Source organism: Salvelinus alpinus, chromosome 11 (genome assembly GCF_045679555.1).
Source record: "Salvelinus alpinus chromosome 11, SLU_Salpinus.1, whole genome shotgun sequence".
NCBI classification, from domain to species: domain Eukaryota; kingdom Metazoa; phylum Chordata; class Actinopteri; order Salmoniformes; family Salmonidae; genus Salvelinus; species Salvelinus alpinus.
The window spans coordinates 54022566-54163540 of record NC_092096.1 but is presented as its reverse complement, the minus strand read 5'-3'; the positions used below and the strand labels follow the sequence as shown (position 1 = coordinate 54163540).

The 140975-nt window shown below is 45.0% G+C and overlaps 9 protein-coding genes and 3 non-coding genes across 17 annotated transcripts in view; 3 read left to right on the top strand and 9 right to left on the bottom strand.

Moving 5' to 3' along the window:
- Positions 1–15324, bottom strand: part of LOC139534433 (low-density lipoprotein receptor-related protein 10-like) — a 16072-nt gene extending 748 nt beyond the window's left edge. Inside the window, exons 1-12 of one of the 2 annotated variants that reach the window (XM_071333579.1) lie at positions 15249–15324; positions 9964–10185; positions 9520–9552; positions 9019–9163; positions 8420–8610; positions 7594–8264; positions 6914–7353; positions 4162–4459; positions 3493–3932; positions 3213–3407; positions 2946–3075; positions 1–2210 (exon numbers count right to left, since the gene is read on the bottom strand). The exon at positions 1–2210 is cut by the window's left edge and continues 748 nt beyond it. In XM_071333579.1, the coding sequence (XP_071189680.1) occupies positions 1593–2210; positions 2946–3075; positions 3213–3407; positions 3493–3932; positions 4162–4459; positions 6914–7353; positions 7594–8264; positions 8420–8610; positions 9019–9163; positions 9520–9552; positions 9964–10012 (3210 nt within the window). In that variant the 5' untranslated portion in view covers positions 10013–10185; positions 15249–15324 and the 3' untranslated portion in view covers positions 1–1592. Of the gene's footprint in view, positions 2211–2945; positions 3076–3212; positions 3408–3492; positions 3933–4161; positions 4460–6913; positions 7354–7593; positions 8265–8419; positions 8611–9018; positions 9164–9519; positions 9553–9963; positions 10186–14791; positions 14938–15248 lie in introns of those variants that run through there. The other variant, XM_071333580.1, reaches the window with a different exon arrangement.
- Positions 15325–19778: 4454 nt separating this feature from the next.
- On the bottom strand, positions 19779–22284 carry LOC139534432 (general transcription factor II-I repeat domain-containing protein 2B-like). Its single transcript, XM_071333578.1, has 2 exons — positions 20396–22284; positions 19779–20269 (listed from the first exon to the last, which is right to left on the bottom strand). The coding sequence occupies exons 1-2, from the start codon at positions 21952–21954 to the stop codon at positions 20263–20265; spliced, it is 1566 nt and encodes a 521-aa protein (XP_071189679.1). The 5' UTR covers positions 21955–22284; the 3' UTR covers positions 19779–20262.
- A 320-nt stretch (positions 22285–22604) lies between these two features.
- Positions 22605–43007, top strand: mmp14a (matrix metallopeptidase 14a (membrane-inserted)). Its single transcript, XM_071333577.1, has 11 exons — positions 22605–22746; positions 22983–23082; positions 33884–34032; positions 34315–34437; positions 34740–35047; positions 35626–35787; positions 36285–36421; positions 39847–39985; positions 40157–40307; positions 40483–40598; positions 41090–43007. The coding sequence occupies exons 2-11, from the start codon at positions 22987–22989 to the stop codon at positions 41410–41412; spliced, it is 1704 nt and encodes a 567-aa protein (XP_071189678.1). The 5' UTR covers positions 22605–22746; positions 22983–22986; the 3' UTR covers positions 41413–43007.
- A 12200-nt stretch (positions 43008–55207) lies between these two features.
- On the bottom strand, positions 55208–58270 carry LOC139534430 (large ribosomal subunit protein mL52-like). Its single transcript, XM_071333576.1, has 5 exons — positions 58140–58270; positions 57577–57646; positions 57392–57459; positions 57156–57220; positions 55208–55500 (listed from the first exon to the last, which is right to left on the bottom strand). The coding sequence occupies exons 1-5, from the start codon at positions 58171–58173 to the stop codon at positions 55354–55356; spliced, it is 384 nt and encodes a 127-aa protein (XP_071189677.1). The 5' UTR covers positions 58174–58270; the 3' UTR covers positions 55208–55353.
- Positions 58271–59588: 1318 nt separating this feature from the next.
- Positions 59589–71484, top strand: LOC139534429 (LIM domain-containing protein ajuba-like). Its single transcript, XM_071333574.1, has 8 exons — positions 59589–62392; positions 64172–64273; positions 67078–67145; positions 67335–67397; positions 67695–67825; positions 68031–68082; positions 69157–69225; positions 69541–71484. The coding sequence occupies exons 1-8, from the start codon at positions 60826–60828 to the stop codon at positions 69643–69645; spliced, it is 2157 nt and encodes a 718-aa protein (XP_071189675.1). The 5' UTR covers positions 59589–60825; the 3' UTR covers positions 69646–71484.
- A 696-nt stretch (positions 71485–72180) lies between these two features.
- On the bottom strand, positions 72181–100903 carry LOC139534428 (apoptotic chromatin condensation inducer in the nucleus-like). 3 transcript variants are annotated; one of them, XM_071333571.1, is made up of 17 exons: positions 100735–100903; positions 99260–99325; positions 98867–98978; positions 97939–98012; positions 95101–97770; positions 94536–94612; positions 90048–90171; positions 85043–85088; positions 81010–81164; positions 80721–80852; positions 77656–77836; positions 77384–77529; positions 77052–77159; positions 76736–76843; positions 76055–76406; positions 73896–73984; positions 72181–73809 (listed from the first exon to the last, which is right to left on the bottom strand). In XM_071333571.1, exons 1-17 carry the CDS (start codon positions 100867–100869, stop codon positions 73474–73476), a joined length of 4911 nt encoding a protein of 1636 aa, XP_071189672.1. In that variant the 5' UTR covers positions 100870–100903; the 3' UTR covers positions 72181–73473. The 3 variants fall into 3 exon arrangements, with proteins under 3 accessions (XP_071189672.1, XP_071189674.1, XP_071189673.1); XM_071333573.1 differs by having other exon boundaries at positions 81010–81161; XM_071333572.1 differs by having other exon boundaries at positions 94536–94609.
- LOC139534977 (small nucleolar RNA U6-53/MBII-28) lies at positions 94870–94988 on the bottom strand. Its single transcript, XR_011667062.1, has one exon. It is a non-coding gene; the product is annotated as a small nucleolar RNA U6-53/MBII-28 (small nucleolar RNA).
- LOC139534978 (small nucleolar RNA U6-53/MBII-28) lies at positions 98325–98443 on the bottom strand. The gene has a single exon (XR_011667063.1). It is a non-coding gene; the product is annotated as a small nucleolar RNA U6-53/MBII-28 (small nucleolar RNA).
- On the bottom strand, positions 99417–99535 carry LOC139534979 (small nucleolar RNA U6-53/MBII-28). The gene has a single exon (XR_011667064.1). It is a non-coding gene; the product is annotated as a small nucleolar RNA U6-53/MBII-28 (small nucleolar RNA).
- Positions 100904–101172: 269 nt separating the features above from the next.
- Positions 101173–114427, bottom strand: LOC139534427 (breast cancer anti-estrogen resistance protein 1-like). 3 transcript variants are annotated; one of them, XM_071333568.1, is made up of 8 exons: positions 114283–114427; positions 113303–113679; positions 110686–112125; positions 109517–109636; positions 108000–108989; positions 107739–107813; positions 103659–103916; positions 101173–103319 (listed from the first exon to the last, which is right to left on the bottom strand). In XM_071333568.1, exons 2-8 carry the CDS (start codon positions 113312–113314, stop codon positions 103137–103139), a joined length of 3078 nt encoding a protein of 1025 aa, XP_071189669.1. In that variant the 5' UTR covers positions 113315–113679; positions 114283–114427; the 3' UTR covers positions 101173–103136. The 3 variants fall into 3 exon arrangements, with proteins under 3 accessions (XP_071189669.1, XP_071189671.1, XP_071189670.1); XM_071333570.1 differs by having other exon boundaries at positions 103659–103781; XM_071333569.1 differs by having other exon boundaries at positions 113303–113594; positions 114283–114396.
- Positions 114428–126354: 11927 nt separating this feature from the next.
- On the top strand, positions 126355–129731 carry LOC139534426 (dehydrogenase/reductase SDR family member 4-like). Its single transcript, XM_071333567.1, has 9 exons — positions 126355–126557; positions 127051–127193; positions 127488–127665; positions 127836–127937; positions 128312–128382; positions 128452–128503; positions 128608–128742; positions 128902–128957; positions 129252–129731. Exons 2-9 carry the CDS (start codon positions 127054–127056, stop codon positions 129364–129366), a joined length of 849 nt encoding a protein of 282 aa, XP_071189668.1. The 5' UTR covers positions 126355–126557; positions 127051–127053; the 3' UTR covers positions 129367–129731.
- A 162-nt stretch (positions 129732–129893) lies between these two features.
- Positions 129894–134457, bottom strand: tinf2 (TERF1 (TRF1)-interacting nuclear factor 2). The gene is made up of 9 exons (XM_071333565.1): positions 134104–134457; positions 133403–133605; positions 133050–133148; positions 132790–132885; positions 132353–132587; positions 131460–132234; positions 131085–131152; positions 130837–130922; positions 129894–130676 (listed from the first exon to the last, which is right to left on the bottom strand). The coding sequence occupies exons 1-9, from the start codon at positions 134129–134131 to the stop codon at positions 130491–130493; spliced, it is 1776 nt and encodes a 591-aa protein (XP_071189666.1). The 5' UTR covers positions 134132–134457; the 3' UTR covers positions 129894–130490.
- Between the last annotated feature and the right edge of the window lie 6518 nt (positions 134458–140975).

Here is a 140975-nt window from a genome sequence, read left to right as displayed (position 1 = left end):
CAGCCTCCACTCTTCTGGGACGGCTTTCCACTAGATGTTGGAACTTGCTTCCACTAGATGCGGGGACTCGCTTCCATTCAGCCACGAGAGCGTTAGTGAGGTCGGGCCCTGATGTTGGGCGATTAGGCCTGGCTCGCAGTCTGCGTTCCAATTCATCCCAAAGGTGTTCGATGGGGTTGAGGTCAGGACTGTGCAAGCCAGTCAAGTTCTTCCACACCGATCTCGACAAACAATTTCAGTACGGACCTCCCTTTGTGCACGGTGGCATTGTCATGCTGAAATTGGAAAGGGCCTTCCCCAAACTGTTGCCACAAAGTTGGGAGAACAGAATTGTCTACAATGTCATTGTATGCTGTATCATTAAGATTTCCCTTCACTGGAACTAAGGAGCCTAGCCCGAACCATGAAAAGCAACCCCAGACCATTATTCCTCCTCCACCAAACTTTACAGTTGACACTATGCATTGGGGCAGGTAGCGTTCTCCTGGCGTCTGCCATCGGACTGCCTGATGGTGAAGCGTGATTCATCACTCCAGAGAACGCGTTTCCACTGCTCCAGAGTCCAATGGTGGCGAGCTTTACACCAGTCCAGCCAACTCTTGGCTGCTCTGCCATGGAAACCCATTTCATGAAGCTCCCAAAGAATAGTTATTGTGCTGACTGGCATTGCTTCCAGAGGCAGTTTGGTACTCGGTAGTGAGTGTTGTAAACGATTATCACACGCTACAACACTCGGTATGGCCTACCACTTCGCTGCTGATGCTCCTAGACGTTTCCACTTCACAATAACAGCCCTTACAGCTGACCGGGGCAGCTCTAGCAGGGCAGAAATTTGACGCACTGACTTGTTGGAAAGGTGGCATCCTATGACAGTGCCACGTTGAAAGTCACTGAGCTCTTCAGTAAGGCCATTCTACTGGAGACTGCATGGCTGTGTGCCCGATTTTATACACCGGTAAACAACAGGTGTGGCTGAAATAGCAGAGTCCACTAATTTGAAGGGGTGTCCACATACTTTTGTATATATAGCGTATTTGTGACAGTATGCATGCAGTACGTGTGTGTAATCATTCAAATTCATCATATGCAGGAAGCTTCTAAACAAGGCACTTAAATGAGGGGGGGGTATAATTTATAATATTAGAACATCTTCCATACCCTTACACTGCCGCCCTATTACTCACCCTCATAAATACTAAAACACACATGACGTAGTCACACATACGAGTCACATGAAGACAAGCTCTTTCATGTGTTAGAAACAAAAAAAATCACTCATTTGACAGTAGCTGATATATTAGAGCATGAAGATTTGGGAGGAAGATTCTCTGTGCAAAGTTCACCACTTTCAGACTACACACATTCATGACTACACGCACGCGGAGGCAGGCACACGTACACACTTTCTCAAGGAGGTCCCACACTCAATAACATAAAAGCATTGAATACTAGATTTCTACAGTCAGTCAAAACCAACCCAATGTAATTCAAAAGGCACTACATCAGCACAGAGAGGGGGGAGAGCCTTGCGGTGCTCCTGTGCGCGAGCACTGTGCACATCATTTAGGGAGGGCGGTGGGGTTTGGATAAGGTCAGGGGTCAAGGGTTAGCAGGGGGACGTCATCCTCCGAAGTCATGTCCTCCGAGAGGGGGATAAGCAGCACCTCATCCTCCGAAGAGGAGAAAGAGGGGGATTCGGAGAGGGGCAGGTAGTTGGTGGGGGAGGAGGATAACGGGGAGGCGCGGAAGCGAGAGATACTGCGCCCCAGAGAGTGGAAGAGCGAGGCTAGGGAGGGGCTACTGGGGGTGGGAGGGGCAGCCACAGGGAAGCTCTGGGGGGTGGCTGGGATAGAGACAAGGGGTGGAGGAAGGGAGGTGGGAGGCGGCGGTGGTGGTGGTGGTGGGTGCTGCACTGTCTGAGGGAGCAAGCCTAGTTTCTGTGGCAACGGCAGATTGACGGCTTCCACAGCCAATGAGGAAGTTGCGGGAGTTGATTGACTGGGCTCTACACCAGTAGAGGTGGGATCTGTATGCTGGGGGGCGGAACTGGAAGGCTGAGAGGGCCTGGAGGCGGATCTAGGGATTAAGCCCCACCTCCGCATGCGACGGACAGCCCGGCGGACGAATCGGGGACGGCGACGGCGACGTGGAGAGTTGGCGGTGTCCTGTCTGAGGAGCTGGAGGATACCTCTCAGAGTAAGAGAGGAAGACTGATGGGGGGAGAGAGAAAGAGAAACACACAGAGACAGAGAGACAGACACAGAACAAGAAAAATATTAAAACCTTGAGATTTAATTTGTTGAATTTGAAAATGTGCTGTACAAATACGCTTATTTCTTAACATTATCATTTAAATTTATGATTTGCGTAAGATCACCATTAAACGAAGCTACAACACAGTGAAACACAGAGAGCACATTGTTTTAGTCCTCTTGATCTCCTTCAGCTGTCTGCAGCAGCTAATCAGACAGCTCTTGGATCAGGTCCGTATAATATTACTCATTATGATCTAAAAAGCTAAACCTATCCTAGATCAGCACTCCTACAGGCACTGGTGTAACTCAATCTATGAGACCATGCTCCTGCTGCTACTCTCATAATGCAGGCTGATGATAATGAGTCAAGCAGTGAAGCTGAACCCTCAGTGCCTCTGGTAGGTCAGATGTACAAGGCTAGTCATGAGGAGTCAGAGGACCGACGGTCCTACTGAGGAGATTTCAAATAAACTAAGTTAGTGAACGATTCCCCTTGTAAAGGAAGGAAACCAAAGAAAGGAAATCTCAAGTAATCTGTTATTTGAGGCCTTCAGTTAATTGTGCTCCAATCAGAGCACAGTGGGACAAAGTTGCCGTTAGTTCCTGATCTAAGGTCACCTGATCTAAGGTCACTTAGGGTTAGGATTGGGGGACTGTTAGCTGATCCTAGACCTGTTACTAGGCTCTCACCTCGTTGGGGTTCTCTGTGGGGAAGTCCTCCACTGGAGGGATGATGCCCTGGGCAATCAGCTGACCGTAGGAGGGAGGAGCCTGCTGCTGGATCAGCGCCGCCTCTTGGCGGCTGATTGGAGCAAACATACTGCAGGAGGAAGACAGACAGAAACATTTGGGGGTCTGGTCGAAGAAGACAATTTGGACACAGATCAAGGGAGGCGTTTGTGGGTGATGAAGCATCAACATGTAGTAAACCTGACGTGTGAGGTGCATGAGGGATACCTGTATTCTCGGGTGCGCAGTGAGTAAAGCTTGCAGGTGCAGCCCATTGCGATGACCAGCAACAGCCCACAGACCAGGCTGCCAACGGTTGCCGCGGTGATGACCTTCCGAGGCAGGGTCACGGAACAGTTCAGCTCGTCTGTCCCGTCCTTGCAGTCCACCTGGCCGTCACAGCGCCAGCTCTCAAACACACACCTGGGGAAGAGACAAACGGTCAAGATGGCGTATACACTTACACACATCAAAAACACACCACGCACCCTCACACACCCTCCTCTACCTGTCACTGTCGCAGTGGAAGGTCCCAGGTTGACATATAGAACAGTCTCTCTCATCGCTCCCATCAGAACAGTACAGCTGGTAGTTACACCTCTCCTTGGCAGGGAAACACACCGGACGCCCTAGGAAGCTATGCCCCGCCAGCAGCGCCCTCTGCCCAGCCGCTCCACAGGCAAACTGGTCCCGGGGACAACCCCTGCACCCTGCTTCGTCATGTCCCGTCTCGGGACAGTCCCAGTGCCCGTCACACTTCTGTTCCTGGGTGTAGCAGCCGCCCGCGGCACCCCCACATTTACCTTCCCAGGGGGGGCAGTAGCCCCCGACACGGTAGGTGGCGTTGAAGCCCAGCCCCTCAGAGCCGGGGAGCGTACGATAGGTCAGGGAAAGGAGGCCGGTCCGGGACTCGACCTGGATTGCCTTGTAATTGGACGCATTAGTGATCTGTCACAGAGGGAAAGAGAGGGAGAGGCTGAAGTGATAAGATTGAGTAAATTAACTTGGGTAAATTAACTTTCCCAGTGATTTCAGAGGTAGAAAAGTTGGCTTTAACCACAGATCTAGGATCAGACAACCCTACTCTCTGAAAAAAATTATAAATATCTGACTTCGTTTCAGTTTATTAGGGGCAACGTCAACCAAACTCCAGTACACCCCCCCCCCCCACACTCACAGTTTTGATAAGTTCCCCGGTGCCCTGCTGTCTGTCAGTGATGGTGACCGTGTCTCCAGGCCCCAGCTCCAGCAGCCGCAGGTCCAGCTTCAGAGGCCTAGAGTCCTGGGGGTCCAGGGTCCACACACAGAACAGAGCGGGGCCCCTGATGGAAGGAGGGGCGAACGTCCCATAGAAGGTCTGGAGGAGGCCACCGCAGGTGATGACCTTGGGAGGCAGGGTCACGGTGCAGTTCAGCTCGTCTGTCCCGTCCTTACAGTCCAGCTGGCCGTCACAGCGCCAGCTCTCAAAAACACACCTGGGGCAGAGACACAAACAGTTCAGGTGGCGTATACACACACATCGAAACACACCACACGCATGTCACATCGAAACTACACTAACACACATATCAAAGCTCACTAACAAACATTAAACGCACGCACACACTAAGTTTTTTTCTGGATCAAAAGGGGGCTTGGTAGGGGGTGTGACAACGGGCACAGTTGTCCCTGTGAATTTGAGATAGTTTTTTTGAGACCCCCCATCTTGACAATGTAGACCTTTTTAAGCCAACGTCCTGCAATTCTACACATTTATCCATGGAGTTCAGAGAAATTTGCCATGGCCAACGCGGTGTTATTTTGCTCAAACCAAATAAAATCAATACTTCTAAATTCTTGCTTTTAGAATTTTCAATTCTCTTTCACTATCTATATTTTATTTTGATGATTGTTAGTTCTCAAAGATAATGTATTTTGTGTGTGTGTGTGTGTATGTGTGTATATATATATACAGTGGGGAGAACAAGTATTTGATACACTGCCGATTTTGCAGGTTTTCCTACTTACAAAGCATGTAGAGGTCTGTAATTTTTATCATAGGTACACTTCAACTGTGAGAGACGGAATCTAAAACAAAAATCCAGAAAACCACATTGTATGATTTTTTAATAATTAATTTGCATTTTATTGCATGACATAAGTATTTGATCACCTACCAACCAGTAAGAATTCCGGCTCTCACAGACCTGTTAGTTTATCTTTAAGAAGCCCTCCTGTTCTCCACTCATTACCTGTATTAACTGCACCTGTTTGAACTCGTTACCTGTATAAAAGACACCTGTCCACACACAATCAAACAGATTCCAACCTCTCCACAATGGCCAAGACCAGAGAGCTGTGTAAGGACATCAGGGATAAAATTGTAGACCTGCACAAGGCTGGGATGGGCTACAGGACAATAGGCAAGCAGCTTGGTGAGAAGGAAACAACTGTTTGCGCAATTATTAGAAAATGGAAGAAGTTCAAGATGACGGTCAATCACCCTCGGTCTGGGGCTCCATGCAAGATTTCACCTCGTGGGGCATCAATGATCATGAGGAAGGTGAGGGTTCAGCCCAGAACTACACGGCAGGACCTGGTCAATGACCTGAAGAGAGCTGGGACCACAGTCTCAAAGAAAACCATTAGTAACACACTACGCCGTCATGGATTAAAATCCTGCAGCGCACGCAAGGTCCCCCTGCTTAAGCCAGTGCATGTCCAGGCCTGTCTGAAGTTTGCCAATGACCATCTGGATGATCCAGAGGAGGAATGGGAGAAGGTCATGTGGTCTGATGAGACAAAAATAGAGCTTTTTGGTCTAACTCCACTCGCCGTGTTTGGAGGAAGAAGAAGTATGAGTACAACCCCAAGAACACCATCCCAACCGTGAAGCATGGAGGTGGAAACATCATTCTTTGGGGATGCTTTTCTGCAAAGGGGACAGGACGACTGCACCGTATTGAGGGGAGGATGGATGGGGCCATGTATCGCGAGATCTTGGCCAACAACCTCCTTCCCTCAGTAAGAGCATTGAAGATGGGTCGTGGCTGGGTCTTCCAGCATGACAACGACACGAAGCACACAGCCATGGCAACTAAGGAGTGGCTCCGTAAGAAGCATCTCAAGGTCCTGGAGTGGCCTAGCCAGTCTCCAGACCTGAACCCAATAGAAAATCTTTGGATGGAGCTGAAAGTCCGTATTGCCCAGCGACAGCCCCGAAACCTGAAGGATCTGGAGAAGATCTGTAGGGAGGAGTGGGCCAAAATCCCTGCTGCAGTGTGTGCAAACCTAGTCAAGAACTACAGGAAACGTATGATCTCTGTAATTGCAAACAAAGGTTTCTGTACCAAATATTAAGTTCTGCTTTTCTGATGTATCAAATACTTATGTCATGCAATAAAATGCAAATTAATTACTTAAAAATCATACAATGTGATTTTCTGGATTTTTGTTTTAGATTCCGTCTCTCATAGTTGAAGTGTACCTATGATAAAAATTACAGACCTCTACATGCTTTGTAAGTAGGAAAACCTGCAAAATCGGCAGTGTATCAAATACTTGTTCTCCCCACTGTATATATATATATATATGTGTGTAGAATCATGTAGTAACCAAAAAAAGTGTTTAACAAATCAAAATCTATTTTATATTTGAGATTCTTCAAAGTAGCCACTCTTTGCCTTGATGACAGCTCTGCGGTCCAACTCATCCCAAACCATCTGAACTTGGGTGAGGTCGGGTGATTGTGGAGGCCATGTCATCTGATGCTTTGAAGAATCTCAAATATAAAGATTTCATTGGCAGAAAAATGACCCCCCCCCCCCCCAAAACACACACACACACACACACACACACACACACACACACACACACACACACACACACACACACACACACACACACACACACACACACACACACACACACACACACACACACACCTCTACCTGTCACTGTCGCAGTGGAAGGTCCCAGGTTGACATATAGAACAGTCTCTCTCATCGCTCCCATCAGAACAGTACAGCTGGTAGTTACACCTCTCCTTGGCAGGGAAACACACCGGACGCCCTAGGAAGCTATGCCCCGCCAGCAGCGCACTCTGCCCAGCCGCTCCACAGGCAAACTGGTCCCGGGGACACCCCCTGCACCCTGCTTCGTCATGTCCCGTCTCGGGACAGTCCCAGTGGCCGTCACACTTTTGTTCCTGGGTGTAACACCCCCCTGCGGCACCCCCACATTTACCTTCCCAGGGGGGGCAGTAGCCCCCGACACGGTAGGTGGCGTTGAAGCCCAGCCCCTCAGAGCCGGGGAGCGTACGATAGGTCAGGGAAAGGAGGCCGGTCCGGGACTCGACCTGGATGGCCTTGTAATTGGACGCGCTGGTGATCTGTCACAAAGGGAAAGGGAAGACGGTGAAATGATTAGAATTAGTAAAATAACTTGGGTAATTAAACTGAACGGTCTTGTAACAAACTCTAGAGGTAGAAGTTGGCTTTCACCACAGATTAACAATAAGACTAGCCTACTTCCAATCCGAGAGTAATTAAATAATATCTGACCCCGTATCAGTTTATAAGGGGCTACTTTAACTAACTCTAAGACACAAACACACCCCAGGCACACTCACAGTTTTGAGGAGTTCCCCGGTGCCATGTTGTCTGTCAGTGATGGTGATCGTGTCTCCAGGCCCCAGCTCCAGCAGCCGCAGGTCCAGCTTCAGAGGCCTAGAGTCCTGGGGGTCCAGGTTCCACACACAGAACAGAGAGGGGCCCCTGATGGAAGGAGGGGCGAACGTCCCATAGAAGGTCTGGAGGAGGCCCCCGCAGGGCCACTCAACGGGGGCCCGGGTCACACTGGGGTGGGCTCTGTGAGGCTGGTGGCTGGGGAGTCCACGAGGCTGGAAATGCCAGAAGTCATATATAGGATTGGCTGGCTCCTTTTCCTTGGTGTGGTCCCCATCCTCGTCTACTTGCTTCTCTGTCTCCTCCTCCTCTTTCTCCAGCTCGCCCGATGCCTTCCCTACTGTTTCCCAATCCCTCCCTCTGCTGTTACTCCCTCTGTTCTTCTCTCTTCCTGCCTCCCGCGCCCTGTAGGACTCTGGTGTGGCGGTGGCCACCACTGTTTTGCCATGTTCAGGATCCAGGTTCAGGATCTTCATCTCTCCATCACAGTCCTGCTCGTCTATGCCCAGGCCCACCCCTTCACCCAGGCACTCCACCCGGCCGTTACAACGCCACGACAGGGGCAGGCAGCGCCCGTCCAAACACTCAAAGTCCACCCCCGTACAGTCACCGGAGTCTAGAGAGAGAGGAGTGTCAGGGAAAGGGGGAGAGAGGGAGAAGAGCTGATATTTCTATTAGCTATATTGAATTTCCTGGTACTCAAAGAGAGTTATAACGAGTCTACTAGGTCATGATTAACAAGTGATATAGCCTAACATCACGGCACCATACCTCTGACATAGCCCAGGCGGAACGCAGACACAGGGAATAAGTGTGTCAGGAAGTGGTGCGTCACTGTAATGTTTCCCCCCACCAACTCCATGGGTTTTGGCAGGTCGGAACCACAGAGGGTAATGGGCTTGCCAGTCGATGACGTCACCGAGACCCATTCCTTCTTACACCGTGTGGAAAACTGGGAGAAACTGAAAGAGCGATGGGGAAAAAAATAGATAACAAGCAAACAATAAATAAGTAAGCAAATAATCAAAAACTACATTATTTGGCTATGAAGCCATTTTCCTTTACACGATGTGACATTTCTAAAGTCCAGTCCGGACACAACCCCTACACCGTACCCCCCTGGCACTTCATGTAGATCTGAAAGTATTGGATAAGATTATTTAAAGAACATGGAGGTATCTCCACCTTGTCCACTGACAGGCTGGACAGACTCTTCCTCCAATTGCTTACACCTACCTAAATCCTTCAGATGTGCACTAGTGCCAAGAGGGTTAAAGACTAGAAGTTGTTTGGGGACAAACGTTGACGCACCCTGACCCACCAAATAAGCCCCTAAGACAGCGGTAAGACAGCGAGTGGGGAGACATTACCTGAGAATAACAGGCTCTCCTACATGTGCCTTGATAATCCAACTACAGTAGAAGGGCCGAGGGCGGTAGGACGAGCTGTGGTGCACAAAGCTTCTGATCTCTCCTCTCGCAGCCTCCAGGACTTGGGGAGATCGTCCACAATGAGCTGGGAGAAAGAAGAACCCTACAGTATATTAGACTGGGAGCGGCGGCCTAAGAACACATATATTTGTTTTCCTGTTGCAAAACATTTTGCTACGGTATTCCTGGTCTGATTCAAATCAGGCTGTAATACACTATTAATTGATATATACAGCCGGAAACATTGGAGTGCAAAATCATGTAAAAGAACCGGAGGTGCCACCGCTGATTGTCAATTACAGTTGAGACTCCCACGCCTACCCATGTTGATCACATAACTATGAGTATTGTGTAAAACTGGTGAGAGGCAGATGGGTCCCTTTGATAACATGAATAGAGACAATAGCAAGAGAGAGGGAGGGGGAGGGGTAGCGCTCTTACCAGTACTGGAGACCAGCTCCAGGCTGCTGTAGGCTGTGAATCAACAGGCAAAACAGAGTTACAGAGGTCTGAATCGGGCATTACTAAAGATCTGACTAGTATTTGCACACGGTACATTTGACACGAAATACTGCTTACAAAATACAATGGTTACAATACTTGTTGGCCTAAAGCAGGGCTCGCCACCCCTGTTCCTGGAGAGCTACCCCCCTGTAGGTTTTTGTCTCAACCCAGTTGTAACTAACCTGATTCAGCTTATCAACCAGCTAATTATTAGAATCAGGGGTGCTAGATCAGGGTTGGAGCGAACACTTACAGGACGGTAGCTCTCCAGGAACAGGGTTGGGGAGCCCTGGCCTTAACTATTGTTCTTTACCACCTGACATATCGACCGACCGACAAACAGGCAGGTAGATAATAGGTCACATTCAAAGTAAAACCCACCAGTTACAAACAAAATGTTGATGACACAAAGGTTGAAAGAGACAGTCATTCTGATGATGGTGCTCCTCTGAAATGATGGTGCTCCTCTGAAATGCGGGTGCTCTTGAAAGAGCAAAAATTATGAAAAGAAACTAGAATGGAAAAACATCTAGGCAGATCCCCCTCAGTCCGCCTTGCTGAGTGGCCCCATCATCGCTAATGTCTCGTTGAGGAAGACTTCACCTGAGAAAATACAAAGACCAAACCTAGTCAGCAAAAATTGCTATTTTGACTAGCCTGGTCCCAGATCTGTTTGTGCTGTCTTGCCAAGTCCTATGGCCATTGACACGCCAAAAAAATGGCAAGACAGAACTAAAATATCTGGGACCAGGGTATATTTTTAGAGGAACAGGAGGGAATGACAGAAACATAGCTACAGAACTCGCTTAAGCCTTTACTTATGACGACCAGACATCTGAAGTTGTTCGCTTAAAGTATGTGTTGTGTTCAATGTCATGGTTATCTATTTTTATCAAGAACCCAATGTTTACATCAGCGGAGGCTCCTCAGAGGAGCAAGGGCAGGACCGTCCTCAAAGAATTTCAGAAAAATAAAAACGTTAAACTTTTTAGATAAAACTATACTAAATATATTCATATGTCACCAAATAATTGATTAAAACATCCTGTTTTGCAATGAAGGTCTACAGTAGACTCAGCAGCACTCTGTAGGGTAGCGCCATGGTATTGCTGGAGGACAGCTAGTGTCTGTACAAAACCTAGTTGGCTCAAGGTTCGTACCCCTTCCATAGACTTACACAGTAATTATGACCAACTTATGGAGGACATCCTCCAACCTATCAGAGCTCTTGCAGCAAGAACTAACAGGTTGTCCACCCAAACAAAGGATCAGAGAATGACTAGTACTGAAAGCATTAGCTACAACTAGCTAGCGCTGCAGTGCATAAAATGTGGTAAGTAGTTAACTCAAAGAGAGAAGACAATACTTGAACTAATCATTTTTTTCCAAAATGAAGGAGAAGCAAGAGAGAGGGAGCTAGCTGGAAGTCGGAAGTTAACATACACTTAGGTTGGAGTCATTAAAACTCATTTTTCAACCACTCCGCAAAATTTCATGTTAACAAACTATAGTTTTGGCAAGTTGGCAAGACATCTACTTTGTGCATGACACAAGTAATTTTTCCAACAATTGTTTACAGACAGATTATTTAACTTATAATTCACTGTATCACAATTCCAGTGAGTCAGAAGTTAACATACACTAAGTTGACTGTCATTAAACAGCTTGGAAAATTCCAGAAAATTATGTATGAAGCTTCTGATTGATTCAAATTATGTCAATTAGCCTATTGGAGGTGTACCTGTATTTCAAGGCCTACCTTCAAACTCAGTGCCTCTTTGATTGACATCATGAAAAAATCTAAAGAAATCAGCCAAGACCTCAGAAAAACAATTGTAGAGCTCCACAAGTCTGGTTCATCCTTGGGAGCAATTTCCAAACGCCTGAAGGTACCATGTTCATCTGTACAAACAATAGTACGCAAGTATAAACACCATGTGTTTATATGGTGCCACGCAGCCGTCATACCGCTCAGGAAGGAGATGCGTTCTGTCTCCTAGAGATGAACCTACTTTGGTGTGAAAAGTGCAAATCAATCCCAGAACAACAGCAAAGGACCGTGTGAAGATGCTGGAGGAAACAGATACAAAAGTATCCATATCCACAGTAAAACGAGTCCTATATCGACATAACCTGAAAGGCCGCTCAGCAAGGAAGAAGCCACTGCTCCAAAACCTCCATAAAAAGCCAGACTATGGTTTATGGGGACAAAGAAAGTACTATTTGGAGAATTAGCCTCTGGTCTGATGAAACTAAAATAGAACTGCTTGGCCATAATGACCATTGTTATGTTTGGAGGAAAAAGGGGGATGCTTGCAAGCCGAAGAACACCATCCCAACCGTGAAGCATGGGGGTGGCAGCAACATGTTGTGGGGGTGCTTTGCTGCAGGAGGGACTGGTGCACTTCACAAAATAGATAGCATCATGAGGTAGGAAAATTATGTGGATATATTGAAGCAACATCTCAAGACATCAGTAAGGAAGTTAAAGTTTGGTCGCAAATGGGTCTTCCAAATGGACAATGACCCCAAGCATACTTCCAAAGTTGTGGCAAAATGGCTTAAGGACAACAAAGTCAAGGTATTGGAGTGGTCATCACAAAGCTCTGACCTAAATCCTATAGAAAATGTGTGGGCACAACTGAAAAAGCGTGTGTGAGCAAGGAGGCCTATAAACCTGACTCAGTTACACCAGCTCTGTCAGGAGGAATGGGCCAAAATTTACCCAACTTGTTGTGGGAAGCTTGTGGAAGGCTACCCAAAACGTTTGACCCAAGTTAAACAATTTAAAGGCAATGCTACCAAATACTAATTGAGTGTATGTAAACTTCTGACCCACTGGGAATTTGATGAAAGAAATAAAAGCTGAAATAAATCATTCTCTCTACTATTATTCTGACATTTCACATTCTTAAAATAAAGTGGTGATCTAACTGACCTAAGAGTGGGAATTTTTACTAGGATTTAATGTCAGGAATTGTGAAAAACTGAGTGTAAATGTACTTGGCTAAGGTGTGTGTTAACTTCCGACTTCAACTGTATATTTCGAAGTACACATTTTTTCACTTTCACTTTGTTAGCGTTGAATGCAGCTAGCTAGTTTAGCCTACTCAAACACCCGGCTTAAACAGAGGGGAATGCTATGTTAGCTAGCTGGCTATCTAACACTGGAACTCTTCCAAGGCAAGGTAAGCTTTTATTTGTATACATTGTTTGCCCCTGGGGCCCACCGGTGTAACTGCTAAACTGCTTGCTGCTCACTGTACTGCATGATTGTAACGGGTTTACTAACGCATTAGTTCTAGTAGCTATGTTGACTATGACGTGACAATGATGTAGGCTTTGTGTAGCGGTCATAATATAGCTTGGATAGTTTCTTTGCATTGTCACAGACAGCTGATGTGTTGTGCACTGAAGTCCACAAGCGAAGTGAAACGGTGAGAGGAGAGCGCATAGATAGATGCGAGAAGGAATTATATATACACAACGAGCTGTTTGTAAGTGCCTGCTATGAAAGTGAACTGTGTTTGCATGTGATCAGGGGTGTATTCATTGCGCCGATTCTGTTAAAATATTTCTTAAAATGGAACGGTGATAAACATACCTGAATTTGTCCAATAAAGAAACTCTCATTTCCAACTGTTGGACTAATGATTACACCCTAGATCAGTGGTACACAAACTTTTTATAGTCCCGTACCCCTTCAAACATTCAACCTCCAGCTGCATACCCCGTCTAGCACCAGGGTCAGGTCACTTAAATGTTGTATTTTTGCCACACACACACACTATACGATATGTTAAATGTTGACTCATCCAGCTTTAACGCATAGAATCCACTGGCATGTATGCGAAGCAGTAACTGTTTCATAACATCTCCTGCCATGTCACTAATGCGTCATGAAACAGTGTTGTTTCATGGAGAAATTGTCTGTATAGTTTTTGGGCCTTTTCCCCCAGCATTGTCCCAGCCATATCTGCGGTAGCAGGAAGAATTAAGTCCTCCACAATAGGATGGGGCTTACCTGTCCTAGCCACTCGGTAGCTCAACATATAAGACGCTTCTAGCCCCTTCTTATAAATGGTATCTGTTGCTTTAATACCTGTCTTACTACTCGAAAGTCGTCTTTATTCTCGCTCAAAAAACTCCTGTGGCTTATTTTTCAAATTGGCATGTTTCATTTCTAAATGTCTGTGCAAGAGTGACGGTTTCATCGAGTTGTGAGATAGTACTTTTGCACATTTAACACACTGTGGCTGAGGAAAGGCACTACTCCCAATACAGGTGAGCCCCAAATCAATGTAGTTCTTATCATATTTGTGCCTCTTACTTTACATTTCTTTAACCATTTATCAATTTTCGCGCTACCAGAATGAGCAGCAGCTACATACGGACCATTAGTGGAATTCCCGCGAGAGTGTAACGGTTAATGTGATTGGATGTTAATTATTTGACTCGGGCTACCTGTATTAGGGCTCCCGAGTGGCGCAGCAGTCTAAGGCACTGCATCTGAGTTCAAGAGTCAGTCGACTATTTCGAAATCAGGCTGAAGAACATCCGGCCGTGATTGGGAGGCCCATAGGGCGGCGCACAATTGGCCCAGCGTCGTACGGGTTTGGCCGTCATTGTAAATAAGAAATTGTTCCTAACTGACTTGCCTAGTTAAAAAAAATCTTAATGGACTGTTTGAAAATGTGAATCACAATTCTATTTGGCGTACCCCTGTTTGGGTATAGCCGCCCTAGACCATCTAGATACAGTCAAGATTGTGTAAATCGTTTAATGTGTCACCTTGATTACTCAATTCTCTCGACCTGTAAACTTTCATTCATAGGCTAGGTTGTAGCAACCTCATGACGGGTAACAGTACGGGGACATTTTGAGTATCATGTGACTTAGTAGCTTTAACCTATCGATGTTACATTGAGCTGGGTGAATGGAATATGAATGACAGTCACCCAATATTCTGTATTATAAATAAATAACGTCATGTTCATCTTAAACGACACCGATCGTGACTCTTAAGTATTATACACAGCCATGTCCTGCCTTGCCAGTAACGTTGGCTAACTAAATGACGCAGCTAGCTAACCTTATGCTGTATGAGTTACCAGCAAGCTAATCCTAAAGACAAAAATGCTTGCGATTTTCAATATCACGTTTTTTCTGTGTCATTTTAATTCTAGATTATGTGAAATTATGTACATACCTTCTAGGCCTTCTGAATGCCTGCCCCCGCAAACTTCCTTGAAGAGGAAGGGATTCATCACGCCAATTATGTTGCAAAACCTTTCGTCTGTTTTAAAACGTTTTGTACAGAAACAGTTTACTCTAAAAGGAAACCGTTTTCCAACGAGAGATTCTATTGGACAAATTCAGCTAGGTCCCTCCCCGTTTCGTTCGCGCAGTTTGGTTCTTAAACCGTAAACGGCTTACATTATAGAACGTAATGAATACACCCCTGCTTCGCTCGCTCGCCTTGTTGTGGCTAATGCTAATGATAGCTCTGACTAACTTCCCTCTTCCTTTCGTTATGTTTTCCTGAACGTGCCACGCGATAAAAAAGCATTTTTATATACATACAAACACTCTGATGTACATATTAATAAAAAACGGCGAGAAATTGTGTATATAAATGCCTGTAACAACGAAGTTAGCAACCTTACCCTTTCTGTCGCCTTTCTTTTTGATAGGCAGAGTTCTGGGTAACTTCCGTATTGTTTACTTGGAACAGGAGAGGGGGTGGTGCTAGAAGCTCAGACTAAGGCTTCCGCTGTCACAACGCCCCAAAAAACTCCAATGTTAAAGAGCCAAACCAGTGTACGAATAATTTTATCAGATTTATCATCAAATGTAACTTGTTCCACGATTCACGAATTCGTTTCAATTGTGTTTATATCGGCAGTTTTGGATGAATTTTTGTTATCATGTTTCACCACCAGGTGTCAGAATTGATTAGGCTAGTGAGACGATCCCTCAGATGGGGTATACCACAGTGGAATTGTATTATAGCAGACGGTCTTGCATCCGAGAATACAATGTAACATTATTTGCATTAGCACGTTTTGTAATCAGCAAGGTAACACGCATTTTATGTATTTCGTCAATGGACTGAGACAACGTGGATTGAAATCAAATGACTACTGAATTGTCTGCCTAACTTGTTCTTGTAGTTCTTTTTGATAATTTACACTATCCTGGGGTGTTGTTTTTGATTTATTATGATAAATGAATGTTCATATTTATACGGACACAGCTTCTACCGCTGTTTCTTCACCTCTCTGAGAGGTAAGATGGAAATGAAGTGGGCGGAGAACAAACCCCTCTTCCCATTATTTAAGAGATAATTGAAATAATATTTTGAAATTATCAGTAAATGTAAAAACAAAAAAGCAATACACACCATAAAACTTTTTGACAAATTGAACATGTATCTCGATATGTAATACCTCTGTCTGTTAGGTTTATGTACTCTTGTTTGTATATTTTTATTTTTGTATTTTTTTCGTTCATATTAAAAAATACAAATAAATAAACATCTGTAAGATATTTAAAAAAAATGTATTTCACCTTTATTTAACCAGATAGGCCAAGTTCTCATTTACAACTGCGACCTGGCCAAGATAAAGCAAAGCAGTGCGACACAAACAACAACACAGTTACACATGGAATAAACAAACCTACAGTCAATAACACAATATTTAAAAAATCTATATACAGTGGGTGCAAATTAGGTAAGATTAGGGAGGTAAGGCAATAAATAGGCCGTAGTGGCAATGTAATTACAATTTAGCATTTAAACACTGGAGTGATAGATGTGCAGAAGATGAATGTGCAAGTAGAGATACTGGGGTGCAAAGGAGCAAAAAAATAAATAGCAATGTGGGGATGAGGTAGTTGGATGGGCAATGTACAGGTGCAATGATCTGTGAGCTGCTCTGACAGCTGATGCTTAAAGTTAGTGAGGGAGATATAAGTCTCCAGCTTCAGTGATTTTTGCAATTCGTTTCAGTCATTGGCAGCAGAGTACTAACTGAAAGGAAAGGTGGCCAAAGGAGGAATTGGCTTTGGGGGTGACCAGTGAAATATACCTGCTGGAGCGCGTGCTACCGGTGGGTGCTGCTATGGTGATCAGTAAGCTGAGATAAGGCGGGGCTTTACCTAGCAAAGACTTATAGATGACCTGGAGCCAGTGGGTTTGGCGACGAATATGAAGTTATAATCTCTGTTATAATCTCCACCCGGCACAGCCAGAAGAGGACTGGCCACCCCTCATAGCCTGGTTCCTCTCTAGGTTTCTTCCTAGGTTTTGGCCTTTCTAGGGAGTTTTTCCTAGCCACCGTGCTTCTACACCTGCATTGCTTGCTGTTTGGGGTTTTAGGCTGGGTTTCTGTACAGCACTTTGAGATATCAGCTGATGTAAGAAGGACTATATAAATACATTTGATTTGATTTGAAGTGAGGGCCAGCCAACGAGAACACACATGTCGCAGTGGTGGGTAGTATATGGGGCTTTGGTGACAAAACGGATGGCACTGGGATAGACTGCATCCAATTTGCTGAGTAGAGTGTTGGAGGCTATTTTGTAAATGACATCGCCGAAGTCAAGGATCGGTAGGATAGTCAGTTTTACAAGGGTATGTTTGGCAACATGAGTGAAGGATGCTTTGTTGCGAAATAGGAAGCCGATTCTAGATTTAATTTTGGATTGGAGATGCTTAATGTGAGTCTGGAAGGAGTTTACAGTCTAACCAGACACCTAGGTATTTGTAATTGTCCACATATTCTAAGTCAGAACCGTCCAGAGTAGTGATGATGGACAGGCGGGCAAGTGCGGGCAGCAATCGGTTGAAGAGCATGCATTTAGTTTTACTTGCATTTAAGAGCAGTTGGAGGCCACGGAAGGAGTGTTGTATGGCATTGAAGCTCGTCTGGAGGTTAGTTAACACAGTGTCCAAAGAAGGGCCAGAAATATAAACAATGGTGTCGTCTGCGTAGAGGTGAATCAGAGACTCACCAGCAGCAAGAGCGACATCATTGATGTATACAGAGAAAAGAGTCGGCCCGAGAATTGAACCCTGTGGCACCCCCATAGAGAATGCCAGAGGTCCGGACAACAGGCCCTCCGATTTGACACACTGAACTCTGTCTGAGAAGTAGTTAGTGAACCAGGCGAGGCAGTCATTTGAGAAACCAAGGCTGTTGAGTCTGCCCGATAAGAATGTGGTGATTGACAGAGTCGAAAGCTTTGGCCAGGTCGATGAATACGGCTGCACAGTATTGTCTTTTATCGATGGCGGTTATGATATCGTTTAGGACCTTGAGCGTGGCTGAGGTGCACCCATGACCAGCTCGGAAACCAGACTGCATAGCGGAGAAGGTACGGTGGGATTCGAAATGGTCGGTGATCTGTTTGTTAACTTGGCTTTCAAAGACCTTAGAAAGGCAGGGTAGGATAGATATAGGTCTGTAACAGTTTGGGTCTAGAGTGTCTCCCCCTTTGAAGAGGGGGATGACCATGGCAGCTTTCCAATCTTTGGGGATCTCAAACGATACGAAAGAGAGGTTGAACAGACTAGTAATAGGGGTTGCAACAATTGCAGCGGATAATTTTAGAAAGAGAGGGTCCAGATTGTCTAGCCCAGCTGATTTGTAGGGGTCCAGATTTTGCAACTCTTTCAGAACATCAGCTATCTGGATTTGGGTGAAGGAGAAATGGGGGAGGCTTGGGCAAGTTGCTGTGGGGGGTGCAGGGCTGTTGACCGGGGTAGGGGTAGCCAGGTGGAAAGCATGGCCAGCCATAGAAAAATGCTTTATTGAAATGTTCAATTATCGTGGATTTATCGGTGGTGACAGTGTTTCCTAGCCTCACTGCAGTGGGCAGCTGGGAGGAGGTGCTCTTATTCTCCATGGACTTCACAGTGTCCCAGAACTTTTTGGAGTTTGTGCTACAGGATGCAAATTTCTGTTTGAAAAAGATAGCCTTTGCTTTCCTAACTGCCTGTGTATATTGGTTTCTAACTTCCCTGAAAAGTTGCTATTCGATGCTAATGCAGTACGTCACAGGATGTTTTTGTGCTGGTCAAGGGCAGTCAGGTCTGGAGTGAACCAAGGGCTATATCTGTTCTTGGTTCTAGATTTTTTGAATGGGGCATGCTTATTTAAGATGGTGAGGAAAGCACTTTTAAAGAATAACCAAGCATCCTCTACTGACGGAATGAGGTCAATATCCTTCCAGGATACCCGGGCCAGGTTGATTAGAAAGGCCTGCTCGCTGAAGTGTGTTAGGGAGCGTTTGACAGTGATGAGGGGTGGTCATTTGACCGCAGACCCATTATGGACGCAGGCAATGAGGCAGCGGTCGCTGAGATCCTGGTTGAAGACAGCAGAGGTGTATTTAGAGGGCAGGTTGGTCAGGATGATATCTATGAGGGTGCCTGTGTTTACGGATTTGGGGTTGTACATGGTAGGTTCATTGATAATTTGTGTGAGATTGATGGCATCTAGCTTAGATTGTAGGACGGCCGGGGTGTTAAGCATGTCCCAGTTTAGGTCACCTAACAGTACGAGCTCTGAAGATAGATGGGGGGCAATCAATTCACATATGGTATCCAGGGCACAGCTGGGGGCAGAAGGTGGTCTATAACAAGTGGCAACAGTGAGAGACTTGTTTCTGGAAAGGTGGATTGGATGGATTGGATGGAGATGGAGGAACTCTCTCTCTCTCTCAATTCAATTCAATGGCCTTTATTGGCATGGGAAACATATGTTTACATTGCCATAGCAAGTATCACAACCCTAGAATGAATCACAATCCAGGCTGTATCACAACCTGGGCGGTGCACAATTGGCCCAGCGTGTAGGCCGTCAATGTAAATAAAAATTTGTTCTTAACTGACTTGCCTAGTTAAATAAAGGTTAAACTTTTTTATTTTTATAAAACTTAAATAAACAATCAAATATGTATAGTAAAAATTACAAAAAGGAATAGAGACATTTCAAATGTCATGTTATGGCTATATGCAGTGGTGCAAATAGCTAAAGTCTCTCTCTCTATCTATCATTCTATCTATCTATATCAGGGGTGTCAAACTCATTTTCACCGAGGGCCACATCAGCATAATGGCTGTCCTCAAAGGGCCAGATGTAACTTATAAATGTAATCGAATGTAATGTAAAATAAATGTAACTCCTCCTTAATGTTAAATAACTCATTATTTATTATAACTTATTCAAGTGACAATTACAGTTGCATAGAAAATATATGTTTGCTTGTAGCTCTAACATAAATCCTTTTAAATTTTGTCAGCTTATGAAAACCCACATAACTCCATTAATGAAGGATCAAACTGTCCAAGTGAATAAAGAAAAATAACAAAACTTAGCTGCAAAGAACATGTATGACACATGTAGCATTTTACAAAAAAAGGCTGCACACAGCCGTGCACCCAACTGATGGTTTGATGACAACAATTTGTCTGCATACACACATAAACCTGCAAACATTAAATAATTACTACAGCAGCTACACATAAATAATATGTAATCAACTAAAAATACCAAAATAAAGGTTGACTCAGTTCACAACTATATTGGTCAAGTTTTTCGGTTAGTCTTTGATGAGGAGATGCTGCCTGTCCTTGAACACACCAAGTGGATTCTCTCTCTACTATCGATTGATCATGTTCTGAAAATGATAAACACAAAACAAAATGCAAGCACAATCATTAAATTGCACACAGTTTAACTGTTCTTCTTCTTGGTTGAATTACATTTTATTATATTTTAATTAAGTTTAAAAAAAAATGCTTGCCTGTGTGTTTTCTGACCAGATGTCTGACACCGTTTTCCCGTTACCAGTGTGTCAATGTCTGGTTTTAGGTCCTGTGCTGAGGCAATGCGTAGAACAGCATGGAGGTTGTCATCCGTGAGGCGTGATCTGTGCTTGTTTTTGTTCAGATTCATTATGGAAAAAAACTGTTCGCACAGATAGGTGCTCCCAAACATGGACAGAACACGGGCAGCATGAAGTCGAAGCTGTGGCATCAAACCAGGAGGCAGCAGACGGTAAAAGTCCTGGATTGTAGCATCCTGAAACTTTGCTCTCAGGCCACTGTCGCTTTGAAGCTCAATTAGCTCCATCTGAAGGTGTTGGGGTGCAGTGCAGACATCGGTGGTGAAAGGATTGGCAAAGATGTCAAAGCCAGACTGTTGTGCTCTGAAGTCAGAGAAGCGCCGATCAAACTCAGTCTTTAACCAGCTCAGTTTGGTAGCCAACTGAGCACATGAAAAAGTCTCGGGAAATGAGGCTGACATGCTCTGACAAACAGGAAAGTGAACAAGATTGTCCTGTTTCACTTGCCACATCCATAAGTCCAATTTACGCTGGAAAGCCGTGATCGTGTCGGACATCTGCGTGATGACTTGTTTGCGTCCCTGCAGCTTCTGATTCAGCTGGGCGAGATGGTCGGTTATGTCACACAACACAGCAAAGTCACACATCCACTTTGGATCTGATAGTTCAGACATGAGTTTTCCTTTACTCTGCATAAAAAGAGCAATGTCTTTCCTGAGCTCGAAAAATCGCTTGAGGACTTTGCTCCTACTCAGCCACCGCACTTGTGTATGGTACAGCACATCCCCGTGTTCCGAGCCCATCTCCAGCAAAAACTGCTGGAACTGACGGTGATTCAGGCCACGCGCCCGAATGAAGTTCACTGTTTTCATGACTGTGGTCACAATGTCCTCCATCCCCAGCACCTTCCCACACAAAGCTCCTTGATGGATAATGCAATGGTACGTTATCAAAGGCGTGTGACAGTTCATTTTTTGCATTTTCCCCTTCATTAGTCCAACCAAGCCCACTTTTCCTCCACACATTGCCGGTGCACCGTCTGTAGTTAATCCTACCAAGTTTTCCCACTGCAATGCATTTTTACTTACGGACTTCTCTACCGCATCAAAAATGTTCTGTCCCGTCGTGGTCCCATGCATTGCAGCCACATCCAACAGCTCCTCAGTGATAGAGAGGTCCGACTTTACGCCTCTAATAAAAATTGATAACTGCGCTGTGTCCGTGTTATCTGTGCTTTCATCAACAGCTAATGAAAAAGCTGTGTAGCTGCGTGTCTCCTCGGCCAGCTGTGTTGTAAGATTTTCTGCTAGTTCCTTCACTCGGTCGACGATGGTGTTTCTTGATAAACTGACATTTTTAAAAGTCTGTAACTGGTCGGGACACACCTGCTCACAGACATTCAGCATGCACTGCTTCAAAAACGCTCCCTCTGAAAAAGACTTGGAAGCGTGGGCGATTTCTTCAGCCACAATGAAGCTAGCTTTCACCGCGGCCTCGTTTTTGGCTGTGGATTTCATGAACAAACTCTGCTGCGACCGAAGTTTGCCTTTTAATTCTTGGGCAATTTGTTGCTTTTCTTGAAGGCTAGCTTTAGCGTACTTAGCTCCGTGTTTGGTGTCAAAATGTCGACGCAGATTGTACTATTTGACAACCGACACCGCCTCGTAACACAAAAGACATACCGGTCTTTCTCCTTGAAGCGCAAACAAGTATTCGCCTTCCCATCTTTCTTGAAACAGTCTTCCGTCTGCATCAACTTTTCTCTTTCTGGACATTTTGGGATCATTATTTATATCTCAATTCCACTCGTTGGCATGGACACTGCCGTGGCTAGCGTAGTCGAAAGGCATTGTGGGAATGTAGTTTTTGGTCAAAGCACGCTCTTAATTTATTTTTTGGTATTTATTTTTAGACACTCAAAACTTTTAAGCTCTCGCGGGCCACATAAAATGACCTGGCGGGCCACATCTGGCCCGCGGGCCTTGAGTTTGACACATGTGATATTGTCTGTTGAAGGACTCTTGTCGCGTTCTACTACTAGTTGGAACTAGGAAACTCGGAAATGTCAGATTTGCTAACTGGTTGTATTTATTCACGTGCCGCGTTCAACGAATCAGCAAGTCGGACATTTCCGAGTTTCCTAGTTCCGACTAGCTAGCACAACCACGTCCACACGTCAGAGAGCGATGTCAAAATAGAGGGAAATAAAGAAAATCATTTGGGGGGACAAAAGAGAGAGGAACTATGAAGCGCTGAGATTGCAGCGATTTTTTCCACCAACTTCTGGATTTGAGTTTTTGAACAGATTTGTAAGATTATATATATATATTTTTACATGTATTTATGATTTTTGCTACCACAAAGGATTTGTTGTGTAGAGTTTGAAGTGTGGCAAGAAAGTATCCATGAGGGCAGATTAGTGGCATATTATTTTGGTTTTTAAAGATCATCACGACGGATTATAATTAATAACGTGGAAAACCAATAGAAGCAATCCCATTGTTAGGTTGTCTATCCTCTTTTTTTTGGTAACTCGCACATATAGAGGAATGTTACCCCGGCTTGAGAAGGTGATCCAGCTCCTGACGCTGACGTGCGGACTGTTCTTTGGAGTTGTTTCAACGGAAAACGAAGTAAAGGCAGAGGTAAATCATTATGACAACATGCATAAACTCAGAAACTATTTAAAAACTAATTTAAAGTATAATAAGGCAGACATTGCTTAAGGTTTATACGAGAAGGGTGGGAGTATATATCAACTACTATGTGTTTTTGCCAATAGTGTCTACACTTTCTGTACCAGTCTTCATAATTGGCACTATTTTCTTTCTCTTGGTCTTTCATGATGGGGTGGCATGAGCTTTAAATTGAGGGCAATTGAAAGGCAAGGTTAAAACCAGTGAACATTTCAGTAGAATCTGAAAAAGAGATGAAAATACTAATAATAGTCAGAAAAATTACATGACTCTGATTTTGTGGTTAAAAGAGAAAGAAGTGAGGAGGGTTAAAAGCGTTGGGGGAGTACAGAGTTGTGAAAATTCAAGTCAGCTGCTTTGTTCTCAGAAACTGGGGGCTGTGGTGTGTGTGTGTGTGTGTGTGGGGGGGGGGCGGGCGGGCGGGGGGGTAATGGTTTTCATCTGTACTGAGTTATGGTAGAGAGAGACTGGAGACTGGAGAGGAAGCTGTTCTCTCTTTTAGCAAACTGGACATGAAGACTGTCTGGAGCAACAGAGGCATCATACCCATTGTAACTGGTGGGACTACTAAAGTATAGCCTACACAAACACTATATTTTGTCACACTATATTGTGTCATGGTGTCATTTCAAAATGATTAGGTGACATGATGCCTCTGGCCTGGGGTAATTCTAGATCTGTTCTTCAGGAATTCCAGAACTCTCTATCTACCCATCCCAGTGCGCTTTTAGATACATCCCAAACCATCAAGAATAACCAACATTAGCCATGACTGCAATAGCCAATCGCCAAGTCAAAGGTATCCAATGGTGCTCATGCATTTCTCCTAGTCTTTTCAGTGCTGGCCCTCCCTGGCCTACACATAGAGGTTGTTCTTATTAAGAAAGACAGGATGCTTGGAGAAACTCAGGTCCTGACTCAGTGACCACAAACAGCTGGTGTCTGAGTCAGCCAGACATGATGGACGTCCGAAATGGCACCCTATTCTTTATGCGAGACATGGTCAACCACTGGTTGCACTGTCAGTTAGAAATGCCTGGGAGACTGTCCATTTACGAGGCCACTGTTTAGTGGACCAATCAATACAACATCTATAACCCTGTGATAATAGTGTAATAACTGCACACACAACACTGAGACGGTAATAAAGCATGCACAGTGTCACAATAAGACTGCAGATGTTGATGCTGGGTCCATGACAGATCTAGGCTCAGTTTACCCATTCCAAATCCTACCCATAATGCCACCCGAAGGCCCATCAAATTTTCCCATATTCCTACAGGAGTAGGCAGATTACCCAACCTCAAATCCCAAGGAATGCCATAAGCAAGATGGAATTATCTGACCCTGGAACAGCAGTTGAGGGAAACTTCGACCTTCTCTGCCCATAGCAGCCATGATGGAAGATGGGATTATCACTAATTAACGGTTTCTGGTTTAAATCACCTGTGTGTAGTACACTGTATGTAACGGTAACCTATGATGAATACGATGTCTGTTGTGTGGGAGGGATAAAAGAACAGAGCACGAGAGTGACGAATAGGCTAAATAATGGATAGGGTTGAGATGAGAGGATGGGATGTTGATTTTATGCTGACAAATTCCGATTTACGGTATGAAAGCACAGAACTAAGTAGGAGTAGAATTTTCGGACATTCCTTTTTAGTGATTTAGTATTAAGTCACTGCCCGCGGAGTCCAACTTGATAGGCCAGGGAGGCTAAGCCTACAATTTAACTTAAAGCTGTGATGAGTGAGGAGAATGTCTTAGCAAATATTCACAGTCATAGGCTTCTCTTAAGATCGAGCGGCGCTTTTTGAAATGGGAGAGTAACAAAAAGAGCTATACATCACAAAATATCCCTTTACTCTATATATGTACATTACTTTGTGCACATACTATAAATCCAAGAAAAAACCCTCCTTTTATTTAATTTTATTAACTTTTATTTACAAAAACACCTTGTCTCACTTTTATAAAATTGCTGGTTGGACTTTATCTTAGCCAATGGAAGTGGAAAGATCCATTTCACAGATTTCCGCAACGTATGTCTGAATCTGAAAGTCCTTGAAGTTTTTTTCAAACACGATAACAGCAGACATCTGGAGGCAAGGTGACTAGCGTGTCTCGGGATCACAGGGAAGAGATCATGCCAGGGGTCCATTCCCAAATGGGTTGGGCCCATAGAAATAGAAATACTAGAACGGGATACATTCTCAGACCACAGTAATTTGGGGCGGAAGGTAGCCTAGTGGTTAGAGTGTTGAGCCAGTAACCGAAAGTTTGCTAGATTGAATCCCCGAGCTGACAAGGTAAAAATTCTGCCCCTGAACAAGGCAGTTAACCCACTGTTCCTAGACAGTCATTGTAAAAAAGAATTTGTTCTTAACTGACTTGCCTAGTTAAATACATTTTTTTAAATGGACAGTGTGGGTACCATAGAAATAGAATGAATAGTTCTATTTCTATGATCGGTATATTCAATATTGTTGCCGATCCACCCATCACAGAGCATTCACTTGAATGGGAATGTCTGCTCTATTGATTATATTTCTATGGTTTGTCTGGGTTGTTTTTGTATGGTTGAAGCACCCTGTTGGAAAAGTGCTGGCGCATGCTGTTCTACAAGTGCTCACTGTCACTTAAACATTTTCGGGCAGGAAAATATTCAGTTAATCTATCTGCCACAGGGAAAACAAACCAACCGATGGATGTCTATGGAGAGATGGTGTGTTTATCCATTCCCCTCAAGTGCTATCCCGGCAGTTTTCATCCTAGAACCCATTATTTGTATAACAGTAGACATAGAATTTAGCCTTCGTGGCCCAGATGATTAAGGGATGTGCAACTTTTCCTTTCAAGACGATTCGATATGTATCTATATACATGGGCTCCAATATGATACAGGAACAATATGTTTTAGTTTGAAGCGATTCGGTATGAATCGATGCGATGCGATTCGATGCATAAACACAGCAATTTTCCATTATAAATTATAATCTGTTGCTGATGGAGCTCATGAGCAGGGCCTCTGAGCTGGATCTGTCTGAGCTGACTTTTGTGTGTGTGTGTGTGTGTAAATTATGTCTATGTGGTGTATAGGCACCTGAGCTGAGCCATAACGGAAACTGGGAATCTACCACCCCCCCATCACCCAATAATTCATTTGTGCAGATTAAAAGTGTTAGAGCTGGTAATGTATCAATATTTATCTTTAAAAAATAGCTATGACATAGCCAATGAATATATAGCACAACTTTGTGTAACCCCCGTCTCATAATCAAATGGTTTAGTCCAGGTACTCCCAAACTGGGGTACGCGTACCCCCAGCGGTACCTGGTACGCCAAATAATTTATTTTTATGTTAAAAAATTATTTAAATTATTATTTTAAAAAAATCTTCACATTTTCAAACAGTCCATTTATATTTTCCAACGGGGCTATACATTTGGGTGATGTTTTTTTCTCGCCTGGGTAGCCTCGTTTCACTGCCAAAAATAAAATGAAACCGTCTAGTGTTCAACGAAATAACAACACAATGTCAAATACAGGCATCCTAGTCAAATAATTAACATCCAATCACATTAATCGTTACTCTCTCGCAGGAATTCCACTAACGGTCCGTTTGTAGCCAAACGTAGCTGCTGCTCACTCTGTTTGCTCAAAAATGGATAAATGGTTAAAAAAGTAAGGCCCGCGTCCATAGAGACACATACCAGCTCTACTGCTACTACCAGCAGTACTACACCTGCACCTGCATACAAGCCAGAGAATTCTATGCGTTACAGCTGGATGAGTCAACAGACGTGGCGGTCCTGGCACAGCTGATATATGTCTGTTACATTTATGGGGGGTCAATTAAGGAAGACATCCTCTTCTGCAAACCACTGAAAACCAGGACAACAGGAGAGGATATTTCTAAAGTACTGGGCAGCTTTGTGACATCAAATGGACTTTGGTGGTCAAGATGTGTTGGTATCTGTACTGATGGCGCAAAAGCCGTGACAGGGAGACAACGCGCGTGCAAGCAGTTGCTCCCGACGCCACTTGGGTACACTGCAGCATCCACCGAGGGCTCTTGCTGCCAAGGGAATGCCTGACTGCTTGAAAGACGTTTTGGACACTACAGTGAAAATGGTTAACTTTGTTAAAGCAAGGCCCCTGAACTCTCGTGTATTTTCTGCATTATGCAATGATATGGGCAGTGACCATGTAACGCTTTTACAACATACAGAAGTGCGCTGGTTATCAAGGGGCAAAGTATTGACACGTTTTTTTTTTTTTATTGAGAGACGAGCTTAAAGTTTTCTTCACTGACCATCATTTTCACTTGTCTGACAGCTTGCATGATGACGAGTTTCTCACACGACTGGCCTATCTGGGTGAATCATCCTAATCTAGGATTACAGGGACTCTTCGCAACTATATTCAATGTGCGGGACAAAATTGATTAAGAAGTTGGAGATCTTCTCTTTCTGCATTAACAAGGACAACACACAGGTCTTTCCATTATTGTATTGTTTTTTGTGTGCAAATGAACTCAAGTTTTGAGTTCGTCCACTTATTGATATCTGAACAAGAGAGCCTCATCGAAATTACAACAAGCGGTTCTGTGAAAATGTAATTTAATCAGAAGCCACTGCCAGATTTCTGGATTGGGCTGTGCTCAGAGTATCCTGCCTTGGCAAATCGCGCTGTTAAGACACTGATGCCCTTTGCAACCACGTACCTATGTGAGAGTGGATTCTCGGCCCTCACTAGCATGAAAACTAAATACAGGCACAGACTGTGTGTGGAAAAAGACTGAGACTCTCCAATACAACCCAACATTGCAGAGTTATGTGCATCCTTTCAAGCACACCCTTCTCATTAACATGTGGTGAGTTATTCACAGTTTGTGATGAACAGATAAGGTTTTATATGTAAGATGGCTAAATAAAGAGCAAAATTATTGATTATTATTATTATTTGTGCCCTGGTCCTATAAGAGCTCTTTGTCACTTCCCAAGAGCCGAGTTGTGACAAAAACTCACACTCATTCTTATGTTTAATAAATGCATCGTATAGTGTGTGTGTGGCAGGCTTACAATGATGGCAAAAAACAACATTTGAGAGTCCACTGACCATGGTGCTAGAGGGGGTACGCAGCTGGAAGTTGAATGTTTGAAGGGGTACGGGACAATAAAACGTTTGGGAACCACAGGTTTAGACTGTTTGGATGTTGATGAACTCAGAGTGAGTTTCTCATCTTATCCTGCTTCGACCATGCAGTGCAGGTAGCAAAAGTTTGACCGTGCAGTGCAGGTAGAAGATTTTCGACTATGCAGTGCAGGTAGCAAAAGTTTGACCGTGCAGTGCAGGTAGACTATGCAGTGCAGGTAGAAAACGTTTGACCGTGCAGTGCAGGTAGAGGATGTTTGACCGTGCAGTGCAGGTAGAAGATGTTTGGCAGTGCAGGTGTAACGGATGTGAAATGGCTAGCTAGTTAGCGGGTACGCGCTACTAGCATTTCAATCAGTTACGTCACTTGCTCTGAGACTTAAGTAGGGTTTCCCCTTGCTCTGCAAGGGCCGCGGCTTTTGTGGAGCGATGGGTAACGACCGTGCTTCGTGGGCAACCGTTGTTGATGTGTGCAGAGGGTCCCTGGTTCGCGCCCGTGTCGGGGCGAGGGGACGGTTTAAAGTTATACTGTTACATTGATGCTGTTGACCCGGATCACTGGTTGCTGCGGAAAAGGAGGAGGTTGAAAGGGGGGTGAGTGTAACGGATGTGAAATGGCTAGCTAGTTAGCGGGTACGCGCTAGTAGCATTTCAATCAGTTACGTCACTTGCTCTGAAACCAATATGTAGTGTTGCCCCTTGCTCTGCAAGGGCCGCGGCTTTTGTGGAGCGATGGATAACGATGCTTCGTGGGTGTCAGTTGTTGATGTGTGCAGAGGGTCCCTGGTTCGCGCCCGTGTCGGGGCGAGGGGACGGTTTAAAGTTATACTGTTACACAGGTAGAAGATGTTCGACCGTGCAGTGCAGGTAGAAGATGTTCGACTGTGCAGTGCAGGTAGAAGATGTTCGACCGTGCAGTGCAGGTAGAAGATGTTTGACCGTGCAGTGCAGGTGGAAGATGTTTGACCGTGCAGTGCAGGTAGAAGATGTTTGACCGTGCAGTGCAGGTAGAAGATGTTCGACCATGCAGTGCAGGTAGCAAAAGTGATTTGCTGTCCTCGTAATGAAATTATCAACTTTATCCTGTATGTCTAAAAATGACCACATATACTGATTGTTTCAAGCAAAACGACCAAAACTTTTGCCGATGGTGAACCTGAACAATCAAAATCAAATCCAATGTAAGCCCCGATCAGCATGTAGCAAACTGCGCACATCAAGCAGTTTGACTAGAATACTGATATTGCCTGGGGTTGTTTGGTATGCAAAGTGACTTGTAGATCAATGACTGTCAACATAATTACATGCTTAGTTCAACCCTGAAGGGGAGGACGCAGTTGTCACAAAAGATGAGAGGTATTTTCGGGAAGGTAGAAAGAATTGTAAACCGCCGATTCGTAATGTTTGAATGGATTTTCTTACCGATGTATGATCGGTTTTGGGCCCCCCCGGACCTATGCACTCATATCTTAAACGATTTAATCAGGGACCGATGTGTATCAGTGAATCGTTACATCCCCTATATGAACCCAGGTTAGGAAATTGAGGCTCATAAACTGATATTCTTTGAAACAATATGCATAGGACACCTACGGTTTGGTTGGGTGTAATTGTGTAGATTGGAGCCATGTGCAAGCCAGCGTGTGTTGACTCGGCCATACTTGGCCACTTGAGGGGTAGGCCTAAGACTAGCCAAGTGTATTATTATGTTATAAATGTACGCTCCTTTAGCCTGGAACTCAGCTATTTTACATTGTATTAAGCGTGTATATACAGTAAAAGTACTTTAGTTAGCATTAGTTAGTTAGCATTAGCGTGTAGCGCTGGTTCAGGTTGAAATGGGTCAGAGATGTGGGACGCCACACTAGGAGGCCAGGGAGGCTAATGTGTCTCTCAGACTGAGCCGCTTACGACCAAACTCTGGTGTCTGTTTTTTCCGTTGGCACCGCCTGAAGGGGAACAACTGACTCAGTCTACTCCGTCTCCCTCAATATAAAATTAAACTTTAATACTCCTGTCCCCTATTTTCTGACCCTTTTCTTATTTTAATTTATTTTTTTACATCTTTATCCCCCATTTCTTTCTCACTTTCCTTCATTGTCGTTCCATACGTCAATCCCAATTAACGTTTTATTTTCCTTTTCTCCGTTTTTTTTTCTTCTCTCCCGCCTTCTCTCTCTCAGCATCAGTGAACTATTAAAAAAGAGAGTCGGGAAAAGATACCACTAATTCCTCTGCTTAAAGAAAACCAGATCCACTATAAAAGACATGTGGACTGAGAGGGCTGAAAGACAGCTCTTTTCAGTTTGCTTGAAACGCAAATACCTGCAGTATCTTCACGCTTGGCAGAATTGCTTCTTGCTAAATACCTTATGGTATATATTGGTAAGTTAGTCTAGCGGCCAGCTATTTAAACTTGCAGTAAGCATGGTCGAATTACCAACTGGGCTTGGGCCCATTGATCATCAGTTATCATATTAAACACGGCAAACATTTGCCTCCACCCTATGGAACGTTTTGTAGAATTGCAGGAAATTAGCAGAAAAACTGCAACATAGGTACGTGGTTGCAAAGGGCATAGGGGGGGGCACCCGCATCAAAGTTTCACATCCCTGGTAGTATACAGTAGGTACTATACAGTAGGTAGTATACAGTAGGTACTAGTATATTATCAGGCTACTTTATCCTCAGGGTGTCTAATACTTTCATGAGTGTTTGACCAATAGTGGCACCTGATCTGACTGTCATATCATATGATGTGATGACATTATTAGTCACATCTGCATCACTATCTGCTGGTTGAAATGAATGACAGATGTTACTAATGTTGGACCGGATCTATATTTGTCATCAATCTACTCACTATTTTATTTTGCAGGTTACACAGCCCGTCTTTGTTGAAATGCATTTCCTTAGAATATATGAATCGCTGCAAATTGCGTAACTCATAGGGACTTGCGTCTGTTTACTAAAATCGCAGTCACATGACCCGAGGCTATGACCACACACACATGGGTTTGTAGTTACCCCGAAACTGGCAATAAGCGACGTAGAAGTCCTACTAAATAGAACCTTAGACTGGAACTGCTGCTGGGAGTTCCAGAGGAGAGTTGCATGATGGGATAGCTGGCGTTGTCAAAGGGGATGTGAGGCTTTGGGAGATAGAAAGAGAGAGGGGGTAGAGCAGAGGGTGGGGGACACGTGGGGGAGAGAGGAGACCAAGATAGAGAGCGAGAGAAGGAGAGAAGGAGAGCGAGAGGAGAGAGAGTCTTCTCGGTGTGGGGGGGGAACTTTTCATCCTGACTGAGCTGAGAGTGTTTTCACAGAGCCAGACGCGTCACCACAGTGGAGCCACAGCACACACTAGGAGCAGTCAGATAGAGAGATGGAGAGAGGGGGGGGGGTGAAGATGGAGAGAGAGAGGGCGCTTGGAGGGAGTTAGATATACAGACATGGAGAGAGGTTGTTGGAGGTGGGGACCAGATGGATTGATACAGTGTGTAGGTCTTGCTGAAAGAGGGGGCTGGCTGCAGTGCTGACATGAGCAAAGGGAGAGTTTACCTCACTCTGCAGCCTATAATTGAACCTTGTTTTTCACCCTGTCTGCTGTGGCTGTGTGTGGTAATATCTCTGCCCAGGTACAAGCCAGCCATTTCCTCACTCTTACTCTCTTACACTCCTCTCTTTTTCCTCCCTCATTTAAATTCAACTCTTCTCTATATTAAAAAAAAGACCTCTCATCTAAAACGACGTGAGAGAGAGACATTCTAGGAAAGAGGAAGGCTGACTATATTCACCCAAACTAACTGTAAAATGTATACTATTACATAGACACACATGGGTGGGGGGTTTGAAGAGAAAAGGAGTTAGAGAGAGATGGAGTAAGTTAGAGAGAGATGGAATAAGTTAGAGAGAGGGTTGAGGTTTTTCTGGGATTACAGAAGAATTCTCTGTAATTCCACTGACTGAATTTGTGGAAAAGATTGAGACACTCACTGACTGCCTGTCTGTGCAGCACACACACACACACACACTCATCTTGTCTCTCACCCACACACATGAACAAACTTGTCCATGATGTTTGATAACATTACATCTCCATTAGGTTGATGTTTCTCTGAGTCTCTCTCTCTCTCTCTCTCTCTCTCACTCTCTCACTCTCTCACTCACTCACTCACTCACTCACTCACTCACTCACTCACTCACTTTAGACTAAGGCCAGAGGCTTAAGCAGCTCCGCATGACTGCTCTTGTATTTGAGAGCGAGACAGGTGAAAGTTTAGCACTTCTTGGTCAGACATTTGACGGAAACGCCGTACCCAGCTAGCGCATAACGTTCTGAGAACCATATGTTTCTTACATCTTGGTGAGAGCGTGGTCGTCCTATGGTTACTTTGCATACAACCTTCTTTCAACTTTCTGGGAGTGGCGCAGGATAGTCGCTAAGCTATATTTCATCTAGTTAAGTATGATCTCACCTGGTTAAAAGCCTCACTACCACTACTCAGATGCGGTCCCGTGTGGCTCAGTTAGTAGAGCACGGTTGTGGATTCGATGCCCACTGGGGGAAAAGATAAGAGCCTCTGCTGAATCACTAAATTGTCAAATGAATCATAGATGTTGTTAGTATAGATGTCACTCCTCTCTCCCTCTACATAGGCATGTAGGGTCTAGAAAGCACACGTCTATTTTCTATGAGCCCCCAGTGGTTCTGACTGAGAGAATAGACGAAGTTCTGGGGATGAGATGACATCAGTGTTATGGTTCTACTGTGATTTATTCGGCTTGATTCTCTTCCCTCATTTCTCCTTACAATCCCACAACAGTCACAGTTTCCTTTCAAAATGCCCTGCATAAGCCTAAGGAGCAAGTTTTTAATGTGTATAAATGGAATTACATTGCAGTAACTCTTGCAATAAGAATAGTTTTTTGTATAATTCAGTGTGTGTGTGTGTGTGTGTGTGTGTGTGTGTGTGTGTGTGTGTGTGTGTGTGTGTGTGTGTGTGTGTGTGTGTGTGTGTGTGTGTGTGTGTGTGTGTGTGTGTGTGTGTGTGTGTGTGTGTGTGTGTGTGTGTGTGTGTGTGTTCAGTCTGACCAATCTCTGTCTGTTTGCTGTTGTAAGGAAGGGAGTGTGTGTTCCTGGCTACAACACGGTTTTGGTTCAATGTCAGCTTTGCATCGGTTTATTCAAACACTGGAGACTAAACTCCCATCCACCCACCCAGATCGCTCTCCCTCTCTCGTTCTTTCTTTTTCAATCTCTCTCTGTCACCCTCACACACATACACACACGCACGTTCAGACAAGCACTGTAAGTAGGCAAACAGGCACACCCACAGATATTGACACACATGTACACACAAAACATTCTTTACAATGACATCCTGGGTCGGTTTCTGTGTTGTTTCTGGCTGATGGAAATGGTGGGAAAATCCAGAGAGAACGAGAGAGAGAGGAATGAGGGGAGAGAGAGAGATGTGTGTGTATCTGTGTGTGTGTGTGTGTCCTTTTCTACCATTATCTTCAAAGACATTGAATTGTCCAGGGTCTAACTGTCTCTACCCTCCCCTCTCTCCTCTTTCTATCCCAGGTATGGCTTCAGCAGTATGGCTACCTGCCTCCAGGGGACGTCCGAGCCCAGGCTATCCGCTCCCCCAAGTCCATCAATACGGCCATCACAGCCATGCAGAAGTTCTACGGCCTCACCGTCACCGGATCTATGGACACCAACACCCTACAGTGAGTCCTGAGTGACCGAGACAAAGTCAAAGAATGCAAATATTGAAGCGTTATGCGCATAACTTATTGCTAAAGATTCATGCTGTTGGCTGTTTTTAAAGTACCCGTGAGAATTGTAGTCTCAGAATTTAATATAGAACAGCTAACCCACTTTAAGCGATGTCATTACCCCAGATGTGGTACTAAACCCATTCATAAGCTCTAATGATTTACTCAGATATAGACATTGTACAGTTTGTAACATGGTAAAGGTAACAAACAGGTGTGTCTTGCTGTTGCCAGGGCGATGAAGCGGCCGCGTTGTGGCGTACCAGACAAGTTTGGATCTGAGCTGAAGAGCAACCTGAGGAGGAAGAGATACGCCGTACAGGGGCTGAAGTGGGACAAACAAGAAGTCACTTTCAGGTAAGACTACACGGCTTTACTACTACGACACAGCTAATATGTACGCAGTGAGTCTAATGTCCTCTTAAGTCTTTAAAGTTCACTTTTCACATATAAGAATTACACATACAGTATAAATAAAATATTTACCTCAAGTAACTTGTTAGATCTCCTAGAGTTCTTAAGGAATATTAATCAATCAAAACGGAATCATATTGAGATTGTATCGAACAAACACAACCAATACACATTTCAGAAGATATTATTATATATTTATTCTTTAAAACGTAAAATCTGCTATTTCCTTCCTTTCCCTCACCTAGCATACAGAACTACACCCCTAAGATTGGGGAACACGCCACATACGAGGCTATCCGCCGGGCGTTTAAGGTGTGGGAGGCAGCCATCCCTCTCCGCTTCCGAGAGATCCCTTACAGCCACATCAGGGACAAGGTCGACAAGTACGCTGACATCATGCTCTCGTTCTCCGAGGGTTTCCACGGCGACAGCACGCCGTTCGATGGCGAGGGCGGCTTCCTGGCCCACGCGTACTTCCCCGGGAACGGGATAGGGGGCGACACGCACTTTGACAATGCCGAGCCCTGGACTACCGGCTACGTCGACCAAGGGGGTAAGAGACAAGGGAAATGGGGCGGAGGGGGGAAGAGGAAAGTGAGGGAGAGGGGGAGGAAGAGGGAGCAGGTGAGCAGGGAAGGCTGGTGGGAGGAGCTATAGGAGGATGGGCTCATTGTAATGGCTGGAACAGAACAGATGGAACGTGTCAAACACATGAAAACCACGTTCGTCTCCGTTCCATTTATCCTATTCCAGCCAGTACCATGAGCCCGTCCTCCTATGGCTCCTCCCACCAACCTCCACTGAAGGTGAGAGATTATCAGAAAGAGGAGTGAGAGCTGGAATAGGGTCGAGACCAGGGGAGAGAGGAGATGAGAAGCGAAAGGGGGGGAAGAGAATAAGCGTAGAGACTTGTACAGGGAGTAGGAGCGAGTGAAAATAGACACCTGAGTGTTTTTCACTGGGTTGTCTGTAAGTCGGAATTCAGTCAGTCTGAATTACACAGTACTGTTAGGGCGCGTCTGTACTTTGTTTGGTGAACGTGCTACTTTTACTCTCTTTTCAAACGGTCTTTCCCCACTTCCCACCTGCTTCTTCCTCCTCTCTCTCTACTCTCTCTCTCTACCTCTGTAGGTAATGATGTGTTCCTGGTTGCGGTCCATGAGTTGGGTCATGCCCTGGGTCTAGAACACGCCAACGACCCGTCTGCCATCATGGCTCCATTCTACCAGTGGATGGACACAGAGAACTTCCAGCTGCCTGATGACGATCGCCGAGGCATCCAGGCAATCTATGGTAAACTCCTACACTCTTAGAAAAAGGGTTCCGAAAGGGTTCTTCAGCTGTCCCCATAGGAGAACCCTTTTTTATTCCAGGTAGAATACTTTTTGGTTCCAAGTATAACTATTTTGGGTTCCATGTAGAACCCTCTGTGGAAAGGGTTCTACATGGAACTCAAAAGGGTTCTACCTGGAACCAAAAAGGGTTTTTCAAAGGGTTCACCCAGGGGAACAGCCGAAGAACCCTTTTAGGTTCTAGATAGCACCTTTATTTCTAAGAGTGTAGTTTCATGGAATGTGGTAGCAATGTTCCTGGAATGTTACAGCAATATTTAATACGAACTGTCTCTTTATAATTATTCAGGAATCCTAAAAGGGAAGGAAGTTCTTATCTAGTTCACAGAAAGAAGGACTTCACATTCATTTTGTCAACTCAGTTCTCACTCGTTCTCTCTCAAGTCCACCTCTGGTTATCGTCTTTCCTCATGTTGTCTTGAACGTGTCCGACCACAGGGTCGTCCGGAGCTCCCCCCCCTCCCCCCCGCCCCACCAGACCCTCCACACCAGACCACCCCGGACACGGACCAGATGTCTGCGAGGGACACTTCGACACCATCGCCATCCTCAGGGGGGAGATGTTTGTCTTTAAGGTAAATATGGAACACATAAACTACTACATAGACGAACACATAACCACACTGAAACACATGGCACAGAAATACACACATATTGGCATATAGTGCATTCGGAAAATATTCAGACCTCTTGACTTTTTCCACATTTTGTTACGTTACAGCATTATTCTAAAATTGATTCAAATGTGTTTTTTTCCCTCATCAATCAAACACAATAGCCGATAACGACAAAGCGAAAACTGAAATATCACATTGACATAAGTATTCAGACCTTTTACTTTGTTGAACCACTTTTGGCAGCGATTACAGCCTCAAGTCTTCTTGGGTATGACGCTACAAGCTTGGCACACCTGTATTTGGGAAGTTTATCCCATTCTTCTCTGCAGATTCTCTCTGTCAGGTTGGATGGGGAGCGTTGCTGCACAGTTATTTTCAGGTCACTCCAGAGATCTGAAGTCTGGGCTCTGGCTGGGCCACTCACGGACATTCAGAGACTTGTCCCGAAGCCACTCCTGCGTTGTCTTGGCTGTGTGCTAGGGTCGTTGTCCTGTTGGAAGGTGAACCTTTGCCCCAGGCTGAGGTCCTGAGCGCTCTGAAGCAGATTTTAATTAACAATCTCTCTGTACTTTGCGCCGTTCATCTTTCCCTGGATCCTGACTAGTCTCCCAGTCCCTGCCGCTGAAAAACATCCCACAGCATGATGCTGCCACCACCATGCTTCACCGTAGGAATGGTGCCAGGTTTCCTCCAGACGTGACGCTTGGCATTCAGGCCAAAGAGTTCAATCTTGGTTTCATGAGACCAGAGAATCTTGTTTCTCATGGTCTGAGAGTCTTTAGGTGCCTTCTGGCAAACTCCAAGGGGGCTGTTATGTGCCTTTTACTGAGGAGTTGCTTCTGTCTGGCCACTCTACCATAAAGGCCTGATTGGTGGAGTGCTGCAGAGATGTTTGTCCTTCTGGAAGGTTCTCCCATTGCCACAGAGGAACTCTGGAGCTCTGTCAGAGTGACCATCGGGTTCTTGGTCATCTCCCTGACTCAGTTTGGCTGGGCGGCCAGCTCTAGGAAGTGTCTTGGTGGTTCCAAACTTCTTCCATTTAAGAATGATGGAGTCCACTGTGTTCTTAGGGACCTTCAATACTGCAGAAATTATTTGGTACAATTCCCCATTTCTGTGTCTCGACACAATCCTGTCTTGGAGCTCTACGGACAATTCCTTCGACCTCATGGCTTGGTTTTTGCTCTGACATGCACTGTCAACTGTGGGACCTTATATAGACAGGTGTGTGCCTTTCCAAATCATGTCCAATCAATTTAATTTACCACAGGTGGACTCCAATCAAGTTGTAGATGGAAATAGGATGAACCTGAGCTCAATTTCGAGTCTCATAGCAAAGGGTCTGAATACTTATGTAAATAAGGTATTTCTGTTTTTATACTAACATTTCGAATAATCTTTTTTCACTTTGTCATTATGGGGTATTGTGTGTAGATTGATGGGGGGAAAAAATATTTGAGACACTTTAGAATAAGGCTGTAACGTAACAAAATGTGGGAAAAGTCAAGGGGTTGGAATACTTTCCAAATGCACTGTAAATGCACTTACACAAATCAAATCAAATGTATTTATATAGCCCTTCTTACATCAACTGATATCTCAAAGTGCTGTACAGAAACCCAGCCTAAAACCCCAAACAGCAAGCAATGCAGGTATAGAAGCACGGTGGCTAGGAAAAACTCCCTAGAAAGGCCAAAACCTAGGAAGAAACCTAGAGAGGAACCAGGCTATGAGGGGTGGCCAGTCCTCTTCTGCCTGTGCCGGGTGGAGATTATAACAGAACATGGCCAAGATGTTCAAATGTTCATAAATGACCAGCATGGTCAAATAATAATAATCACAGTAGTTGTCGAGGGTGCAGCAAGTCAGCACCTCAGGAGTAAATGTCAGTTGGCTTTTCATAGCCGATCATTAAGAGTATCTCTACCGCTCCTGCTGTCTCTAGAGAGTTGAAAACAGCAGGTCGGGCCTCCCGGGTGGCGCAGTGGTCTAGAGCACTGCATCGCAGTGCTATGCTGCGCCACCAGAGTCTGGGTTCGCGCCCAGGCTCTGTCGCAGCCGGCCGCGACCGGGAGGTCCGTGGGGCGACGCACAATTGGCTTAGCGTCGTCCGGGTTAGGGAGGGTTTGGCCGGTAGGGATATCCTTGTCTCATCGCGCTCCAGCGACTCCTGTGGCGGGCCGGGCGCAGTGCGCGCTAACCGAGGGGGCGGGTGCACGGTGTTTCCTCCGACACATTGGTGCGGCTGGCTTCCGGGTTGGAGGCGCGCTGTGTTAAGAAGCAGTGCGGCTAGGTTGGGTTGTGCTTCGGAGGACGCATGACTTTCGACCTTCGTCTCTCCCGAGCCCGTACGGGAGTTGTAGCGATGAGACAAGATAGTAATTACTAGCGATTGGATACCACGAAAAATTGGGGAGAAAAGGGGAAAAAAATAAAAAAATAAAAAAATAAAAATAAAAAAAAGAAAACAGCAGGTCTGGGACAGGTAGCACGTCCGGTGAACAGGTCAGGGTTCCATAGCCGCAAGCAGAACAGTTGAAACTGGAGCAGCAGCACGGCCAGGTGGACTGGGGACAGCAAGGAGTCATCATGCCAGGTAGTCCTGAGGCATGGTCCTAGGGCTCGGGTCCTCCGAGAGAGAGAAAGAAAGAAAGAGAGAAAGAGAGAATTAGAGAGAGCATACTTAAATTCACACAGGACACCAGATAAGACAGGAGAAGTACTCCAGATATAACAAACTGACCCTAGCCTCCCGACACATAAACTACTGCAGCATAAATACTGGAGGCTGAGACAGGAGGGGTCAGGAGACACTGTGGCCCCATCCGATGATACCCACGGACAGGGCCAAACAGGAAGGATATAACCCCACCCACTTTGCCAAAGCACAGCCCCCACACCACTAGAGGGATATCTTCAACCACCAACTTACCATCCTGAGACAAGGCCGAGTATAGCCCACAAAGATCTCCGCCACGGCACAACCCAGGGGGGCGCCAACCCAGACAGGAAGATCACGTCAGTGACTCTACCCACTCAAGTGACGCACCCCTCCTAGGGACGGCATGAAAGAGCACCAGTAAGCCAGTGACTCAGCCCCTGTAATAGGGTTAGAGGCAGAGAATCGCAGTGGAGAGAGTGGAACCGGCCAGGCAGAGACAGCAAGGGCGGTTCGTTGCTCCAGAGCCTTTCCGTTCACCTTCACAATCCTGGGCCAGACTACACTCAATCATATGACCCAATGAAGAGATGAGTCTTCAGTAAAGACTTAAAGGTTGAGACCCACTGAGAAGGACTGAATGGCACATCAAGTCACTCAACTACCGAACCTATGTGTGTGTGTATGTACTGTACTATGTAAACACTCTGTCTTTCTGGTGAAGGATAAGTGGTTGTGGCGTGTTCGGAACAACAAGGTGCTCCAGGGTTACCCCATGCCCATCGGTCACTTCTGGAAGGGACTGCCACCAAACATCAACGCTGCCTACGAGAGGAACGATGGCAAATTTGTATTTTTCAAGGGTAGGTTCACTTCAATTGGCAATGTCTTTTTCAGTTTTTCGCATGATGGTTTTGCATTGTCATTGATAAGCCCATTCTAGTTACTGGTAGTCGTTCATTGTTTTGTTTGTATATCCTTTTCAGATCTGTGTGCTTATAGATTTTCTCTCCCCTCCCTCTTCCTCCCTCCAGGTGACAAGTACTGGGTGTTCACAGAGTCCAGTATGGAGCAGGGTTACCCAAAGACTCTGAAGGAGCTGGGCACAGGGCTGCCCAAAGACAAGCTGGACGCTGCCCTCTTCTACACCCCCACCGGACAGACATACTACTTCAGAGGGACCAAGTGAGTCTCGTCTTTCATCCTTCATTCCTTTCTTTCTTTTTCTTCCTGTGTACCTTTCTATCTGAAAGAGCAGATTCGTCCACTATCCGTCCCTCTCGTCTTCTTTCTTCCTCTCTTTTGGTTGTTTTTTCCCTCTCCCTTCCCTCTCCGTAACCTGCCTCTCTCTGTCTGTCAGGTATTACCGTTTCAATGAAGAGTCCCAGACTGTGGACAGAGACTACCCCAAACCCATCAGCACATGGCAGGGTGTCCCCGACAACATTAAGGCTGCCATCATGAGCGAAGAAGGATGTAAGTGTGTCAAGGCGTGCATGTTAAAGGGGATGTTCTTTAGGAGTGCCATTGAGCATTATATAAATCGAAAAGGATAGAAATGACAGTTCTATTGTGATAATAGAGGAGGCTATCATAGACCACAGCAACACACTGCAATTTCTGAAGGTAATCATAATTAAGCAATAACGGCCTTGGGGGGGGTATATGGCCAATATACCACGGCTAAGGCTTATCGTATGCACAACGCAACGCGGAGTGTCTGGGCACAGCCGTGGTATATTGCCGTGGTATATTGGCCAATAATCACAAGCCCCTGAGGTGCCTTATTGCTATTATAAACTGTTTACCAATGTAGTTACAGGAGGTTTATTTCGTACCCGTGGTATACAGTTTGATATGCCACGGCTGTCAGCCAATCAGCATTCAGGGCTCGAACCACCCAGTTTCTAATTAGATTTATATCGGACCTTTCATCCTCCCTCTCTCTTTTCTAACATTCTCTCCAGCCTACACCTACTTCTACAAAGCCAACAAGTACTGGAAGTTCAACAACCAGCACATGAGGGTGGAGTCGGGCTACCCCAAATCGGTGCTCAGCGAATGGATGGGCTGCGCGGGGGAGGAGCCTAAGAAGCGGGACGGCGAGGAGGAAGTGATCATCATCGAGGTGGAGGAGGGAGAAGGCGGGGCCACGGCGGCGGCCGTGGTGATCCCTCTCCTCCTATTGGTCTGCGTGGTCCTCACTCTGGGAGCCCTGCTGTTCTTCAGGAAGTACGGGACGCCACGACGTCTCCTCTACTGCCAGAGATCTCTACTGGACAAGGTCTAGAGACGAACTGAACCGAATGAAGAAGGCAGAGGGACAGAAAGAGAGAGAGCGACTGAATGAATTGAAAGATTGGAAGAAAAAGGGGTTTGGGAGGGTGAGGGTGAGTAAAGTAGGCTGAAAGGAGTTGGGGTTTTAAAAGAGAAGGGGTAATGGAAGGGCTGTTGGACATGGGGTTTGGTTGGTTGGTTGGTTGGTTGGTTGGTTGGTTGGTTGGTTGGTTTGTATACGGCCCAGAAGTCGAGAAAGAGGGAGAGGGACAGGGAGGAGGGAGGAAAGAGAGTCAATCAGGAAAGACAAATATATGTTATCTATTTACATGTACAGCTCTGCGAGTTTGAAATTAGAAACAGGCCCCTGCACAAAACACAGAGGAAGGGAATTATTAGATGATGATCGTGATCAACGTTCCGTGTGGTCGACACCCCATCTGCAATAAATCTACTATCACGTCTCCATGTGTCCCTCCCTCCATTCTATCCGTTCTCCTTCTTCCTCTCCTAAAATCTCCATCCCACCTAGTTGACGACTCCAGCTGAACTGCTGCCTGAATTACATTTTAAACCTTTTATACAGCTACTTTGCGTATTTCATTTTTTGGTTTCGCTCTAATGATGAAATCCAGGGCCGAACACAAACGAACAGCTCTCTCTTCCTTTTCTCCTACCACTGAGAGAAGATACTAACCCCAGTCTCTCATTGTGCTCAAGCTAGCAGCATGGTCTTATAGTTGTGGTCGTATTGCGAGGAGCATGCTATGGGCACTACCCTCGCCGCTAATGAGATGATAAAGGGGTAGATGTGAAGGTGTTGTATATTGTACACCCCTCATAGTGAGAAAGGCTAAGGTCTTGTCATAGAGGGTCAAAGACTGTTTGTATCCTAAAAAAAAGGAGCTTCCCCGCCCAGTTTACAAATGTATCTGAAATCACACAGGCCCTTGGTACAGAGCCTGGTCTCAGTAAGCAGTCAAAGTTGGATGGAATTAAAGTAGCCATTTTGGCTCAACAATAAAGTCAGTTTCAATATTACTCCATGGAAAGGCAGTGAAGTTTCAGTACGTCACCCATTCCAAATACTAATGTATTATCGTGTTTGTTATGTTTTTGTTACTATCATTGTTATAAATGTTGTTGTTATTATTATGACTATGGTTATTATTATTGTTGTTCTCCAGGTGTAGTCGTACAGTAAATGGTGTTTGTTGTTTTTGTACATTGTCATTTCGAGTCCTGCTGGACAGAGACAATAACGTGACAAAGATCAATCAAAATGGCTCCCAAATTTCACATTTGAGTGGTGGACTTGGGCGACTTTGAAAGCGTTTCCTTTTTTGAAACACTACTTTTCCCATTGCTTGGTTGGCATATAAGAACAATCACACAAAACTATTTATAAGCAATTCTGATGATGCTTAATGTTTTTAAGTATTACACAAATTGAAAAAGGAGGTAGAATTGTTTTAGTAATAACAATGATAACGGTAATGATATTTATAATGATAATGATATCAATAAAAAAAGGGAATTAGATTGTTTTTCCTGTTTCACCTTTTTGCATTTCATGAGTTAAAATTAAAGAAAAAATATTTTCTAAAATGAGTCATGCCTTACTTTTTGGTAGTCATTTTATGTTATCGTAACACACACAAACACTGGGGAAGAGAATGGCCTTCGGACTGACTAACAAATAGCCGCTGGCCTCACCACTACTCAAATAGGACTAGGAATGCTGAGCAAACAACAGAATGAAGAGCTGCTTCTCTGGTTCTGTGCATTCCAACTTGTTGTTAACCAGCTATTGTTTACAGCTCACCAGGGGTCATGGGTGGAGTGGAGGAGAGGAGAGCCTAGTTGAAGCTGGGAGGTTGTTTTGGACTTGGCCAGAGAGCCACGAGCCCAGGGAAATGAGAAATGGAAAAAGTGATGGAATGATCACGTTTTTCTGAGTGCAGTGTTCCAACTGAGATCTGTTAACACATCTGGAATTCTTAAAACATCGGAGCCTCCAGCCCCAAACAAGCAAAAGAGAGAGAGAGAGAGAGAGAGAGAGAGAGAGAGAGAGAAAGAAAGAAAGAAAGAAAGAAAGAAAGAGTGTGCTAAATTAAGAGTGAGGTGTCCAGTAAAGCTGAAATTATTTTATAGGTTTCAGAAAAAAAATCCTAAGAAACTGCCTTAACTTACTGCCACTCCTCCCTCCCCCTCTATCTCACCCCGATTTCTAACCCACTCCCTCCCTCTCTCTCTCTCACCCGCTGATCTATTTATGAGGTTTAACAGAAACCACTGCCCCACTCACCACAAGAATCTAGGCTCTGTTTTCCTTTTCCCTCTCGTCACATCTCCTCTCATCACATCCCTACTCCTCACATCTCCTCTCATCACATCCCCTCTCCTTACATCCCTACTCCTCACATCCCTACTCACATCCCCTCTCATCTCCTCTCCTCAAATCCCTACTCCTCACATCCCCTCTCCTCACATCCCCTCTCCTCACATCTCCTCAAATCCCTACTCCTCACATCACCTCTCCTCACATCCCTACTCCTCACATCCCCTCTCCTCACATCGCTTCTCCTCACATCCTTACCCCTCACATCCCATCTCTCGTCACATCCCCTCCTCACATCCCCTCTCCTCCTCTCACATCCCTACTCCTCACATCCCCTCTCATCTCCTCAAATCCCTACTCCTCACATCACCTCTCCTCACATCCCTACTCCTCACATCCCCTCTCCTCACATCCTTACCCCTCACATCCCATCTCTCGTCACATCCCCTCCTCTCACATCCCTACTCCTCACATCCCCTCTCCTCACATCTCCTCTCCTCACATCCCTATTACTCACATCCCCTCTACTCACATCCCCTCTCCTCACATCCCTACTCCTCACATCCCCTCTCATCTACCCTCATTACCTCTTATCACATCCCCTCTCCTCACAACTCCTCTCCTCACATCCCCTCTCCTCACATCCCCTCTCCTCACATCTCCTCTCCTCACATCCATACTCCTCACATCTCGACTCCTCACATTCCCTCTCCTCACATCTCCTCACATCCATACTCCTCACATCCCTACTCCTCACATTCCCTCTCCTCACATATCCTCCATCCTACTCCTCACATCCCCTCTACTCACATCTCCTCTCCTCACATCCCTACTCCTCACATCCCCTCTACTCAAATCTCCTCTCATTATCTCTCCTCACATCCCCTCTCATCTCCTCTCATCTCATCTCTTCTTCTCTCCTCTCCTTTCCTCACATCCCCTCTCCTCTCATCTCCTCACATCACTACTCCTCACATCTCCTCTCCTCACATCCCGACTCCTCACATTCCCTCTCCTCACATCTCATTTCCTTACATCCCTACTCCTCACATCCCTTCTCCTCACATCTCCTCTTCTCACATCCCCTCTCCTCACATATCCTCTCCTCACATCCCCTCTACTCACATCTCCCCTCATTACCTCTCCACACATCCCTACTCCTCACATCTCCTCTCATCTCTTCTTCTCTCCTCTCCTTTCCTCACATCCCCTCTCCTCTCATCTCCTCACATCACTACTCCTCACGTCCACTCTCCTCACATCTCGTTTCATCTCCTCTCCTCACATCCCCACTCCTCACATCCCCTCTCCACACATCTCCTCACCTCTCATCTCCTCTCCTCACATTCCCTCTCCTCACATCTCCTCTCCTTACATATCCTCTCCTCACATCCCTACTCCTCACACCCCCTCTACTTACATCTCCTCTCCCACATCCCTACTCCTCTCCCCTCATTACCTCTCCTCACATCCCTACTCCTCACATCCCTTCTCCTCACATCTCCTCTCCTCACATTCCCTCTTCTCACATCCCCTCTCCTCACATCTCCTCACATCCCTACTCCTCACGTCCCCTCTCCTCCCATCTCCTTTCATCTCCTACTCCTCACATCTCCTCACATCCCCACTCCTCACATCCCCTCTCCACACATCTCCTCACCTCTCATCTCCTCTCCTTACATATCCTCTCCTCACATCCCTACTCCTCACACCCCCTCTACTTACATCTCCTCTCCTCACATCCCTACTCCTCTCCCCTCATTACCTCTCCTCACATCCCTACTCCTCACATCCCTTCTCCTCACATCTCCTCTCCTCACATTCCCTCTTCTCACATCCCCTCTCCTCACATCTCCTCACATCCCTACTCCTCACGTCCCCTCTCCTCCCATCTCCTTTCATCTCCTACTCCTCACATCTCCTCACATCCCATGTCCACACATCCGCTCTCATCACATTTCTTCTCCTCTCCACACATCCTTACTCCTCACATCCCCTCTCATCACATCTCCTCACATCCCTACTCCTCACATCTCTTCTCTCCGCACATCCTCTCTTCTCACATATCCTTTCCTCACATCTCCCATCATCTCCTCACATCTCCTCACCTCTCCTCTCTTCTCCTTCCTACTCCTCACATCCCCTCTCCTCACATCTCTCATCTCCTCTCCTCACATTCCTACTCCTCAAATCCCCTCTCCTCACATCTCCACTCATCCCCTCTACTCACATCCCCTCTCATCTCCTCACATCCCCTCTCCTCACATCTCCACTCATCCCCTCTACTCACATCCCCTCTCCTCACATCCCCTCTCATCTCCTCACATTCCTACTCCTCAAATCCACTCTCCTCACATCTCTCATCTCCTTTCCTCACATCCCTACTCCTCACATCCCCTCTCCTCACATTCATGCTCCTCACATCCTCTCATCTCCTCACATCCCTACTCCTCACACCCCCTCTCATCTCTTCTCCTCTTGTCACATCCCCTCTCCTCTCCTTTCCTCTCCTCACATCCCCTCTCACATCCCTACGCCTCACATCCCCTCTCTACACATCTCTTCTCCTCACATCTCCTCTCATCAGTGAACGGTTGTGCCTTGAAGATGAGGGAGAGTTGTTTTGTTTTTTATGAGCATTGCCTAATTTGTATTACAGCATATTGGATGACTGTCATTCATATTCTATTCACCCAGCTCAATGTAACATCGATAGGTTTAGGCTACTACATTACACTCAAATTTTCCCTGTACCCATCATGAGGTTGCTACAACCTAGCCTATGAATGCAAGTTTACAACGTAAGTGCACAGATCAAGAGAATTTTGAGTAATCAAGGTGACAGACAGTGACACATTCAATACCGCCTTGCACACTTTTGCCTGTATCTAGCTGATCTAGGGTGTAAGCATTAGTCCAAAAGTTGCAAATGAGAGTTTATGCAGGTATGTTAACCCCCATTTCATTCCGTTTGAGAAATGTTTTTCAACAGAATCGGTGAAATCAATACACCCCTGATCACAGGAAAACAGTTCACTTTTATAGCAGCCACATAAAGACAGCATGATCACTTTGCTCGTTGTATATACAATTCCTTCTCGCAACTATCTACACACTCTTCTCCTCTCACCTTTTCCCTTCGCTTGTGGACTTCAGTGCACAACACATCAGCTGTCTGTGACCAGGCAAAAAAAACTTTCCAAGCCAAACCTTCATATCATGACTGCTAACCACTACACACAGCCTACATCGTTGTCACCTCATAGTTAACTAGAACTACTATAACAAACATGTTAGTAAACCCGCTACAATCATGCAGTACAGTGTAGTCAGAAAGCAGTTTAGCAGTTACACCGGCAGCCCCGGTGGCAAAAAAATCATAAAACCAAAAGCTTACCTTGACTTGGAAGAGTTCCAGTGTTGGATAGCCATAGAGACCCACAGTGGGGGTGTCATAATACCCATAAAATCTAGAGGTCAATTGGTTCCAATTGTTTTTTTTGCACCATACATTTTCCCATAGGGGATTTTATAAACACTTCAAATAAGGGCGGTGTTTCGTGTAGGCTTACCCTGGCATGAAGTTTTATCAATATATTCAGCTCTATTTAAAATGATAATTAGCATCACAGTAGACATCATGCAAGACTACAAATCCCTGCAAGCTCCTGCACGTCATCTCTAGCCGAAACCTTTGCTAAACAGGTATTGTGTCAATTTAAAACTTGCACAAGACAGTTCACAGAAGTGTCAATTTAAAGAAATGTAGCCAATTTATTAATTACTACATTTAGCTAACATTAGATAGTTAATCCAAAGATTCTTACTTTTGCCTCAATTTGACAGTGTTGTCCAGATCAACATGGTATTTGTAGTTATTTATGATAGCCACATTAGCAGCTAAAAATGTGGCCACCCCTCATAGCCTGGTTCCTCTCTAGGTTTCTTCCTAGGTTTTGGCCTTTCTAGGGAGTTTTTCCTAGCCACCGTGCTTCTACACCTGCATTGCTTGCTGTTTGGGGTTTTAGGCTGGGTTTCTGTACAGCACATTGAGATATCAGCTGATGTACGAAGGGCTATATAAATACATTTGGTTCTATTTAAAAAAGCATTTAATTTTTGTGGGTAAATACAGGCTAATATATTGATAATAGTCACCTTGTCCTAGAGAGATTTAGACGATTATGAAAACGTCACGCTAGGGTAAGCCTACACGAAACACTATTTGAAGTGTTTCCATTATTTGAAGTGTTTCTAAAATCCCCTATTGAAAAAATGAATGGCGGAAAAATGCTTGGAAACATTTCCCTGTTTGACTGCTAGGTTTTAAGTTACTCTTATAGCCAGCTAGCATCCCTCTCTGTTTGACTGCTAGGTTTTAAGGTACTCTTATAGCCAGCTAGCATCCCTCTCTGTTTGACTGCTAGGTTTTAAGGTACTCTTATAGCCAGCTAGCATCCCTCTCTGTTTGAGTAGGCTGAACTAGCTAGCTGCTTAAGCAGTTTAGCAGTTTCACCGGCGGGACAAGCGGCAATAAATTACTAAAACCAAAAACGTACCTTGACTTAGAAGAGTCCCGGTGTTGGATTGCCATAGCCAGCTAGCTAACATAGCATCCCTCTCTGTTTGAGCTGGGTGTTTGAGTAGGCTAAACTAGCTAGCTACATTCGCTAGCTAAGTGAAAGTTAAAAAACACAACCAAACATAGCTCTCTCTCTCTCTTGCTTCTCCTTAATTTTGGAGGAAGTTAATTTGTTCAAAACTGTTCAACTATTGTCTTTCTCTCTCTTTGAGTCAACTTGTGCTGAAAATGTTTAATGTTTGTGCTTTTCTAATAACCGTTTTCTATGTTCATGGAAGTGACTTACTGAACGAATCCTCACTATCAGTAGCTGCAATTTGGCAGTATGCCCAGACCTTTGTTTTGAGAACGAAAGATATGTCAGTTTCAAGGTCTCAGCTAAGAGAGAAGAGGTCTCGTGAGGTATTGGCCGGTCACATGAATGAAACAAAACAGTAATGATGAATTAATTATGCTAAATCATGCAAATATAACTTGTCTGTGTATACCCGTATATAAGACAACTGCTGGGACTGCCCCAGCAGAGCTCCTGATTGACATGTGTACTATGGTGCATTGAGTTTGTTGGAACCTCTCCAGCACGCTGATAATAAAGGATGATTCATTTAAGATTTAATTTGAGTGTCCCTGGTGGGAATTTCCATGACAAACTACTCACCACATTTTACACACTGCATTGCTTGCTAGCTGTAGCTTATGCTTTCAGTACTAGATTCATTATCTGATCCTTTGATAGGGTGGACAACATGTCAGTTCATGCTGCAAGAGCTCTGATAGGTTGGAAGACGTTCTCCAGAAGTTGTCGTAATTACTCTGTAAGTCTATGGAAGGGGGTGAGAACCATGAGCCTCCTAGGTTTTGTATTGAAGTCAATGTAGCCAAAGGAGGACAGAAGCTAGCTGTCCTCCACCTACACCATGGTGCTACCCTACAGAGTGCTGCTGAGGCTACTGTAGACCTATTTGGTATAGTTTTATCTAAAAAGGATAACTTTTTTGATGTTTCACTATTTTTATTTTTATGACATTTCACTGAGGATGGTCCTCCTCTAAGGAGCCTCCACTTCCTCACATCCCATCTCCTCTCACCTCCTCTCCTCACATCCCCTCTCCTCTCTACTCCCATTCCCCATCTCCTCTCCTCCCATTCCCCCATCCCACTCCTCTCCTTCCATTCCCCATCCCGCTCCTCTCCTCTCCTCCCATTCCCACATTCCCTCTTCTCTCAATCCCCCATCCCCTCTCCTCCCATTTCCCCATCCACTCACCTCTCCTCTCATTCCCCATCCCCTCTCCTCTCCTCCCATTCACCCATCCCTCTCCTCCTATTCCCCTCCATCCCCTTTCCTCCCATTCCCCCCATCCCATCTCCTCCCATTCCCCACATCCCCTCTCCTCCCATTCCCCCATCCCCTCTCCTCTCATTCCCCCATCCCCTCTCCTCCCATTCCCCCATCCCCTTTTCTCCCATTCACCCATCCCCTCCTCCCATTCCACCATCCCCTCTTCTCTCATTCCCCCCATCCTCTCTTCTCTCATTTCCCCCATCTCCACTCCTCTCCCCCATCCCCTCTCCTCACATCCTTCAACTGTTTATGTTCCATCTGTGTGGATTGGAAGCCATCTTGTGGATTGGAGTCTCCATTAAACACTTGTTCATAACTTTCTCAAGCTTTAATTTGTGGATCTTCTTTCAGTCTTTCCATTCTGTCTCTCCATCTTCCTCTGTCTCTCTCTCTCTCTCTCTCTCCCTCTTTTGTGCCACATCTGTTCCTTTCCTCGCCCACGTTCTCTGTCCCCTCTCCACGTCGCCTGGTATTTCCATTTGTCTCATGCTCCAAATAATATTTCCCAGCATGCAGTATTACAACCATTTATCTTCTCAGACTCATTTCCATTCCGACACTCCATCTACATCCTTAACATTCACAGAGGATGGATGGATGGGAGAAGGGGGAGAATGTGTGATAAACAGATGGACCGTAAACAGATAGAAATAGGTCTAAGAAAGGTGGGAGAACAAATTAGGAATATCTAGAGATGGGAGATCACACACACACACACACACACACACACACACACACACACACACACACACACACACACACACACACACACACACACACACACACACACACACACACACACACACACACACACACACACACACACACACACACACACACACACACACACACACACACACACACGCATGCGTACACACATACCTGCAGGCACGAAAGCATGCACACATGGTCACATAAACTTGTGTTACAGAGAAATAGAGCGGCCAGCCATGTTAGTGAGTGTGTTTGTGCGCAGTCAGTCTCGATGACCATCCAGGCTCACAATGTTCAAGGCTCAGCCTCAGCTCTCCTAAACTAGCCAGCCAGCCAGGTAGTGGGCTGGCCAGCAGCTTGAAATTTAACCTGAGTGTGTTTGGGTAACCTACGTTGAGGCGCACTCTAAACTATCTGTCTCACTCACCAACTCACACACATTCAGACACAAGTATGGACGCGCATTCACACAGACACAAGTTTGGACGAACACAAGCATACACGTACACACACACACACACACACACACACACACACACACACACACACACACACACACACACACACACACACACACACACACACACACACACACACACACACACACACACACACACACACACACACACACACACACACACACACACACACACACACACACACACACACACACACACCAACACACACACACACACAAACACTGCCATAGAAGTTTGTGTTACAGAAAGAAAGAGCGACAATAAAATTCCTTTGCAATCTGAGTCACGTACCAGAGTGTATGTTTATTCAATAGAAACCCCAACCATTCCAATCTAACAAACAGCACTATCAAGTTGGCCTACAAGTACAACACTGAAAGACTGAGATTGCTTGAGGTTTGAACTTATGTTGAGTTACATGAAATCAGACCTAACACAGCAGTTAGACACTGGTTAGGATGTGACACCCTAAGCAGGACTTGCTGAATCAGTTCCTCCACAAAACCCCAACACCCTCCCAAAACTCTGCCCAGGCCCAGTCATATCTGCCAGGAAATCTCCCTGCTTTGTCTCAGGCCTGTGGGCCTAGGGCTGCAAGTAACCTTTTGGCTGAATCTAAAACACTACCCCGCCACATCAGAGGGATGAGAACCCTTCTGACCTTCTTATCCTTCTTGCTTCTTTCGCTTTATCCATTGTTGCATCTCTACCTCTGTGTGTGCTGCTGTTTGCTACAGCAGACTGACCTCACCCACTGTCCCCCCCCTCCTCTTCCCCCTCACTGACTTCTGCACAATAAGCAACATCTGGTTCTCATTTCTAAAAACCAAAACAACACGAGGGGGCGGAGGAAGAGGAGAGGGAGCAAGAGAGAGGAGAGAGATGAGTGGAGAGGAGAGGAGAGGAGAGAGAGAGAGATCCTGGCTGTTTCACACATAATTCTCAGTTTTTCCAAAGGAGACGTTAAATTGGGTGAAATGTGTGGAACACTGTGAAATTGGGTGTGAGAAGTAAAGAGGTTCATTCCAAGCCATTGGTCAAATGCTTTACAATTCTCACTTGGGCGAGAAAAGTGAGAGAATCAGTCGGAGAGACTTTGTATTCAGCTTCAAAATACTTGGTTCTTCTTACACGTTAGATGTCCTCCGTTAAGAATGCTCATTGTTCATTGCATAGAATTAGAATTGCTTGATTGTAATTCTATGGTTCGCCCAGTGACACAACAAATAGCCACACCTAACAGTCGACACTCAAGTGGAGCTGAGCAGTCCTTGGTCCAGCACCATGAAAAAGAAAGGAGGGGAAAATAAAGCTTAATCTCCATAGAAAAGAATCTGCAACTCAGCGGCTAGCATGCCTTAATTACAGTGGTACTTTGCTGAGATCGGCAAGAAGACCTGAGAGAGAGCGAGAGAGAGAGAGAGAGACAGAGACAGAGAGATAGGGCAAGAGAGAGCGCGCCTGAGAGAGAGAGCCTGAGAGAGAGAGAGAGAGAAAGAGAGGGAAAGAGCGCCTGAGAGAGAGAAAGAGCGGGCAAGAGAGGGAGAGCAAGAGAGGGCAAAAGAGGGAGAGCCTGAGCAAGAGAGAAGGCAGAAGAGAGGGAGAGAATGGGAGAGAGGAAAGAATGAGAGAGGAGAGGTAGAAAGGTTGAGAGACACTGAACATTTGGTAACCTTAACTCACTTTCTAAACACAGACTGTTGGTTAGTCAAGGTCGCTCTAAAATTACAGCCGATGTTACAAATACAAAGTATGCTTAAATATAACGTGTGCAGTCTAATACTTTATCCCTTTAGAACACACACACACCCACACCCACATGCCCATAAGCTTCTGTGACAAAAAGAGCAAGAAAACATTTGACCGCACGTCACTTAGCCTAGTTTCTAGTCTCTTGTATAAGAGGGGCATTGGTCGGACATTAAATGGGAAACTTTTGCAACAGAGTGGCTGACACACACACACAGCAGAGTAGCTGACACAGTGAGATGCCTGTGGGATCACTTCGGAGGTGGTCAATCTGCCGCTCCTATAGGAACAGTCTCTTAGTTAATCATCTTTCCAGACAACAGGCAGTCAGCAGCGTGGGACACACACTCTGTCCCATAACACACTTTCCCCTGTGTCTACGTGTGTGTGTGTGTGTGTGTCTGGGAAACACAGGAATGCAAAGTTCTTTAATTGCAGCCTTACACAGCACTTCAATAGGAGACTGATTCACACCCACATACACAATGGAACGTTTACATAACACAGTGAAGTCACAAGGGGGCAGTGTAAAGTTACCAGCAGCAGTAATACCACATATACATATAGCTTAAGCACATTGTAACAGATTTGCTTATAACACAAAGGTGTCACTAAAAAATTGCATCTAGTTAAGCAGAGCTTCTGCTCATAGCCTATATGTGTGCAGATAACACACACACACACAGCTACACAATTTAACTTTTCTGTTTGACAAACCCTCCCACTCTTCACCAGACCACACAGCACTCCTTCTAGAGCAGTACTGGAGACAAAATGGCGGCGAAGCCTGGCTATTGACCTAAACTGGTGAAATACTGCATTCTAGTGGGGGAAGGATGACATTGAGGGAGTGAAATACAGTTGAAGTCGGAAGTTTACATACACTAAGGTTGGATTCATTAAAACTCGTTTTTCAACCACTCCACAAATTTCTTGTTAACAAACTATAGTTTTGGCAAGTCGGTTAGGACATCTACTTTGTGCATGACACAAGTAATTTTTCCAATAATTGTTTACAGACAGATTATTTCACTTATAATTCACTGTATCACATTTCCAGTGGGCCAGAAGTTTACATACACTAAGTTGACTGCGCCTTTAAACAGCTTGGAAAATTCCTGAAAATGATGTCATGGCTTTAGAAGCTTCTGATAGGCTAATTGACATCATTTGAGTCAATTGGAGGTGTACGTGTGGATGTATTTCAAGGTCTACCTTCAAACTCAGTGCCTCTTTGCTTGACATCACGGGGAAATCAAAAAGAAATCAGCCAAGACCTCCGAAAATAAAATTGTAGACCTCCACAAGTCTGGTTCATCCTTGGGAGCAATTTCCAAATGCCTGAAGGTACCACGTTCATCTGTACAAACAATAGTACGCAAGTGTAAACACCATGGGACCACGCTGCCATCATACCACTCAGGAAGGAGATGCGTCCTGTTTCCTAGAGATGACCGTACTTTGGTGCGAAAAGTGCAAATCAATCCCAGAATAACGGACCTTGTGAAGATGCTGGAGGAAAACGGTACAAAAGTATCTAGATCCACAGTAAAACGAGTCCTATATCGACATAACCTGAAAGGCCGCTCAGCAAGGAAGAAGCCACTGCTCCAAAACCGCCATAAAAAAGCCAGACTATGGTTTGCAACTGCACATGGGGACAAAAATCATACGTTTTGGAGAAATGTCCTCTGGTCTGATGAAACTAAAATAGAACTGTTTGGCCATAATGACCATTGTTATGTTTGGAGGAAAAAGGGGGAGGCTTGTAAGCCGAAGAACATCATCCCAACCGTGACCCAACCGTGAAGCACGGGGGTGGCAGCAACATGTTGTGGGGGTGCTTTGCTGCAGGAGGGACTGGTGCACTTCACAAAATAGATGGCATCATGAGGCAGGAAAATTACGTGGATACATTGAAGCAACATCTCAAGACATCAGTCAGGAAGTTAAAGCTTGGTCGCAAATGGGTCTTCCAAATGGACAATGACCCCAAGCACACTTCCAAAGTTGTGGCAAAATGGCTTAAGGACAACAAAGTCAAGGTATTGGAGTGGCCATCACAAAGCCCTGACCTCAATCCTATAGAACATTTGTGGGCAGAACTGAAAAAGCATGTGAGCGCAAGGAGGCCTACAGACCTGACTCAGTTAAACCAGCTCTGTCAGGAGGAATGGGCCAAAATTCACCCAACTTATTCTGGGAAGCTTGTGGAAGGCTACCCAAAATGTTTGACCCAAGTTAAACAATTTAAAGGCAATGCTACCAAATACTAATTGAGTGTATGTAAACTTCTGACCCACTGGGTATGTGATGAAAGAAATAAAAGCTGAAATAAATCACTCTCTACTATTATTCTGATATTTCACATTCTTAAAATAAAGTGGTGATCCTAACTGACCTAAGACAGGGAATTTGTACTAGGATTAAATGTCAGGAATTGTGAAAAACTGAGTTAAAATGTGTTTGGCTAAGGTGTATGTAAACTTTCAACTTCAACTGTATATTACTCCACTGTAAAAACCTTTACCAACCATGTTCCTAATATTTGTTCATACATATGTTCAAGAACAAATAAGAAAGTAGATTAACAGTAAGTTGTGGATATACATTAAAGTTTATTTTTGAAAAACATTGAAAAGGGCAAAATAAGTACTACAAACAATAACAGCAAGACAAAGCCATACACCAACTCCACCATTTTGTTAATAAGTAATGTAAGCTAGAACGGAAAATATGATTTCTTATTTACTTTTCTTCAATAAAAGGTTCCCTTTGGGTTTTAGCAGAAGAGATTTATTGCGTTCCTCCATCCTTTTAGCTTCTTCCCGTTTCTCCCTCCACACTTCCATCCCTTTATCCACCTCAGAGCTTAGATTCACTACACGTCTCTGGAGCGAGAAAAGAAAATGAAGGGAAAGGATAAATAGAAGAAACAGATGGAGGAGTAGAGTTGCATCAAAAGGAGAGAATGTTCAAGAGCATACAATATATTGCTGACACAACTAAACTCTGCAAAAAATGAAACGCCGCTTTTTCAGGACCCTGTCTTTGAAAGATATTTCGTAAATACCCAAATAACTTCACAGGTCTTCATTGTAAAGGGTTTAAATACTGTTTCCCATTTTTGTTCAATGAACCATAAACAATTAATGAACCTGTGGAACGGTCGTTAAGACACTAACAGCTTACAGATGGTAGGCAAATAAGGTCACAGTTATGAAAACATAGGACACAAAAGAGGAATTCTACTGACTCTGAAAAACACCAAAAGAAAGATGCCTAGGGTCCCTGCTCATTTGCATGAATGTGCCTTAGGCGTGCTGCAAGGAGGCATGAGGACTGCAGATGTGGCCAGGGCAATAAATTGCAATATCCGTACTGTGAGACGCCTAAGACAGCGCTACAGGGAGACAGGATGGACAGCTGATCGTCTTTGCAGTGGCAGACTACGTGTAACAACACCTGCACAGGATCGGTACATCCGAACATCACACCTGCGGGACAGGTACAGGATTGCAACAACAACTGCCCGAGTTACACCAGGAACGCACAATCCCTCCATCAGTGCTCAGACTGTCCGCAATAGGCTGAGAGAGGCTGGACTGAGGGCTTGTAGGCCTGTTGTAAGGCAGGTCCTCACCAGACATCACCGGCAACAACGTCACCTATGGGCACAAACCCACCGTCGCTGGACCAGACAGGACTGGCAAAAAGTGCTCTTCACTGACGAGTCGCTGTTTTGTCTCACCAGGGGTGATGGTCGGATTCACGTTTATCGTCGAAGGAATGAGCGTTACACCGAGGCCTGTACTCTGGAGCGGGATCGGTTTGGAGGTGGAGGGTCCGTCATGGTCTGGGGCGGTGTATCACAGCATCATCTGACTGAGATTGTTGTCATTGCAGGCAATCTCAACGCTGTGCGTTACAGGGAAGACATCCTCCTCCCTTATGTAGGCTCATCCTGACATGACCCTCCAGCATGACAATGCCACCAGCCATACTGCTCGTTCTGTGCGTGATTTCTTGCAAGACAGGAATGTTCTGCCATGGCCAGCGAAGAGCCCGGATCTCAATCCCATTGAGCACGTCTAGGACCTGTTGGATCGGAGGGTGAGGGCTAGGGCCATTCCCCCCAGAAATGTCTGGAAACTTGCAGGTGCCCTGGTGGAAGAGTGGGGTAACATCTCACAGCAAGAACTGGAAAATCTGGTGCAGTCCATGAGGAGGAGATGCACTGCAGTACTTAATGCAGCTGGTGGCCACACCAGATACTGACTGCTACTTTGGATTCTGACCCCCCCTTTGTTCAGGGACACATTATTAAATTTCTGTTAGTCACATGTCTGTGGAACTTGTTCAGTTTATGTCTCAGTTATTGAATCTTATGTTCATACAAATATTTACACATGTTAAGTTTGCTGAAAATAAACGCAGTTGACAGTGAGAGGACGTTTCTTTTTTTGCTGAGTTTACATAGAAACTTTTTGGGAGGTAATATGAAGAAAAAAAGGGGGGGGAGGATAACATAGGAGAAGGTACTGACTGCTAACGTCTCTCTCTCCTGCTTTCTCCTCAGCTGTCCTTTCAGTGGGGATGCCGACCGGCCATCTGTGTATAAAACACACACACACACACAAATCATGACACCAAAAACCACATGAACATAACGTGTTCAAACGAAACACAGAACGACACACACAGCATCTACCAGCTCCATTGACCAATCATACACTATGTTCCTGCAATACATTCAAATTAATGCTCCAATCGTGAACTTGCCTGCAAAGGACCAGTCAGGGAAATCTGTCAGGGGGCCATACTCTGTTCCACTGCGGGCAAGACCATTTCTGTGGACAAAGCCAAGTGGAATTGTAAAAAAGTATATCAACAGTCAACACAGCCGTAATATCTACAATTGTGGGTGTTTCATTTTGTCTTAACAGTTTCTGTCTTTTAGAGCTTACTCTGTTCTCCACTTGATTCCAGCCTGTGCCCCACAAGTCGTAGTAAAACAACGACTGGAATGCCTCAAAGCTGAAAACAGACCAGGAATTCAGTTCATTTAGCTAGGCTGTCATTTAGCTAGGCTGTCTACCTTGTGTTTCTGAATCTGACGTTGATTGAGCAGCTCACGTACAACAACAAAAAACGTAATTTAAGAGAACAATGCATTCGTTAGAAATATCTGATGACAGGGCTATCAAAGACTAACATATGTTACACAATAGAATTTGACTGACACGTGTAGTTCATTCTGAATCAGTCAGGACCACTGACCAATAAAGTTGTCTAGCTAGCTAGCCATTTTTTTTAAATCTAGGGTAACCATCCATCTATCTATCTATCTATCTATCTATCTATCTATCTATCTATCTATCTATCTATCTATCTATTTATCTATCTATCTATCTATCTATCTAAAGATCAAACGCAGTCTTGTAAACTGGAAGCCGGATACTATTTACATTTCAGAAGGAAATTACCATTAGGTTGAATGAAAATGACAAGTAATTGTAAATAACCTCACCTGTACTACACAATGTCCCAAGGGGCGCCGCCATGTTGGATTTTCATGTGAGGATTATTTTGACCACTAGCAGTGCTCAAGATACGGCAAACAGGTGGTGGATTTGAAAAGAAAGTAGTAATAGGCAGCAACGTGCGATGTTACATTATAATAACGTTGATCACGCTATATTAGACAATGATGATGTGGACTTCAGGTGGTGGTGATGATGATCATACACTTACAAAATCAAATGTGAGGTCTGAATTGGTTGAGGTGAAGTCGTATTTTATTTTCATAGAATTACACACTTGTATTAGATTTTACTATAATGCCAAAATACCAAATTATAATATTGTATTTACACTTGAAATATACGTCAATATTTAAAAAGTATAATTACACGCACTATTTGTCATCATATAAAATGTTTTGTCCCCCAAAGTTGATGTCAAAATTTGGAATCATATTTTCCCGTGCTCCAGCTGCTCTTTATACTGAGTAAGCCATGAAGTATTTTTCTGTTAACTTTACAGACAAGTCCCCACTCGCCGACAATGAATGCTCTCGTCAATTTAAGGGAGCGGGAACCAGGCACACACCGAAGCCAGTGCGTTTCAGTTTAAACTACTGCAAGGCCAATGAAAGGGTCTAGGGAGAAAAGACGGGGCTTCGGGGTAGGCAAAATCAGCCTGCCCAAAGTAGGCCCTATATATGCACAAAATTGTTTCACAAAGATGCGATTCATGTTATGGGTTAATGTCACCAAAACGACTCAGATCGCGTTGAAATGTATGACACTTGTTTACTTTGTATCGTCCTTGGAGAACACTTACATGCCGAAAAAAAATCATAGCGCCGTGTCTCTAGCGAAAGTCCTTCCGCACATTCCACAGAATGGGAGCACAATAAAGTAGTACCCAAATAGGTTTGGACCATTATGGCCGATTACACATATTCTAGTCACGTAGGCCTATACCAAAGTCATATTTCAACTGTGTCAGGTCTTGACAACAAGCAATATATTGCTTTCTGCCTCAGGGACGACATATTGGTGTGTGGTTGATAAGGCCTGGGGCAAATAACATACCTGAGACAGGTATTTGAGAGGTCATAATTGTGTAATAAGTCATTAACCCACCCATGTGAAAAATCTGAATGCAATGATTTATGATTGTAATTGAGTATAAATTATGCTATTGAAAGGTTTTATCCACAATTCCACATGGATTCCTATTTAAGCCCGCACTGAAAATAAGGCATACCCTCTTATTTGGTTTATACCGAATAATTAGGAAAAACACGATTATGTATTTTGAATAATTAGGAAAAACAAGATTATGTCTTTTGATGTGTCTGTCACCCAAACTAGTGGACTCTGCAATGGCATTGTTCACCCACTGGGAAGTTTGCGTATGAACGACGAAATATTTTAGGACGTTATCCATTCGCGATTGCTGGCAGAAAGGTGTTCCGGCCTGAAGGAAAAAACAAGCCAGTGGCTGATAAAGGAAAAAGAGGGGGAGGTAAATTATTTGAGGGAAAGAAAGAAACGAAGTTGTTGTAGGCTGTGACACATTCGCGGAATGGATTAATGCTTGCCTACTTTTACGGTACAATTGGTTTGGCAACGGTCAGTAGAGTTTAAGGCAGCATGAGTTCCGTTCTCAAACTTATCCGCATATTTTTGTAGTAAAATGATTTGAAAGCGGAATGTGAGCAATAATACATTCTCGAAACATCGAATGCGTTATGTTTTCGTTTGATCCGTTTTTTTTTCTCGCGTTTGTATATACATTTTCAATATCATGTTTCTGTTAAAGTGAATAGAAGAGTTTGGACACGCAACATTTTATACAGAAACTGACTTATTTTCCTCCTTCCACTGGTCCCCACTAGCCCGACGAGTTATCCTGCCAAAAAGCTTTGCCGTGGAAAATCGTGCGGAAAGGAACTTCACTGGACTACATTTGACTTTAAAACAAGTTCAAAGGGGAATGCTTCTTCATTAAAAGGACCCAAAATAAGAGCATTTAAGTTTATACTGGTGCCAGTTGCGTGGGAAACAACAAATAGCAGAAACAACTCATCTTTACGTGACCAAGTCTAACCTAATATAATGGACCGTTTCGTCACACCGAAGACATGCAGGTGTGGGGCTACCTAGTCTCAAACGAGACCGACAACAACAACTTCAGCTTCATGAAAGTGACCTAAAAAGCCATTTTTATCAGTCTTTATCTCCAACATTGCCAGAACAATAGAAGTAGTCACTACTAACTCGATGGATTCACATGCGTTACCTTCTACCTGTCTGCCTGTAGTCTCCACAGCCAAGACACGATGACTCTCAACACTGTTGTCCAAACATGATTATATCGTCATGTGATCCTCCAAAAATGTCTTAATCGTCTTATTTAACGTCTGTTTTTTTTAATTTATTGTATATGTACATATAGCCTACATAGGTCTGTCCGTTGGTTGTTCTAATTTGGGGGGTATTTGTTTAGCATATAGATTGCAAGGGTCTCTGTCATTTCAACTACTGTAGTTCAACTGTACTGTAGACATGCTTGAGTATTAATGTATTTCCAACTCACACACTGTATTTATTGAGTACATTAACTTATATAACATAGTGGTTTGTTAACAGCATTTAATTTAATTTGATTATTCAGAGTTTTAGACGACCAGGTTAGACATTACAATGGACCGACTTGGAAGTAAGTTATTGGAGAAGTTAAAACTGACTGACTCAGGGAGTGTGAAATTCGCCAGTTCTAAAAAGAAAAACGAGTTGGTCAACAACACCAACAATAACAGCAATGGGAACACCGGTGGGAACACCAGTAGTGGACTACCACCAACCCTGAGCACTGCAACCTCCTCACCATCAACACCTGGCCAGTTCTCTCTCACCTCTCCAACCTCAACGGAGGCATGCAGACCGGCCAGTGGCAGAGGTGGGAATGGGCCGGCAGAGAGAGTCTCCGCTACCCAGCACCTCTCCCCCTCTACAACCTCCATCTCCCCCCAAACTGCTGACTGCGAACATCAACCCTTCTCCCTCTCGACTCTCGCCCCCCTCCGGCGGCGGTCGCCCCAGCAGCGTGCCTCCTGCTACCTGGGGGAGGGCGTTGACATCCAGATGAGGCGTGAGTCAGGCCTGGGGGACTGTGACCCAGCTGGGTCCAAGGCCTCTATGAACCAGCGCCGCTACTCTCTGGAGCTCCAGCAGCTGGTCCGACGCCAGCAGCTCCTCTCCCAGCCTCCTCTGTCCCACTCCTCTGGCCCCCCTCCGGCATACCCCACCTCCTCCACCTCCTCGGGTTACGGCTCCGCTCCCCGTGGTGGCGCAATGGCCGAGCTGCACTACCTCCCCGAGCCGGAGCGCCACAAACGCCTCTCCCTCCAGGAGGCGCTGTTCTACAAGCGGCTGAGCACCGGAGGGGAACTCTGGGAGAGCACCAGGCCGGCCTCGCTCTCTCACCCCCCACACAGGCCCTCTGAGATGGGTGGAGGAGGAGGGGTGGGTGGAGGTTTCTTCTTCCCCCCAGGCCCGGCACTGAGCCCCTGCTCGTCCTTCAGTCTCCAAGAGTCGGTGCTGATCAGTCCCAGGTCCAGCTTTGCCTCCAGTACTGCCAGCGGTGGAAGCCCCATGGGCAGCCGCTGTAGCAGCAACCGCACCAGCGGAATCAGCCTGGGCTATGACACCCGGTACACCGCCTCCGCCGCCATGGCACCGCAGCTGCAGTTTTCCTCCCTGCACTCAGGGGGCTCCACCAGTGGACAGGGATACATAGTCTCAGGCAGGGCCGGGGCACACTCTGGGTCAGGAGGCTGGCAGGACTACCTGGACGGGGTCTCCACACCTGGAGGAACAGGGGTTCAGGACAGCCGGCATTCGTACCCGCCTGCGGTGGGTAGCCCGGCAGCGGCCTGTTACCGGGCTGGTCCCGAGTGGTGGGATGAGAGGGGAGCAGGAGCAGCCCGAGGGGAGGAGACTGGCGTGGGCGCTGGCGGGGAACGGGCGCGCTACTCGGACCTCCCGGGGACCCGCTACCAAGAGGAACTGACGCGCCTGTTGCTAAGAGACGCAGCACTGGAGGGGGAGGGACTACACCTGGGTGGGCTGATGCTCAAAGAACATGCCAAGGCCCTCAGCAAGCCGGTGACGCTCGTCAACACAGCTACGGCTGCCGGACCAATCAAAGCCCAGGAGGAGCCAGGAACGGGGAGGGAGGCGTTGTCTGAGAATCGCCAGGAGTTCTTTGGTGAGATCATCAACCACTTCATCATTTATTTATTTTTCAATGAAAGGATTGGATAGATGAATGGATGGATAGACAGATTGGATAGATGAATGGATGGATAGACAGATTGGATAGATGAAAGAGAGAAGGATGGATGGATGGATGGTGCCTCGATACCTGCAGGGACTTGCATGTCCTACCTACCTACATACCTCCCACACAAGCAAAGGGAAAGAAACACATTTGGCCATCAGTGGGCTAGCTAAGGCCTATCCAGACAAGTAGAGCTGCTAGGCTATCCACATCAGACAGAAAGGAGAAGAGAGGGACGCAGAGATCAATTGATGAGGAGTAATTATCATAGTTGACATGCAAAAATACACACATCAAAGACTGTCTGTGCAACAGTCACTCAGCCATAATGTAAAGCAGTAAATCACATTGGGAGGCTAGGTATACAACGGTTTTTAGGTAGAGTTAAGCACAGACATTGTACCATATGGCAGGGGTTCTCAAAGTGGGGTCCGCGGTACTGCAGGGGGTCCGAGGCCAGATAAAACAATATATACATTTATTATTTTTATGAATGTTACTAACAACAACAGATTAAACTACATTTGGTCAAGGATCCGTGGAATAAGTTTAGTGTAATACAATAATACAATGTAAAAGTATTAACCCTGGGCAACATGAGCCTGGGAGGCTCACAGGGATATTGGTATCCACAGTACTCTACAAATTATCCATACTTCCAATGCACTGTAATTTAAGCTTTTAAACGGCAAAGTTTTCTCCCTGCCCATTACAAAAATGTGTAAAATTGCAGGAAATTAGCTTTAAAACTGCAAAATTCTCTTAGATCCCAAGAGGCAGGCCTTTAAAATGCTCCTTCCCAGGCCTGAGACTTGGTACTTCCAGCCATCCACTGCCAAAGTCATAGTAAAACTCCTTGTGTGCTATTTTAATCTCACCCTAAGTTGTTCTGATTATGAGGGTTTCCCTGATGAATTGGCTATCACAAAAGGGGCCCCTCAAAACGTTTGAGAACCCCTCCCATAGAGGGCAGAGGAAGCGTAGCTATACATACACACTGAACTCCAATGCTTAGTTCTGCTCCAATGTTCAGACAAATGACACGGTAGCGATAAACACAGCACTGACCATTAGTATGAGTCATAGAGAAGATTACAGCTTTGGCCTGGCAGTGTGTGTGTCGTGTGGCAGGGTGTGTGTGTTCGGGAGTGACTCCGGGCCATTATAATATGCAGTGTGTGGGACGCGAGTCATGCGTGTGCTGCTGTGTTACCCTGGCATGGCGTGCGCAGCGGAGGTGTGCTATAGCCTGTTTTTCTGCTCCCGTATGTGAGCCCTCGGGGGATGTGAACTGTACTGCCACTTCCTCTCACTGTGGCAGCTAAGCTAGGCTCAGAGCTGTTAACACTACAGAGGCCCTAACTGGAGCTGAGAACAAGAGGGTGTTTTAAGAAGGGCCAGGAGTTGTTCCCTAGGCAGGTGACCAGAAAAAAAACGATTACTAATTTTTGAGCGTTGACTTGTGTGTCTGGCTTGAAGTCTCTTGTTGGTTTCAAGTTGTATTAGTCCTATGTACGGGATACAGTAATGTTTACTGAGTGTGTGTGTGTAACGAGGGATGTTTGACGAAGGCCAAGACGTTTTCTTGACGAGGTGACTTCACCAGGAAAGTATGTGGGCCCATGTCTTGATAAGTAATGGTTGTTCATTGTATTGTGTTGCAGGTACAAGTGTGACGTATAGTAAAGGTTATTTATTGTGTTGCAGGTACATGTGTGAAGTGTGGGAAAGGTGTGTATGGAGCGGATAATGCTTGCCAGGCTCTGGACAGCCTCTATCACACACGCTGCTTTACCTGTGTGTCCTGTGGTGAGTTGAACACACACACACCTCTCGTTGACTGGCTGGTTGAACAACACCTGAATGGTTAAACTGATATTTCACGCAAATTACACATTGGTTCCTTGTCCTGTAAGCAGTCTATGGACAAGGCATGACAGCAATTCGTGCTTTGGTTTAGTTTCCCAGGCACTGTTTCCACATGCTTACGTTTTAGCTTTTGTGGCACAAATCCCATCCCAAATCCCAAATAGGACTGATATTAGAATTTAATGCAAATCATGTTTAAATCATCCAAAAGTATCTAAAATTGATTGAGAAGCAGAACAGAGTGAAAAATGCTCACATCGGTCCCATGACTTGAATGGGAATGGTGCAACAAATACTCAAATTATAGCATGTGGAAACTAAACCAAAGCATGGGATTGCTGTCGTACCTTGTCCATAGACTGCATACAGGGTAAGGAAACCAATGTAATTTTGTAATTTGGGTGAACTTTCCCTTTAACTCAGCGGAAAGCATTCCAAGCCAACTGCATCATCAAATCAAATGTAATTTGTCAAATGCGCCAAATACAACAAGTGTAGACCTTACAGTGACCTGCTTACTTACAAGCCCTTAACCAACAATGTAGTTTTCAGAAAAATACGTTTTAAGTAAAAAAATGTTTTAAAAAAATGTAAAAAATAAATAAAAATAAATATATATATATATATAATTAAAGAGCAGCAGTAAAATAACAGTAGCGAGGCTATATACAGGGGGTACCTGTACAGAGTCAATGTGCGGGGGCATCGGTTAGTCAAGGTAATTGAGGTAATATGTACATGTAGGTAGAGTTAGTGACTATGCATAGAAAATAAACAGAGTAGCAGCAGTGTAAAATAGGGCGGGGGGACAATGCAAATAGTTTGGGTAGCTATTTGATTAGCTGTTCAGGAGTCTTAGACCTAGACTTGACGCTCTGGTACCGCTTGCCGTGCGGGAGCAGAGAGAACAGTCTATGACTACGGTGGCTAGAGTCTTTGACACTTTTTAAGGCCTTCCTCTGACACCGCCTGGTATAAAGGTCATGGATGGCAGGAAGCTTGGCCCCAGTGATGTACTGGGCCGTTCACACTACCCTCTGTAGTGCCTTGCGGTCCGAGGCCAAGCAGTTGCCATACCAGGCAGTGATGCAACCAGTCAGGATGCTCTCGATGGTGCAGCTGTAGACATTTTTGAGGATCTGAGGACCCATGCCAAATCTTTTCAGTCTCCTGAGGGGGAATAGCCTTTGTTGTGCCCTCTTCACGACTGTCTTGGTGTGTTTGGACCATGATCGTTTTATGGTGATGTGGACACCAAGGAACTTGAAGCTCTCAATAAACAGCATTCTCACGTAGGTGTTCCTTTTGTCCAAGTGGGAGAGGGCAGTGTGGAGTACAATAGAGATGGCATCATCTGTGGATCTGTTGAGGTGGTGTGCAAATTGGAGTGGGTCTAGGGTTTCTGGGATAATGGTGTTGAGCTATGACCAGCCTTTCAAAGCACTTCATGGCTACAGACGTGAGTGCTACAGGTCGGTAGTCATTTAGGCAGGTTACCTTAGTGTTCTTGGGCACTGGGACTGTAGCGGTCTGCTTAAAACATGTTGATATTACAGACTCTCAGGGAGAGGTTGAAAATGTCAGTGAAGACACTTGCCAGTTGGTCAGCGCATGCTCGGAGTACACGTCCTGGTAATCCATCTGGCCCTGCGGCCTTGTGAATGTTGACCTGTTTAAAGATCACATCGGCGACGGAGAGCTTGATCACACAGTCGTCCGGAACAGCTGATGCTCTCATGCATGCTTCAGTGTTGCTTGCCTCGAAGCGAGCATAGAAGTCATTTAGCTCGTCTGGTTGAATAATAGAAAGATGGTACAGCTGTATAACTTTTTGAGGATCTGAGGACCCATGCCAAATCTTTTCAGTCTCCTGATGGGGAATAGGCTTTGTCGTGCCCTCTTCACGACTGTCTTGGTGTGTTTGGACCATGAAGCTCTCAACCTGTTCCACTACAGCCCTGTCGATGAGAATGGGGGCGTGCTCGGTCCCCCTTTTCCTGTAGTCCACAATCATCTCCTTTGTCTTGATCACATTGAGGGAGAGGTTGTTGTCCTGGCACCACATGGCCAGGTCTCTGACCTCCCTATAGGCTGTCTCATCGTTGTCAGTGATCAGGCCTACCACTGTTGTGTTGTTGTCAAACTTAATGATGGTGTTGCGGAGTCATGCCTGGCCGTGCAGTCATGAGGGAACAGGGAGTACAGGAGGGGACTGAGAACGCACCCCTGAGGGGCCCCCGTGTTGAGGATCAGTGTGGCGGATGTTGTTACCTACCCTTAACACCTGGGGGCAGCCCGTCAGGAAGTCCAGGATCCAGTTGCAGAGGGAGGTGTTTAGTCCCAGGGTCCTTAGCTTAGTGATGAGCTTCGTGGGCACTATGGTGTTGAACGCTGAGCTGTAGTCAATGAATAGCATTCTCACATAGGTGTTCCTTTTGTCTGGTGGGAAAGGGCAGTGTGGAATGCAATAGAGATTGCATCATCTGTGGATCTGTTGGGGCGGTATGCAAATTGGAGTGGGTCTAGGGTTTCTTGGTGATTATGATAAACTCAGTTTGAACAGTCATGCCACTCCATGAATGTGTTTGCACTTAATGACACACGGATGTATTTTTATGTGAATGAGTACCGTTTTAAATACCGGTAATATCACAGAGGACACGGTACATAGTCAAAGCAAGGAAAACATCTGGGTAAGCCTCCCTCTGTTCCTCTGCGGTCATTCATGTTTCCCTCTCTGTTAGGTCGCACCCTGAGAAACAAGGACTTTTACAACGTCAATGGCTCTGTGTACTGTAAAGAGGATTACATGGTAAGAGGGCAAGGCCAAAGATTCTCTCTCTCTTTCAATTCCATTCCTGGATATCAGTGCAGTACATCTCTAAACAATGGCCTCCTAGACATTACAGTAAATTGCATTAAAGTTCTAAATAGTACTTTTCTATGGTATGATATAAAATCACGTCTCAAATGTTCTCTCTTCTCTCCATACTTGTGTCAGTTCTCAGGGTTCCAGGCTGCAGCAGAGAAATGCAGTGTGTGTGGCCACCTTATCCTGGAACAGGTGTGTGTGTGTGTGTGTGTGTGTGTGTGTGTGTGTGTGTGTGTGTGTGTGTGTGTGTGTGTGTGTGTGTGTGTGTGTGTGTGTGTGTGTGTGTGTGTGTGTGTGTGTGTGTGTGTGTGTGTGTGTGTGTGTGTGTTTGTGTGTGTGCGTCAGCGACTCCTCAACATTCAAGCCCGTATATTTTTTTACCATGACCATAAAAAAGGAAAATGTTTCTGACCATAACCACATTTTCTAACCTTGTTTTCAAAAATCCTTTCTTCACATTCCCCCATCTGTTTCTGTTTCGTCCGTCAGATCCTCCAGGCAATGGGGAACTCGTACCACCCCGGTTGTTTCCGCTGTGTGGTGTGTTCCAAAGCCCTGGACGGAGTTCCCTTCACCGTCGACCACCTCAGCAACATCTACTGTGTCTCGGACTACAACAGGTGAGGCTGGGTGTCTTCAGTAGGTCAAACTGAGGCGTTGATATACAGATGGGGTCGACATTCATTCAATTGTCAAGTTGTTTAAGGTCAGAGGATAATACTCAGTTTATCGCACAGTTTGTTAGGTTTGTACATTAGTAGTACATTACATTGCTAGGTCTACATGTCGTTCTATTCTGCCATTGGAACTCTTGTTGCCCCGCAGAACGTTTGCTCCTAAATGTGCTGCCTGCTTACAACCCATCTTACCTGCTGAGGTGAGTGTCTCTTGTTTCAATCAATGTGTTTCTTGTTGTTTGTTGCGTATCATGCAGTTAGACATAACTGCATGCCACTCAAATGTCCAACTACACTATTTATGCAAAAGTATAAAGTATATCAAATTTGTGGATTCGGCTATTTCAGCCACACCCGTTGCGGACGGGTGTATAAAATCTAGCACAGTCATGCAATCTCCATAGACAAACATTGGGAGTAGAGCTGCCCCAGTCAACTTTAAGTGCTGTTATTGTGAAGTGGAAACGTCTAGGAGCAACAACGGCTCAGCCCGCAAAGTGGTAGGTCACACAAGGCCGAGCAGCCGCACACAAGCCCAAGCGATGGCTGGCGTGGTGTAAAGCTCGCTGCCATTGGACTCTGGAGCAGTGGAAACGCGTTCTCTGGAGTGATGAATCACGCTTCACCATCTGGCAGTCCGTTGGACGAATCTGGGTTTGGCGGATGCCAGGAAAACGCTACCTGCCCCAATGCATAGCGACAACTGTAAAGTTTGGAGGCGGAATAATGGTCTGGGGCTGTTTTTCATGGTTCGGGCTAGGCCCCTTAGTTCCAGTGAAGGGAAATCTTAAAGCTACAGCATACAATGACATTGTAGACGATCCTGTGCATCCAACTTTGTGGCAACAGTTTGGGGAAGGCCCTTTCCTGTTTCAGCATGACAATGCCCCCGTGCACAAAACGAGATCCACACAGAAATGGTTTGTCGAGATCGGTGTGGAAGAACTTGACTGGCCTGCACAGAGCTGACCTCAACACCACCGAACACCTTTGGGATGAATTGGAGCACCGACTGTGAGCCAGGCCTAATCGCCCAACATCAGTGCCCAACCTCTCTAATGCTCGTGGCTGAATGGAATCAAGTCCCTGCAGCAATGTTCCAACATCTAGTGGAAAGCCTTCCCAGGAGAGTGGAGGCTGTTATAGCGGCAAACGGGGGACCAACTCCATATTAATGCCCATGATTTTGAAATGAGATGTTCAACTAGCACGTGTCCACATACTTTTGGCCATGATTGTGGTGCACTAATCTCACCACCGCTGTTTTGTTACAGGGCAGCGAGGAGATACTCCGGGTGATGTCTATGAACAACGATTATCACTTTGAGTGCTACCACTGTGAGGTTAGTATGGCCTTCATCTAACAATAACACCTACTACGTAATGTGGTCAGTCTGTACCAGTGTTCATTGAGAGTGAGCAGGCTTTTGTTCCAGCTGCGCAATAACACACCTGATTCAACTAGTCTAGGGCTTGATAGTTTAATCAGGTGTGATAACTGTACTGGAACAATACCCAGAACATCTTGCGAGTCACCGGGACTAGGGTTGTAAAACACTGACCATAGTAGTGTGCTGTTACCGTATGTACTTTATGAAGAATTATACCTGAACTCAGATCAGAAGTAATGTTCTCTCCATGTCTGTTTCATTCCTCAGGAATGTGGGAAGCAGCTCTCGGATCAGCAGGGCTCCCAGTGCTTCCCTCTGGACTCTCATCTCCTCTGCCATTCATGTCACATGACCCGGGTGTGCGCCTCATAACATTTCCCCTCACAACACAACTGAGGAAGGAACTCTATGCATAAAACATTCCCTTTTCTTTCTCACACTCTCATACAAACTCTTTCTTTTTCTCTATTGCACACCAATATATGGGTTTGCTCTGATCTGATTAGTTTGTTACTTTTAGATTACTTTCCCCTCAAGTGGCACCCTGCCTCTGTTTTGGTAAAACGCTGAGGGATGGCCCTGGCGAAATGAAACCACTCTAAGATTAATAGACAGAGCCATGGATGCAAGGACTAACCATTCTCCAATGTTTGTATACAAGAAAGAAGAAAAAAATACCCATGTTTTGAGGCTATAGTGTTTGTAAATAATGTTTACAAACATTGGAGAAAAACAAGTTTACAGTATTTTGGGTTATCATGGCATGTGATAGTTGAACTAAAGCTCATGAGCCATTTATAATGTATATTCTTAAAGAATCAATGGGTATATACAGTATCATTAATTTATAAATCCAAAAATTGAGGTAGCAACTACAGATTTACCCTTTGTCTATCAAAAGTGCGTGAGTCCATTAGGCCTATGGATAATTTTTTTATCAACATTAATTAGATTGAGCAATAAAAGCCCTATTCGTGGTCTTAAATTAAACTTGTTTTTGACAGTATTGAGCACAATACCACAGAGGAGTTTAGAAGGTAAGAACTCCCTCAAACTTGTATTCCATAAACTGGGATCCGCAGTATGCAACTGTTACAAGAGTGCATTTTTCACTGGCTATCCACTGGTCGCAAAAACTGATTGATAGGCAGTTTAAACTTTTTCAGTTCAACCATTATTGGGTAAAAATACACATACATTTGAACAGCCATCTACAACAACCACAATCCGTACGGCGCAAATAGCTAAATGAGAGAGCTGCAGTGTGATTCACAATAATGTAGATAGATATCAATAAGTAATATTCGTATCGCCCGTAGGCTAAACCACTGCTGTCGTCCTTACCTCCAAGCATTTATTAAAGTTGAATAATCTTTGAATGCTGACAGCAGTCGCAACATTGGACTGTAGCCTACAAAGCCTATTTTCTTATTTTCCCGCAATCCATCAAACATTTGGTACGTCGTCATAGTGGCCTCTGACTTGTGGTCAGACTTCTTTAGGTGGATCAAACTTAAACTTGCGCCTTTTTTCAATTATGATTTGAATGTCATTGAGAAAACAAAAGGTGTCAAATATATATATTTTTTGCAAACAGCCTTTCTGAATTTAAAACACTAGAAGTAATAATCTTGCTGGTAATTTAACGGATTCGTTTTTGTAATCCGTTACACCCCAATCCGGTTTAGATCAAACCCCTGTATGTATGTATATGACCGGGGGCAAGTTCATTAAGGCACATACGTTTGGCGGAAGATGAAAATAAGTATTTCTTTCTGGACAAGTTTAGCATTTTCTTCAGTTGTGTGCCTACTGAACACCACTCAGGTGCGACATAATGAGTCCTGCCATTCCGCAGACCATCACTGTACCAGACTGGGAGAAGAATATAGCAGGTCCAAGATCAGTTTATGCGGTCTTGGCAACTCTTATGGTAATTGTCACGGCATCTTTTGGCATATCTGGGACCAGGCTAAGAAGAATACACCAAACTATGGTTTTGTTTTTACTACCCGACTGTGTGCTATAGAAGGGATTTATCGATCTGGTTAACCTGTTTTTGTATTTAACCATCACTAGCAAACAATTTGCACTTAAAATTTGACTTGTTTACCCGTAAGATATTTTGTAAGTGTTTCTTCTTGTAAAAGTAAAAAAATAAAACATTCCTGTATCGTTGTAATTAATAAATATTTTCCTTTGTGTGTTCAACTTTTGAGGTAGTCTTTATTGCAGTTACAATCTGTGGCCAGAAGGTGGAAATCAAACCTAGTATTTGGGATATCCGTGTGTGTATATATATAGTGTGTATATAAATAAAATACACACAAAAGTTCGAGTCCAGGCTCTGCCGCGACCGGTAGACCCATGGGGCACAATTGGCCCAGCGTCGTCCGTGTTCGGGGAGGGTTTGGCTGGCAGGGATCTCCTTGTCCCATCGTGCACTAGCGACTCCTGTGGCGGGCCGGACGCTGTGCACGCTGACACGGTCGCCAGGTGTATCCTCCGACAACCCGGAAGCCAGCCGCACCAATGTAAGCGAGCAGTGTGTCAAGAAGCAATGCGGCTTGGTTGGGTTGTGTCTCGACCTTGATCTCTCGAGTCCATAAGGGAGTTGCAGCAGATGAGACAAGACTACCAATTGGATACCACGAAATTGAGAAGAAAAACAACTTTAAATGCTGTTCTTGTGAAACTCCATATTAATGGCAATGATTTTGGAATGAGGTGGTTGATGAGCAGGTGTCAACATACTTTTGGCCATGTAGTGTATTCATATATTCGTATTCATATAATTTACTAATCTCCCGAATAAGCAATTGTTGAATTAGCAACAGTCTCCTAGGAACTTGAACAACATTACAAAATGTGACTTGCGATACTATATTAAAGAATGTGCTGACAACATTTAAACTTTTACATTTATTTTGAATTCTTTGTACATTCAGCACTTACAGGAGGAAAAAAAACAGCCAAATAAGAATCAGTTTCAAACAAATTAAAAACAATATTAAAACAGTAATAATCTAAGTTAAACTCGTCTGATTCATTTACAAAAAGAACTGGGAGGGTCGAGGGTACACTGAGTGAATAAGGAAGAGAGCAAGAAAGCGATAGTTTCACATGTTGGGACAGTTTCACATCGTGCCACACAGATTCTCCCAGTGCGTTTGGACCCCCCCCTACCCAAACAACCTAAAAAGAACAGTATACATGCCAAGTGTGCATAAATGAAATCAGTCCCCCACACAAAAATGTCCCTACCCTTCTGACAAGGCAAAAAGACAGTTTCTTAATGTTCTTTAACATATGCTGCTTTCAGTGTAATGACACATGACCAACTTTAACCTTAGTGTGTGGAGAGGGAGAGCAGAGCACCACCACACCACACACACACTAGAACACACAAAAACCATCCAAGGCTGAGATTTACATGATTCATCATAATAAAACATCAAAGCAGAAAAAATAACCTTCACATGACCCTACAAAGGGCCTTGGTACCGGTCGTAGAAAAAATAACTTCACTGGATTTTGAAATACTAAAATTGATTCTAGAACACATTTGGGGGTTGGTAAGCTGGGCTGCTATTTTTAAATGGATTATTACAGGGAAGAGTCTTATTACTGTGTGCCCGCAGAGATTGGTGGAACAAGACTCTGTTCCAGGCCTTGAGGCAAACCTCCACCCTTTCTTTCCATTTGTGGTTAAAACGCATGAGAATTTCCAGAGCTCAGAATAGGCCTCTGGACTGCTTCGTATGAGAAGCTTGAGACAGATGAGACAGCTATAGGAGGAAGCGGGAGAGCGAAATGTCACCGTATCTATTCCCCATATAGTACACTACTTTTGACAGGGGCCTTCATATAGGAAATAGGGTGCCATTTTGGAGGCAGACATTTTTCGGTTCACTAAACTATCAACATGTGACCATACATGTAGATTTTTATGAACATGTGAGAGACAGACGGCATTACTGAGTGAGGATTTGGGGTTTTCTAAATAGGAGTCTCCCTGGCACAAAGGACAGGATAGCCAGAAGAGGAACAGCCTGTTAACCTGAAGACTATGGAAGTGGTTTTAATGTAAAGGAGGGGGACTAGAAATCTCTTTCTGCTGTGTTCCAATTGTATGTTGAATGAGGGACTGCATCCATCCTTTTTTCCTCCCCATCTCTCTCACTCCGTCAAACTGAACACTCAACGGCGTTTGTCTCGGGGGTTGCTACGGCTACGGGAGCGTCGGAACCCAGTAGAGGGTTTAGTATCAGGACCTCTGGGTCTGAATCCACCACTGTCCCTCCTCTTCTCCCCCTCTCTCTCCTTCCCTCGCTCCCTTTCTCTATCTCGGTCTCCCTCAGATCCCCGGACACTCACACTTCCAGTGCTTACCGCAGCTCCTCCCTCCTTCTCTCTGCTTTTAATTCTCTCCTTTCTCTCCTCCTCTCGCTTCTTGTCCTCCTCCTCCTGCTGTTCTTTCCGCCTCCTCTCTCGTTCTTTCTGTCGCTCTTCCCGTTCTTTTCCCCTCTGGTTTGCCTAGGGATACGAACAAAAGTAATTAATGACAATAAAACACTCCTATCAAGTTGTTGCATTATGATGTGTGTGTGTGTGTGTCTTACCTGTTCTTCAGTGAGGGGGAGCCAGTATATACAGGGAGCTGCTTTGGTCTTATTGAAGAGGTCGTCTAGTAATTTGGCAGGAGGCTCATCTGTTGGAATGGATGAAAATGGAGGAGAGGGAGAGAGAAAGATAGTGAGTTAACATCGTAATAGCTATAGGTTACAAACAGCTTAGATATTAAAACTAGAGGCCTCCGATTAATTAGGGCCGATTTCAAGTTTCCATAACAATCGGAAATCGGTATTTTTGGACACCGATTTGGCAGTTATTTTTTTTAAACACCTTTATTTAACTAGGCAAGTCAGTTAAGAACACATTCTTATTTTCAATGACTGCCTAGGAACGGTGGGTTAACTGCCTTGTTCAGGGGCAGAACGACAGATTTTTACCTTGTTAGCTTGGGTATTCAATCTTGCAACCTTACGGTTAACTAGTCCAACGCTCTAACCACCTGCCTCTCATTGCACTCCACGAGGAGCCTGCCTGTTACACGAATGCAGTAAGAAGCAAAGGTAAGTTGCTAGCTAGCATTAAACTTATCCTATAAAAAACAACCAATCATAATCACTAGTTAACTACACATGGTTGATATTACTAGTTTATCTAGCGTGTCCTGCGTTGCATATAATCGATGCGGTGCGCATTTGCGAAAAAGGACTGTCGCTGCCCCAACGTGTACCTAACCATAAACATCAATGCCTTTCTTAAAATCAATACACAAGTATATCTTTTTAAACCTGCATATTTAGATAATATTGCCTGCTAACATGATTTTCTTTGTGTCACTTCTCTTGCAACAGAGTCAGGGTATATGTGCAGCAGTTTGGGCCGCCTGGCTCGTTGCGAACTGTGTGAAGACTATTTCTTCCAAACAAAGACAGCCAACTTCGCCAAACGGATGATTTAACAAAAGCGCATTTGCGAAAAAAGCACAATCGTTGCACGACTGTACCTAACCATAAACATCAATGCATTTCTTAAAATTGTGTCACTTCTCTTGCGTTCATTGCACGCAGAGTCAGGGTATATTCAACAGTTTGGGCCGCCTGGCTCGTTGCGAACTAATTTGCCAGAATTTTACGTAATTATGACATAACATTGAAGGTTGTGCAATGTAACAGGAATATTTAGACTTATGGATGCCACCCGTAGATAGAATACGGAACGGTTCCGTATTTCACTGAAAGAATAAATGTTTTGTTTTCGAGATGATAGTTTCTGGATTCGACCATATTAATGACCTAAGGCTCGTATTTCTGTGTGTTATTATGTTATAATTAAGTCTATGATTTGAAAGAGCAGTCTGACTGAGCGATGGTAGGCACCAGCAGGCTCGTAAGCATTCATTCAAACAGCAATTTTGTGCGTTTTGCCAGCAGCTCTTCGCAATGCTTCAAGCATTGCGCTGTTTATGACTTCAAGCATATCAACTCCCGAGATTAGGCTGGTGTAACCGATGTGAAATGGCTAGCTAGTTAGCGGGGTGCGTGCTAATAGCGTTTCAAACGTCACTCGCTCTGAGACTTGGAGTAGTTGTTCCCCTTGCTCTGCATGGGTAACGCTGCTTCGAGGGTGGCTGTTGTCGATGTGTTCCTGGTTCGAGCCCAGGTAGGAGCGAGGAGAGGGACGGAAGCTATACTGTTACACTGGCAATACAAAAGTGCCTATAAGAACATCCAATAGTCAAAAGTATATGAAATACAAATCGTATAGAGAGAAATAGTATGATGATTCCTATAATAACTACAACCTAAAACTTCTTACCTGGGAATATTGAAGACTCATGTTAAAAGGAACCACCAGCTTTCATATGTTCTCATGTTCTGAGCAAGGAACTTAAACGTTAGCTTTTCTACATGGCACATATTGCACTTTTACTTTCTTCTCCAACACTTTGTTTTTGCATTATTTAAACCAAATTGAACATGTTTCATTATTTATTTGAGGCTAAATTGATTTTATTGATGTATTATATTAAGTTAAAATAAGTGTTCATTCAGTATTGTTGTAATTGTCATTATTAAAAATAAAAATACATTTTAAAAAATCGGTATCGGCTTTTTTTGGTCCTCCAATAATTGGTATTGAAAAATCATAATCGGTCGACCTCTAATTAAAACATGCATAGGGAGGACAAGAGACTCCCAACTCCTCTCACCCTTTTTGTCGGTCTTCTTCTCCTTGCCGTCCCTCTCCTTCCGCCTTCTCTCTCTATCCAGGGAGCGAGATCTCCTCCCCCTCTCCCTCTCCTCTCCTGGTTTGCCTCCGAAGTCTCGAACCTTGTCCCGGTCCCACTCACGTTCCGCCCTGGTCCTCTCCCGGCGTTCCATCTCCCTCTCTCTCTCCGCCCACTGGTCCCGCACCCCTCCGACCACGCCGCGGTCCCCGCGCCCGTCCATCAGAGGGGGCAGCACGCCCGGTCGGACTTTGGGACCTCCAGGACCCACACCAGGCTGGGGGCGGTGCTCCTCTCTTGGATCCACGGTCAGTAGGCCTCTGTGAAAGTCCAGCTAGAGAAGAGAGAGAACGAGAGGAATAAAGGATGAATGAGAGGAAAAAAGGGTGAATGATTTTTAGATGGGCAGTGTTTTATCACTTTAAAAACGTGTTCCTTGGATGGATAAGAGGGGAAGGGCTTTGTTAAATCATAATTTACACAATAGATCTACACACCATAGATTGAACATAGATCTACACACCAAGCGCCAGCAATTTTTCCCCAAGTTAGTTTATATAGATACCCATTAGTCCATGAGAGCTAATATTCCTATGTTCCTAGTGTTTACTAGTACTAGTCCAGTTGTTCCCTGATGGGTGTGAAAGGGTTGGACAGAATTACCTCGTTCTGCTCACAGAAGTCCACACTGAGAACCTTAGGGTTGCTTTGGGGCCACTTCACCCCGTGGAGCGCAGCTCGTGTGGCCACAGCCTCCTCTGTGCTGGAGTACTGGGAGGAAAGAGAGAGCGAGAGAGGTCAAAGAACAATGACCAGTTCTTTGAAAAACAAGTGTGATGTGCATGGACTTTCAAAGCCATCAGTTTCTCTAGTCCCAATTAAGTAATTTGGGAATTAATTATCTGACAGACTTGACACTTACAATGATAGTGAGAGACAAACTGGTATGAGAGAGAACGAGACAATGACAGTTACTCACAGTGACGTAGCAGTGAGACTTGATCTTGTCGATCCAGAAGCTATCCTCTACCACTGAGCCTGTCCTGTTCAGCAGCTCCTTCAGCTGACCCAGTGTGAAAGGTCGTACCTAATGGACAGGAGAGAGGTCATAGGTCAGTCAGGGCCACAGGTCACTCAGTTCATGATGTTGATTCAAGGTAGAAGTTGCCCTTTTGCACAGATCTAGGATCCGTTTAACTTAACCTTACCCATTAGGGTATGGTTAAACTAGGAGCAACCTTATCCCAAGATCTACTTTTATATATCCTACACACTCAAATGAGTGGGTTAAAGACAATGCTCTGAACTCACCAGGTTACAGACGTGGACGATGTTGGAGACTTTGCCTCTGGGCGGAGAGGGCTGTTTGGCGGTGCGAACCGGGTCGTCGATGGTGACAGACACACCTGACTTCTGCTGGCTGATGGAGCGACGCACCAGCGTATCACTGGGAGTGACTGAGGGAGAGAGATTGATTTGAAGAGAAAGGGAAAAACAAGGGGAACGGGGCAGGAAGATAGTAGTTAGAAAGAAGTGTCATATTAGCCGGAGAGACTTGGGAGACGGTGTTACACTTCAGTTACCTTTCTTAGCGTCGGTGTCGTGCGCAGCGGAGGACTGAGACTCCATGGTGTCTTCTGAGTAGCTGTCCTTCCTCTTCTCTTTCTGTGTCCTCTCTCTGTCATGCTCCTGTTTCTTCTCCTTCTCCTCCTCCTCTTCATCTTGTTCTCCTTGGCCATTCTCCTGGTTTTCACTTGGGACCACCTATGAATGGAGAAGAGACAACTTAATCACTATACAGCTCAAGTGTGTAAGAATAAATGTTGGTTTGTCGATAAAAAGAAAACTCGGTCTCCGTCCTCACACGATGCTTGTTCCGTGGGTAAGCGAATGCTCCTACCACTGTCTTTCCCAAGCATCTTCGACCAGTGTTTAGGCTTACTGCCCAGCATATACCTCGTATCAACAGCACTGGCTTATGCTAGACAGAAAAAAACACCCCAAAGCTCAATGTGGAAGAGGAATACGTATCAAACGCTACTCCATGAACTCGATCAACAAAAAGAGTTGTATAAAGATATTTTAAAAATAAATAAGTCTGTCCTGCAAATCTTTATGGATTCTACCAACAAAAGGGTTGATGATTTGTTTAAGGATGTCATGGAATTTAAACAGTTTGGAGTTTACGCAGTCAGAGGTGGAGGAGCTAAAGGGCGTGAATGTCACCAGACAGACTGCATTCAAACCATGTCTGAGGATTTAGCAATTTTACAAACACTTGACAAGCACTTGTCCAAAAGGAGAATACCTCGAAATCCAATAGAGGCGCAAAAACATATATATATATATTTTTTTTATAATTTAAAAAAAGATGGAATTGAGGATTTTAAGACTGAAACTTGGCATGACACCGAAGGGCAAGAAACTCCTGGCAGATCAACTCAAACTGGACCCTAAACTCATGGAGATGGAGGGCGCATAGGAATGTCACTTTCTTCCCTGATGGACGGCCCAGATCTATAGTGGTGAAACTGCTCAGGTTCAAAGACAAGGAGGAGATTCTCAGAGAGCCAAGTGCCTGAAGGAAACCAACATCTTCATCAATGAAGACTCCTCTGAAAAGGTTTGCCTCAAAAGAAAGGAACTGCTGCCACGACTAATTGAAGAACGAAAAAAAAAAGGCCAAATTGAAAAAAAACGGATGGAAATCCTGTGGATTGCATTAAGGACCATTTCCCTTCTCTGCTTCAGTTTGATCCTCCTGATGTAATTGGTAACTTAAAGATATCAGCAGTAGCCTCTAATGTATATCTTCACCAAATCTATGCAAACTGGTATTGTTCCTAAAGATTGACAATTTTCTAAAGTTATCCCCCTCTATATAATCTGGGGATCCAAGATCTTTTGCAAATTATCCCCCAATATCTGTACTACTATGTTTTTCTAAAATCCTCAGAATTGGTATATAAGAAAATGTTGAAACATTTAATTAACACTTCTATATGAGCAACAATATGGTTTACGTAAAAACTTCTCCAAAGATATGGCTCTTTTGCAACTTGTGGATAAGATCTATACAGCCCTTAACAATGAATACACGCTTTGGCATCTTTTTAGATTTATCCAAAGCCTTGACACGGTTGATCAGGAAATATTACTTTCTAAAATGCATTACTACGGTTTTCATGATTATACATATCATTGGTTATATAGTTATGTTTATGATGGAGAACAATTTGTTTATGCAAACAGTTGTGCATCTACCAAGTCAGATATGGCCAAATTTTCAGAATGTTTCGGATAGATTAAATAAAAAACATTTTTAAAAGATAATTTAACTATTGTATTCTCCAGAATCTCAATTGGTGGGAATGAAATGGAACAAGTCACATCCACTAGATTCCTCGGAGTCTAATTGATGAAAAGTTACCTTGAAAAGATAATATTCAATTTGTCTGTAGCAAAGCGATGATATATTTTGGTATCATCAGAAAGATTAGCGGTTTGGTTCATCAGGCTTGCATCCTAACTCTATACTACAGTTTAATTTAAACATATCTAATTTACTGTAATATTGTCTGAGCCAGTACATATACCTCCTACCTACACAAATTTCTCATCATACAAAATACATTTGCAAGACTAGCCACCTCTAATTACCTGGCTCCATCTGCGCCTTTGTTTAAGAAACTCAACATCTTGTCTATTTACGATATTAATGTACTCCAATTATGTACTTTCATCTACAAATACTGATACTCACAGACAGTATACCTAAACCCTTCAATGGATTCTTCCAGGTTAATTCTGAAATCCATCTATATAACACAAGACACTGTGATAACCTTCACCCTCCCCACTGCCACACCTGACATAGAGAATTGACTACCAGATACAGAGGTACCATACTCTGGAATTTTTACCTTCATATTGCAAAAACCTCATCATCCCTCAATAACTTCAAGTGAAGACTGGGGGTCAGCCTGACGAACCAAACTACCCAGTAATCCCCTCCATCTAGCCTAATTCTCACACACATAATTAAACGTTTTTTCTTGTATACTGAGTATATCATGTACAATTATAATGAATATGCTTGTTTAACTGATTGAACAAACTTTTTTTGTAACTTATATTTGTGGTGTGGTTTTCATATCAGCCCTTTTGGGCTTCTATCCTCTCCTGCACTCTTTTTTTTATTTTTTATCTGTACTGTTTTGTCTTTCACTTGTATTTGGTGCAAATAAATAAAACCGAAACCTAGTTTTAAATGTACTATATATACCAATATCACTCCAGATATGATCAATTTATGGTGGTGCAATTACATTGAGTGGCCCGCACAGTAATGTTGTAAACACATCTGTGGTACACACATATGATATACACCTATGCGGCAGGTAGCCTTGTGGTTAAAGCGTTGGGCCAGTAACCGAAAGGTTGCTGGATCGAATCCGAGCTGACAAGGTAAAAATCTGTCGTTTTGCCCCTGACCAAGGCAGTTAACCAACTGTTCCCCGGTAGGCCGTCATTGTAAATAAGAATTTGTTCTTAACGGACTTGACTAGTTAAATAAAGGTTAAAAAAATGTATTATTCAGTAGCCTATTAAAGTTTGTCTGATCCACTCCCCAGGCCCCTTTCCCCACCTGTGTGACAGTGCGTCTGATCTTGAGGCCCTTGTCCTCCCTGGTGGTGTCCTCGTCCCCAGACAACTGGATGTCATCAGGGTGGAGATCCACCACAGCATCCTGACTGGGCTTGATGTCTGGGATCAGAGACTGGTAGGAGGGGGAGAAAGGAGGACAAAGAGTTTGAATGTAACAACTTTGAACCCATGTTCTGTCTGAATTGAAACAGGGATTTTTAGGATGTTATTTTCTTCTTCAGAATGTGTGCCTGTCTGTTTGTATGTGTGCGTGCTGCCATGTACAGTACCTTGAGTGAGTCTGTGGTGATGCTGATGGATGGTTTCTTGGCGTTGACGGCCGTGCTGGATCCCCACCTCCTCTTCCTCCCAGCGGCGGTCCCGGACTCTGCCTCCCCCCCGGCTGCTGCTGCTGCTCCTCCCTCTGGAGACGTCTTACTGCCTGCTGAGAGGATGAATAACACGGTTCGTATAGTATAGGTTCGTATAGTATTTTTCACCTGCGTCGAATACAACAGGTGTCGAGTTTTACAGTGAAATGCGTACTTACGAGCCCTTTCAACAAAGCAGATTTTAAAATGTAAAGACAAATTAGCTTTAAAAAAAATAGACTTTGAAATATTAACAATAAAAATACATACAAAAGGAGTACTGGTACCGTTGTACTGTAATTTAGCATGTTCGTAAGTATATTGTCTGCACAACATGAGGGGGAAAATAAGGAAGAATAAAAGTTACAAAAGGGAGCAGGGGGAATACTGAATTACAGACATAAGAATTATGATTGTCTGAGGTAAGAATCTAGTTCCTAATGAATCAGGAAAACTAACATTATTTGACAGAGACTCCATTATGAGAACACACCAGTGTCACCAACATTTATCTGGGCAGAGGAACCATGATTTACTCAAAATGTATTAATCTATGGCTTCTCTTTCGACTGAGCGTGGAATTAAAGGTCGGCGGGAGACTGATTTATTCATCCCGCTGCGCCCGCAGCTTTTGAAACCGCACCTGCCCACAACCGCTGGCTTTCTGTCCGACTCTCACCCGCTACAAGAACTGGTCTCAAACCCAACTGCAGTCCCACAATGTTATTTTAGGCATATGTGACAACTCACTTGCCAGCCATGGTCCGTAGAATTTGGCACCCTATAGGCAATATCAAAAGGCACAAAAATAACCTAAGAAATATGTTAAATTACCAGTTTTTCACGTGGCCCATTATGGCTATCGGTATTACACACGCAGTTTGAAGAGAGCAGAGGCTAATTGCACACGCACCTGATCGCACATATGGCTGCAGAACTTGAAGCAGCAGCAAGGATGACGACAGCGGACACTTGCTCAAGCTAGGTTTTGCATATAGGATACAGCCTACCTTTTAAGAGGAAGATTTGGAGGCAGAGACAAATAAATGGGTACTCACGATTTATTGAAAATGAAAAGGCGCAACGCTCGCTCACCATAGTGCCTGTGCTCCTTTTCCTTTTCAATCTAATTTGTTTTATTGCACCTCGAGTCACGTTGGTCGGGCTCCCTCCACTTCTTTCTATTATCCTACCAAACGAGCCAAATGACTTACATGCTCACGTCAAGGCAAGCAACACTGAAGCATGCATGAGAGCATCAGCTGTTCCAAAACGACTGTGTGATCACGCTCTCCGTAGCCGATGGGACCTTTAAACAGGTCAACATTCACAAGGCCGCAGGGCCAGACGGATTATCAGGACGTGTACTCCGAGCATGCGCTGACCAACTGGCAAGTGTCTTCACTGACATTTTCAACCTGTCCCCGATGGAGTCTGTAATACCAACATGTTTCAAGCAGACCACCATAGTCCCTGTGCCCAAGAACATTAAGGTAACCTGCCTAAATGACTACCAACACGTAGCACTCACGTCTGTAGCCATGAATTGGTTTGAAAGGCTGGTCATGGCTTACATCAGCATCATTATCCCAGAAACCCTAGACCCACTCCAATTTGCAAACCACCCCAACAGATCCACAGATGATGCAATCGCTATTGCACTCCACACTGCCCTCACCCACCTGGACAAAAGGAACACCTACATGAGAATGCTATTTATTGACTACAGCTCAGCGTTCAACACCATAGTGCCCTCAAAGCTCTTCACTAAGTTAAACCTCCACAGGATCGGTGGGTCCCCCGCGGGACGGTTGAGCTAACGTAGGCTAATGTGATTAGAATGAGGTTGTAAGTAAGAAGAAAATTTCCCAGGACATAGACATATCAGATATTGGCAGAAAGCTTAAATTCTTGCTAATCTAACGGCACTGTCTAAATTACAGTAGCTATTACAATGAAATAATACCATGCTATTGTTTGAGGAGCGTGCACCGTTATAAACTTGAAAAGTTATTAATAAACCAATTAGGCACATTTGGGCAGTCTTGATACAACATTTTGAACAGAAATACAATGGTTCATTGGATCAGCCTAAAACGTTGCACATACACTGCTGCCATCTAGTGGCCAAAATCTAAATTGCAGCTGGGCTGGAATAATACAATATGGCCTTTCTCTTGCATTTCAAAGATATATATATTTTTATTTTATTTTTTATTATTTTTTTAATTATTTTTTTAATTATTTTTTTTACTTATGGTTTTCTCTTTGTATTATCTTTAACCAGATCTAATGTGTTATATTCTCCCTCATTAATTTCACATTTCCACAAACTTAAAAGTGTTTCCTATCAAATGGTATCAAGAACATGCATATCCTTGCTTCAGGTCCTGAGCTACAGGCAGTTAGATTTGAGTATGTCATTTTAGACAAAAATTGAAGAGAAAAAAAGGGACCAATCCTTAAGAGGCTAAGGACCCTGGGACTAAACACCTCCCTCTGCAACTGGATCCTGGACTTCGACGGGCCGCCCCCAGGTGGTAAGGGTAGGTAACAACACATCCGCTACACTGATCCTCAACATGGGGGCCTCTCAGGGGTGAGTGCTCAGTCCCCTCCTGTACTTCCTGTTCACTCATGACTGCATGGCCAGGCACGACTCCAACACCATCAAGTTTGCCGACAACACAACAGTGGCAGGCCTGATCACCGACAACGATGAGACAGCCTATAGGGACGAGCTCAGAGACCTGGCCGTGTGGTGCCAGGACAACAACCTCTCCCTCAACGTGATCAATACAAAGGAGATGATTGTGGACTACAGGAAAAGGAGGACCGAGCACACCCCCATTCTCATCAACGGGCTGTAGTGGAGCAGGTTGAGAGCTTCAAGTTCCTTGGTGTCCACATCAACAAACTATCATGGTCCAAACACACCAAGACAGTCGTGAAGAGGGCACAACAAAGCCAATTCCCCCTCAGGAGACTGAAAAGATTTGGCATGGGTCCTCAGATCCTCAAAAAGTTCTACAGATGCACCATCGAGAGCATTCTGACTGGTTGCATCACTGCCTGGTATGGCAACTGCTCGGCCTCCGACCGCAAGGCTCTATAGAGGGTAGTGCGTACAGCCCAGTGCAACACTGGGGCCAAGCTTCCTGCCATCCATGACCTCTATACCAGGCAGTGTCAGAGGAAGGCCTTATAAATTGTCAAAGACTCCAACCACTCTAGTCATACACTGTTCTCTCTCCTACCGCACGACAAATGGTACCAGAGTGCCAAGTCTAGGTCCAAAAGGCTTCTTAACAGCTTCTACCTCTAAGCCATAAGACTCCTGAACAGCTATTCAAATGGATACCCAGACTATTTGCATTTTTAACTTAACACTTATTTTTCTTAAAACTGCACTGTTGGTTAAGGGCTTGTAAGTAAGCATTTCACTAAGGTCTACTACACCTGTTGTATCCGGCGCATGTGACAAATCCAATTTGATTTACAATACTTATTTACAGCCACTAGTAAACTAGTCTAATCATATTGAAGTGAATTTCCTTGGAACGATAACTGCCACGTGATTCTCCACCCATGCATAGTCACTAGGCAGCTTACTCTATTTCAATGAGGCGCACTAGATCCCGCACACCCAACTAGAAGGAGCGGTAGGCTACTGAACTTCTGTGTGTGTGTGTGAATAATGCAACAAATATGTGCTTTTAGGTCGATCCAGTTTAAACGCACACGAAGCAGAAAGACATCCGTTTCCAATAAATGTTTGTCCAAAAGTAGTCTTATGACCGCCCGTAGCATGAAAAATGCTGACGCGCCGCAATGATCTGTCGGGACCCGCGGCCTGGAATGTATCTGGACTGATGCGATTCTTTTCTACGGTCTAGATTAGAGGGGATCCAGTACAGGACAGGTAACAGTAAGCCAAACTGGTAATACTCACTGGTCAAGGAGATCTTGCGTGCAGCGAACGCTTTAGGAGTGGTGCTCTGGAAAGAGAGAGAGGATGTAACAGATACCCCAGGGGCGTGGGGTGAGATGAGACCCAGATACTGAGACAACATACTAAACACAGAGAGAGAGAGAGGTGGGGGATAGAGAGGGAGAGAACTGTCTGACAGGCTCCTATTAAACCACATAAGGAGAAGAGGGGGGGGGGGGGGGGGGGCTTGGTCGATACAGAGGGAAACTCCAGACACGTTCGCCTCCACCTTTGTTCAAAGACACCAGAAGATTAAGACGAATGAATATGTTCCTACCATGTGTAAGTGTGAGTGTAGCACTGCAACTTAAATCACTAGACATCTAAAGTATACTCCTACTGGTGTGTGTTAGTGTAGAAAATACTCCTACTGCGGTGTTGCTGTGGTGTGGGTGTAGTACCGACTGAGGACAAAGCAAGTGCATAGAATATGCTATATAAAAGGGTCTAATTTAAGGCATCAGCAAGCTTTCCTCTGCTAGACTGTAGAGACCTGGTTGAGTATAAGACAGACTGACATTAACTGTATTAATGCATCTTCATGGAATCTGGGTCGGGGATGATAATGTTCAGATCAGGAGGATAACCTTGAGCTAATCGTTAATGTCTGGCTCTTCTTGTGTGTGGTAAGCAGAGAGACTGACTATACTGTAACTCTATATCTTTTATAAATCATACTGAACAAAAATGAAAGGCAACAATTTCTAAGATTTTGATGATTTACAGTTCCATATCAGGAAATCAGTCAATTGAAATAAATAAATTAGGCCCTAAACTATGGATTTCACATGACTAGGCAGGGGCGCAGTCATGGGTGGGTCTGGGAAGGCATAGGCCCTCCCACTTGGGAGCCGGGTCCACCCACTGGGTAACCATGCCCGGCTAATAAGAACGAGTTTATCCTCACAAAAGGGCTTTTATTACAGACAGAAATACTCAACACCCCCCAAGCGTGGTTACATGTGGTCTACGGTTGTGAGGCCGTTTGGACATACTTGAGACATCTGTGGCATTGGGTTGTGACAAAACTGCACATTTTAGAGCAGCCTTTTGTCCCCAGCAAAATTTGCATCTGTGTAATGATCATGGTGTTTAAATCAGCTTCTTGATATGCCACACGTGTCAGGTGGGTGGATTATATTGACAAATGATAAAATGCTGACTAACAAGGATGTTTAAAAATGTGTGCACAACATAGAAAAAAGCTTTGTGTGTATGGAATATTTCTGGGATCTTTTATTTCGGCTCATGAAACATGGGACGAACACTTCACATTTTGCGTTTATATGTTTTGTTCAGTATATATAGTCTCTGATTCAGAGGGGTTGGGTTAAATGCGGAAGACATTTCAGTTGTACAACTGTCTAGATATCCCCCTTTCATTATGGACCGTACATTTTGTTGCCCTTAAAATGTACAAGGGCCTGTGTTGGTGCCTAAACATCTACATACAATGGTGTGAGTCAGTGTTTGGGTTGTGACGGAGTGTTCAATGTCACAGAGGTGGAGGGGTGGGCGCCGGAGACCTCGTCTGTCAGACCAGAGACCCCTGAGCAGGTCTAGGCTGATACTGCAGATCCAATTCAGTGGATGATTCAAATAAAGAATGGTGTTCTGCCAGGAAATGCATGCAGACACTTAGGATAGGCTACATATCAAATTAGGATATTTTATCAACTTGAAACTGCAGTAATCATGACAGTTTAAAAAGGTTTATATTGAGTTACACATAACAAAATGAAGTCAATCCTCCTGTCTTGAAATGACCAAACAGATCTGAGAAGAAACTATCTGACATTACTTAAGTTATTTAAAAAAGTTAAATACATCTCAAATAGAGAGAAAAATGACAAGTCATTTCCTGGTACCATCGACACCTGATTCCTCACTGGCTTGGCTATGGCCCAACCGCACGGCAGTGTGTACTGTATCTAGGCAACAAGGGTCCAATCAGAGAAGGCAGAGGAGTGAGGGCGGGACTCGATTTGAGTGTGCTGAATGGTGATTAGCTGGCAGGAAGGAAGTGATCTTAGCTTTGGACTTGTTTTTTTCTCTCCCTCGAACGGGAGGGGGAAGAGGGCTTTTCTCAACTGACTGGTGCTTTGCTTGATAAAGAGTCATTTTGCCTTTAGCTTGTGAGGCAAGGGATTCCTGAATGGTTGGTTTAGCGACAAATATGGTTAGAAGGGGTCAAAACGTTTGAGGTCCCAATATAAACAAATCGGATCCCCTGATGTCATGACAGAATTTGTGTGACGTATAGACTTGCAAAGTTGCAGCTGAAAAGTCTGATGGTGTAATAACCAATAGTCCAATGAGACCACGGATTGAAGTTCACGTCCATAATGCCTCGAGTAGTTTTATAAAAAGGTTCAGTGAGGGGGAGATGTTCTATAAATACCTTTGAAAGTCTCTTACAGATGTCTTGACAAACACCCAGTTGTCAATTCAGAATGTAGGCTATAAGCACACAACCTGATGACGTATTCTGCGTGTGCACTGTAACCAGATTTGCCCCAAAAATTTGCCCCAATCTTTGATGCAGGTGAAAAGTTCAAATCAGATCCAGCAGTCTGATAAAGGCTGACCAGCCAATCACGGCCCAGGTTGGCTGCTGGCCTGGCAGGTCAAGCCAATAGGAGCATTCGGAACAGGGGAAAGAGCCAACAAAAGGGCCCACAGTAACAAAACAGTTCCATAAGTTCTTGCACTCAGAGGTTAATGTCTTTATGAGAAAAGATGTAGTCCAAAAACACGTTAAGTCCATTTCAATAATCCACTTGAGTGTCTACATTGAAGACACATAGCTAGGAGAGGTGTCAGAAAAAGTCCACTTGGTGTCGTTTCCGATTATCGGTTTGGTCCTTATAAGTGTGTAGGTGGTTCCAGTTCATTCAAGTCAATGAGGCAGAAATCATCTGCCTATTTACAGTCCTCTCAACCAGTAAGGGGCAGACTGGAAGGAAGACATGGGGATAAACAGCAGGAAGTAGCAGGACCTCTGGACTCATCTTGTCTGCAACGAGTACGTAGTCCACTTTCTTTCTCTCGGTACGGGTGTGGAGAGTAGCTGTAGCTCCTCCACAAAATGGCGGAAGAAAGGGAAGGTGACAACAGGAGACAACGTCCCCCTCCCCCTCTCTCCACCAGGCAGTCCAGTGAGTAGGCTTCTCTCCCCAGGGTTCTTGTGCTGGTTGTGGTTTCGTGGTTTGTTGTGTTTCTGCCGGTTTTGGCTGGCTCAGCTCGGGACATTGGTGGGTCCGGCTCAGGCCCAGGGCTGGGCTGGAGTTGAGGCTTTGGTCCCGGGGAGGACTTGCAGGCTCAGCCTCTGGTTCCGTGGTTGGCTCAGCACTGGTCTTGGCTGGAGGTTAGGGAAGGCCTTGGTGGTTCAGCTTGTCTCTATGGCTCAGCGCTGGTCTTGGCTGGAGGCTTAGAGGGGAGGCCTTGCAGGCTCTGGCTCCCTGGTTCTCTCTCTGAGGCTAACTCAGTGCGGTCAGATGTGGTGTAGTAGTAGCTGTCACTCTGGGGCCTAGATCAGGTACAGCCGAGGCGCTTGGGCATAGCGGGGCAGAAGTTGGAGTAGTAGTAGTAGTAGTACGCAGGTACCATTAGGGACAATGGAAGAGGCATGGGCACCTTCGTAACAAAGCAATCAATGGGGTTTTAAAACAGCAGTCACACCAAGAGAGATAAAGAGATCATGGGAATGACAGAGATAAAGATGGACAGAGTCAGGCCAGAGAGAGCGCGAGAGGGAAAGAGAGCTAGAGATCATCAGTAGAGTGAGAAACAGAGTGAGAAAGAGTGAGAGCAAGAGTCAGTTGTGGAGAGAGAGAAGCAGAGTCAGAGAAGGAAAGAGAAGGGGGAGAGCAAGAGACAAAAAGGAGGTAAAGAGAGAGAGGAGGGAGAGAGCCTTGATGCTCTGTCAGGGGCTATTACTCATGCAAACCCTGAGGTCATCGTCCCAAACACACACACAGACACACACACACACACAGTGAGGGTGAGCCATTTCAAAAGGGTTTATTTCACTGAATACCAAATCACATTAGCTTATAATCTGCAATATGTAAAAGAGCAGAAAATTCTCAGAAGTTATCTCATGGTAGATCAATCAAAATGAGGGTCCTATTAGCTACGGTGCATTGCTGGTTTACAGCAATGCACTCAAGTAGTCAAGGTGTTTGCTAATTCCAAAATGGACAACCAAATACATTTAACTCTACTTCCCTTTAATCACTCGAATTATTACAAAACTGTGTATGGCCATTATAGGATTAGTGAAAATGTATGTATATTTATCTGAAAGTGAGTCTTACGTTAGCTTGTGATAAGGAGGAATGTGACTGTAGATTAACTTTACTCACCCTCTCACAACCCCACACTGACACAGACACCCACACTGACCAAACAACATCGTGATGTGGAGCATGCATGCAGTCTGTGTGGAGTTAACATCTAATTTCACACCCCATTAGGGATGAACCGCCTGCAGTCCAGTCGCTTAGGCAACTGCTCTATGAAAATAATGAGTACAGAATAATGTGTGTGTGTATGGCACCTCTGTGTGGGAGTGTATTTTGCAAAGAATGGCTGTATCGAACTCCGTCAAAGGACGAGGAGAGGTGAGATCATTCAGTCCCATACCTATGGGTGTTTTAACTCTAAGCCATAGTTACAAGGACATTAGTATGGTCGCTCACTGTTACCCTGACACATACAGAAGTACCTCTCTATAACTGTGTGTGTCCCAAATGGCACCCTATTACCTCGAATGCACTACCTTTGACCAGAGCCCTATGGGCCCTGGTCAAAAGTAGTACACTATGTAGGGAATAGGGTGCCATTTGGGACTCACACGGTACCAGACTTAAGCCATAGGATGAGGGCGGTTAGTTCCTGAAACATCCACTGACGGACCCCCCCTTGCTCCCAGTCCCCAACCCCTCCCTCTCAGCGGCCTTACCTCCTCCATGCAGCCCTCACTGTTCTGTGGGTCTCCGACGGGGGTGGGCTGGGTCTGGCCTGGGTCTGGCCTCTCCACCTCCATAGGGCCAGATGGCTCTGACAGGGAAGACTGCTTTACCTCCCTGGGGGAGAAAGAGGGAGAGAGTGTGGGGCAGAGAGAGAAGATTTTCATACAAAGATCTGAATAAGGAAAATGTCATAAAATCTAAACATAGATTACATCTGTGGTCTATTGTCCTACCAACTCTCATTAGCCATGAGAATCGAAGAGACAATCAGGTATGAAGTAACTCAAATGTGTCCCTCGTTAAAAAGCAGAGAAGATGGATGAGAGGCTACCTCTACCTCGGAGAAGAGAGCCGGAGACACACAGAGGACAGATGGAGGACGAGAGAGAGAAGACAGGAAACGGAGGGAGAGAGAGAAGGGAAAGGTTGGTTAAGGCCAGTGATCTGGGACAGTGTACTATAAATAACTTACTCACACCATCAGGCAGCCAACTGACACCCAGTGCCGGGGTCACAAATACACCTCAAAACACACATTGAGGTGATAATTTTCAGGGTCATAACATCGCTGAGTGCCAACTGATTGGAAATCTTCAATATTGCATCCTCAAGCCTTCCACCTCCTCCACACCAAAACAAAGTAATTGTTATGTGTGTGTCTCCTACCCCCTCAAAAAACACACACCTGCAATCTGAGGCCTGTAAGGGGCTAGGGGCCAGATGTCTACTAGAACTCGACCCCAGTGGGGCAGCAGTGCAGGAGCAGCTGGTCCCATAAGTGATCATTGAGTGTGTGTGTGTTGGGGTAAGGAACTGCCCCTGTGTTTCACGAAGAGAGGCCCCTATTTTTTTTCTTCAATGTCCTCTTTTATCTTTAATCTTTGCGCTACACATTCAGCATTGATTGTACATGTGGTACCCGCATGAGACAGTCTCATCAACAGTAAGCCTTGCCAGTTGGGAGAAGGAAAAGTATGTCACACCATAAGGGCACACGAAAACGACTTGATGGGCAACAGATGTCTTATGTATTAATGATCTCCCATGGTGACACTTGCTCATTTAACATCACCACAACTCATCTCGCTTAACAATCTGACACCAGAGCCATATATTTATACATGGCTTTGTCTGATACCATCTATCTCAAGACAAAGGAGCATAAAAAAAACGACATGTGAAGTGGACAATTAAATCAAGAATACACCCTGGATTCATGCATTATATTATCTATAGATTCATACCAGTGATACGTGTGATTTGAGATACACACACACACTGATTCATAAGGTGAGACAGTCAGCTTCTCTATCATTGAGATATATAAAATGGTCTCTAAACATCCATTGGATTCACAGTGAGAGTAGGTGAGCTTTAGTACACACCAGAAAAACATGTTATGACAGTCAAGAGTAACAAGGAAGTCATTCGATGTTTAATTAATACAATTAAACGCTGCTACTGCATGATCCTCACCATTACGCCTTTAATCAAACCACTACCAGCTATACTACTTATTTATCCGTGTAATATATTTGGTAATCAAGATTTAAAACATGATTGATCACGGAGTTACCCCGGTATCTCCCATCCCCTCCCCCCCAACACGAGGCCATCGGATCCACACCCCCCGTGGACGTGGAGAGCGAGACTCACGTGCAGGTCGCATGTAACACACTTCGTATGTAATAATCAAACGACCACGTCAATAGCTGACCATGACAACGCATGATACGACAGTTTAGCCATAATCCGAATATAAAAGGCACCAGACGAGCAGGTTGAATGAGGATTTGAGACATGACACAAGTTATCAGCGCGTTAGCGACTAGCGATGAAACCAAGGGTAACGTTAGCAGCTAGCAATGTAATGCCTAACCCCTCTGAGATCTTACCCGTTTTTGTTGCCTTCTGACAGCATATTGCCGGGCTGGAACCCCCGACAGCCAACGCTCTATCGTAATTGATTACACCGCTATAGCGTGGATTAAAATCGAGGAGAAATCCTTATGCGGCTGCGGGGTTTGTGCACTGCGACGGTATCAGAGTAGCAATACACTCACGACGGCCATATTGGATAGCGAGCCGGGAGGGGAAATTAGTGTGAGGAGTGAGAGAGCGAGGACCCGTCTCTCTTCTCAGCCAAGGCAGAGAGGAAGAAGCGAGAGGGTTTACTCCACCCAAAACCAAACCACGAAAATAATACCACGAAATTGGAAATGTGTGTATACAGGTCAATGGGTGTAATGTTTGACAAAATCAAAAAACGATTTAATCAGATTTGTGCCTCTTGTTCACACGCGTATCTGCCCTTATTGGCTAATATGATCCCACCTGCCATCCATCTTTGAGGACAAGCACTTCCATTGTTAGAGTGGTCACTCGACCATCTTGTCAATAATAGATAATGGCCAAAGCCACACCGGCTGTGGGACTGCCGCATTGGGCGCCTGACAAGAAATACGACTACCGCTGCAATCTTTGCCGCTGCCTTGGATGTCCCAACTCTGACTTTACCAATGATGTATATACACCCTGTATTGCGAATGCTATGCATTGGTCAATTAGAGGCTTTGAAGACATCGGTCGGCCATATTGGCGCAGTCCTCCATAGGAATTGTACAGCATTTCAATTAAAATGTTTCAAGGACAAAATTACATGTATTTGTTGTTGTAGTGGGGACAGTAACAGGACAAAAAAAGATGCATGAAGGTGTCTAATAGATTAAGTGGCAAAAACAAATGTAGACAATTTCAAAATATATTTTTACAACGGTGGGGGAGTGCCAAGATGGAGCAGCGGTGGCTTCAGAACAGCGCCCCCTGTCAGCCATTAGTGTATATAAATAATTGGACGTTGAAATGTAAAATGGTAGGGGTTAAGTGAAGAGTTGGGACGTCCCAAGGATATCGCTAACAATGACCGTTGCCTTTTTCTATAATATCTAGTCGTGTGAGTAAGCGTTTTGATTGTTTACAACGCTGCTGGAGAAGCTAACGCTATATTGTAACAACTTTACAGTTGGGAGTAGATTTGCATTGAATTCTACATTGGTCAGAAATGATCGCTTGAATCAGTTAAGTTTCCTTTCACGACCTCAAGCCAGAACGTTTAATAAAATATTTTAACGTGCTTTACCGGTTGTCCATGTAGTCGTTGGTCCTTTTGGCAGTAGGAATGTGAGACTATATCCACAGATAAGTATAACTACACAAACGTGTTAAAGCGCTGGTAGTGCTTTCAGATTTCTATCACCTGAAGCATTGACACAAGATTAAAAAAATACATGCACGAGACGTATGTATACTTGCCGAGCTCGTGCACGTGTTTACATGGTTCTGCGCATGCTTCAGGTGATAGAAATCTGAACGCAATTTGAAAAATATATGTAATTATTCTTTCCTGTGCATATATTCTCACATTCCCACCGCCAAAAGGACCAACCGGTGAAGTACATTAAAATAGAATTGTGTCCAACTTTCTGGCACGTAGAAGTCTTGCGAGGAAACTTTCCTGATTCAAACGCTAATTTCTGTCAGACATAGAATTCAATGCAATTCAACGTCGGGTTTCCAGGCAAGGAGTAGTAGAATAGCTACAATGTAGAAAGCTAAAACATTGGTTGATGTTCTGGTCAACTTTATATGGAAGAAACCTTTCACATTTTCTTCCCAACTTATCCTTGTCAAATCTCCAAACTAGAAGTCAAGCCAAAACATCTGTCATTCATCAAAACACATTAAAACCCATGAAACAGACTTCACTCATGGTCATTGATAGACATTCAAACGTTATGAGAAGACAAGACACATACAGTATACATCTGCGCACACACACATCCACACATGTTTTCTGATGATGCTTCCTGCTTTTATTATAAATCATTAAACTCTCAATTGCTACCTTGCGACGTCCATCCACTCCTGGAGTCCAATCCTCCACGACTCAATGACCAGAATGAAGTGTTCAGCATGTGTTCAAGTCATCCAAAGACACATTCACATTGCAGACAAAAAAAATAATGGCGGCAGAGACAAGAGACATTGGGAGAGGAATAGATTATATGATATGGACTGTTGCAGGTGGTAATAGTGTGTGTGCACCTCAATCATGTTTCTTGTGCGTGTAAACCTACAAACTGCCATTCAGGATTGTACTCAGTTCTTGTGGGAAAAAATGAATTAAGTGACAGACAGGTGTGAGATGGAGTATGATTTTGTGAATCTGTGTAGACCTATATCAGCAACACCGTGAGCACAATGTCACTTGGTTTTGAAAGGTTTGCAGAAGCTTCCACTTACCAGAGCCTGAGTGCATATACAGAAATATCTACAATCGATAATGCATGAGAAAGTGCAGGTGGGAAAATGTGAGCACCTCACCAAGGATTGTTTATGTGAAGTGTGCGTTAGTGCGTGCAAAGAACAGCAAGGAGTATGTGTGTGTGAGAGCAACTCAAAATGGTACTATGGCTGACCTGGCAGATTGTTTCTTCTCTCCTCCTTTGTACAGTCTTCTCTTTTCATCCCCTCTTCCTTTTCCTGTGCCAGTCTTCTGATAAACAAACAAAAGAGTGAGCAAATCACAGACAATTGGCAATATATAGCAAAATATCAACGTGTTATGTTAGAGACAAAAAGAAGAAGCCACTTTTAGATCAAGTCAATGTGATTCAAGAAAGAAAAGTTAGACAAGAAAGATGGGCATTTGTTAAGGATGATTATATGAGGAAAGAGGTTATATTATTTGTTAGTGGAAAATAAGAATAAATAAGCATGGCATATGCAGGTCGTGAAGGATCTTTCACTAGTTCTCCTCAGCCCACACTGAACCAGTCAGTATGAGAAGGTGAGTTTAACTCACTTGCACCCACACTGACACACTGTCAGTCTGGCGCATCAGTATTAGCATGGCGGGATCATCATCGGAGAGAAGCATAAGCAAGAACTAATGTGTACACTGCTCTAGCACTGGATTGTGATGGTAGATTGTCATTGCAGAGAGAAAGATTTGATTGACATCCAGATTAGCCAATCACTAACCTTTTTTTTGTCCCGGGAGGAGGTGGAGCCAGAGGAACGTGACGAAGAGGATCCAGAGTCCGAGGATGAAGAGTCGCCACCACTAGAGGGAGATGACCTCCTGTGCCTCACCCTCTCCCCACGCCTGCCTCGCTCTGCTTCCTTCTTCCTCTCATCTTCCTTCCTCCTCCTCCTCTCATCTTCCTTCCCCTTCCTCTCATCTTCTCCCTTACCTGGGTAAGAAGGGGGTAGAACAGGTCCCATGGGCTCAACCTCAACAGTCTCTTCAGGTCCCCTTCTCCTGGTCTCCCCGGGTTTAGAAGTCCCCTTCTCCGCCTGGCTGGCACGCTCCTTCTCCGCCTGGCAGGCACGCTCCTTCTCCGCCTGGCAGGCACGCTCCTTCTCCGCCTGGCAGGCACGCTCCTTCTCCGCCTGGCAGGCACGCTCCTTCTCCGCCAGGCTGGCACGCTCCTTCTCCGCCTGGCTGGCACGCTCCTTCTCCGCCAGGCTGGCACGCTCCTTCTCCGCCAGGCTGGCACGCTCCTTCTCCGCCAGGCTGGCACGCTCCTTCTCCGCCAGGCTGGCACGCTCCTTCTCCGCCAGGCTGGCACGCTCCTTCTCCGCCAGGCTGGCACGCTCCTTCTCCGCCAGGCTGGCACGCTCCTTCTCCGCCTGGCAGGCACGCTCCTTCTCCGCCTGGCAGGCACGCTCCTTCTCCGCCAGGCTGGCACGCTCCTTCTCCGCCTGGCTGGCACGCTCCTTCTCCGCCTGGCTGGCACGCTCCTTCTCCGCCAGGCTGGCACGCTCCTTCTCCGCCAGGCTGGCACGCTCCTTCTCCGCCAGGCTGGCACGCTCCTTCTCCGCCAGGCTGGCACGCTCCTTCTCCATCTTCTCATCGTCTCCTCCAGCTTTCCATCCAGGCTTCTCTACGGACACCTTGTTCAGTGCGGTAACCTCCATGGTGTCGTCTGTGTGCTGCTGTGCCCCTGAGACAAGGACTACCTGGGGTCTCTCAGATACACCATGGGGTTCAGGGAGTTCCCCTGGGGTGGTCACCACCACTGACCCCTGCTGCACAGGTTTGGGAGGGGAGATCATGGAGCCGGAAGAGGTGTCGGAGAACATGCGGGGCTTCTTGGGGGTGATGGCAGGCGGGGAGCTGGTGGTCGCCATGGCTGAGCCGGGAGCGGAGGAGAGGGGTTTGTCCCTGCCGAAGGGTGACTTTTTCGGGGTGTCTCCCTGGTCCATCACAGGCTCCTCTGAACCCCCAGACCCAAATTGTGAAGACGCAGATGGAAGCGTCAAGTCACGTCCACGCTGCCATGGCGGCAGGTGACTCTCCTTCTCCACCTGCTTCATCTTCCTCTCCTTTTCCTCCGCCTGCTTTGTTTCTTTCTCTGTCTTCTTCTGTGCCGTCTCTCTAGATGGACCCTGGGGCTTGGTGGTGAGGGTTATGCTGGGGACAGCTGCCACAGACAGCAGAGGATGGGACTGGGCTCCTGATCCAAACATAACCACTGGTGCAGGGACCTCAGGTACAGTGACAAATCCTGTGTGCCCTGTGCTGCTGCCTCCTGTGTGGGTGATAGAAGCCCCAGGGAACATGACCACCTCAACCCCCGGTCCTGCTCCAGCTCCTGGGCTGCTGCCAACTCCATCTCCTGGTCTGGAAGCCTCCCCTCGAGGACCTGTCTGGCCGTCCGCCGACGCACCCTCGCCTCTCTTCCCGTAAGCTCCCTCGGACGCCATCTTGCGAGCCAGCAAGGAGAGGGGTCCGGGTCGTCGCTTGGCTCGGGGCTCTGGGCTGCTGGATCGGGAGCTGGAGTCAGAGTCCTGCCTCTGGAGGCCACCTGGAGGGGGGCGGACGGACACCCCAGCCCCTGCTCCTTCTGGCTCCTCATCCATGTCGGGCGGGCTCTGTTTGGGGGTGTCGGGGAGGGGGAAGGAGAGCTCTGGGGGTGGAGAGGGGGGCGGGGTGGGCTGGCGGAGCTGCATGGGGGGCTGGTGTACTACCTGCTGAGGGGGGATGTGTTGCGGAGGCTGAAGCTTGCGTCTAGATCTCTCTCTGGCGGCTGGGACGCTGGGGGAAGGCTGGGGGGGAGGGGCTAACCCTCTTCCGCCACTGCCCCCTCTCCTCGCCGCAGGTCCCCACTCATCTTCATCCTCCTCACTGCTGTCATCATCATCGTCACAGTCTTCCTGGACACTGTTACTGCCAGCTGCTGCCCGGGCGGAGCGGCTGAGGTGGAGGACAGAGTGGGCGGGTCGGTCGTCATCCGCCGGGGCGGTGCCTTCCTTCTCCTGGGTCTGGGCGCGGGGGGGCAGGCCCTGGCGCTCAGGGTCCCCTAGGACGCGCACCGACAGGGAGGCCACAGCTCGTGGCGGGGAGGGGGTGGTGGGCTCCTCGTGGTGGAGGCCATGTTGGAGGGAGGGACGCTGCTGCATCCAGGATCCAGGACCTCCGGGGGCGTCAGAAGACTCCTGAGGCACAGAGCCTGGGCCAAAGTCTGGTCTGCGAGACATCATCCCTTGGCCCATACCCTGGGACATCATCCCCTGGCCTTTCCCCATCATCATTCCTTGGCCCTGGTGCCCCATCATCATCCCTTGGCCCTGGTGCCCCATCATCATTGGCCCTCCTCCCTCTTCCTCAGCCCCGGTCAGTGGGGGCTGGGAGGGCATGGGGCGATGCTGGGGTGGGAGAGGAGAGGTTGGGGGAAGGAGAGAGAAAAATGTTGACTGTTAGCTAGGCTGATATGAACAATATAACTTATAGGAGAATACATATATCTGGAGGACCGTTCAAATGTGGTTGGCTTTTTAGCGTCATCTGCTACTTTCTGTGTGTAGACTACTGACCTTGTCAGGGTTATAGGAATCGCTGTCGTTGCCCTCCTCTGTGTGCTCCTCCTCCTCAGGGCCCGCTGGGCTTTCTGTTTCACAGAGAGGTTAGAGGTCAGGGGTCAGAGAGGTAAGAGGTCAGGGGTCAGAGTTTACCCCAAAAAGACCACGCAGCAAACTATTTGTTTGACAACAAAATAAGCTTTTTGCCAATTTAGAAAGGATGGAACTGGGATGTCTCCAGACTCTGCACTAGAACTCAATTGGGAATGGAGTAAACAAAGACTGCTCACTCACCAAAATAAACTGCTATACAATAATAAATGAAACTGACAGACAGAAGTTATATGTAGCCTTTTAAGTAAAATATATTAGAGTAGGAATCGTGGTTAATTCCTAGTAGTTCTCCTCAGCCCACACTGACCCAGTCAGTATGAGAAGGTGAGTTTAACTCACTTGCACCCAGATAGACACACTGTCAGTCTGATGCATCAGTATTAGCATGGCGGGATCATCATCGGAGACAATAAGGACTTGGGTGACATAACATGGTGTGAGAGGCCTGAGATGGGCCCACTATCCATATATGCTGATGAGAAGTTCACTCAGGTACATCCATATGCAGATGTATATGGCACTAATCTAACTGCCCTCCATTCAGGTATATACCATTGTTAACAACACTATTGTGCCACTATCTATCCAGACATACATGTGCCAACTGCATGAAGCATTGGGGCCTTTGTCCATTGTTCAGGTAGAGAGATGTCCACACTAGCATACCACTTAGAATGCATTCTCAAAACATTGCTTCACACTAAGTAGTATGCTAGTGTGGATATTGGAACAGACTGGGACTATGTTCCAACGCCCACTCCACACTAGCATTCCATGCTAAGTAGTGTATGCTAGTGTGGATATTAGAGCCTTGTTGTGGATGTCTTACCGTCGGCCTCGGCTGCCTCCCTGGCCTCCCTCTCCAGCCTCTGGCGGAGGAGCTCCTGCTGCTGAGCCAGGTACTGCTTTATAAAGCTGTTTTGGCTCATCTCCTCCCCAATCTAAACACACATGGGATATAGGCACAACATTAGAAAACAGGAAGGGAAAGGCTATCTGTGTAATTTAATGATACAGGACTCACCCCAATCTAAAAATATAGAAGACAGACACAACCTTAAATGTAACGATACAGGTAGAAATACTGTATGTTCTAATCAATTTGAGGGTAAAAACAAAATACATCTCTGGTCAAACACACAGATGACTGAAAATTTAAAAATCAGGTAACTTCCACCTAGTGTTGACTCTCCAATCAGTAGCGTTTTGCTTGGGCTCTTACCTGGGAGTTGGGCTGGAGCCCAATATGGGGAGTGGAGGTCCTCTGAAGATTCTCCAACATTAGAGCCTAAAACAGAGAGCAAAATACTGGTTGAAACACACGCCACATGCTGTTGTATTTTCACAAAATTGTAGGTGAGTAAGAGCTATTTGTTCATTCTCCTCAGCACACACTGATCCAGTCAGTATGAGACGGTGAGGCTAACTCACTTGCACCCAGAGAGACACACCTTCAGTCTGGTGCATCAGTATTAGCATGGCGGGATCATCATCGGAGAGCAGCAATACTGTACTAAACATTTAAATTGTAGCAAAACTAACCAAATTATTCCAAGCACAAACATGAAATCAGTCAACAAATAAGGGAGATAAATGTAGCACCATAGACAGGACAACAACCTGTTGTTCCTATGCCAACTCCAGCTGGAGTTGTTTCTGTGCAGCTGCAAGTGATGCCCGACACGTCATCATCGTGGTCGGAAGCAGGGTCTCAAAACACTCGTTCTCTCTGTCCTGTCCTCTGCATGGATATTATCTTATAATGAACAAACCCGTTTTTATTCCATATAAATAGGGAACGTAGAAGCGAAAGGGATCGGTCGATGTCAGTTACATAAGAGGGGCAAAGCTGCACGGCGATGCGTAAATCCAATTCGACTCGGGTCATTGAATTTATAGTGCCAGCAAACCTTTAGTTTGCATTCAATTGGAAATTCGGGAGAAGAATAGCCCATTTTCACACACAGGAAATTGTAATAACACAAGCAAAGGAAACTGCATGGCAGATTAAAAAACCTGTCGTTATATTTGTGTAATTGCTGAGCATTGTGTGCAATTAAGTTATTACGCCACTTATGGGGCAATTACAATGCAATTGGGGATTGATGGTGGGTACATTAATATGTAGCACTAGTTTGCAGGAAAGCGATTTGTTTTTCAGCTATGGCCGTGTTTAGGAACATTTAATTTAGGCAAATAGTTCATTGAAGAGGAAAAGAAAAGCAATTTCACGTTAATTATCTCCTAAACATGCTTGTCTTGCTAAGCGAACTATGCAACTAGTGAGCTACTATAAAAGGCGCATATGGGCAGGCGCGTACCCAATCACCCTGCCCCCTCCTCTCGCAGAGCGCCGGCCCGAGGACAGCGGCTCAAAAATACAGTAGAGGGACTAGTACCGCTAGTTAGCTCGCTAGCATAAACACACACTCCAGTTGGGCCTTCAGTTCGGGCCGTGCAACACATCTCAACTTTGAAGAGTGTTGTACCACACTAGACATAGTTTTAAATTTGCTTCGACATCTTTAAACACACTGATGCACAATTCGCTAGACTTGAAATCCTCCGCACGGGTATGAGTGCCAAATATTATGCATTCCCCCGAACTACCGACACACGGCCTATAATCCCACTCTATAGCCTCCTGCTGAACTTGACCAGCTTGTTGATAGAAGCAAAAACCTGAGCCAAGCTTACCCCTTTCAGTCGCTTAATGAGTGTATTTTTCGCCCCGCTTTTAGGGAGGCATCGTTGCTCCAAAGCGGCTTTCAAGTCTGCCACACGGAGCGATTGTAGAGGTTTACCATTCAGCGTAACATCTTCATCCGCCATTTTGCTTTCCTGTCACTCGCTCTGTCGACTCGCTCGAGCTCCAACAGGCGTCGCTACGTCCTCCGAATCCCCGCCAACGTCACGATTCGGAAATCTCCGGAGGGGGTGGCGCGAGATCGCTTTCCTACTGTAGTTACCAGCCAATACTGCACTAGCCTTGTTAACGCCTCAAAAAATATTTGGAATGACTTCCCATTATTTAAACTTACTTATCCATGTGAGTGTCATTGACGCCCTTTCCAGAACCAGACAGTGCACAATATGTCAGAAAAAAATAGACAAAAAATACATGTAACAACAAAGTGAACTTAAAATACCTTTTTAAAAATACAGACATATTTTCATCAGAAATAATCCACAGCAAGAGAGAACAATCAATGTAATTGTACAAATGTATTTGTGCATTTTGAGGGGAACATAGTCAGGCATCATTGTAGTGTTCAACTTTCATGAAGTGTAGACTGGATAGATCCATACGGCTTTTTTTTTTGCCATGGAGCCAATACCAACAAATTCACTTTAGTGTAAAAACTTTCAAAAATATATTCTGGTACAAAAAAAAAAGGCTAAAAAAAACCTATTATATCTCAAACTCTAACTGCTCTTCTCCACTTGTTCTTTTGAACCATTATTGTAGTAAAATGTAATTCACTGTGTGAAGTGAAAACATTCCTGTTAAATACGTGCATATAAGAAATAAAGCAACTTAAAGCCAAGCAGATCATAAAGCAAATACAAAATTATCAATAAATACAATTATTATTATGATTATTTTCTATTGTCAGGCCATGGATGTGGTGTGCGCTGTGCAGGCAGGCATTCTGTAGAAATACTGCTACCTTCCACTAGGAAGAGCTCAAAGGCAAAAACACTAGAGCTTGGTGAAAGTTCTTCATACTTTTTTTGGCACTGATGCATCTTTGTTCATTTTATCCTCCTATCACCAACATACCACTGCTGCATAGACTTTGAGACAGCAATACTAGTGAGGGTGTGGGTGGTAGCATTGAGTTTGAATGGGCAATTAGTGCCTTTCAACAACACGAAAGCCTAGAAGCCTGCTCCCCAATCCTAAATGAACAACTATCCCATACCCCCTTATGCACTTATTAGGATCTGAGAGGATTGGATAGGAGTAGCCCAAGAACGAATATGGCCAAACTAGTACCTAGAGCTGTGTGGGAAAGCCAGGGTGTGTGACGAAAGGTGAAATGATTGTGGGAAAATCGAGAGAAAAGGAGAGAGGAGGGGACAAGCGAGTGAATGGAAAGCGAGACAGGTGGAGACAAGTAAAAGTTTGCAGACAGGTTTTCCACTTGGTGGCCTAACCGTAGGAACGAACATGACCGACTAAGCGCTCTACTGCTCCACCATTATCCCTTTCACAAGAGTAGTACACCCCTCAGGTTCTCTTTCAATCGTTCCATCTATCATATCTCAATCCTGTTTAAACACTCACATTCTCCTCTTTTCACTCCCTGTCTTCCAGACTGCAAGGTAGGACACTGCAGGGGATAAAAGAGTGGTCTGGTCCCAGATCTGATTTAGACATCTTTTAAACTCCTATAGTTTACATCCTATAGTCAAAAAAAATGTAAGTGTTGTTTTATTACATTTGATTCTCAAATGCAACACCAAGCCCAGGCGGAAACACACAGTAAAGCTGCCACGGTGTTTACATACAGACCCACCACCTGCACCTTCATCAAGTTATCCCTGCTCTCCTCCATAGCACTAACAAACAACAGCAGGATGTGAGGCTCGATTTATATTTTTGGAGAGGGGGATGGAGGGTTACCTACAATAAATAAGGATGCAAAGATAAAAGAAAAGAAACGGTTATTTCAATGTAAGAGAAAATAATGGCAACCGAACAGAAATAGTCTGACTCCAATAATACAGTGGCCCACAAGGGACACTGAATGTCACGAACAGGGTTCAAACAAAAACAGCGTTCATCAATCATCAGGACACACAAGATGAAAAGTGTGCTTGGCACCAAAAGCACAGAAGTGACTAGGTATTAAAAGAACCAAAAGCCAACCAACACACACACATACAAGAACACACACAAAATCTAACTAGGTGGCAATTTGAGCCACAGATCAGTTCTTCTTCTGGACTGAAATTCAATGTTTCAACCTCACTTCAAACGTCAAACTGTTCAATTTGAAAGAGAACACATTGTAACAACAACTAAGGCATTTCAAAGTAGAGAGAAAATGTATTGTAAACATGTTATAAGAAGAGACGTTGAAGAAATATTGTCAAGATATTTCCGCGAGGCGCTGCAGCAGGCCGGAGAAGCCTGCGGCATGCTGGGACAGCTCGGCCACGCAGTCCACCATTTCCTGGGTGGCAGCGACTGATGGGTAGTTCTGGGCTGCCCCCTTCGTTGCCACAACGACAGCCTTCAGGGCCTGACACAGATGCCCACCTGAGGTTGTGATCTAAGGAGAGAGAAAGACAAAAAGAGATTGATTATGGATTCATCATAGGACAATATGCATTTTAATCTCAACTAAAATTCCATAATCTTGTCCCTAATGCCTTAAACCTTGACCTAAATCTCATATGAATTATGTTGCAAGCTGTTCTTTATCTTTGTATGTCATATCAAACCCTACATTTAGAATTAAATGCAACGTCGTGTTCATTAGGCACCAAACGGAAGAAAAATTGAATGATACTGGGAGGGACTACCTTAACTCGTTTTCATTTTCCAGTTTCAAAACATTTCGCTACAGTGTGCCTAATTAAAACAACCCTGTCATGAAATGTGTGCTGACCTTTGCCCTGAGGTCAGGAGAGGTCAGGAGGCGGGAGAGCGTGTCCCCGATGAACACCAGCTTGTGTGCCGTCACGATCAAACTCTTCCCCCGGGAAACGAAGACACGGGGAGGTTGGTTCCCCTGCACGGTGCGGAAGAGCACGTCAATGGAATCGGCCAGACAGGAGAGGTGGGACAGAGACTGGGAAGAATAGAAGGAGAGCAACTCTGAGTCCTCCAGAGAGAGGGAGACGGGCAGAGGAGGGGAGGGGCTCAACTGGATGGAGAGAAAAAGAAAGACAGACAAGAGAGAGTGAGATAGAGCCATCATTGTAAGGGTAAAGAATGAACATTGTCACTCATGGAACTGCCATTTATTGTGTCATGGGCCCCAATTGTCTATTATGTCAAATTCTTAGAATCACAGATGACCTCTTGTTGTGTGCCTATGACACAAGTCAATGCAACCTAAGCCTAGAGATTTAGTGAGCATAAAAATGGCAGAAGGAGAGAACGGTGAGATTTAGGGAGAGATACTGTTAAGGTAAACAAATTGAGTTGATCCAGGCAGGTTGAAACTGGATAAAGGGGCAGAGAGAGAGCAGGTTTACTGTCAATGTAACCTACAGTTAGGTAGATCAATGTTGACTCACTGGACTGAAGGACAGTCCAAGCCAACGTTCCCTCTAAGCTGAGCGCATGAGTGGTTGCGCGCACCTCCTCCAGGACTGCCGCGCAGAAGAAATGCTAGGCTGAGCAGCGATTGAACTTCACTGAATTCGCCCCATTAGTTGGCATTATATAGATCCATGTTTTTTCTGTGATCGAATCAACATTATTTCAGCCACTTTTCAATGCAACAAACCAAAACAAATCTACCTTTGCAAAATTTTGTCTGATTTTGTTGAAGGCAGAGCTAGAGCTCAACAGGGAAGAATTCTATTGGCGGCGGTAGCCTAAGAGGAAACGTGGCTCACTTGGGATACGTTATCAGAGTTGGTTTAGCTACCCGGTTTCGTCACGCATCGCGCCGACAGAAACAAACATCTCTCTGGTAAGAAGAAGGGCGGGGGTGGATGCCTTATGATTAACGAGTCGTGGTGTGATCATAACAACATACAGGAACTCAAGTCCTTTTGTTCACCTGACCTAGAATTCCTTACAATCAAATGCCAACCGCATTAACTACCAAGAGAATTCTCTTCGATTATGATCATAGCCATGTATATTCCCCCCAAGCAGACACCTCGACGGCCCCGAAAGAACTTAATTGGACTCCACGTAAACTGGAAACCACATATCCTGCAGCTGCATTTATTGTAGCTGGGGATTTTAAAGCTCATCTGAAAACAAGGCTCCCTAAATTTTATTAACATATCGAATGCGCGACCTGGGCTGGCAGCATTCTGGATCATTGCTACTAACTTCCGCAACGCATACAAAGCCCTCCCTCACCCTCCCTTCGGCAAATCTGACCACGACTCAATTTTGTTGCTCCAAGCCTATAGACAGAAATTAAAATAGGAAACGCCAGTGCTCAGGTCTGTTCAACGTTGGTCCGACCAATCTGATTCAACGCTTCAAGAGTACTTAGATCACTTGGACTGGGATATGTTCTGGATAGCCTCAGACAACAACATTGATGTATACATGGATTCGGTGAGCGATTTTATTAGCAAGTGCATCGGTGATGTTGTACCCACTGTGACTATTAAAACCTTCCCCAACCAGAAACCATGGATTGAGGGCAGCATTCGCACAACACTGAAAGCGCGAACAACTGCTTTTAATCATGGTAAGGTGACCGGAAACATGACCGAATACAAGCAGTGTAGCTATTCCTTCTGCAAGGCAATCAAACAAGCTAAGCGTCAGTATAGACACAAAGTAGAGTCGCAATTCAACGGCTCAGACACGAGACGTATATGGCAGGGTCTACAGTCAATCACAGACTACAAGAAGAAAACCAGCCCCGTCGCAGAAACCGACATCTTGCTCCCAGACAAACTAAACAACTTCTTTGCTCGCTTTGAGGACAATACAGTGCCACTGACACGGCCCGCTACCAAAACTTGCGGGCTCTCCTTCACCGCAGCCAACGTGAGTAAAACATTTAAACGTGTTAACCCTCGCAAGGCTGCCGGACCAGACGGCATCCCTAGCCGCGTCGTCAGAGCATGCGCAGACCAGCTGGCTGGTGTGTTTACGGACATATTCAATCAATCCCTATCCCAGTCTGCTGCAACTGGGTCCTAGACTTTCTGACGGGCCACCCCCAGGTGGTGAGGGTAGGAAACAACATTTCTACCCAGCTGATCCTCAACACTGGGGCCCCACAAGGGTGCGTTCTCAGCCCTCTCCTGTACTCCCTGTTCACCCATGACTGCGTGGCCATGCACGCCTCCAACTCAATCATCAAGTTTTCAGACGACACTACAGTGGTAGGCTTGATTATCAACAACGACGAGACGGCCTACAGGGAGGAGGAGAGGGCCCTCAGAGTGTGGTGTCAGGTAAATAACCTCACACTCAACTTCAACAAAACAAAGGAGATGATTGTGGACTTCAGGAAACAGCTCAGGGAGCACCCCCTATCCACATCGACGGGACAGTAGTGGAGAAGGTGGAAAGTTAAGTTCCTCGGCGTACACATCACGGACAAACTGAAATGGTCCACCCACACAGACAGAGTGTTGAAGGCGCAACAGCGCCTCTTCAACCTCAGGAGGCTGAAGAAATTTGGCTTGTCACCAAAAACACTCAAACTTTTACAGGTGCACAATCGAGAGCATCCTGTCGGGCTGTGTCACCGCCTGGTATGGCAACTGCTCCGCCCACAACCGCAAGGCTCTCCAGAGGGTAGTGCGGTCTGCACAACGCATAACCAAGGGCAAACTACCTGCCCTTCAGGACACCTACACCACCCGATGTCACAGGAAGGCCAAAAAGATCATCAAGGACAACAACCACCCGAGCCACTGCCTGTTCACCCCGCTATCATCCAGAAGGCGAGGTCAGTACAAGTGCATCAAAGCTGGGACCGAGAGACTGAAAAACAGCTTCTATCTCAAGGCCATCAGACTGTTAAACAGCCATCGCTAACATTGAGTGGCTGCTGCCAACATACTGACTCAAATCTCTAGCCACTTTAATAATACAAAAATTGGATGTAATAAATGTATCACTAGTCACTTTAAACAATGCCACTTTATATAATGTTTACATACCCTACATGACTCACCTCATATGTATATACTGTACTCTATACCATCTACTGCATCTTGCCTATGCCGCACGGCCATCACTCATCCATATATATTTATATGTACATATTCTTATTAATTCCTTTACACTTGTGTGTATAAGGTAGTTGTTGTGAAATTGTTAGAATACTTGTTAGATATTACTGCACGGTCGGAACTAGAGCACAAGCATTTCGCTACACTCGCATTAACATCTGCTGACCATGTGCATGTGACCAATAAAATTTGATTTGAAGAGCGGCCTTTGAAATCACCCGCGAGTGAATACGCTTTTCAGATCAGAGCGCAGTATACACATTTGTTGACATTCTTTGCTAGTTGGCAAGTCATTAGCCTAGTTACAGATAAGTATAGGTCAGCTTTGGGGAGTTACTGCTTCCTACAAGAGCACAAAACGTATAGGCTACATTTCAAAAAGCCAGTCAGGTAAAAAGCGTGTGTTAAAAAAAAGGGGCAGTGTTTTTGCAAATAAGCCAATAGACAGAGGGGTAGTCTACATTGTCTACTTCTCTGTATGGTAATTATTTATTTTATAAAGTGGTTTCTTGCATCATACAACACAATGCAATTCTTACAACATTCAAGTTCCCGCTCACAAGACCTAGAATTGATCTCAGTGCCCCAAAAAATAAGGGAACATTGGTAGGAGCTCATCAGTAAATACACAAACAGAATCAATGATTCATCTGAGAGCGTAGTGAGTGTACGTGGTGTGAAAGTTAATGTTGTGTGGTGATGGGTGTTAAAATGGAGTGTGTGTGAGAGAATGAGATTGTGTGAGCGCTTGTGTGACAATTGGACAGTACGTGTGGTGTGAGAATGATTGTGTGTTTTACCCTAGGCTCCCTGGTGTGAAGGGTCTGGTTTGACCTATTCTCTGTCCGGGCATCTGAGAGAGGCTCTGGCTTTCCCTGGGGAGGAAAAGAGATAGATACCTCACTTTTACACACACAGCTATGGGCCCAAACATCAGATACTGTCTATTAAAACAACTGGATAAACAATCCAGCAAGCGCACTTATTAAATAAAGGTGTCTGCTTAATGAGTAAAACGCAATGGAAAATGCAGACAAGTGCCAGCAAGACTGAAGACTGACCTGCAGTTTCACGTATCCCACACTGTCTCCAAGAGGAAGTGGTGCCGGGGCAGGTGTCAGACCTATTCCTGCGTACTCGTTCCCCATCCCCTCCTCTCCGTCGCTCTGCCCCACAGTGATGGACATGGTCACAGTGGAGGGTTGTGCGGGGGGCAGGGGGAACCCTGGCTGGGGGGTGGGGGGTAAGGGTCTCTCCTGGATCCAGCTACCTTTGCGTGGTCCCATACTGCTCCCTACTGGTTTCACCTCGGCTACGGGCAGGGCGGGTAGGGGTCTTCGGGAGAGGGAGTCCTGGGAAGGGAGGCGGGGCCGCCCCTGGGTCTGAAATAGGATGGTGGAGTCCTCCAGCGCTCGTTGGACCATAGAGAGAAGAGTATCCGACGGAGGGGCGTGGCCACCGGCGGACAAAGCAGGAAGTAGGTCTGAGAGACGGGCCCAAGCCTGCTGGAGAGGGGGAGGGACCTCGTCAGGTTGACTCGACTTCCAGACGGACAGGATCTCAGCCAGTGAGGTTGCCAGGTCCCTCGAGGAGGCAGGGGCACCCGAGGCAGAGCTAAGCACCGATTGGACAAGGCCCGAAAGCGAGTTCCTCCATTGAACGTCACCAGACCCATTACTGGATACCGATAACCGACGTGTGGAAGACGAAGACGACGTTGACATCGTCGAAGAGGGCAAGACGTCAAGGGTGAGAGCGGGCATGTCATAGACGCCACAGTCCGGTTCGGTGGTGGACCCCGGGTCACTGCCCTCGCCTAGCCCAAGCGGAGCCCTCTTCCCTGAGCCGGGGACAGAGTAGACCTGGCCGTGCTCCGTCCCCTCTAGAGGGGCGATGGTGGACATGTCCAGGCCCAGGTGTAGGCCAGGAAGGGTTGGGAGGCTGTAAACGTCCTCCTCCGATTCATCAGTAATAACAGACGTTGGGACGTTGACAGTCTGCTGCTGGGGCTCTGACGATGTGCTAAGTATGATGGTGGGAACATCATAGACCTGAGAGACGGAAGGAGAGAGAGAAAAAGCTCTACTATTACTGTCATTGTTCTTGAAGTCTTTCGAAATCAGTCATTCTAAGGTCATTAGTACTGTTTGTTATAGATGTATATTCTAGGGAGGAGAAAAGAGGAGGAGATTGTATAGCCTGGTTTATACATTCCCACTGCAGTATAAACAGCTGGGTGTGACAGGGAGAAAATAGCAGCAGCACTATTCAGACCAGACAGACTGGATTGCAGCAGACAGCGAAACAGGTGTGACAGAGAGAGCGGGGCTGTGGGAGGAAGGAACAGGTGGAGGAAAGTTGAGAGAGAAAGAGGGGGTTAGAGAGAGAGAGGGGTGGGGGGGAGTGAGGCGGAAAGGGAGAGGCCGAGGGAGAGAAGAACAGGTGAGGGAAAGTTGAGAGCTATGGGGGGGGGGGAGAAGAGCGAGAGGGACAAATAAATAGAGGGGGAGAGAGAAATACGGAGTGAGAGAGAGGAGACCGATGGTCTCTGTACTGTAGAGGAAGGATTCTGACTGACCTCTGACTCTAGGTCAGTGTGTGGTGGAAGGGAGCGTGGGGTGTTGTAGATGCTGTCATCGTCACACAGCGCTGCTGGGGCTGGCCGCTGCCACCTACTCCTGGGAGGAGTATCATACACCTAGGAGACCAAGCAGACAGCATGTTATAAGACTGTTATACGCTTGTTATAAGCACAAGGTCACAATGTCAGATATATAGTTCACATAAGCTAGGTTTCCATCCAATTGGCGATAGATTTTCATGCGAATATTCAAAAATCCGCATAAAGAAATTATGCGCATTTCCCCACACAAATTATACTTTCCCGCTTCAGGTTTCATGTACCGCATAAAAATCGAATGTTCAATGTATTTCCATCGCATTTTCAACTCTACTGATAGTGTTGTGTTACATTAAGTACCAAAATATTCCTACTCTGGTCTTGGCATGCACTCTCTAGCCAACAGCTCACAGATACAGTGCAGGTAGACTGTGCGGGTTGTCTAGTCTACATGATGAGTTAATTATGGACAAGAGAGAGAATATTTGTATTTGTCAATCGGCAGTCAAGCATCAATCATCATGTCACCAGAATAAGACCCTCGATATTTATTGGAAATGAGGATCAAGGTCATCACCGTGCACATTCACCGCCCTGTGAAGTTCATCACTTATTTCATATGTAGCCCAATAAACTGCAAGGTTTCCCATAAACTGCATGGATTCCCGAGTCGTAGTGGGAGGACCACACACCATGTCATCGTCACTCCAAGTTTACTTCGATATGATGGTTATTATATCAATATTTGCACATTAAAAAAAAAGGAGTTTCCACCGCCATTTCTCACATAATTAATTTTACTGAGACAAAAAGATTCCACCATGTCGAACGAACAAATTATCTGCCGGCATTTATCAAGTTAATACCAAAACGCCCTGTTTCCATCACAGCTGTCGTGATTTTTTTCTCTTAAACGGTATGACTTTACTCGCACTAAAACTGTAGATGGAAACGTGGTTAGTGGTTAACTAGGATAGCCGTTTTCCCTGACTACATGACTTGACAGGGAAAAACTCTGGGCCTAATCATGACAAGAGATTGTGGAGAGAAAGAGATGGAAGAAGAGGGGCAGGAAAGAAAGAGAGCAGGGACATGGAACTTGGAAAGGTCTTCCCTTTCTCTCTTACCTGTTCATCGAGGCTGTCGTCATCAGGATCTGCACACTCTCCGTCCTCGCCTTTCTTATTCTGCCCATTCTGCTTCTTTTCATCCGACGCCATCCTTCCATCTTTGCTCTCTTGGTACTGGGGTACAGGAGTCGACTGGGCGGTGGAGAGGGCAGGCTGAGAGGTGGATACAGGGGTTACGGATTGGGGAAAGTCTTTTCTGGTTACCCCCCTCACTGGAGGGGCTGGAGGAGGGGGCTTACGAGCAATGTTTGGGGATCCAGGCACCCGGCCTTGTCCCTGTCCTGCTCTGGCCAGCAAGGGGGAACCCCTGAGGGAAGCAGCAGGAGCTAGCTTCCCCCTGGTGATGGGAGGGGTGGAGGGCACTCCACCCTGACCACCGAGGGTCCCTGGGGTTTTAGGGGTCGCCCCTTTCAGCTGAGGTTTGGGGGATCCCTGTGCAAGGACGGGTGGAGTCCTGAGAATCCCTGCTCCCACAGGGGTGGGGGTCTGGTACATCATCTGAGGGGTGTCCTGTGCCAGTTTGGATTGAGGGGTGAGGGGCTTAAGGGGGGCTCCCCCGCCCCCGTTTATCTGTGAAGGGGTGAAGCTCTGAGCCTCCAGGACCCTAGTAGTGATGGGGGTAACCTGGGTCGACACAGCCCCCCCGACTAACCCTCCTGTGGGGGTCTGGTAGACCTCCTCGCTGGGCAGGACTGTCCCTCTGGGGACCAGGTAACAGCCGTTAGAGTGGCCTACCGCCGCTACAGTCTCCCTGGGGACCAGATAAGTGTTGTCCTCTGGCCCCTCTGGAGCTGGACCCACCGCCCGAGGAATCCCACCCGGGGCCAGGTAGACATTCTCTGGTCCAGGGTCTCCAGCCAGACCCCTGTGGTGCTGGGGCCCGAGAGCTGTGGGGGTGGAGGGGGTCTGATAGAGGCTCCCAGCGGAGTCTGTGCCTCTGGACCGGAGGGATGGCGAGCGGGGGCGGCCTGTCACCCCAACGCCCCAATCGGGACAGGGGCGTGTGCCGGAGCTGGAGCGGGAGCGGGGGCGACCCCCTACCTCGGCCTGCCGGAGGACCCCTGGTCTAGAGGCGACAGGCACCGCCCCTGGGCTCTGGTACAGGGCCTCCCCCAGGCCAGGTGGGGTGCGGTAGACCCCATCCACATCCTCCGTGGAGACTGCCGTGCGGGCCAGGGGGCCTGGGGAGAGGTACACAGAGTCCTCGCTGGGTGCGCGGCTGGGGGGTCTGGAGTCAACCCCTGGGGCGGGGGCGGTGTGGAGGAGGCGGAGGCGGTTGGCGGGGGCGATGCCCTGGCGCCCGTGGAGGGAGCAGAGCCACCAGCCAGGACCCCCTGCCTGTTCCTGTTCTAGAACCATCAGGATGTCTCCCTTCCGGAAGGCCAGCTCCTCAGGGCTCTCTGCTGCATTGTCAAACAGGGCCTTCGCCAGCACCGTCTGAGGAGAGCAAAAAAGATATAACCAAAAAAGAAAAAATCACTTATTACACAATAATTACTCAGAAATAAAGCGAGATTCACAAACAATCATCACTATCCTAGTTAACACGTGGTCTGGAAAAACTCTGGGCCCTACTCATAGGGGTACATACAGACTGAAGATAGAAATGCATGCAGAGACAGAGAGATGGCCTGACTTCACACTGGGAGGCACACATCTACATACTGACTGGACATAGACAAATGCATTGACTTGATGCCAAGAAAGAGATTGAGAATAGCTATTTGTATAACAGTCTTAGTGAATAGAAGAGAAAGATGGGGTGGGAGGAGCAAAACAAAACAGTGTGGTGTGAGAGAGAGAGAGAGAGAGAGACTCATTCAGAGCACAGTCACATAATGAATAAATACATACTGATATAAGTGCTGAATCACTGCATATTCAGTCACTGCACACATTATTTACTTATAGGGGGAAGAGAAAAGAGACAGTGAGAGGAGGGAGGTCAATTATTTAAAAGACAAGAGGAGTAAATGGTAATGAGAAAAGGAAGGGAGGGTGTAGGCAACATCTGTCTCTAGTTTGGGGTTTAATTGCCATCCCTTGGCCCTCCTATCATCTTCTCCTTTTCAAAGCCCTAACCTCCTGGGGATTGGCTATAGAGAGACAAGCGGAGCCCCGGGCCATGTTCAGTCTCAAGGAAACGTTTTCAAACAAAGTGAAACAGTGTCTGATTGTCCAATTAGATTTTTGTTTTAGGTTGCAAAACACATTGCTACGGTTTGCACACCGCCCAATGAAAAGAGCTCTACTCAAACACCAGCTCAAGTGGATGGAAGCCAGGACAATGTTCAATTACTTAAAAACGCATCCTTCATTCATTCCCCTCCCTGAATGATGTAATCACTGATTTGACAGTATTTGATGGGGAAAATGAAAGGTTCACTTCAGCCAAATGTCCTTAAACATGCCCGATCCAGTTACGTCATGATGATTCTCCCAAAGAAGAAAGGATCATGCATTTTTTAAAGTATTCAAACAGTACCCTGGATTGAAACAGCAGTATAGTGCCATGTCACCAGTTGGGCGCCTTTCCATCTGTGCCCGCTTTATCCACCATCTCTCATACAAAAGCATACACGTGCACACACACACACACACGATTTCTACTCACTGAGAGGGACATGTTTGCTCTTCCTCAGACAGTGCTCCTGTCAGGATGTTGGGTCAAACAGACTCACAAGCAGACATGGTCCTCCATCTATATCCAAGAGGTGAACTGGTGACTGCTGCAGAGTCCAAACACACGATCCAAGTTGTGTTCGAGGGCAACACCACCAGCCTCCTTCAAGGCTGCAAAGGTTGAGAGATGTCCAGCTTTCTTCGCTCGCCAAAGCCCAATGGGTTCTTCTGTGTTGAGGGCATGATTGAACTGCCCCTTCTTGGCTCAGTGTTGTTGACAGTAACTGTCAAGAAAATTAGAAAAGCCAGTTGGGCTGGATCGTGATGTCATCTTTAGATCACACTCCTGATAACCACTGAAGAAGAATCCTAGCCAGGGGAATATGATGATCAGTTATTGATGTTCTGTAACTTTGTAAATAATATTTGATGTCAATGTCTACCACTTTCATCTATAACCAATTCATAACTTCAGTGGTATTCTTACCATATCCAATATTGTGGTCACACATCCTAGCTCTAATTTTGATACCTGTACTATAATATCGTGGAGATAAGTAAACTTAAATTTACGACATAAAGTCATCTACTCAGAGGTTGTATCAGTGCCAGACATTGGGATCACCCAGTAAAAAGCATAGACCATGGCATAGATATGACTGATGACGTCCAAATTTCTTAACTGTCGTTAACTAGCCCCCTAAAGTTAGCAAGCATCTTACCCTCTAGCTGATCAAATGAAAATATACCGCAAAAAGAATGCATTTCCAAGATTTTGCTAGCTAACAATTTGACCAACATTATCCACGTATGTAAAATCGATGGAGGCTAGCTAGCTTGCTACAGTAACGTTAGCTGCTAGCTACAGTAGCTGGCAAAACAAAAGGGGGCATGAAATCCATTCGCAGCGAGCAAACTTCAGTCAGGCTTCAAATTACACTCACTTATTGTTTCGTTAGCTAGCGTACCTACCCTTAATGCTCCAGAAAATAAAGATATCGAGCATTCCCTTATCTCGGCAGAAGGAATTCGTGGCCAACGAGGTTTTTCTCTTCTCTCTCCCTCCTGAGAAGGACTACGTAATTGGATACGATCAATAATGTACACAAACCCTTGAATGCAATTGGCCATTGAGAGGCTATGAAGAAACCAGTCGGCCATGTTGTCACTTCCCATTCGGTGCAGTCCTCCATAGGAATGAATGGAATTCCACAATATTTCAGTGAAATGTTTCAAGAAAAAATGACATGTAATTTAAGTATTTTTGTCGTTGTAGTGGGGACATTAACATTAGTACTCTCTAAAAAAATACTTTAAATATATTTTTCATTGTTTTATTTGTATGTTTAGCTAACATAATACAATTTAAAAGTATGCATTCAGGTGTCTGTAATATAATAAACGTGTCATAAACGAATGTAGACATAAATAAGTGCATTTATATATATATTTGTTTTTAATGGAGGATTACCAAGATGACTGCACGGTGGATTCAATACAGCGCCCCCTGTCAGACATCCAGGGTTTATACACATCATTGAATACAACCCTCTTGCGGTAAACGCGCAAGATTTTGAGGATGGAGAACCGAAGTTTACAGCTCCACCTTCAGCATTTTATTCTGGAGACTCTGGGGGTAAGGTACGTACCCCCAGAGTTGAGTCTGTGCCATGTTGGCCAGGCGAAGAGAGATGTGGTAACCAACTAAGTAGTTTGCATGCAAGCAGATGGCAAAGCAAGAAGTTGCTATGCTGTTTGCTTTGCGCCAGGATGCGTGGACATACATAGTATCTTCACGACAGCGACAGTAGAGAAAGCGAGACACCCCACTCCCTATTTTTTTCGGATTGGGCAGGGTCTCTCTTGTCTACCTATTCCCCCGCCCCGCAGAGCGGGTGCCCCAGAAGGGAGATCACTTGCAAAAAAATATTTCTGGTTGGGGCGGGTGGGGAGATCATTACATTTGTAATGTCTTTATTCTTTTGGAACTTTTGTGAGTGTAATGTTTACTGTTAATTTGTATTGTTTATTTCACTTTTGTTTATTATCTAGTTCACTTGCTTTGGCAATGTTAACATATGTTTCCCATTCCAATAAAGCCCTAAAATTGAAATTTAATTGAGTGGGGAGGGGACAATAAGTAAACCAGAGCCATTGGTCTCACGCGGGAAAGCATGCTCACACGAGACAGGGAACGCCCACTTACACAGACCATTTCTTCAAACATAGTGACTGCGGTTCCGGATTTTCTAGAACCAGGCTTACTGTTGCAAAAATACTGAGATTTCTGAGCATGCAGGATCCACTAGCCTACCTCCATTCAGCTGCTGCTCAGTGCTCAGTCACTATGTGACTCTACTGCCACCTGTACACAAAACAGTTATTACAAACTTAGTTATTTGTCTGTTGTAACAATAGGCTATTGCAAACATAAGCAGGAACGACACAAAAAGGTTGTCTAGCAATTTCATGTTATTTTTTCAGGAGGGGAGTTACATGCAGCCATTTAGGCAAGCTATGTATAGCAATCACAGCATAGACACAGACAGGCAGTCAATAGCAGGGGCGTCATGCTCATATGGGGCACAGGTGCACGTACCCCCTCAGATTTGCCCTGTTTAGCCCAGATAGGTTCCCAATCTCCCAACCTCATAACTAACTACCAAGATGCCATTTCAGGCTATCAATCAAGTTAGAGCAGCTAGCTTGCCTACCTATCTTAGCTGACATGCCTGCTGGCAAGGTTGGTAGACTTTAGGAAAGCAAGCAACCAAAATGTAAACCTATTGTAGTTGGAACCTGTTATAGACCACCAGACCAGTACAAGTTTTATGAATTGTTGGAGACTTGTTCCAACTGTACAGACTTTGGTAAATCAGAGGTTATTGTTACTGGTGATTTTAATACAGATATGCTCTAAAAGGGCCATGCTACTTTTAAAGCTCTTAAGAATTTTTGTAATATGTTTGCTTTATACCAGCTGATTAATGAGCCCACCAGGGTCTGTCCTTCTACCCAAACCATCATTAACCTTGTGTTGGTGTCGGATAGATCAAGGATATCAAATAGTAGGGTTGTAAACTATGGGCTCAGTGATCATTCCATCATTTTCTGTAATAGGAAGGTTCAGAAAAGTTTTTAATTGTCATAACTTAATAAAAATGAGGGCTATGAAGAATTATGGTGCAGATATTTTTGTTAATTGTTTGAGCAAATTGGACTGGTCTGCTGTATTGAAATGCATTGAGGTGGAGAATGCCTGGGGCCATTTTAAATCATTGTTTTTACATGCTGTAGATAAGCAGGCTCCAGTAAAAAAAAAGGTTAGAATTAAGCAAAGAACTGAACCATGGATAAATTATAAAATTTTAAAGGCAATTAAGCGTAGAAATGAACGCTTTCTGGAGTTTAGGAAATCCAGGGCAGATTATATATTTATAGACGATAAGAAATTAAGAAATGAGGTCAACAGGATGATATAGAAGGCCAAGAAAGAATATTTTAATTACAAAATAGTTGAAAATAGGAACAATCAGAGTAAATTATGAATGTGTCTGAAGCTGTTAGGTTATAGTAACAGATTAAAGACCAAATGTCATGTTGGTATGAATGATTCGGGAGACAGATGCAGGAATGCGTAAAATGGTTTTTTATTTCACCCAAATTACTGCGTGCACGGGGACGAAGACCATTCAAACACGTAACAAAAACACAGGGTTGAAACCCAAACAAAAGAGCGTGGAGTACCTTGAATAAATAACACGCGCGCACGATGATTAACACACGGGACGAGACCCGTAATCATCTGCGCAATCCACAAGGGCACGAAATCCCAGAACACACAGCACAGGTACTCACACGCACCAACGGACATAGTAACAATAATCAACAAGACCATGGAAACCAAAGGGCACACTTATACAAATACTAATCAGTGGGAATAGGGGACAGGTGTGCGTGATGAAAGTTCCGGACACGTGCCTCGAGGACGATCACAGGAACTGAAGGGGTTAAAACAAGGCCTCATACCTTTTAAAGGGTTAATAAATTGTGGTATGATAAACTGTAAAGACCTCTGTGTGTGTGTTAACACCTGTTTTGAGTGTTGTGCCCTTCAGACACTATCAGAAGGCGGAAACCGCCTACGCTCAGACTCCTGTCTGGGCCCCACCGTGGCTATCTGTGGTTCTGAGAATAAGACTGGTTTTCTGAGAACACAAGGTTGCAGCAGGCCTGATGAAAACAGCCACCTGTCAGAAGATGCTTAGACTCGTTCACCTTGTTATGACCCTATACCTGTGATGAAAGGTCAAGTTTCGGTCAAACCCACTTCCGAGCTTTTAATTGCTGACACATGGTTGTTGCTGTCAGGGGGAGGTTAGATTTATTAAAATGTTGTTGCCAGGGAAAGTCACGCAAGGAGGACTGGGGATATACTGTACTCTGTACCAACTTCTGCCTATAAATGTTATTACTAAAGGAGAATTTTAATACTTAAACAAAGAGTCTGTGTTTCCTTTCTACTACCAATATGTATGTTTGATAATTATATAGACCTGATCATCTGTTGAAGAAATTGACCAACAATTTGGCGTACTAGCCAGGAGCGAGTGACCACTTGGCTGGACTAACCATTGATCCACGTGCAAGCACTACAAAATTATAAGGTAAGCAGACGTCTGTTATATCTGAAGTCTGTAATTTGCTATAGCACATTGTGGTTAATGAGTCATTCTGGCAAGTAAGTGGTGCCTCGCTGTTAAATTTATACGAACCTACATTTCTCTGTAATAGTGGAATAATTGAAAGTGTGAAATTATTGTTAGACAACCCGTGGGAGGAAGCACAGACCACCTAGGTGGAAATAGGTTATACATTCCTGGGTTAAATGTTTATGATTGTGAGACTTGGTGATAGGACTTAGGGCACAAATTCCAAGTATAAAATGTGGATTGTTGATAGAATTGAGTTGTTGAAATATTTTCTGATAACTGAATTTGTTATTGTTCCGTTTATGATGTTTTCTGTGTGTTATGACTGGATGGTGGAACATTAAATCAGGAGTTAGTTATAAAACCTATAATGCCCGTGTATTTGAATGAACTGAATGGACATTCAGATCAGATGCTCGAAGAGTTGCCTGTGGGGGTATAAACCTTAATGCATACACCCTTGCTGTATTAGGAAATAGACCTACCAATGTGTTATTGACCCATGTTATTTTAGAATGAACTAGTTTTGAAGTAGTAGTTTCTCCTTTGTAAGGAGAACATTATCACAGGGATACCAGAATCGTAGTGGGGGTTATACCAGAATTGTAGTGGGGGTTATACCAGAATCGTAGTGGGGGTTATACCAGAATCGTAGTGGGGGTTATACCAGAATCGTAGTGGGGGTTATACCAGAACTTATACCAGTTATAAATCATCTTGAACCTTTTACTGTTCCGTGGTTGCTCCATGGAGGACATTTATTTTACACCACCCATACATTACATGGTATTCAATCATCATTTACTTATCACCCTGTTCTCAATACACGTACATGACGTAAGGGATAGATTATATGCACATATAGGGATATTTTGCAGTTCATTTATCTTTACATTACACACAGAGCCTAAAATATTTTTTTTGAGATATGGCAGACGGGAGCTCGGAGTTGTCTGAGGGGCCGGTCGCAATGAAACCCTCCACCCCTCTACAGTTTTTAATTGGGAAATTCCCCACTATGGAAAAAGACAACCTGGGTTTCAAGAAATGGCATGATTGGACAAAAGACGCCTCTGAATATAGATGGCCCACAGATGGGTCATTTAAGAAAACCAAGTATCAACATGTACAGAATATCGTGTAAAGAAGACAGGTAAATAAAACCAAGGAAAATTTAAAAGATCCACCCTGTTTTCTGTGACTGCTTTAGCAATGTTGAAAACTGAAGGTAACCTATTCTGGACTCAACAGAAGGCTACCTGCTTAAAGAAACAGTTAACAAAGATCAAAGACCCTGCCTCCGTCAAGACAGAGAAGTTTCCTCTAGAATGCAGCGCTCCACCATATGCTCCACCATCCCTTCCCTACTGCGGAGATAGGTTTAAAGGAATTTATCCACTACTCCCAAACGAACTAGTAGCCCCAGGTGATAATTCTTCTCCACCACCGCCACCGGGTAGAATGTATCAAGAACTAGGGGATATATGGAATGATGCCAGGGCACACTCAACGCCTCTCTACCCTAGAGGTGCCACGGCAAAGGACCTCATGGCAGCTCAAGAAAATAAGGTGCAGAGAGAAATGGATAAAGCTGTTGACAAAATCAGACGACATTGCGATGATAAAGACAGAGACAAAAGGATAAGTCGAAGTAACTTAACGAAGGGAAAGAAGAGAAGAGGAGATAAGACGAGAGAGAGCGGAAAGTGAAGAAAGAGCAAGAAGTGAACAATACATAAGACAGTGGGAAGAAAAGAAGAGAGAGGAGAGAGAACGTGAACAATTAAAAGAACACGAAAGTGGAACTGAAGATGAAGAAGAAGATGGGTCTTGCGAGAGTCACAAGGACTCCCGAGCGCATGCCGGCGGCCAACAGAACATAAAACAGCAACTGGATCAATCGAGGGAGACATTGAGGCGCCTATCAAACATGGTGCAAAGTGAGGTAGCACTATTACAGGGTGAATTTAAAAACATACTGCTCCGAACATCACAGAGACTGGAGATGAAACGAACTGAATGGATGTAGACACAGCCAGGTGAAGATGACCGTCCTGTGGGAACTTACCCTCTGGTGATAAAAACCTCTGGTACAGGACAACCGTACCATGATTACAAACCATGGAGTTTTGGGAACTTGGACACAGCAGCGAAACCATTGCCCCGCCTATCTAAAGGAGCAGACAGGTGCATTCACACCTTTGAGACTGTTATAGCCTCACACAATCAGCTGTGCCTGGGTGACCTCAGAGGTCTCATGGCTAAGGTCCTGACCCCTGGACAGTGTGACACCGTTTGGAATCAACTACAACTTACTCAAGGCCATGTCGAACTGCCGTTTACCCATTTCAGACAAGCTCTCTACCGGCAGTTGAGGGAAATGTTTCCCACCACCAGGGACGTTGCCAGACTGGGTTAACTTCTTTTCACTGATATGATGATATCCTCGACTGGATCGATAAACTTAAGACAGAGTGGCAAGGAGAAACCACTGAGAGGTTCGACTCCTCTGATACCACTGAAAACCTCCTCTATGCCAGACTCTGCAGGAATCTCCCTGAGTGGGTCAGAGATAAACTGATGAATGTTGTGGGATGGGACAGATTTGAAGGCCCTACTAAAGAGGACCACATTAGACATCACTTCAAAGCCTGGAAAAATATGAATTATGAAGAAAAAGCAAAGAAGGCTGGCCTTGACACACAACTCAATAAATCCCAACTGGACAAAGAAAAAAACAACAATCTAATGGTGGCTGTAACCCCAGCTGACCTGTAGCAGCAACATCCTCCACCGCCTGCTCCACAGTTCACCCAAGCACCTGCTACTCAGTTCCCTCCTCAAAAATATGGGAACCCACAACCATACCTACCCACACAGAGACAACCGCTGGTGTGCTGGTACTGCGGTGTGGCAGGTCATATGAGAAACATGTGCCCTCACCAACCACAGCAGCAGCAGCCACCCTGGCAGCAGAGAGGGAGAGGTCAATGGAGAGGAAATACTGTCAGGTGGAAGATCAGCCTACACTGGACAGCCTCAGCCTGCCTTTTCCCAGACTCAACCAATGAATGGTCGACAATATGGATGGCCCAACAGCCTCCTGCGACAAACCAGGCGTTGTTCCCACCACAGAATAATCAACAATAGGGAAGCCCTGAACCCCTTCTCCAGTGTCACTAGTACATATTTCCGGATGGTACCAAAGAACCAAACATTACAGCCTCACCTTACGATTCAACAATGCTCTGTTGTTAACCCAGCACAACTGCAAGTGTCTCTGGAAGATGGAGAACCACACAACTGCTCTGATCTGGTCCAACGTGACTGACCTTTACGATGAACCTCTTGAGCTCCCTGATGTTACTCTCTTTGTTGATGGCTCTACCTTTATTGATAGGGAGACTGGTAGGAAACATGCAGGGTTTGGTATAGTTTCACTAAATAGGACATTGTTGATTGAACAGCCCTTGCCTGAACATTGCTCAGCACAACAAGCTGAGCTCCTGGCCCTTACTGAAGCAAGTACATTACGTAGTGGTTTGAAGATTAACATTTATTCTGAGTCTGCATACGCCATTGGTGTTTGCCTCTCCTGGGTTGGCGTTTGGAAGGGTAGGGACTTTGTTAGCGCATCTGGTACCCCTATTAAACACCGTTTACAGATTGAAGCCCTGCTGGAGGCCACGTTGCTTCGAGCTGAGTTGGCTATTTTTAGGGTCCGTGCCCACACAGGTAACACTGACAGCGTTAGTTTGGGTAATGCAGCTGCTGATGCTGCTGCTAAGAATGCTGCTTCCCGCTGCCATACTCATGCTGTTCTGCTTGCCTCCCCGTGTACGTCTGAAATCACTGATCTGGACCAACACCAGGCTGCGGATTCACTTAATCATCCCTTGTGGGAGTCTAGAGGTTGCTCTAGGGGCCCTGATGACCTGTGGAGACAATCCCTCTCTGGCAAACCAGTTCTGCCTCTACCTCTCGTCTCCTCTGTGTGTCGCCTGGCCAAGGGATGGGTCACGCGCCAAGGGGGGAGATGGTAAGACTAATATCTGACACCTGGTTTTGTCCAAATCTGATTGAAATGTGCAAAACACACATGTTAAATGTACTACATGCAGGCAATACAACACTGGTAAGGGTACCCCCCTGAAAACAGGGAAATGTCCAGCACCGGCCGGCCCGTTCACCCATTTACCTATGGATTTCATAGACATGGCTGAACAAAAAGAAAGACAGAAAGAGATACTGTCTGGTAATAACTGACCGCTTTACCAGGTGGGTCGAAGCATTTCCAACAGTACACTGTGATGCGAAAACAGTAGCGAAACTTCTGGTAAGGGAAAATATCCCTAGATTTGTTATTCCGGAAGTTCTTTCCGCAGACACCCATTTCACAGGAGATGTGGTTCCACAGGTGGCTGGCCAAATGGGGATAGATCTGAAGTTTATTTCTATCTACCACCCACTGTCACGCTGGAATAAAGGATTTGGAGACAGACGCTGTAGGGGTTTTTAATACACCCCAGAAAAACACGTATACAAAAAACACTGGGCTGTACCCAAACAAAAGAGCGAGGGTAAACCTCGTTGAACGACACGGGATGATACACAATATATAAAACACGCAGCATAACAGCTGCACCAACGCATACAGTTGAAGTCGGAAGTTTACATACACCTTAGCCAATTACATTTAAACTCAGTTTTTCACAATTCCTGACATTTAATCCAAGTAAAAATTCCCTGTTTTAGGTCAGTTAGGACCACTTTATTTTAAGAATGTGAAATGTTAAAATAATAGTAGAGAGAATGATTTATTTCAGCTTTTATTTCTTTCATCACATTCCCAGTGGGTCAGACGTTTACATACCCTCAATTAGTATTTGGTAGCATTGCTTTCAAATTGTTTAACTTGGGTCAAACGTTTTGGGTAGCCTTCCACAAGCTTCCCACAATAAATTGGGTGAATTTTGGCCCATTCCTACTGACAGAGCTGGTGTAACTGAGTCAGGTTTGTAGGCCTCCTTGCTCGCACATGCTTTGTCAGTTCTGCCCACAAATTTTCTATAGGATTGAGGTCAGGGCTTTGTGATGGCCAATCCAATACCTTGACTTTGTTGTCCTTAAGCCATTTTGCCACAACTTTGGAAGTAGGCTTGGGGTTATTGTCCATTTGGAAGACCCATTTGCGACCAAGCTTTAACTTCCTGACAGATGTCTTGAGATGTTGCTTCAATATATCCACATAAATTTCCTTCTTCATGATGCCATCTATTTTGTGAAGTGCACCAGTCCCTCCTGTAGCAAAGCACCCCCACAACATGATACTGCCAACCCTGTGCTTCACGGTTGTGATGGTGTTCTTCGGCTTGCAAGCATCCCCCTTTTTCCTCCAAACATAACGATGGTCATTATGGCCAAACAGTTCTATTTTTGTTTCATCAGACCAGAAGACATTTCTCCAAAAAGTACGATCTTTGTCCCCATGTGCAGTTGCAAACCGTAGTCTGGCTTTTATATGGTGGATTTGGAGCAGTGGCTTCTTCTTTGCTGAGCGGCCTTTCAGGTTATGTCGATATAGGACTCGTTTTACTGCGGATATAGATACTTTTGTACCTGTTTCCTCCAGCATCTTCACAAGGTCCTTTGCTGTTGTTCTGGGATTGATTTGCACTTTTCACACCAAGGTACGTTCATCTCTAGGAGACAGAACATGTCTCCTTCCTGAGCGGTATGACGGCTGCGTGGTCCCATGGTGTTTATACTTGCATACTATTGTTTGTACAGATAAACGTGGTCTCTTCAGGCATTTGGAAATTGCTCCCAAGGATGAACCAGACTTGTGGAGGTCTACAATTCTTTTTCTGAGGTCTTGGCTGATTTCTTTAGATTTTCTCATGATGTAAAGCAAAGAGGCACTGAGTTTGAAGGTAGGCCTTGAAATACATCCACAGGCACACCTCCAATTGACTCAAATGATGTCAATTAGCCTAACAGAAGCTTCTAAAGCCATGACATCATTTTCTGGAATTTTCCAAGCTGATAAAGGCATAATCAACTTAGTTTATGTAAATTTCTGACCCACTGGAATTGTGAAACAGTGAATTATAAGTGAAATAATCTGTCTGTAAACAATTGTTGGAAAAATTACTTGTGTCATGCACACAGTAAATGTCCTAACCGACTTGCCAAAAGCTATAGTTTGTTAACAAGAAATTTGTGGAGTGGTTGAAAAACGATAATGACTCCAACCTAAGTTTATGTAAACTTCTGACTTCAACTGTATATATACAGTACCAGTCAAAAGTTTGGAATCACCTACTCATTCAATGTTTTTCTTTATTTTTTACTATTTTCTACATTGTAGAATAATAGTGAAGACATCAAAACTATGAAATAACACATATGGAATCATGCAGTAACCAAAAAAGTCTTAAACAAATTCAAATATATTTTATATTTGAGATTCTTCACCATTTGCCTTGATGACAGCTTTGCACACTCTTGGCATTATCTCAACCAGCTTCATGAGGTAGCCACCTGGAATGCATTTAAATGAACAGACATGCCTTGTTAAAAGTTAATTTGTTGAATTAATTTTCTTCTTAATGCGTTTGAGCCAATCAGTTGTGTTGTGACAAGGGAGGGGTGGTAACAAAATATAAGCCTATTTGGTAAAAGACCAAGTCCATATTATGGCAAGAACAGTTCAAATAAGCAAAGAGAAACGACAGTCCATTGTTACTTTAAGACAAGGTTAGTCAATCTGGAAAATTCAAGAACTTTTAAGGTTTCTTCAAGTGCAGTCACAAAAACCATCAAGCGCTATGATGAAACTGGCTCTCATGAGGACCGCCACAGGAAAGGAAGACCCAGAGTTACTTCTGCTGCAGAGGATAAGTTCATTAGAGTTAACTGTACCTCAGATTGCAGCCCAAGTAAATGCTTCATGGAGTTCAAGTAACAGACACATCTCAACATCAACTGTTCAAAGGAGACTGTGTGAATTAGGCCTTTATGGTCGAATTGCTTCAAAGAAACCACTACAAAGAACACCAATAATAAGAATAGACTTGATTGGGCCAAGAAACACGAGCAATGGACAATAGACCAGTGGAAATCTGTCCTTTGGTCTGATGAGTCCAAATTTGAGATTTTTGGTTCCAACCGCCATGTCTTTGTGTATGCAGAGTAGGTGAACGGATGATCTCTGCATGTGTGGTCCCACCGTTAAGCATGGAGGTGTGATGGTGTTGCGGTACTTTGCTGCCAACAGTGTCAGTGATTCATTTTGAATTCAAGGCACACTTAACCAGCATGGGTACCACAGCATCGATACGCCATCCCATCTGGTTTACGCTTAGTGGGACTATCATTTGCCAATTGAGATGGTTTGGGATGAGTTGGACTGCAGAGTGAAGGAAAAGCAGCCGTCAAGTCCTCAGCATATGTGGGAACTGCTTCAAGACTGTTGAAAAAGCATTCCAGGTGAAGCTGGTTGAGAGAATGTCAAGAGTGTGCAAAGCTGTCATCAAGGCAAGTCATGGCTACTTTGAAGAATGTCAAATATAAAATATATTTTGATTAACACTTTTTTGGTTACTGCATATGTGTTATTTCATAGATTTGATGTCTCCACTATTATTCTACAATGTAGAAAATAGTACAAATAAAGAAAAACCCTTGAATGAGTAGGTGTCGAAACTTTTGACTGGTACTGTATATATATAATTGTTTACATTGAATTAAGCATAATGATTATGGCTTCATACAGCAGGAAAAATCTGTTTCAGGTGATAGAAAAATGCAACATTCTCCAACTTCTGGACTGGTGGCCTACCTCCCCTCTGGACCACACTCAGGCATTCCTCACATACTTTGTGCCACCTCAGATTTTTTTTTTGGGTGCATGATGCCCCTGGTCAATGTTATTTTTTTAATCATCATTGCAAACATTGGCTAAACAGGAGGAAAACTTCTGGCTATATGACAGCAACTATAAGGATTATATCATCAAACAAAATGCTAATTGTTTTGCCCCCAATGCAATGTGTAGACTGCATATTGCTTGTGCTACTACGGCAATATCCGTTACAACAGACAGAGAACGTTGTAGCCTTCATAATATTTTTGGAACGTTCGTTTAAATCGCAGCTGTTCAGAAATATGAGGAAGAGACATAGGATTCATCATCATATCGGTCAAATTGGTTGAGGGTTCAGAAGAGGGTGAGTAAAAGAGATTTCAGAAAGTTTCCAGAGGGGCGGGGGCGAAAACTCAGTTTTCCAAACATTAGCCTTTTTCCAATGGTAAACTGCCTGAGTAAGTCATCTTCATTTATCCATCATCGTTGGTGTGGCCCATAGGCTGCCGTACAGAGGAAAGTACAGGCGCGAGACCAATTGATGCAGTTAAATCATATTTGGAACACCCAATGTAGGACTTTTATTTTGAAAAAGTGCCGGAAACGCCGTATCCCTCGTCTTTAAACTCGTGTTTTTGTCGCTGTACTGAACGGACTCATCAACAGAGGTAGATTATTGGCTTTTCATGTAGCTCTTGTTGAAGGGAAGGTCATCTCTTTGCATTTTGAATTCAGTACAAACTATAGGCTACTGTAGTTGCGTGCTTGCACAATTCAACTTTCACCTAATTTCATATCTTCAAGCTCGTCGACTGCTTGACAACTACAATAAGGAAGCACATAAATTCAGTTTAAACATATTTGTGTCCTCCATCGTGGATAAAGCAATGCAATAACTAAGGTAGCCGATTAAACTCAACTCCAGGATTTACGATGGAGTTGAGCGGTGACTAGTGTTTTTATCAAAAACTCTGATTTCAGCACTCAAAGAATAGGCTGCAATTATACAAGTCACCGCTCAACTCCATCGTAAATCGTGGAGTTGAGTTTTAATCTGCTATTATTAAGGGAGCTTCAGTAAGACATTCAGTTGTGATTTTGCATCCTGAATATGTGAGCCTACTGTATGTGTGTGCATTGAGAAATGTTCTCTATTTCCAGGTAATGCTGCGGTGTCTTGTTAGCAGGTGCCTTTTGACCAATCCCGTCGCAGGTCAGACAAGAAAGATGTCAGGAGGCAGTCTTGCTGGGTCTCAAAGCAGTCTTGCAGGGAAGGTTGCCATAGTCACGGCCTCCACAGATGGGTAAGTAATGGCTGTACCAACCGTTTTGCTGGGGTTGTAGTTCATTTGTTTATAGTGAATTGCTCTCCTGCTCTATGTTCCTTATAGTGAGTTTTTCCTGACTACTTGGCCTGACCTGGAAAAAATCTGGACACTTAGTTAGCCTATATTGTGTAACTAGGGTATATCTACAGTATAGGGCCCAGAGTTTTCCCTGATTAGGTCATCCTGACAGGAAAACTCTGGGCCCTACAGTATATCATGCAAAATATACATATTTCTCCTACTGACTGGGACTTGTGGCATCTCTTCCAGAATCGGTTTGGCTGCAGCCCAGGCTTTGGGGCAGAGAGGGGCTCATGTTGTGGTGAGTAGCAGACGCCAGTCAAACGTCGACAAGGCCGTGGCACTACTGCAGAGTGAGAAGATACAAGTGACCGGGACGACTTGCAACGTTGGGAATAGTGAAGACAGAGCTAGACTTGTTAACATGGTAAAGAAAACATCCATAAAGTTTGGTCCCATTCTAACAGTTGCATCCAGAGTAAACATCAATTGATAATTCTGGCTTGGCCTTATACAGGGAGACTTAATACATGATCACAGGCACAGCCATCAGTCACAAGCCTAAACTGAATTTCAGTGTTATTATTTTCTGTTTAGACAGTGGAACAGTGTGGTGGTGTGGACATCTTCGTTTCGAACGCGGCAGTCAACCCTTTCTTTGGGAACATTATGGACTCGACAGAAGCAGTCTGGGATAAGGTGTGTGCCTGGCATCCCTATTATCTAGGTCAGTGTTTTTTAATCTTGTTCCTGGCTCACGTCGTGGTGAGTAGCAGACGCCAGTCAAACGTCGACAAGGCCGCGGCACTACTGCAGAGTTGATGATTTGAATCAGGTTTGTAGTGCTAAGGCAAACACAAAAATGTCAACCCCTTTGTGTCCCCAGGACCAGGATTAAGAAACACTCATTTAAATAACCAAACACAAAATGCATCAAATAACCATACATTTAGGAAGATATAGTTTCACTTAGTCTGAGAAGGAGGATAGCATATGAGAAAAGTGGTATTTGAGCTATGTCCAAAAAAGAGTGTTGCGATATCAGCTGATATTATATTGTGCACTTCACACAGATCCTGGATGTGAATGTAAAGTCGGCCTTTCTTATGACCCAACTGGTGGTGCCTCACTTGGAGAAGAGGGGGTAAGAGAGAGAAAGAGGAATAGAAAGTTCGGAAATAGTTTTGTGAGCTATAACATATCTGTTTTCCAGGGGTGGGAGTGTTGTGTTTGTGTCCTCTGTCGCTGGGTACCAGCCTATGCAGGTAAGTTCTTCTGATTTGACCTCTAAATTCCTCTTGATTTGATCATTAGATCAATTTGCATTGTTATGGAGAATTCTTACTTTCTTTGACCTCCCCACCACCAGGCACTGGGCCCTTACAGCGTGAGTAAGACGGCCCTGTTGGGACTAACCAGAGCCCTGGCCCCTGAACTGGCCCAGAGCCACATCCGGGTCAACTGTGTGGCCCCTGGCATCATTAAGACCCCCTTCAGCCAAGCAGTGAGGACCCCCTCCCTTTCTATTCTGTCATCTTTACCTGTGTACCCTTTTCACTTCACCTACCCTCCTTACCCTCACTCCTCTTCCTGTCACACATTTATCCTTTGTTTCCCTCTATAATTCATAGAGTAGGGAGTTTTGACGATTCTGTGTTCTCAGTTGTGGCAGGACGAAGACGTTGTGGACGAGTTCAAGAAGCAGCTTAGCATTAAAAGGTTTCCGTCAACTTCATTCTTGGTTGTATTATTTAGGGCACATTCTTACCCTCAAGTGTTATTGTTTTTGTGATGTGGCCACAAGTGCCTCATTGTGACTGAATTGGTAGAAATTGTGACATGGTCTGTGTTTTGATTATTGATTTATTTTAGTGGCGTACACCATGAAGTAATCTGACACTATTCATCAAGTACAAAATTAAATGCATAATCGTAGCATGTGCAACTACCACCTTGTCACATAAGGTTATTTCATACAAAAAAAAAATACATCCATTCTTGTTATTCTCCCAGGTTTGGCAAGCCAGAGGAGATCGGTGGAGTAATCGCCTTCCTGTGCTCTAAGGATGCGTCTTACATCACTGGAGAGACAATCACTGTGACTGGAGGGATGAGCTGCAGACTGTGAGGCTGATTGACTGGAAAGTGTTAATAGAATCTGGAAACGATGCTTTTGTAATATAATGGACTGTAAGACAGGAAGATTCACTATACATTTAAGTCATTTCTTTCTCTCAAAATAAAATGACTCGAGGACATGAAGCCAGGAAGCGATGGGGAAGTGGACAGTCGCCACCACTGATATTCTTTCTGGGTATGTTTTTCCAGTGGGCACTATACAGTGGAGTCAAAGTTAACAAATAAACGCCATGTTTTTTACTACGCCTTTAAAGAGCCATCACAGCACATTGTAAGCATTTGATCTCACAAGCAGGGTCTAAACTCAGGCCAGTTTATACCTACATTGCCTTAATAAAAAGGACTACACTGCTATTCATGTTTTGGATTATTGTACTTCATTAATAGAGAACTACATGGTAATTAGTGAAACCAAGAGAAGTGTGTATAAAAGACAGCCAAAACAGTGTAATAGTTTGTAGTTTACACAGTAATAAAGACATTGAATGTGAAAAAGGTATTACTATACGACTTGGCAGATGCTTAATTTACATTTAATTCATGACATTATAGCTTAAACAGTTATTAGAATACAGTTATGAAAAGTTATGACAAGATACAAAAGTACATATTAAAACCCCACTCATTTAAAGAGAGAGTACATAAGATAATTAACAAATACTTGATTGAAAACTACATTAGAAAAAACATTTTCTCCAAGTTGTTATTACAACCAGGCATCAGAATCTGAAGATATTGAGCTGAAATAAAAATCGGTTGAACTCTTGACAATTACTTAAATTGTCAACCAATATGAGAAAGCTCTTGCCTCAGTTATCGCAGCCATCAACATCTGAAGATATAAGTATGACCCCTAAAAGAAAATGTGTTGGGACATCTGAACTCTTGACAATGACAGCACACAGGCTGTAAGTATTGGTGACGTAGGTTAATCCTCTTGATTTCAAAATAAAAGTCAACAGGTTTTTAAATAATGCTTATTGCAAAGTGATTCAACTGCCAATCATACACTTTTACAACCATGGTTGTGTTCAGTTGGCCAAACTGAGCAAAATGTTTTTGCAGCAAGAAACGTGTTCCTATTGGAAAATTTCAGATGGTACCCTTCCTGTTTCAAAATGCATTTTTTGCTCCCCATGGATGGTGAAAGGATTTTGCCATAGGTCTGTGAATTATTGAGCGTGTCATCGGTGTCCGTTGCCGGGAGACAGCAGGTCGTGCCAGGCCGGGCTTCCAGAACTCCCTGAGAGTGGGTACATAGGTGTCGTGCTTGGTCTTATAGTAGCGCTTCATAAACAGCTAGAAGAGACGGAGCACATTAGAAAGACATGGTAGTAGTTACTTTTTTTTGGTCTTCAGGTGCAAAATGTTTTGTTACGATGTAACCTACTGAACATGAGGGGGGAACTAAAGGTGTATCTCGATATTCTAAAGTAACTTCAACAGGATCAATTCTTACCCTGCCTTTGAAATTCTTTGTCGCTTCATCCTCTGAATCTCCTATGACATCATCATTGTCACTGGTTACTGGTGAGGTCAGTATTTCTAGATGGAGACAAGATGGAAAAACATAAGGCTTAAAATAACAAATCTAAGAGTGTTACTGGGTTACCATTGCACTGTAAACTAATTCATAAACAGTACAATGAGTTCATGCTCACAGAAATGATGAAACATTTATCATCTTTTAGGGGGTGGGGAGATTACCTGTGCTTCTTCTCATTTGAGGCAGAGGAACAATGGAGGGAGAGCTAACTGAAGGAAGCACACAGTTCCTGAAAAATGGGAGGTGTAACAATGAGTAAATGTCCTACATTTCTGTTAGTATTGATAATCTTTTTACAATATACATCGTTATGGCTCTAGTTTTAAGTATTGGTACTAGTAGTATTTTACTAGTTTAGTTGCCAGATCTGTTTGAGCTTTAATCAATTCCACAATTGTTTGTCGTCATGCCATGTATGAAATGACAATGAACAACAGCGGAGTTGGCTAAAGAAACCACAGCCAGATCTGGCAAACAGGCTAGCATAAAAAAAGTAGTCTCGGTTGTTTAATTAATCAGCACCGTCTCTCTCTTACTCTTTGTCAGCTGATGCTGGAAGCGCCACATCTAGGGTCAACGAGCTGTCATTCAACTTCCGTTGCTGGGTCGATGGAAGCCGACGCACCGTTATCGTCAGCCTCTTGTTCTGTCCCCATGGAGATCTCCCTGCTGTTGGTGTCTTGTTGCTGCAGGAAGGACTGCGAGGTTGTGACCTCACATGTGCAGTGATGTCTGTGGAAGTCAGTCGGGGGATGAGCACTCTGGGTTGGTTAAGCAGACAGGATGTGATGTAAGAGCAGAGGTGCTGGTCTTCCGGAACCTTGAGGCCTGCAATCCCCAACTGAACCAAACAGTCCCTTTGAAGGTCCCTCTCAGTCTCTTCATCTGTATCACTCGTCAAATCCTTCTCTTCACTCCTCCTCCTCTTCCTCCCTCTTCTCACGACTATCACCTCCTCGTCCTCTTCAGATTCCCCCTCAGTATATTTTGACCTTGCCGTTGACTCGGCTTTCTTCTCCACTTCTCTTGAATCCGATTGGATAGTAACGTCTTCCTTGCAAGTTCTTGGCCTGTTATTGGCTGAAGCCATGACTGGCAGGTCTTCGTTGCAAATCCCACCTATCACAGGCGTGATGGGTGATGACCTGTTTTGTGTCTGTCTGTGATTGGTCAATGGGGTTAAAGACTGAGGGTTTGGGGTGGAAACAAAGGCAGGCTTAGATCCTGATTGTTCGCTTTGCTGAGATCTTCCAGAGGGAGGGAGAGATAGGGATGAGAGGATGGAGTCGCCCATACAGGGAGGAAGAGAAGCTGAAAGGAGATAAGACTGATGAGGTTAGCTGAAACGTTAAACACCTAACCAGGTGTTGTGAGATATGGCTGGTGACGCCAACGTAGTCTGCCTGGAACGCGCCCTATGTAGACCCACCTGCCAAATCCAGGTGTCCCAGGCAGATCTGGTGCTGGAGCAGTGTCCTCAGGAGCTGGGGTTGGGAGGCAGCCTTCGCACACTCCTCTAGGACAGGAGGGGCAGCAGTGAGCCAGGACACCGTCTGAGCCAGGTTAGGCACTGGGAGAAGTTGGTTCAGTCTGAGCAGGAACTCCCACAGCAGTTTCTCCAGTTCCTGGTCAAACTGAGGGCCATACTCTGAAGGAAACTCCACCTGAAAGGAAGACGAGAGAAGAGTGAGGTGGAGGGAGAGAGAGAAAGGGACAAACAGAGAGAGCGTGAGTGTGAGAGAAAAATAGGGGGAGAGAAAGAGGGAGACAAACAAAGAGAGCGAGAAGGGGGGCAGTTCCTAATTTGATGGTCTCCCAATAAAATCTGTTCATTTAAACATTGCATCTGGGAGGAGGCAGTCTCACCATGTAGAACAGTGCTCTCTCTGTGGGGTCTCTCAGGAGGACTTCCACCAGGCCATGCAAGTTGGTGACTGCGGTCTCAATCTTCACATCCTTCTTCTGCAACATAGGCATGCAAAAACATAACTTACAGCAAACACTGTATTTCTCATAAAATGATTGGGGAAAATGTGTTAAAAAGGTGATAAAGGCCCATTCAAATACCACACTCGTGGTACAGAGAATTGCTGACTTAGAGGGGTCAGTATTTGACTGTCACTCACCAGTGCAGAGGAAGGAATAAGGGCACGGATCCTGTCCAGCTGGGGAAGGATAACCGCTGGATCTGGAGGGTCCAGGCCATGGCACACTTCTAAGATCAGCTATAAACAACCAGAGCAGTGAAAATTAGGGACTGAACAGAGATAGACAATAGCTCATACAGTGGAAGCACATACTGTATACATACAAGGTTGTATTCATTAGGACACACCATAGCAAAAGAAAACAAAATCGAGTCTCTTATTGGACAAGTTGAGATAGTCCCACCATGTTTCAGTTTGTTTTCTTCCGTTATGTGCCAAATTAATACAACCCTTTTTCACTACAACATAACTGTCCCAAAAGTCTCACCCACCCGTGCCCTCAGCCCCAGAGCCAGCTTGGCCTGGTGTCTAGATGTGAGCAAGCCAGGGACTGTCTCGCAGGTTGACGTCACAAACTCCTCCAGCGTCCCATAATGCATCACATCGCGTTCCTTTATCACCTTCCACATGGCGGCAGAGACCAGCCGGAGAGGAGGGGCCAGGAGGCGTAAGGAAGATAAGGGGAGGGAGATGTCTGAGGGTGAAGGAGAGGGATGAGTGACTGGCTGTTCTTAAAAAAAAAAAAACATATTACTGACAACTTCCTACCACAGTAACCACACAAATATTAATACAAACAATATTGGGCAAAATGATACAAATGTAGGTAGTTGTGGTTAGTAACCATTTACTGCAAGCCCTTAGCCAAGCTAACGTTAATGGTTGATGACACCAGAATTTATTGACTGGGTTGTAAAACTGTCTGGCAACTGTCAATGTCACTGATTTTACACTGACTAGCGGTCTTGTTTTACGAGACTAATTGCTACTGGTAAAAGAGATGGTTGAACAAGCTAGTATGGCAACCACCGCAGGGTTTGGAATGTTCTGAACTGATTAAAGTAATTTAGCCCGCCACGGCAGTTAGTTATGCCGTGTCTTTACTGTCAATGGTTGCTAGCTACTGCTACTAGTTCACTAGTGTCAATGCAGAGAAAACAGTTAGAAACCAAATATAATCAAAGTTAATTACCCATTTCAGATAACTTCTTAGTTGCCATATCGTCCAGTCCGAATTTAGGGAAAGTTTGCTCGATTTCTATAGCTGGGATAGTTAACGTTGTATGCTAACAACGTTAGCTAGCTAACAAAGTGCTTATTCTGAGATTGCTGGATATTGTTAACGACGAGGTTACAACAACAGTGATTAACTAGCTATACAAACTGAAAATATGCAACTCTTGAAGTTCTGTAACTATTACACTGACTTTGAAAGTTTGGACATTTTAAAAAGAAAAACAATCTGTGTTCTTTTATAGCTCAATCACCATGTCTTCTCCCGCCTTGTCCAGAAAACTTTCCTTTCAGGATGTGACGTATTGTGATGGCTCTCGCAGTAGTATTGCCGCGTTCAAAACAACTGGGAAATGAATTCAATTTCAATTGAAGAGGATTTATTGGCATGGTAAACATATGTTTACATTGCCAAAACAATTGAAATAGAGAATAAACAAAAGTGAAATAAACTATAACAAATTAACAGTAAATATTACACTCACAAAAGTTCCAAAATAATAAAGACATTTCAAATGTCGTATGTCTATATACAGTATTGTAATTATGTGCAAAGAGTTAAAGTACAAAAGGGAAAATAAATAAACATAAATATAGGTTGTATTTACAATGGTGTTTGTTCTTTAACTGTGATTGGACACTGTGGTATTTCACCCAATAGATATGGGAGTTTATCAAAATTAGATTTTTTTTTTTCAAATTCTTTGTGGGTCTGTAAAATCTAAGGGAAATATTTGTCTCTAATTTGGTAATGTATTTGGCAGGAGGTTAGGAAGTGCAGCTCAGTTTCCACCTCATTTTGTGGGTAGTGTGCACATAGCCTGTCTTCTCTTGGGAGCCAGGTCTGCCTTCAGATAACTTCTTAGTTGCCATATCGTCCCGTTTGAATTTAGGGAACGTTAGCAAGATTTCTATACTTAGCTAGAATAGCTAAGCAAGGCTATACTCACTGAGTCTGTACATAGTCAAAGATTTCCTTAATTTTTGGTCAGTCACAGTGGTCAGGTATTCTGCCACTGTGTACTTACTCTATGTTTAGGGCCAAATAGCATTCTAGTTTGCTCTGTTTTTTTGTTGTAAATTCTTTCCAATGTGTCAAGTAATTATCTTTTTGTTTTCTCATGATTTGGTTGGTTGTGTTGCTCTCCTGGGGCTCTGTGGGGTCTGTTTGTGTTTGTGAACAGAGCCCCAGCCAGATCCTAATTGGTATGTCAAATTTATTTATATTTTTTTAATGCATAGAACGCCCTTCTTGCCTTGTCTCTCAGATCGTTCACAGCTTTGTGGAAGTTACCTGTGGCGCTGATGTGTAGGCTGAGGTTTGTATCGTTTTTTGCGTGTTTTAGGGCAACGGTGTCTAGATGAAATTTATATTAGTGGTCCTGGCAACTGGACCTTTTTTGGAACACCATTATTTTTTTCTTACTGAGATTTACTGTCAGGGCCCAGGTCTGACAGAATCTGTGCAGAAGATCTAGGTGCTGCTGTAGGCCCTCCTGGATGGGGGACAGAAGCACCAGATAATCAGCAAACAGTAGATTTGACTTCAGATTCGAGTGAGGTCGGTTAGGGAGGTCAACCCTCCCTAACGACGCTAGGCCAATTGTGAGTCGCCCCACGGACCTCCCGGTCGCGGCCGGCTGCGACAGAGCCTGGGCGCGAACCCAGAGACTCTGGTGGCACAGCTAGCGCTGCGATGCAGTGCCCTAGACCACTGCACCACCCGGGAGGCCCTTAAAACAGCCAACTTTCCGGGACATAGACATGTCTTACATGGGCAGAAAGCTTAAATTCTTGTTAATATAACTGCAGTGTCCAATTAACAGTAGCTATTACAGTGAGAAAAGACCATGCTCTTGTTTGAGGAGAGTGCACAACAACAAAAAACTTTTATCACAGCAACTGGTTTGATACGTTCACCTCTGAAGGTAAATAATGTACTTATATTCAGTAATCTTGCTTTGATTTGTCATCCGGAAGGTCCCAGAGATAAAATGTAGAATAGTTTTGTATGATAAAATCAATTTTTATGTTCAAATGTAGGAACTGGGGTCTACAGTTTGACCCCACTGCTGTCTCTGGCTCCACACCCACCCCGTCCGGCCATCTAGATGTGTGAAAGTTAGTTTATAAGCTAATGATCCATCATATACAATATTCCTGGGAGTGTGTAAACTTACATTTTTTATTACCATAGCATTTTGTATGTTCTCTATAGTTATGTACTTAAAAATGTATCAATTGACAAATTTGGCACATTTGGGCAAACTCCTGGCAGACTTGATACAAAATATTGTGCAGTAATGTAATTCTTCACTGGATCAGTCTGAAACTTTGCAACCACACTGCTGCCATCTGGTGGCCAAAATCTAAATGACACCTATCTGAAAGGATGGCATTTCTCTTACATTTCAAAGATGCATTATCTTTGTATTATCTTTAACCAGATCTAATGTGTTATATTCTCCAACATTAATTTCACATTTCCACAAACTTCAAAGTGTTTCCTTTCAAATGGTATAGAGAATATGCATATCATTGTTTCAGTTCCTGAGCTACAGGCAGTTAGATTTGGGTATGTCATTTTAGGCGAAAATTGAAAACAAGGATTAAGAAGCCTTTTGGACCTAGATTTGGCGCTCAGAGAGAACAGTCTATGACTAGGGTGGCTAGAATCTTTGACAATTTTTAGGGTCTTCCTCTGACACCGCCTGGTATAGAGGTCCTGGATGGCAGGAAGCTTGGCCCCAGTGATGTACTGGGCCGTACGCACTACCCTCTCTAGTGCCTTGCGGTCAGAGGCCGAGCAGTTGCCATACCAGGCAGTGATGCAACCAGTCAGGATGCTCTTGATGGTGCAGCTGTATAACTTTTTGAGGATCTGAGGACCCATGCCAAATCTTTTCAGTCTCCTGAGGGGGAATAGGCTTTGTCGTACCTTCTTCACAACTGTCTTGAGGTGTTTGAACCATGATAGTTTGTTGGTGATGTGGACACCAAGGAACTTGAAGCTCTCAACCTGTTCCACTACAGCCCCGTTGATGATAATGGGGGTGTGCTCGGTCCTCCTTTTCCTGTAGTCCACAATCATCTCCTTTGTCTTGATCACATTGAGGGAGAGGTTGTTATCCTGGCACCACACGGCCAGGTCTCTGACCTCCTCCCTATAGGCTGTCTCATCGTTGTTGGTGATCAGGCCTACCACTGTTGTGTCATTGGTAAACTTGATGACCGTGTTGGAGTCTAGCCATGCAGTCATGGGTGAACAGGGAGTACAGGGGGGAACTGAGCACGCACCCCTGAGGGGCCCCTGTGATGAGGATCAGCGTGGCAGATGTGTTGTTACTTACCCTTACCAACTGGGGGCGGCCGTCAGGAAGTCTAGGATCCAGTTGCAGAGGGAGGTGTTTAGTCCCAGGGTCCTTAGCTTAGTGATGAGCTTTGAGGGCACTATGGTGTTGAACGCTGAACTGTAGTCAATGAATAGCATTCTCACATAGGTGTTCCTTTTGTCCAGGTGGGAAAGGGCAGTTTGGAGTGCAATAGAGATTGCATCATCTGTGGATCTGTTTGGGCGGTATGCAAATTGGAGAAGGTCTAGGGTTTCTGGGATAATGGTGTTGATGTGAGCCATAACCAGCCTTTCAAAGCACTTCATGGTTACAGATGTGAGTGCCACAGGTCGGTAGTCATTTAGACAGGTTACCTTAGTGTTCTTGGGCACAGGGACTATTTTGGTCTGCTTGAAACATATTGGTATTACAGACTCAGTCAGGGACAGGTTGAAATTGTCCGTGAAGACACTTGCCAGTTGGTCAGCGCATGCTCGGAGTACACATCCTGGTAATCCGTCTGGCCCTGCGTTGTTGACCTGTTCAAAGGTCTTACTCACATTGGCTAGGGAGAGCGTGATCACACAGTCATCCGGAACAGCTGATGCTCTCATGCATGCTTCAATGTTGCTTGCTTCGAAGCGAGCACAGAAGTAATTTAGCTCGTCTGGTAGGCTCGTGTCACTGGGCAGCTTGCGGCTGTGCCCGTTGTAGTCTGTAATAGTTTGCAAGCCCTGTTCACATCCGACGAGCTTCGGAGCCGGTGTAGGATGATTCAATCTTAGTACTGTATTGACGGTTTGCCTGTTTGATGGTTCGTCTGAGGGCATAGCGGGATTTCTTACAAGCGTCTGGGTTAGAGTCTCACACCTCTACCCTTTAGCTTAGTGCGGATATTGCCTGTAATCCATGGCTTCTGGTTGGGGTATGGTCACTGTGGGGACAACGTCATCGATGCACTTATTGATGAAGGCAGTGACTGAGGTGGTGTATTCCTCAATGCCATCGGAAGAATCCCGAAACATATTCCAGTCTGTTCTAGCAAAACATTCCTGTAGCTTAGCATCTGCGTCATCTGACCACTTCTTTATTGACCGAGTCACTGGTGTTTCCTGCTTTATTTATTTTAAATTTTATTAGAAAAAATAAGATTTTTACCCTTTTTAGTGGTATCCAATTGGTAGTAGTTATAGTCTTGTCTCATCGCTGAAACTTCCGTACGGACTCGGGAGAGGCGAAGGTCGAGAGCCATGCGTCCTCCGAAACACAACCCAACCTTGCCGCACTGCTTCTTGACACAATGCACATCCAACCCGGAAGCCAGCCGCACCAATGTGTCGGAGGAAACACCTGGCGACCTGGTCAGCGTGCACTGTGCCCAGCCCGCCACAGGAGTCGCTAGTGCGCGATGAGACAAGGATATCCCTGCCGGCCAAACCCTCCCTGACGACGCTGGGCCAATTGTGCGTCGCCGGCTGCGACAGAGCCTGGGCTTGGGCCCAGAATCTCTGATGGCACAGCTAGCACTGCGATGCAGTGCCTTAGACCACTGCGCCACCCGGGAGGCCCATCCTGCTTTAGTTTCTGCTTGTAAGCAGGAATCAGGAGGATAGAATTATGGTCAGATTTGCCAAATGGAGGGCGAGGGAGAGCTTTGTACGCGTCTCTGTGTGTGGAGTAAAGGTGGTCTAGAGTTTTTTTCCTCTGGTTGTACATTTAATATGCTGGTAGAAATTAGGTAAAACGGATTTAAGTTTCCCTGCATTAAAGTCCCCGGCCACTAGGAGCGCTGCCTCTGGATGAGCGTTTTCCTGTTTGCTTATGGCCTTATACAGCTCATTGAGTGCAAACTTAGTGCCAGCATCGGTTTGTGGTGGTAAATAGACAGCCACGAAAAATATAGATGTAAAACTCTCTTGGTAAATAGTGTGGTCTATAGCTTATCATGAGATACTCTACCCCAGGCAAGCAAGACCTCAAAACTTTCTTTTTTTAACTTTTACCCCCTTTTCTCCCCAATTTTCGTGGTATCCAATTGTTAGTAATTACTATCTTGTCTCATCGCTACAACTCCCGTACGGGCTCGGGAGAGACGAAGGTCGAAAGCCATGCGTCCTCCGAAACACAACCCAACCAAGCCGCACTGCTTCTTAACACAGCGCGCCTCCAACCTGGAAGCCAGCCGCACCAATGTGTCGGAGGAAACACCGTGCACCTAGCTGCCTTGGTTAGCGCGCACTGCGCCCGGCCCGCCACAGGAGTCGCTGGTGCACGATGAGACAAGGATATCCCTACCGGCCAAACCCTCCCTAACCCGGACGACGCTAGGCCAATTGTGCGTCGCCCCACGGACCTCCCGGTCACGGCCGGCTGCGACAGAGCCTGGGCGCGAACCCAGTCTCTGGTGGCACAGCTAGCGCTGCGATGCAGTGCCCTAGACCACTGCACCACCCGGGAGGCCAAAACGTTCTTAATATTAGATTTTGTGCACCAGCTGTTGTTTACAAATATACACAGATCGCCACCCCTTGTCTTACCAGAGGCAGCTGTTCTATCTTGTCGATGCAGCGTAAATCGCACCAGCTGTATTTTATCCATGTCGTCGTTCAGCCACGACTCAGTGAAACATAAAATATTACAGTTTTTAATGTCCCGTTGCTAGGATATTCGTGATCGTAGTTTGTCTATTTTGTTATCCAATTATTGTACATTGGCTCATAGGACTGATGGTAGAGTCAGATTACCCACTCGTCATCGGATCCTCACAAGGCACCCCGACCTATCTCCCCGATATCTCTGTCTCTTTCTTATGCGAATGACAGGGATGTTAGCCTTGTCGGGTGTCTGATGAAAATCCTTTGCGTCCGAATTGTTGAAGAAAAAATCTTTGTCCAGTACGAGGTGAGTAATCACTGTCCTGATATCTAGAACCTCTTTTCGGCATAAGAGACGGTGGCAGAAACATAATGTACAAAATAAGTTACAAATAACGCAAAAAAACACACACAATTACACAATTGGTTGAGAGCCTGTAAAACGGCAGCCATCTCTGCTGGCGCCATTATTCTAGTGTCCTCGTTAATTCGTTGATATTTATGTTGAAAAGGTTGGGGCTTAAGCTGCATCCGTGTCTCTGTGGAAAGAAATGTGTGTGTGTTTTTTGCCAATTTTAAAAACGCACACTTGCTGTTTTATAATGTCGTATGTCTTTCCCCCAACACCACTTTCCATCAATTTCTATAGCAGACTCTCATGCCAAATTGAGTCGAAAGCTTTTTTGAAATCAACAAAGCATGAGAAAACTTTTACCTTTGTTTTGGTTTGTTTGTTTGTCAATTAGGGTGTGCAGGGTGAATACGTGGTCTGTCGTACGGTAATTTTGTAAAAAGCCAATTTGACATTTGCTCAGTACATTGTTTTCGCTGAGGAAATGTACGAGTCTGTTGTTAATGATAATGCTTAGGATTTTCCCAAGGTTGCTGTTGACGCATATCCGCCG

What these genes read in the sequence shown, in the direction of transcription:
- LOC139534430 (XM_071333576.1), bottom strand. Translation starts at nt 58,173, where the DNA reads ATGGCGGCGCCCCTTGGGACATTGTGTAGTACAG. An exon ending in TGGGACATTGTGTAGTACAG is followed by an intron (nt 57,647 to 58,139) that starts GTGAGGTTATTT and finishes GTCTGTTTTCAG; the next exon opens with CTTTGAGGCATTCCAGTCGT. An exon ending in GGAATCAAGTGGAGAACAGA is followed by an intron (nt 57,460 to 57,576) that starts GTAAGCTCTAAA and finishes CTTTGTCCACAG; the next exon opens with AAATGGTCTTGCCCGCAGTG.
- tinf2 (XM_071333565.1), bottom strand. Translation starts at nt 134,131, where the DNA reads ATGGCAACTAAGAAGTTATCTGAAATGG. An exon ending in TAAGAAGTTATCTGAAATGG is followed by an intron (nt 133,606 to 134,103) that starts GTAATTAACTTT and finishes CTTCACCCTCAG; the next exon opens with ACATCTCCCTCCCCTTATCT. An exon ending in CTCTGGGGCTGAGGGCACGG is followed by an intron (nt 133,149 to 133,402) that starts GTGGGTGAGACT and finishes GGTTGTTTATAG; the next exon opens with CTGATCTTAGAAGTGTGCCA.
- LOC139534427 (XM_071333568.1), bottom strand. An exon ending in TGGGATACGTGAAACTGCAG is followed by an intron (nt 107,814 to 107,999) that starts GTCAGTCTTCAG and finishes TTTCCTCCCCAG; the next exon opens with GGAAAGCCAGAGCCTCTCTC. An exon ending in TTCACACCAGGGAGCCTAGG is followed by an intron (nt 103,917 to 107,738) that starts GTAAAACACACA and finishes CTCTCCATCCAG; the next exon opens with TTGAGCCCCTCCCCTCCTCT.
- LOC139534426 (XM_071333567.1), top strand. Translation starts at nt 127,054, where the DNA reads ATGCTGCGGTGTCTTGTTAGCAGGTGCCTTTTGACCAATCCCGTCGCA. An exon ending in GTCACGGCCTCCACAGATGG is followed by an intron (nt 127,194 to 127,487) that starts GTAAGTAATGGC and finishes CATCTCTTCCAG; the next exon opens with AATCGGTTTGGCTGCAGCCC. An exon ending in CCTCACTTGGAGAAGAGGGG is followed by an intron (nt 128,383 to 128,451) that starts GTAAGAGAGAGA and finishes TCTGTTTTCCAG; the next exon opens with GGGTGGGAGTGTTGTGTTTG.
- mmp14a (XM_071333577.1), top strand. Translation starts at nt 22,987, where the DNA reads ATGTTACCCCGGCTTGAGAAGGTGATCCAGCTCCTGACGCTGACGTGC. An exon ending in AAAACGAAGTAAAGGCAGAG is followed by an intron (nt 23,083 to 33,883) that starts GTAAATCATTAT and finishes TTTCTATCCCAG; the next exon opens with GTATGGCTTCAGCAGTATGG. An exon ending in ATGGACACCAACACCCTACA is followed by an intron (nt 34,033 to 34,314) that starts GTGAGTCCTGAG and finishes TGCTGTTGCCAG; the next exon opens with GGCGATGAAGCGGCCGCGTT.
- LOC139534432 (XM_071333578.1), bottom strand. Translation starts at nt 21,954, where the DNA reads ATGAAATCCACAGCCAAAAACGAGGCCGCGGTGAAAGCTAGCTTCATT.
- LOC139534428 (XM_071333571.1), bottom strand. Translation starts at nt 100,869, where the DNA reads ATGGCGGATGAAGATGTTACGCTGAATGGTAAACCTCTACAATCGCTC. An exon ending in GAGAAGAAACAATCTGCCAG is followed by an intron (nt 90,172 to 94,535) that starts GTCAGCCATAGT and finishes TTTCTCCCCCAG; the next exon opens with GGAGGTAAAGCAGTCTTCCC. An exon ending in ACTTCTGTGAGCAGAACGAG is followed by an intron (nt 76,407 to 76,735) that starts GTAATTCTGTCC and finishes TCTCTTCTCTAG; the next exon opens with CTGGACTTTCACAGAGGCCT.
- LOC139534429 (XM_071333574.1), top strand. Translation starts at nt 60,826, where the DNA reads ATGGACCGACTTGGAAGTAAGTTATTGGAGAAGTTAAAACTGACTGAC. An exon ending in ACTGTAAAGAGGATTACATG is followed by an intron (nt 67,146 to 67,334) that starts GTAAGAGGGCAA and finishes TACTTGTGTCAG; the next exon opens with TTCTCAGGGTTCCAGGCTGC. An exon ending in GCCACCTTATCCTGGAACAG is followed by an intron (nt 67,398 to 67,694) that starts GTGTGTGTGTGT and finishes TTCGTCCGTCAG; the next exon opens with ATCCTCCAGGCAATGGGGAA.